Consider the following 127,515-nt stretch of genomic DNA (forward strand, 5'->3'; position numbering starts at 1 on the left):
ACATTCCTATCGGTCTGTGAGAGTTACCTCAGGCCCCCTCACTGTCAACGCCCACCACCCCTCCCCGCTAATTCTAAAATTTCACATGCACAGAATTGCATTGTGTACACTGTTGGGCCAGGTACAATGTTTATTTTCTTCACTTTTAAAAGATTCCATCCATTTACTTTTAGAGAGAGGGGAAGGGGGGGAGAGGAACATCAAGTTCGAGAGATACAATTACACATCCCTAACTGGGAACCGGGCCGGCAACCCAGGCATGTGCCCTGACCGGGATCAAACCCACAGCCTTTCCATTTACAGGAGGATACTCGGCCCACCGAGCCACGCCCACCCGGGCAGGCGCAGTGTTTCTGATGGATTCCTGCAGTGGAGGCACGGCTGGTAGGGAGGGTGGTGGGCTCACTGGAGCAGGGCTGGTGGAGGTGAGTGTGGCTTTGGGCTCAGGACATCTGCTTGGAAACCAGTTTCCGATCCCGGCTGAGTGCCCTTCCACAAGCCAGCAACGCCCCCGCTCCGGCCTCCTCGGCTGTGAAACCAGGAGAAACGCAGCTGCGTTTTTCTGCCGCTTCGTTTCAGGTGTCTCTTCTGTAAACAGCATATAATTGGAGTTTTCAAAAACCAGTCTGGGCAGAGATTGGTAGTGAGGCAGATGTTAGCAGTAGAATTAGGTAGTGGGTATATGCATGCAGACTGTACACTTCCTTCCATTTTTCTGTATGTTTGAAATTTTTATAGTAAAAGCTTGGGGGAGGATAGGGAAACAAAACAAAACAAAGTCCCCTGGGTCGTGCGTGCCTGTGCATATAGAACTGCAATGGACTGTTCAGAGGGGAGTAACGGAGAGGGCTCCGCGCCTGGGCGCTGGCGCTGCCTCCCAGCCAGGGCTCGCTCACGAAGCTCGTCCAGCCGTGTCCCCCCAGCATTGCTAGAATCTGCCCAGCACTGGACCCTGGGGACAGTAATTTTATTCTCTAGGTCCATTTTGCTGCCAGAGAACCGTGGGGAATGTGTTGTGCCACTGGTTACCAGCAGAGGGCACACGTATGGCAAGTAAGTATGCACAATTTTCCAGCATTCCTTTTGAAATTTTTAAAAATACTTTCTTCCAGCCGAGATGGAGGAGTAGGTAGACACACTGTACCTCCTCACACAACCAAAGGGACAACAACAAATTTAAAAACAAAGAACAACCAGAACTGACAGAAAATTTAACTGTACGGAAGTGGGACAACCAAGGAGTTAAAGAAGAAACACTCACCCAGACGGTAGGAGGGGCGGGGATGGGCAGCCGGGCGGAGAGGACTCGTGGGGAGGCGGCGGCTGTCGGAGCGGGCGGTCCCACACTTGTGTGCAGATAAACCGGGAGAAACAACTGGGGAGCCAGACCGCGCAACCCAGGGTCCCAGCGGGGAAATAAAGCCTCAAACCTCTGACTGGAAACACGTGTGGGGGTGGAGGCAGCGGCAGGAGAGACTCCCGGCCTCATAGGAGACTTCGTTGGAGAGACCCACAGGGGCCTAGAATGGCCACACACCCACCCACCCACCCACCCGGGAACCAGCATCAGAAGGGCCCACTTTGCTTGTGGGAAGTGGCGGAAGGAACTGGAAACTGGCAAAGAGTGGAGCAAGCGCTATTGTTCGCCCTCAGACCCCTCCCCCACGTACAGCGTCAGGACGCAGGTACATGACTGCCCCACCCCAGCGAACACCTAAGGCTCTGCCCCTTACTACTAACAGGCATGCTCAGACCAAAAGAAAAAAAAAGGTCCAAATGAAACAACAGATCAAAGCTCCAGAAAACATACAACTAAGTGACAAACAGATAGCCAACCTATCAGATGCACAGTTCAAAACACTGATAATCAGGATGCTCACAGAATTGGTTGAATATGGTTACAAATTAGAGGAAAACATGAAGACTAAAAAGTGAAATAAAGAAAAATGTACAGGGAACCAACAGTGAGGGGAAGGAAACTGGGACTCAAATCTAACAGTCTGGACCAGATGGAAGAAAAACATTCAACCAGAACAGAATGAAGAAACAAAAATTCAAAAAAAAATGAGGAAAGGCTTAGGAACCTCCAGGACATCTTTAAACATCCCAACACCCGAATCATAGGGGTGCCAGAAGGAGAAGAGAAAGAGCAAGAAATTGAAAACTTATTTGAAAAAATAATGAAGGAGAATTTCCCCAATCTGGCAAAGGAAACACACTTCCAGGAAGTCCAGGAAGCTCAGAGAGTCCCAAAGAAGTTGGACCCAAGGAGGAACACACCAAGGCACATCATAATTACATTGCCCAAGATTAAAGATAAGGACAGAATCTTAAAAGCAGCAAGAGAAAAGGAGACAGTTACCTACAAAGAAGTGCCCATAAGACTGTCAGCTAATTTCTTAAAAGAAACCTTACAGGCAAGAAGGGGCTGGAAAGAAGTATTCCAAGTCATGAAAGGCAAGGACTTACACCCAAGATGACTCTATCCAGCAAAGCTATCATTTAGAATGGAAGGGCAGATAAAGTGCTTCTCAGAAAAGGTCAAGTTCAAGGAGTTCATCATTACCAAGCCCTTATTATATGAAATGTTAAAGGGACTTATCTAAGAAAAAGAAGATAAAAATTTGAACAGTAAAATGACAACAAACTCACAGTTATTAACAATCAAACCTAAAACAAAAACAAAGCAAACAACTAGAACAGGAAAAGAGTCAAAAACAGAAATGGAGATCACATGGAAGGTTATCAGCAGGGAGTGGGAGGGGAAAGAGGGGGAAAAGGTACAGAGAGTAAGTAGCATAGACGGGGGGAGGTTAAGGATAGTATAGGAAATGGAGAAGCCAAAGAACTTGCATGTGCGACCCATGGACATGAACTAACGGGGGGGAATGCAGGTGGGAGGGGGTGTGCAGGACAGAGGGGAGTAGAGGGGGGAAATGAGACAACTGTATTAGTATCATTAATAAAATATATTTTAAAAAATATAAGCAATTTTTAATATTTTATATTATATTTTATGATACAAAACTCAAGTTAAAGCAAGCCTCTCCATGTTGGCCCCACAATTCCAAGCTTCTGCATCTGCTCATATACCTATGTCGCCTGCTAGACGGTGGGAGAGCCTTGCAAAGCACCCAGAGTAGTAAGAGCACCGTTCCCTGAAGGAACCAACATGGCCTCCCACCTCCCACCTCATCGCCCTGCGCCGGCCGACACCCGGGGACCGACAATCTGTACAGGCTGTCACCGTCCATCGCCTGCCCTCCTTTGTACAAAGCGGAAATGTGAACACAGACTCACACTCGGGGAGGACGCCTTGTATAATACACGGAGGCCACCATCAGGGTGATGCGTCTACAAGCCAGGGAAGGCCAGAGGTCGCTGTCCAGTGCCCAGAGGCTGGGGGGCAGGCCTGGACGGGTTCCTCCGAAGGAGCCAGCCCTGCCCATTGACATTCTGGCCCCCAGACTGTGAGCAGCTGCAGTTGCTGTCATTTAAGCCTCTATTTGTGGAGACTGCCATGGCAGCCCCAGGGAACCGATGTGCCCACAACCTGCCTCCTCAGAGGGAGTGTCCCTGCTGCCGGCCATCACTCTAGGAACAGGCGGCCCCTGTTGGAGCAGCGAGGATGCCTGGAAACCCTTAGCAACAGGGGCGATGCTGTGATTCATAGGAGACAGGTTTGTAATGGGCGGAGGTGGACGTCCCTGCCCTGCAGGAGGGGGAGTGTGTCAGAGTGGGCCTGTGGGGCAGTGTGCGGGGCTGCCTAGAGGTGGCAGAAACCCACTCAGCGGGCAACCAGGGAGCAGATTGCATGGTGGGAGCCCCCCCACCCCCACAACCGCCTGTCAGACAAGGTAGAGCCCTGCTCCTCGTCCACTCACTGCTCAGGCGTCTAGGGAGTGCCGCACCCTTTAGGTGCTGAGGCATCCACCTGCCTGCTCCTCCTCCCTGGCATACCATTGAGGTCCCCAACCCCGCCCCTCCCACCTCCTCACCCCGCCCCCCACACCCACTGGGTGTGAACCACATCCCAGCTGATCATCTGCCCAAATGCTTTGCCATTCTGGAGCCCCTGGGCACCTGGATTGGGAGGGCGGCAGTGAAGTCTGCCTCCAGAGCAGGCCTGTCTGGAGCCTTCATGTTTCTGCCACACACACATCGGTGTGTGACTCCCTGGCCTATGGCAGTGGCCGTGCCCTCTGGTTCAAGTCCTCAGCCTCTTCCATCTGGCCTTCCTTGAGTCTCAGGCCATGGCCACAGTCCCACCTTCCACCGTACCCTGAGTGGCCCCCAGGCCCTCTGCCTTCGGCCTGCAGCAGACGATGCCCCAACATTTCTTGCTAGCATTGTGGCGTCGTGTTCACTAGACCAGAGCCCAGCCCCAGCAGACCCACCTGGGAACCTGCCGACCCTCGGGCTTGGCTAATTCAGCCAGTGGCCGGGCTGGAGCATGGGAAGAGCAAGGATTGCATTTAGAGGGAGTCGGGGGGAGTGAGAGCTAAGCACCAGCACCAGTGTCTCCAGCTCCAGGGTGGCTAACGATAAGTTGCCACCAGGAACTGCCATTTGTCACCAGCCTCGTGCATGTGGCCCCTCCAGAAACCCACATGGAGAAGAAAAAAGTAACTGGACAGAATCCAGTTAGGCTGGGCTTAGAGCGAGAGACCCCATTACTAGAGACCCCCTGCCCCCCCCACACACACTGAGTGTAAAATGCCTCCCTTCACCTCCCCTCTGGAAAACTTCAAGTCTCTCTCCAAGACTAGCAAACTGCTGGTTGTCCCCCAAAATGTAGTCTTCCATTGTCTGCACCATCATATAATCATTGCCCAGTCACATGACTCCCAGGCTCCCCTGGAGCGAGCTGTGGTCACATGTCTACTTTCCCACCAATGGGAGGTGAGCAAGGGGTGAAATGCATGCTTTCCGCTGGGTCCTAAAGGCTGAGAGCCTGCCACCTCTACGCCTCCCTGCTGGCCCAAGTGCGACCTGGTGCTGACGGCCGGGGAGCCTTCCTGGGACTGCAGGTGGACACACACAGCACCAGGGTAGCACTGCCCACCTTGGCATTTCACAAGGACAAGAAGTAAGCTTCATGTGCTGAAGTCACCCTTGTTTAGGGTCTGTGTTCTCGGGACCAGGCAGGGATGGGGTGAGGTGATGGAGGGCCAGACTCCTCCACTCTGCCCATCAGCGTGAGCTTGGTGGGCAGGTCCCCTAACGCATCTGGATCTCGGGCACCTCACCTGGCGTGTGTGAGTGATAAAAAGACCCACTGGCCGCCATGAGGGTGGAACTAGTTCATTCCATATGGAGCGTGTAGAATGGAGCCTTGCCCGGAACTCAAGCCGTGTCAGCGATGGCAGCCCCCGAACCTGGAGTCTACACCACACACGGGCCCACCGCTGTCCCTAGAAGGAAGCGTGGCAGGGCCGCGTCTGCTCTGCCCTGTCCCCCCACCACCCAGACTGCTCTGGGACACCCTCTGGGCTGCCCCGAACAGAGACTGATGCTCCTCATAGAAATGCGAGGGAGAGTTTAACAAATGTTTTGTCCAGCGTGGAAAAATAAAGTTCAAGGGCACTTGTCGATCAAGAAGTGAAAATATTTTTTTAGTAAATGGGCCCTTCAAGGTTACCGCGTTTGATACAAAACAATTCAGAGGGGTAGGAATGTCCTTTTCATTATCGACTTCCTGTGTTAAATTGTGTGAAATAATCTTCAGTGGGCTGGTTTGTGTAGACTTCCTTCATAGATTTCTTCCTGAAAGTAAAACAAGGAGAGAAACAATCAGTAAAAGCCTGGCTTCCTAAGCAGTCTACCTTTCTTTTTTTTTCGGTCAGTGTATCCCCAGGATGGGCCCGGCTCTGTGGGTCCTGGAGGAGAGGGGCAGTTCCTCGGCGAGACGGGGGGTATTTCGGATTCTGTGTCCGCAGGTGTGGCTGTGAAGACACCTGCTCGTTCCATCTGACTTCTGTCAGACCAGGCCTCAGTGCTCCTCTCAGGCTTCCAACAGAAGCTGGGTCCAGGCGACAATGGATCCCCTGGCAAAAGGGGTCAGATGTCTGGCGAACATGCAGGGGGGTCCCTTCTAAGTTCAAGCCAGAGCTTGATGGATGGATACACGAGGAAACAAATAACGTGGATTTCAGTGACATGTTCACCCACCGACCTGCATGTGGCATTGCCTGTAGGGGGCGCTGAGCCGCTCTTGGGCCTGGGCTTGTCTGCGTCAGGGAAGAGACTCCAGGCTGCGAGAGGTGCCCTCCTCCTCCACACCTCTGGCCAACCGGGCCTCCCCTGGCACTGGCACCCTCAGTACCGAGTCACCAGCATCTGAGTCTTGGCCACTGGGGTGGGTCCCTGGGGCCCAGGTGAGGATCCCCCAGGGAGGGTGTTCAGGAATGTGGGCGTGATGGGATCTCCGTCACCTGGTCTGAGACTGGTGGTTTCCAAGCCCTTTATTTCTGGCCTCTTAGCTCTGGGCCCTTCTCCCCTTTCCGTCTGCATCTTCCCTAGGAGGTGGTGCCACAGCCCAAACCACTGCCACCATGGGTCTCTCTGGGGCACTCCACACCAAGGGTCCTGGGCCCTTTGGGCGGGAAAGACTGGGGGGCAGGGTGCCAGGAAAGCACAGAGCCTGCTCCATGGGCCCTGCTGGTCAGCACCCACCTCCCACCGTCCCCCTGACCCTAACCTGCTCCCAGCCCCCTCGGCCTGGTCTCCCCGGGCCTGCCCAGCCCTCACCCAACACTCACTGAGAAAGCTGCTCCTCGGCCAGGCTGAGGTTGCTGCGGTCCAGGGCTCTGCGCAGGTCGCGCTGCTGGCGCCGCTGCTGCCGCTCCAACAGCAGAGCCGTGCGGGCAGTCTGAACCCTCTGCCGGTCCAGGCCCCTGTCTCGCTGGTGCTCTTCTTCCTGGAGCCGCTGGAGAGAGGAGACGTGACTCATCACCACCTGTCCCTATAGAGGAGCCGAGCTGAGTGGCTCGTAGGGCCAGCTGGGGGACACTGAGGTCTGGTCAGTGGGCAGCACCACACAGGGAATCAGAGGACCCCCTGCGCGCCACGGGCTGAATGCTGGGGTGGCCTGGTTGGCACCAATATCACAGCCCCATGCAGAACGACGGGCCCATGATCTAGGGGGTGAATTTCTGCATCCCAGCTCATTCCTCTCTGACTGGCTTCCAGACCCTTCTATAAAAACCCTGAGTCCTAGAAGAAACCGGATTAATGCAGATGGGAGAGGCCAAGCCCTCAACTTGGGCAGCTCCACCAACCGTCTGGAGTTGCTCTGTCGGTTCCGCCATTTCTCACAGCAAAAGGGAGCAAGAGCAGAGGGGCTGGGCCTGTACCGGACGGACACCTAAAGCACCTTCCTCAGGCTTTAGGGCAGGGCTTCCCCACCAGAGGAGGCGGGGCATGGACCGGCTGCCAGGGGCCCAGGCCCTCAGCCAGATACCAAAAGGCAGGCTGGTGCCCGACTTTGCCACCTATAGGCCAAGTGACATGACCACTTTGAACCTCCGTTTCCTCACCTATAAAACGAGGCCACTCACAGGCCCTGCGCTGTGACACAGATGCTTCCGTCAATACAGACGATACGGGGACGTTCTGGCCCAGACCGAGAAAGGGCAACCTAACTATTCTTCACTTGGCCTCAACCCCCTGTTACCTCCATGAGTGGGAGAGGGGGGTGTGGGGAGCGCGGGGGAGGGGTGCTCTGAGCGGTGAGGTTTAATGCGGGGTTTCTACCCTTTGTGTTTTCTGTCTTAGTTGTTCACGAAGACTGGAAACCAGTCAAAATCGCTGCTTTCAGGACCCAAGGATCTCTCTTCTTCCGCCTCACCACGGAGGGGCCCTCTGCCACACACCCGCAGTGTCCCCCATCTCAGTCACAGAAAAAGACTCAGTCCTCCTGGGGCCCGCCAGGCCCCAGGACCACCCCTCTCTGGCCTCCTCGCCTGCCCCTCACCCACTCCAGCCACCAGGCCCCTGGCTCTTCCCAGAACAGGCCCAGCAGTCTTGCCTCGCGGCCCTGGCAGTTCACCCTTTCTGGTCGCCCTGTCCCCAGATGTCTGCAGGGCTCGATCCCTCCCAGTCCTGGTCTTTGTGACAATGTCACTTCTCAGTCCCCTGCTGACCCTCCTCTGGCCAGCATCCTCCATCTCCTCTCCCCCGGCCTTATTTCGCTCCCTAGCACTCGCTGCCCAAGCTACATCATACACGACAGGGATTACTTGGCCCGTGTCATCTCCCCCACTGGCCCGTGAACCCCTTGAAGGCAGCTACTCAGCCAGGGTTACAGCCGATGTGACTAACGTCCTAGAGGGAGGGAGGGAGGGAGGGAGGTGGCAGGAAGCGGGTCTGCTGGCCATGGGGGAGGCAGGCACCAGTTTCTCCTGCACTTGCTGCTTCTGAGTCAGGCGGATCTGCCACAGCTGCTCTCGGCTCATGCCCTTCCAGCGGTCCGGGACCACGCGGTGGGGTCCAAAGGAGCTGGCTGCCTGATGCGGGTTCTCTGAGAGCAGGTCCCCACGCAACAGGTTGGAGATCTCTGCCAGGCTGTCCTCTTGCTCTTGGTTTTTCTCTCGACTTTTCCTTTCTGCTGACTCTGTGGCCTAGGCGGGGAAGACATTAGGGAAGATGCTTCGAGTCACCCCAGGGAGACATGGGCAAAGGCCACAAATCTCACTGGGGGTGCTTGAAGGAAGAATGCGCTAAGGGCACCAGGAACCAGGGGTGGGGACGGGGGTGGACAGATGGGGTAGACTCAGCAGGTGTGGATGTGGGCTGCCCTGCGCCCTCTGCTGGGCTTGTGGCTGGGCTGTGGGAATCGCCACCTGCTGGTTGTATGTGGAGTTGCTTCAGGTCTCTGCAACGTTTTGCTGGAGCAGGGAGCTGCTGCCTTGCTTGGCATGGCTCACCCTGGGGCAGGGCTCTGTGCCCTCCCCTGTGGCCCTGGTCACCCTTACATGGATGCAGGCCACACAGAACACCCAAGAATGGTTCAAAACATGGGTGACTTAAAATGCAAAAGCACACTGCCACCTCAGTGCTCCAGGTGCACACCAGCTACCGGCCCCCGTTCAAGTAAATTCAAATCCCACTCCAGTGGCCTGGAGCTGTGTGGCCTGGAGCAAATCACCTCCCCCTGTGGGCTGCAGTCATTCCCCTGCCAAGTCAGGAGGTGGATTAAGAGACATTCATCAGCGTTACTGGTTCTCCTGAGTAAGGGGCAGATGGGGCACTTTGCAAGGACGGGGCACACTGCGGGGCTCATGAGGCAGCCAGCTTGATGGCATCACATAAGCACGTGCTTTACAGCTGCACAGGCCGGATTCAAACCCTGGACCTGGAGTGTTTGGAAGCCCAGTATTTGGGTCAGCCAAAGCAAATCAGATCAGTACTTGGCGGTCCCTGGGAAAGTCAGTCCCCCTCTCTGAGCCTGTTTCTTTATCAATTAAATGGGGTTGGTCCCTCAGGTAAGGCTCCTGAACACAGTGACTAACGAGAGCAGCTGATTGTTGCTAGGGTTAAAAATAACTACCATCGCCAATGAGTCCTGGTAACGTGCCCTGCGTTGTAGCATGTGACATGATTACCTGGTTTCACCCCACAGCCTCACCAGCAAATGTGACCACGTGGGCCACTACACACGGCCAGTGCTCTTTCTGGGCACACGGTACAGTGACACTGCCTGCCTGCTTAGACGGTGTGGCCATGTGGCCGAGGGGACCGGGGCATTTCTGGAAGGCCGTTGGGGGGGTATCTGGTACATGCCTTCTCTGTTGGGCTGCTAGAGTCCCCTTGCTGGTGGCTGCTCTGTGGCGGGGCCTGGGCTCCAGAGTGAGGATGGGAGAAGTAGAGCCCCTCCCAGCCGAGGGGAACAAGGAGCATGACGAACATCACCTTTGTATTTTAAGCCACCCAGACCTGAGAGAGGTTTATCGTTCTGACTGGCACAGGTAGATGTCTTCACTGTCCCCATTCTCCCGATGCCAAAACTGAGGCACGTGAGCGGCTTTTCCAATGCAGCTTTTCCTGGCCTTGTGCCTGTGCAGTGGGGCTCAGGCACCTGCATGCGGAACCGGACGCCACAGCCACACCACCTCCCTAACAGAACACGCGGAGGCTTGCAAGTGTGTGTCGCCACCTGCTGCATCTGAATGACCTGCCTGGGATTTCCTTCTGAGAACAGTCATCTAGACCCTAGAAGACATCACTGCCGGCTCCTCCAGCACAGGGCATTGCAGCATCCACCGGAGAGTTGCTGGACCTGAAAGTGCCGGCATTGTAGGGGCTCACTAAAAATTTTACTGGGTGAAATGAGGAAATAAATGGACCAATGCTGCAACGCATTTTAGCAGAAAGCATGCTGGTGCCCAGCAGGAAGACCCTGTGAGTACCTGTGACAGATAATGAGGGAATAAACGAACGGCTGGATGCCTGGCAACAGCAGACTAAGAAAGAAGAGCCCCACTCTGCACCGGACTTACGGGGGATCACTGCGTAAGTTACATACATGTGTAACCTGCACTGTACGCCTGAAACTAACATGAGTATCGACTATAACTGAAAACAAGTTCTTAAATTTACACAGAAAAAAGAGCCCCATTCTGCCACCAGGTCGCTGTGGGGCCTGTAAGGACCTCCCCTCTCTGGTGTGCTCTGAACAAGGAAGGGCAAGGGCCACGAGGTCGCCGACACCGCTGGTAGCTGACCAGCTGGTTGGTAACCTGGGCTGCAGGGGCCTCCGCAGTGTGCCCTTCGGTCACCCCTCCTCGTTCCTCTCCCAGCTGCTGAAAGAAAACCTGCGTTCCCTCTGGTCTGTGGTCCAGCCTCTCCAGGGTCTCTGGTCACACACCCCCATCAGCAAGACGCATGTGGGCTTGTGTCTCCAATACATTCAGTTTACAGTGCGGTACCATTGGCCATAAAGATAGCGTGTGCTTCCTAATCAGCACGCATGTGCACCCAGACACACGGGAAGGAAAATCATGAGGTTGGGAACGCAGACGAGCCCAGCTCCGGCGATGCCTTCCTGCTATGCTTCGGACCACGCCACAGGCTCGGCCTTGCAGACCCCTGTCCTGGTCCACCAGCTGGTCCGATAAGTGAATCCTCCCACCCCACCCAGGTCATACAATGGCATGTGAAAAGAAAACCTGGGGAAGGAGTCTAATTTCCAAAAGGAACAGAGAACCTGAAACTCGTCAGCATGGGACGGGCGGAGAGAGGAATGTTGGTGAGGAGCTGGGCGGAGCTTCGAGAGGAGGGAGCTGTCAGGAGACCCCCAGAGTTTGCGCAAATCATCATCACGGTTGCCCCCAGCACTAGGCGCTGTGGGCTGCTCTTGGCGAGGAGGAACTTTCACGGGTGGTGGTTGGGGGTGGGGGGATGGGTGTAAAAATGACCTAAAACAAGGCCAGGCGTCAGGGCAGTGCCGGCTGGTATAGGTCTGAGTAGACATCACTGTCCTCATATCTGATAACCTGAAGTTTGCAGAGGTGGACTGACACCCCCTCCCTAGCTCGCACAGCTAGTTTTCGGTTTCACGCTCAGATTCAGGGGGCTGGGGCTGGGGCTGGGGCTGATCTGCTTCTGTGCCTGGGGAGCCCTGGCTTCCCCTCGCCCCGCCCCCACGCAGGGCCCCTTCGGGGTGCGGTTCGTGATGTGGCCCAGTAAATGGGTTGAGCCTGGCGCCTAGGGGCACTGGGGCACCCAGAGTAGTGGCTGGGTGCTTGTCCTTGCACGCCACCCATGCCACCCGCGCCACCCCCGCCGCCCCAGCCTGGGCAGTACCTGGCTCTTGTTGAATTCTTTCACGGCTGCACAAGCCGCCCTCCTAGTGGCGCTCCCCAGGCCCTGAATGTGCTTGGCGGTCTCATCCCACTGCAGCCTGGTCTGCCTGTAGAGGTCCTCTGGAAGGAAGCAACATGCAAGCTAACCTTGGTGCCCACCTAGAGCACCCTCCCAGGCACACAGAGCACCCTGAGGGTCTCCATTCCAGTGTCCGCTCCTTACCCAGCTCTCATCTACAGCCTGGAGGTGCCCCAGAAGCACCTGGGAGAGACCTCGATGAGCTAATTCAGGTAGAGCTCTCAGATCGATGATGCCTGCTGTGGTCTTGGCAGGCCACAGTGGGCTCCCTGCCCTCCCTGACCTCTCAGGCCTCTGCATCCTCACAACCAGCCAGGAGGGGATGGTGGGAGCCCAGAAAGGGGGAGCTCTGCCATGGGAACCAGATGGGCTCCCCAGAGGAAGTGGTGTCAGGGAACAGACAACCTGGACAGCTGCACTTTGCCAAGAGGAGGAGGAGGAGGGGTTGAAAGTGCAGCGTCCAAACTGCAGAATGGAAAGATCTGGAGACAGAGTCTCCTGGTTCAGCCCAGGCACTTCCCAGCTGCTGACCCAACCTGTGCCTCACCTGGCCTTTCTGGCCCCCGCCCCCCCACCGCGAGGCAGGACAGCCCCCCCTGCGCAGGGGCGGTGCCATACTAAAACAAATCGGCGACCAGAAGGCCCTTCCTCAGGCGTTCGTGCCTGCAGGTCTGCTCTCCAAGTCGCAAAGCAGAGACAGATACCCAGAGGAGCCTTATAGAACTGTGCCCCTGAAGCTACATAACTGTATTAACAAAGGTCACCCCAATACATTCAACTAAAAAAGGCAGAAAAAAGTTACCTAACTCTTCGGCAGTGAGTTCTGGCCTCTGCTCGCTTCAGCTTCCCCTCTCACCTTCTGAGTCCATTCACGTAACAGAGCTATTGAGACCCTCCCGTGGGCCGGCCACACACTCCACTGGGAGCCCAGGGTGCGGCGGGCACTCACCGTCCAGGACGTGAGACATGTGACTAATGATCAAACACCGACGGATTACGACAAACTGCGACAGCATTACGGAGGGAATATGCAGGGGCTGCCTGACCAGGTGGCTGGAGGCTGGGCAGTGAGGGGTCCGCCAGGAGGAGGGGGCGTTTAAGCTCAGTCCTGAAGGACACGGGGAGCTGGGCGGAGAGCAGGTGCAAAGGTTCTCAAGTGGGGAGATTTTGTCAGGACCCAGAAGTGAAAACACGCCAGAGCAGCCAGGACACAGTGAGTGGGGTGGGGGATGTAAGGTGACATCAGAGAGGTGCGCAGTGGGCCCACGCTCAGGGCCTTGCAGGCCCCAGGCAGCCTTCGCACTGTACCCCATAGGTAATGGGAAGCCACTGGAGGGTGTTAAGCCGGGACGGAGGGAGTCGGGTGGCACTGTTCACCTTGACATTGTTTAGAAAGTGGCGCTCTGACTGCTCTGTCGAGAATGGAACGGAGAGGGACAAGAAAGAAAGTGGAAGACAACGGGAAGGTCCTTGGTGTGGTCCATGCAGGTGAAAAGGTGGCAGCTTGCAGCACCGTGGTGGCAGGAGGGATGAGAGTCAGAAATGTATGTGGAAGATAAGAAGGGATGGCAGCTGAGGATGGCCTGGGGACAAGAGGGGGTCTACCAGCGCCCGCAGCTTTCTCTGGCTTGACTCAGGGAAGGAGGTATTAGTGAGGGAGGGGGCTGGGGGTGGCGGGGCCAGGGAGAAATGCCAGGTTAGTCTCCAGGGTGTTGGGAGATGCCTAAGAAGACTTCTAGGGGCAGCTCGAAGACCAAGTCCAAAGCCGAGACAAAGCTCCATGCCAGAGTGGGGAAGTGGGGTACCTGGGGATGGATGAGGTTTTCAAAGCCCTATGAAGGATTATTTCAACAAATATTTATCGATGTGCCAGGAACTAAGGAGAGAGCAGTGAATAAAATAGACAAAATCTCCCACTTTTATGGGGCTAAGGAGATGGTGCTGGGGAAAGGGATAATAAATATATACCCATGCAGTATGTCACTGAGCAACACTACGGGGGAAAACTAAGCAAGGGAGGGGTAGGAAATGTGGGGACAGGGGAGATTACAACTTGTAATAGTGGTCAGTGGAGGCCTCACTGGTATGGCAACACTTCAGCAAAGACCTGAAGAAGTAGAGGGGGCACCCATGCAAAGATCTGGGGAGTATATTTCTGGGCAGAGGGAACCGTAGATGCAAATGTCCTGAGGCAGAAGTGAGTCTGACACAGTTACCCTCTAGGAATAGCAAGCATGCCAGGGTGGCGAGGGTGGGAAGGATGAAGGGCGGCAGGAGGTCTGCTGCAGGAGGTGAGGTCAGATTGAGGGCTTTGTTGGCCCTTGAAATAAATTTGGTTTTTACTGAGTAAAATAAGAAGCTACTGGAAGATTTTGAGGCAAAGGAGCTAGGTAGCTTCACCTTTACAAGGATCATTCTGGCTGCTGGGCTGAGAGATGGGGTCAGAAGGGGACAAGGGCAGCAGCAGGAAGACCAGCAGAGGCTGTGGCAGCAATCCTGCAGACAGACGATGACAACTGAGTCCAGAGTGGTAATGGCGGGAGTGGCGAAAGGTAGTCGAGATGTGGATGGCTTCCTGTTGGACTCGATGTAGCATTTGAGGGAAACAAAAGGGTCACGATGACTCTCGTTGGGGCCTGGGTGCCTGGAAGAAGGGAGCTCCCATTGCCGGAGGTGGGAGGCCAGGTGTGGGGGGAGTCTCACTGGACTCCTCCGGACACAGGCTGGACCCAGGTCGTTCCCTGCATCTCCAGGGCAGACTGTAAACACCCTGAGGGCAGGGCCTGCGTCTGAGTCACGGGGGCCTCCACCCCCCGCTGAGCCCAGAAGGAGGACAAGCTGGGAAAGTGTTCCTACAGGACGCGTGACCGGAGGTGTTCAGATGCTGAAACACAGGTGATGATGTCCCCCACTCCACAGCCAAAGCAGCACACGAATAGGACTTAAAAAACAAAACAAAACAAAACAAAACACCCCCCCCCCCCAAACAGGAGTCGATTTGTTCACGAAAGCACGGAAACCAAGCTGTTTTTCGCTCCTCACCTGCACATTTTTGGCCGGCCTGAGCATCCTTGCGTTCCCTCTGCTGTTGCAAGGACCATTCTCTGTTCTGTTCCTGTTGGAATCTCTTCCTCTCCTGGAAATTTAAATCCTCTCCCATGAATCTCTGCATTCCCGATATCGTGTTCCGAACGTCATTATCGGACTGCCGGGCTGGCAGGTCTTTCCTGAGGGCTAGCGGGTCGGACAGGTCAAATTCCCGACGAGTTTCTGGCTTCTGAAAGCTCTGCTGGAAGTCGTTGATGGCTTTGCAGACATTTTTCCTGTCTCTTCGTAGCCTGTCTTCTAAAAGGCATGTGATTTTGTCATTGTGCCTCATTTCAGCAGCTGGAAGGGACAGAGGTTATTCCTAACCTTAAGATTCAGAGAAAAAAATAAATTTGATTCCATTAAAAAATTATTTTTAGTGATTCTAAAAGTAGTACAACCCTCCAAAAAGGTAACATAACCATTAAAAGATTAGAATTCTGATCGTACAAAGCACACCTTTAAATCAATTAAGAAAACAAATAACCCAACCAAAAAACGGGCAAAGGATAGATAGAAACAGGCAAATAGAAAAATCTGAATACCTGATACACTTGTGAAAAAATGATCAACCTTCCAAGACGGTTAGAAACATCCCACAAATTGGCAAAACATTAAAGATGCTAATGATGGCAGGTGTTCAGATGTGGGGACAGGAGATTCCTCTCTCCCTGCCTGTGCAAGTATAACTTGGTACACTCACAACTTTGGAAAGCAATCTTCCAACACCCCGCGAAACCGAACACATGCATATCCTCGACCTCACAACGTGACTTCTGCACGTGCTGTGACTCCCTCACACGCACAGGGGCACAGTGCAGGCTAGTCATGCAGCACCACTTGCAATTATTGAAAAGAGTGGGAAATCCAAATGAGCCATCAGTGGAGCAATGGATAATAAACTGTACTTAGTTTATTTAATGAAATATCAGAAGACAGTTAAAATGAATATTCTGTGTGCATGTCATTGATTAAGTTTAAATATACAACACTGAACTTTTAAAAAACTTACAAAGAATTGATGCAATATTATATCACGTATGTAAAATTTTAAAACACAAAAAAACTGCATTAGGTGGTCATGGGTACATACATCCATGGCGTGGAGATGGTGCATATCTCAGAAGAGGGAGGAAGAGGAAAATGATGAGGTGAGAAATATACATGTATTTTCAAAAAGCATTCTTAAAATATATCTAAAGCCAATTTGGCAAATGTTAACATTTAATCTAGTGGTGGGTAGGTATGTATCGCTCGTATTATTTTTGTAAGTTTGATTTATTTTAAACTAAAAATTAAAAGGGTAAAAAACACAGAACAGTATAAAGAAGAAAATAAACTTCACTCGTAATTTCATCATGTCAACATCACCACTGCTAACGATTGGGCATATTTCCTTTCCTTTTCTAGGCGTATCTTTCATATGTTTTAAAATTTAATTGATAACCCACTGCATATACAATTTTGTACCCTTTTCTCTATTATTTCTAAACAGGAGAAAATAACCACATTTATTATGTATGTATATATGCGGGTCCCATAAGAATGTGGGACCCCTGCTTTTTTCTATTTTAAAAATCCTTATAGTGCTGTAACAGAATAAGCTGAAATTGTTGCATATGATGTGGGAAAATGAATTCTGTTTGAAAAATTTATCTAAGAGCTAGAACACTATTATTTGAACCATGCCTAGTTCTGAGCCAGCTCAGGGGTGTGAGCTGGGAGTTCGTGTGTGCCGTCCAGTGTGAAAGGCTGCCCCTGGCAGAAGGTCTTAAACTTTTGGGCAGAGAATGGGCATGTTCAAGGTTTTTCATAACCAGGGTTTTTTTTTCTGAAAACATGCATTTATCCTCAAAATATCTTTCATAGAATTCACACAGAATAGCTGTTTTTCTTTTAATGAAGGTCGAATGAGCACGTTAAGTTAACTGGGCAAAAGGAATGGTGAAATTTTAAAAGGAGGAAGAGAGTAAAAATGGCAAGTTTGTACATATGTGACAGGGCGGGCGTGTAAAGGCACACGGCCCCACACTGCTGGGACAGGCATTTAGGAAAACCTAACATAATGGATGCACTTAGCTCACCGAATGCTTCATGCCTGGCTTTTTCAGTTGCTTCTTTTATCTTTTGGTTGTGAACCTGAATATCCCAGGCTTCTGCATCTCCCTGGAATGGAAAACAAGGACAGAGGAGTCAGAGCCAGATAACCGCATTCCATTATTAACAGTCCCACTTATCTTTTTATCCTTGCCCCACTGTCAAGGTATTGCCTTAGGTTCACATCTGGTCTTTCATAACTGAAAGCCTTTGCTTACAGCTGGCTCCTCAACCTGTCCTCTTCTCTGTCCTCCTTCCCCTTTACCTTAGTTGCCCATCCTCACAACACTGCTTAGACATCACCACCTCTGGGACGCCCTCTCTGATTTCCTCTTCTAGCCTCAGTTTGTCCTCCCCTCCTTCCCTACATTTTAATGTGACCATTTTACAGCCTGCCTCTTCCACTGGGCCATAAACCTTAAAGGTCAAGAATTGCCTTATCCCCCATCTCTGGGCATCAGCTTGGGCGTGCTACAAAGTAGGAATTTGGTCAAATTAGTGGATTAGAAGGAACCGCCGGCAATGCAGAAAATCTGGCTGAGCGAGAACCCATTTTAGTCTCTGGCCACAGACTCCAAGCCACCTCCCTGCCCGCTGCAGGACTCCATTTGCCTGAGAGGGAGTGTAATTCTTCTGTTAGGGCCTCTCTCATCTTCAGTAAAGTCAATATATCGAGCTAGTCCTCCCCGCCCCGCCCCACACACCCCGTAAACGCCTGGTGCCGTCTGGCTGTACCTAGATCAACAGTTTCATTAGAGGGATCCATCTCTTCTCTCCCGCGCCCAGCTCTTGCCCCAACCTGCCCCTCCTCATTGCCCCGGGGCCCCTTCCCTGTTGGGCCGAGGGTCTTACCCCGATGATCCTGTTCCTGGCGTCGAAGACCCGTTTCTGCCTGCACAACTCCACATTCCTTCTTCTGGCCAAACCAAAGTACTGTTGCAGGTCCTTGGGCTGCACTACCTCCATGGCTGGGAATCCTCCAGGAATTCTAAGAAGTTTTAAACCACGCGAGATAAAGAGGAGACTAAACCATAAGACCAGAGGGAGCCCCGCGAGGCTCTCTTCCTAGGAGGTGGGCGGGTCAGGTAGGAGCCGGCTCCCCAGCCTCTCCGTGCCGCCTTCTCCCACCGCGCGGGGCGAGCGGAGATCAGGTTTCCTCGGAAACGTAAACAGCCCGGTTGCCAAGGAACGGCGAGGCGCTCGTCGAGTAGTGGCCCCCTCCTCTCGCGAGACGTCGCAAGGCCGTTCCCGCGCTTTTCGTCCGGCGTGTGAGGACACCCCTGAGGCGCGGCGGGCGCAGCCATGGGCCGTTTGGAGCTACTGCTCGTGGAGAACTTCAAGTCGTGGCGGGGCCGCCAGGTCATCGGCCCTTTCAAGAGGTTCACCTGCATCATCGGCCCCAACGGCTCCGGTAACTGGAGCCCGGAGCGCAGCAGGCGTCCTGGCCTCGTTTTGCCTGAGGGGACGCGAGGGCGGCCGCGGGCCCGGACCCGGGCACCTGCCGCCGGACCCGGGGGCTGACCCTCGACCTCCGCCCCTCGACCCCGACCCTCTGCCCCGACGACCGCGTGGGAGCGGGGCCTGGAGGGGCCGAGGCGGCTCGGGAGGGTGCGGCGCTAAGGACGCGCCGGCCGGGCCCCCCGCGCGTCTGCGCCCCCCCTCCCCCGCGGGCGCTGCGGCCATTTTGTCGCCAGCGGTCGGCGACCCTCCGGGGCCCCGGGGAGTGGCGGGCGGCACCCCGGGCCTTCCCGCCCGAGCTCGGGCACCGCGTGTGAGCCGGCCCAGGGCCGGGGTCACCTCTGTCACCGCGGCGAAGGGCCGGGCAGCAGGGGGCCGCGGTTGGCATATTTCTACGGGGACTGAGCCCGACCCTCGCTCCTCCGGGGCTTCCGGCCCGACAGGGACTGTCGCCTCCTGACAGGTGGCAGAAGGCGACGGGGTGGCCCGGGCGCACGCTCGACCTCCAGGCCGCCTCGCCCGCGCCCTGACCTTTCAGGGTCCGGCGAGCTCCGCACACTTCACACTAGTTCCAAAGTGACCGCGTTCTGTTCACTGGGAAGTACGAGGGGCGCCGTCGGAGCCTGTCGCCAGGCCGTTGTGACACTCCCCCGCCAGTCCCTGTCCGTCCCCGTCCGAGCGCCACGTGCCCCACGTGCCCCACTCGCCCGCCCGCCGAGCGCGACGCCCGCTGTCCCCGAGCGGCCGCCGGGCGCGCCCCGCCGGTCGGTGTTTCCGCGCCGCGTGCGGCCGCGCGCGCGAAGTCGGGCGCAGGCTGCCCCGTCCCAGTCCCCGGGCGCCCGCTCGGGCGGCCTGGGCGGCGTTGGCCGCTCCGGGCGGGCCGCGCCGAACCCGGAGGCGGCGGCGACGGGCCGTGGCGCCCTGCTTCGCGGGGGCTGGGGCTCCGAGTCCGCACCGCTTCGTGCTCGGGCGGGCGCAGCCGCCGGGAGACACGGGTCGCACGCCCTGGGGTGCGGACGCGGCCGGCTGCGCGGACGGACGGGCGTGTCGCCTGCACCAGCGTCCCGTGGTCCCTTGCGCCCTGGGCGAGGCTTGTTTTTATCATGGAGAGTGAATAACTCCTGCTCCCTCTCCTCGTCCCCAGGAAAGTCTAACGTGATGGATGCACTCAGTTTTGTGATGGCAGAGAGAATAGCCAATCTGAGAGTGAAACATATTCAAGAACTCATTCACGGCGCGCACGTCGGGAAGCCTGTGGCCCCTTCCGCGAGTGTGAAGATCGTGTACGTGGAGGACAGTGGAGAGGAGAAAACATTCGCGAGGATTATCCGAGGTAGACCTTTGTAGATGTTGGCTTAGGCGCCATGCGGTGCTTCCAGAGCCAGGTCGGATCGCCCGCCGCACTAGCCGCGGGCTGGCGAGTCTTCCTTTCCTGGGGAGAGCGGTTCCCAGCAGCCAGTGACGGGGGCCCCATCCCGCGCCCGCCCCGCCCCGCCCCCGCCGCGCCCCGCTCCGACGCTCCGTGGAGCAGACGCCTCTGGTGTCCGACCGCGTCTTTCTGCCTGGGCGCTAGTGAAGACGAAGGAGGGGGCCGCGGGAAGGACGGAGAAGTCGCACGTCCTTGCCGAGGTTCCTCGTGGTGTTTATTGGTTCTGTTAGTGATGAACGACTCGTGTGCATAGTTTTGGTTTGTATAGCAGGTTTCATCTGCCATCAAAAAGCAACTTCAGTGAAATATCAGAATTTGTATTCTGGGATTGATTCCTGAAATCCCTATTTTCTGAGTAAACGACTGAGGGTGTTTATGTATTTTTTTTCAATATGCTAAGAGTTTACAGAGCCTCATAAAATAGGTGCTTCTTGGTTGTTTTTTTTGGGGGGGGTTGCTATTTTCAGTCTGGCCCACTGGAGCATGGATGTAATATTCTAATGTATAGATGCTGTTTCATTAATTTTCCCCAAATTCAATCACAGCTAATTTTAGAAATATTTACATACTTGTACCTTCATGTCTAATTTAAGTATTTCCTTTTACTACCTAGATATCTTAATTGGTTTTCTCACTTTCTTTCAGCTTTTACTCTAAAATCTCTATCTCACTAAGGGTTCCTCAGCCTATTCTATTTATTTAATAAACCATCATAATTTTTCCTCTTTATTAATGTATAATTGACAAAGGTTGTATATACTTAAGGTATTCAACTTAATGTTTTAGTATACATTGTGAAATAAGTGACATAATGAACCTAATTAACAATTGTATCATCTCATCTGGTAACCATTGGTGCATGTGTGTGAAAATGCTAGTGTGTGGTGAGACTGCCCTCTTACCACATTGGAGGTGTACAGTATGGCAGTGTTAACCACAGTCACACCACTCTACATCAGATCTCCAGAACTTTACATCCTGTGTAACTGAAACTTTGTACCCCTTGACCATCTCCCCACTTTCCTCTCTCCTGACCCCTAGCAGTCACCATTGTACTAAATGTTCTGTGAGTTTCAACTATTTTAAATTCCACATACGTACAGTGAGGTCATGCAGATTTGTCTTTCTGTGCAGGGCTCATTTCACTTAGCATGAAATCCTCAGCTTCATCCGTGACATGGAGAATCACAGGATTTCTTTCTTTTTTAGGTTGAATAATATTCCCATGTTTTCTTATCTTATCCCCTGACAGACATTTAGATTATTCCTTAGCTATTGTTGATAATGCTTCAGTGAACGTGGGGAGTGCAGGTATCTCTTCAAGATAGTGATTGCATTTCTTTGAATATATACTCATAAGAGATTGCTAGATAGATCACAAGGTAGTTCTGTTTTTAATCTTGAAGAACTTTCATGTTCTCCATAATGCCCGTGCCAATTTGTATTCCAGCCAGCAATGTACAGAGCTTCCCTTTTCTTCACGTCCTCACCAGCACTTGCCTTTTGTCTTTCTGATTCTAACAGATGTGAGGTCATTCCTCATTGTGGTTTTGATTTGCGTTTCCCTGATATTTTTCTAACATTGAGCACCTTTTCAGATACTTGGCCATTTACATGTCATCTTTTGAGAAATATCTATTCAGGTTATTTTCCCATGTTATATATTTGGTTTTTTGCTATTGAGTTATATGAGTTCCTTATATATTTTGTATATTGACCCCTTGTCAGGTATGTGGTTCCATCATCATGACCTAATCACCTCCTAAAGGCCCTACCCAGTAATACCATCACCTTTGGGAGTCAAGACTTCAATATGAATTTGGGTGGGGAATACCCAGTTCAGATCACCGTTCTATTTAAAATTGCAAGGCCTAGTCCCGCTACACAAGAACTTTCATATCCCCTCCCCCATTCTATTTTGCTTACTCCTTAACACTTAACACCTCCTCACGTGACACTGATTTTGCCTACATACGTTGTTTTGACCTGTCTCCACTCCTTGAAATCAGACTTTTGTCTGTTTTGTCTACCGCTGAGAATACTCCTTGGCGTAGGGAATATTTGTTGATTGACTAAATGCATTTATTAACATGCATACTATTGGATAACTGGCCATTTCAATAAAAATAATTTTATGAAACTTCCAGTAGTTGGTGAAATATGTCTGGCATTTATACCTCCTACGACAGTCTTTATTTCTTTTTAGGGGGATGCTCAGAATTCCGTTTTAATGATAATCCTGTGAGCCGTTCTGCTTACGTAGCAGAGCTGGAAAAGATAGGTGTAGTAGTCAAGGCACGGAACTGTCTGGTTTTTCAGGTAAGTAGCTGTTCAGGCTATTTGGTTTATGATTTTGAAAAATACCACTATAACTTATATGTTGGTGTGCTTTACTCTTTTTAAAAGGGAACTGTAGAGTCAATTTCTATGAAAAAACCCAGAGAAAGAACCCAGTTTTTTGAGGAAATCAGCGCTTCAGGAGAGCTTATAGGAGAATATGAGGAAAAGAAAAGAAAGTTACAGAGAGCCGAAGAGGATGCACAGTTTAATTTTAATAAGAAAAGAAACATAGCTGCAGAGCGTAAACATGCAAAATTAGAGAAAGAAGAGGTAAGGCGTCATGAAGATGTAACCCCTTGAGTGTTGGATACGAGAACTGTCAAAATTGCTCAATATTGTCTTGGGGTTACTAATAAGGTTCTTTTAATGATATAACAAAGCCCCAAATTCATTAAAGATAAACTTTTTGATATGTTTTTCGACTTTTGGGTTGTTTTTTCCCCAAATAGGTAGGACAGTGTGAACTACAAAAATGATTCTTCTCCCAACTAAAAATAAACCTGAAGGGTATACACCTTACATGGCTGGGGTTCTCAGAATTCCAGTTCTCATCCCCTTATACTCTTAAAAATTACGAGGGACCACAGACAGTTTCTGCTCATGTGGGTTGTGTCCACCAATATTTATTGTATTTGAAATTAAAACTTGGAAGTTTTTAAAATATATTTTAATGATCAGTGTAAAAATAACAATAATAACCTCATTACATGTTAACATAAATAGCATTTTTATGAAAAACTGCATTTTTCTAAACTAATTAAAAGTGTAACATTGTTTTACATTTTTGTAATCTTAATGTCTAGCTTAATAAAAGACAGATGAATTCTCACCTTTGGTTCTGTATTAAATGTTAGTTGTGTCGAGGCCCAGCCACTTTACTCACCACTGGCTCTTGTACCATCACTGGAGATGTTCACACAATGAAAAAAGCAAAGTCTTAGTATTATTATGAAAATATTTCTGATCCCAGGGACTCCCTAATATGGGGTTGGGGACCCCCCCTAGGAGGCCATGGCCATGCTTTGCAAACGCTGTTCTGTGATAATTTCTTGGTACCTTTCACATTGGGTAGTAGAGCGCTTTGTGTAATGGTTGATAAATTGTTTGTGTTTAGAGTGATCTTTTTAAAATGCAGATCAGATTCTGCCTTTCTCTTGTATAAAACCTCTTCCGGTACAATGCTTCCCACTGCACTGAGAATCTGCCATCCTGTCCAGCCTTCTGATTTGGCCCCTCTTCACTCCTCAAGTCTTAACTTCCTCTAATACCACACTGACCTTTACTATTTACTGAATACCCCACACTCATTCTAGCCTGGAGCGTTTGATGTTTCCTCTGTCTAGATAGCTGTATGCCTGATTTATACAGGGCTAATGCTGTCATTCAGCTTCTCATTAAAAAGCCATTTTCTTGGGCAAGCATTTGCCATCTGTGCCCTTAGTCTAAACTAGCACCTTCTCCCTACCCCTTCCCTGGTACTACTGCATTATCCCATTTTGTTTCTTTTGTAGTATATATTGCTATAGGAGATCTTGTTTCTTTGTTTGCTTAATTTCCCTCTGAGTTCTCTTCATTCCTTCCCACCCCATTAGAATGACTAGATTATAAGTATACAAGAGCAGAGACTGTTTCTATCTTGTTCTTCACTGTATTCCCAAGAACAGGTCCTGGCACATAGTAGGCAGTCAAAAAATATTTGAAATAAATGAGAGGTAGATGTGTTCCTTATTAGTGATTTTTTTGTTTCTTCATGTTTTTACATGTGTGTATATGTCCTCCGTTTTGTCATTGAAAGTCAGACAGGGAATTGAACCAGTGACCCTTTTATAGTACTTACACTGAAGCAGCTTATAGAAATGAAGGATTGTAGAACTCGAAACATTGGAAGAGCAGTTAGAATAGTCCAACTTCCTAATTATTTTTTACAACATCCTGGCAGATGGCCGCTTACCTGCTGCACAGAATACGTCGTCGATGAGGAGCCTTCCTCTCAAGACAGCCCATTCCTTCATTAATAGTACAAAAGCTGTTTCATAGGTAGTTTAGAATTGTAATAGTCCTATTAGTTCTCTTAGTAGAAAAATTACAGCCTGGAGCAGGAATTTTTCCTGGAATCATTGATTTAAAGTTGCCAGGGGTCTTACAAGTCATATAACTGCCTTCAGTTTTCAAATGAAGCTGATGTCAGAAATGTTTATGGACTTGCCACACTCTGAAGTGAAGACTGAAATGGGATGACGATACAGGTTGGCGGATATCGCTCCACTGTTCTTACCCCCGTACCACTGAGTGAACAAATCTAAAAATTATGTACTCTTTTACTGCTTTACTGTAACAGTGTATCTAGAAACCTCCAAATAATGCTACTTTTAGTGAGAATACTGTTTCATAATATTCATTACAAATCATTTGTTAGCATTATAGCTGAGTTTATGAAAGTTTGTTTTAAATATACTTCCATTTAACTATTGTTGAATTGTTTTATAGGCAGAACGGTACCAGAGTCTTCTTGAAGAACTGAAAATAAACAAGATTCAACTGCAGCTTTTCAAACTATATCATAATGAGAAAAAAATTCATTTTCTGAACAATGAGTTAGAACAGGCAAATACAAATTTAAGTGTTACAAAAGAGTCTCTTTCTCGTCGTGAAACCGTAGTGAAAGCCAAGAAAAAGGAACATGGAATGCTAACTAGACAGCTACAACAAACAGAAAAAGAATTAAAGTGAGTTTTTAAAAATAGTTATTAACAGATTTTATGTAGATCAAGAGAGAAAATAAAAAGTGACATTTTGAAAGTTGATTTTTTAAAATAAACTTTCACTTTGGAATACTTTTAGATAACAGAAAAATTATAGAGAACAGAGTTCCTGTATTCTCCACACTCAGTTTCTCCTGCTTTTAACATCTTACCTTATCAGTATGTTACATTTGTCAGAACTAATGACCCAGTGTGAATACATTACCGTTAACTGAAGTCCAGAGTTCATTATTTTCTTAGTTTTTACCTATTGTCTTTTTTTGGATCCAGAATACCATATTTCTTTGAGTCACCACATCTCCATAGACTCCTCTTGCTGTGACAGTTTCTCGGACTTTCCTTTTGTTTGATAGCTTTAACGGTTTCAAGGAGTGCTGGTTCAGTGTTTTTGTTGAATGTTCCTCATTGGGGATTTGTCTGTAAGTTTTCTCAGAATTGGGGTTTGTGAATTTGGGGGAAGAAAATCACAGTAGTAGAAAAATGCCATTCTCATCCCACTATATCAGAGATGTTAATCTATCATAGATGTCATGCGACATATCTCCAATGTATCATAATATCAACCTGACATCACTGTCGATGTTGACCTATCCTTGCTTATCTACAACCTCCCACTCTAAGAGTAAGAAAACTGCCTTCCACAAAATGCCATTCATTTGCTTAATTGTTCAATTCCAGTGATCATGCATGGCAGTATCAGAATTCTTAATCCATACCCTCCTAGGGAGCAGTTTTATCAGCTAGCATATGATGCTTATGTACAGTTCCTTTTTTTAAAAGATTTTATTTATCTTTAGAGGAGAAGGGAAGGAGAGAAATATCAATGTATGGTTGCCTCTCGTGAGTCCCCTGCTGAGAACTGGCCTGCAACCCAGGCACGTGCCCTAACTGGGAATTGAACCACGATCGTCTGGTTCACAGGCCCGCGCTCAATCCTCTGAGCTATACCAGCCAGGGCTTACAGTTCCTTTTCCGTGTAGTTTTACAGCCTCTATTCATTTCCAAAGTTACCTCGGTTAGCACCTTTATCCCCTTCAGGAAGGTGGTTTCATATATATGTAATACAGTTTTGTCACTTCTGTGTTCCATCTAGAATGCCTTGGGCGCCCCTAAGTGGTTTTTTAAAAAATTACATGCATTAAAGTACACTCTTGGTGCTGTAAAGTTCTGTAGGTTTTGACAAATGGGTGATGTTATATTCTACCATTACAGTATCATACAGGTTATTTTACCACTCTTAAAAAATTCCTCTGTTGCTCTGGCTGGGGAACCAAAGGGTCACTGGTTCAATTCCCTGTCAGGGCACATGCCTGGGTTGTGGGCTAGGTCCCCAGTCGGGCATGTGCTAGGAGCAACCACACATTGATGTTTCTCTCCCTCTCTTTCTCCTTCCCTTGCCCTCTCTCTAAAAATAAATAAACAAAATCTTTTTAAAAATTCCCCTGTGCTTCAACTATTCAATCCTCCCCCTAACTTCTGACAGCCACTGATGTGCTTATGGTCTCTGAAAGTCAGTTTTTACAATTTATTTTTAAATGTATGATTTGGTCAAAAGACTTTATATATCATAAATTTTACTTTCCTTTAAAGCAAACTTTATATTTATTTTTAGATCTCTTGAAGCAGTTTTAAATCAGAAGAGGCCTCAATATATTAAAGCCAAAGAAAACACTTCTCACCACCTCAAGAAATTAGAAGTGGCTAAAAAATCAATGAAGGACAGTGAAAAACAATGTTCTAAACAGGAAGATGACATAAAAGCCCTAGAGACAGAGCTGGTTGATTTAGACGCTGCGTGGAAAAGCTTTGAGAAGCAGATTGAGGAAGAAGTCCTACGGAAAGTGCGAGACATTGAATTAGAAGCCAGTCAGGTGAAAAGTCAACATAAGGGAAATCTTTGTTTCTGTTGTCTCCAGCTTCTCCTTTTAATTAGGAAGAATTTGAAGAATGACCTCTCTTTATGATAGTTGAAGAGAGTGTTCTCAGAACCTACATTATGGGGATTTAAATTTTTCAACTTGTATATGAAATCTAAATTTAATCTTTAGGCTATTTTTTCTTTATAAGATTAAATGGCATTAACATTTTTGAATTTATTCAAGTTAGGAAATACTTCAAGAAGATTACATGGTATCCTTGTAATAAAAAGAAATTATATTCTTTTATTTTTAAAGGAATCATTTTTTCCTTTCCTGAATATTATGAAAACTTAAAAACCAGATACACATGGCTTTGAAAAGACATGAACACTTAATTGACAGAAGGGAAATTGATTGCTTAAGGTGATGTAGAATGTTAAGTGATGAATTAATGTCCAATTCAGTATGTAAGATTTAATTATAAATCAATAGTTGGTATTCCAAAATTGGTAATTCAGATTTTCTAGACATTCAACTAAATTTTTATCATCTCGTTCATTAACTTAATAATAATCCTATATTACAATACATATACTAAAATATTAGTGACTGTATAGATTTGAAAAATACATCGTTTTCTCTGAGCTCCTCTTCCTTTAGATTACTAGTTTTAATCTCCTTTTTCTCTTAAGAATTTTTTAGACCTTACAGAGTTCAAAAGCCTTATTGATGTACCTAAACAGTTTTAAGTACAACATTCATTTTAAGTTCCCATTATCTTATCTGGAGAAGATGGCCAATTCTGATCTAATTTGTGTAAAATACACTTTTGGTAAGGTCATCTATTAGTAAGATTATCCATTAGTAAAGAGTATCATATAAAGAATTTCCCCTGATCCTGGCCAGATTGCTCCGTCAGTCGGAGTGTTGTCCTGTACACTGAAAGGTTGGGCACGTACCTAGGTTTCGGGTTCGATCCCTGGTTGGGCACTTGCAGGTGGCAACTGGTAGGTGTTTGTCTGGCTCTCACTCTCTTGCTCTCTCTCCCCCTTCTCCAATATCAATAAACATGTCCTTGGGTGAGGATTTTTAAAAAGGATTTGAGTTAGCCATTTTTAATTGCTCTTTGCACAGCTGAATCGTTATAAAGAACTTAAGGAGCAAGTAAGAAAGAAGGTGGCCATAATGAACCAACAACTGGAAAAACTGCAGTGGGAACAGAAGGCTGATACAGAAAGACTGGCATTTGAAAAGAGGAGGCGTGGAGAAGTTCAGGTACCTTGATCTGTGCAGTCACGATTTAGAATTATTTTCAGTGAAATTTTACTACCTATTAGCTTTTCAATATATAAGCGGATTTGTATCAGACATAAGTGATTAATGAAAAAATTCTGGATTACCTCTTAATGCTCATTAGTATCATGTAGATACTCCTATGGTCTAAGATATAGATAGTGCCTTTGTTCATACAGTCAGTAAGCATTTTCTGTGCATGTATGTGGTGATAGACATTAGCAGATGATAGAGCCTCTGTTTTTACATTTAGTACAGGTCAGTGAGGTTAGGAGGAGGATAGATGAAGGAAAAAACAATTAGATATCATAATAGAGGTGAATGCAGGGTTATTTGGAAACAATAAGGACATAGCCCTAGAAGAGCATAATAGTCTACATGAGAATTAACCATCAAGATAGCATTATAGCCCTGGCTGGTATGGCTCAGTGGATTCACTGCCGGTGTGCAAAGCGAAAGGTCACTGGTTCAGTCCCCAGTCAGGGCACATGCCTGGGTTTCAGATCAGGTCCCCCACTGGAGGTGTGTAGAAACAGCTGATGGATGTGTCTCGCACACTGGTGTTCCTCTCCCTCTCTTCCTCCCTCTTCTTCTCCGCCCCTTTCTAGAAAGAAATAAGATCTTTTTTTAAATGACAGCATTATAATGATTTGCCTTAAAGTAAGACAGACCTGGCTTCCACTCTGCCTTGTTCTTTACTTGTTCTTGGTAAATAACTGAGTTATTTAACTTCTCTGAACTTTGATTTCTTCATTTGCACAGTGAGGATAGGTGTGTCTGCCTCATAGTGATGGGCAGGTTGAATACGATGAAAGTGAGTGTGATAGATACTGCCCCAAGCACCTGGTATCTCCCTCTGCTGCCTCGTGGTGTGTTGTAGGGGAATCGTATGAGTAGAAAAAAGGGTATTTTGTAGAGGAATAAAACAAATGTAGTAACATAGCAGACATTTACTTTTAAACACTTGTATAATTTGTATTGCATTATAAAACTGTACACTGATTTCTCCAAATTCTCGTTGCACAGTTTTGCCTTTGTGCATGCTAATTTTGGAAAAACTTATTTCTACATGATGAATTCTATGGTTACCCACACTGCAAAGCGTCACCTAGCTTGTCTTTCCTCCCCACTCCACCCTCGCCAAAAAACACCTGAAAATAATTTCTTCTGCATATAGTCACTCATTATTCTTAATCTATTTCTATGGGATTTTATCATATTGGAGGAAAGTACAGTTAATTAGTACAGCTCTGCTAGACTGGAAGCTTCTTAAAGGCAGGATTCATAATAATGTACATTGTAGACCTCGTACTTAGTAGAGATCAGTAAGTGTTGATTGGATTGCTGTTGTCTTTTGAATATGGAGACACTGATAGAAGAAAAAATATATCCAGTTAGAGAGAGATGGAGAAATCTGTACCTATATTCAGTTTCCCACAGGATTGCTAACTCCCTTTCTGGACAGGAGGAGCTATAACTTTCCACAGATACTAGGATGGCAGTGCTGGGCAATGGCTGGCTTTCCCAGACAGTTAGCATACTTGGCTGACGTCTCAATGCCACATGGCAGGTACCAAGGCCATCTGATTTTTCCACTATGTGTCCAGTGGAGTACCCAGCTCCTGACACACCTCCCCATAGGATGATGCCCCTGGCCTTTCACATTTCCTCTGGAAGAGTCCGTTCTTCAGCCTAAGCCATGTCTGAAGTTTGTTCCGGGCTCTTATCCCTTGTTACCGCCCAGAGACCTACCTGGCATGTGAAGTAAGGAGCACAGAGAAGCCCCTCTGGCATCACACAAGGGCGTGGCCAGAGTGAAGACAGGCAGGTTTTTCCACTTGGCTAAATTTTGTATTTATTAACGAACCATGTTTTTTCCCCCCTTTGCATGGAATTCTTAAGTGAGATATTAAAATTTCAATATGAGGGCTCTAATTTCAAAAATGTGTGAGTTCCTAGAGAAAATTAACTGTGTCTTGCTCATTTTAAGAACTCTGACACCTGTCACAGATGTTTGTTCAGCAAATTTGTGTGATACGTGAGTACAGTGAAATAAGTACCTTCATGGAATAATTATACTTGAAAACTTTGGTATTTCAGTGCCTGCCAGGATGGAGGCATAGGTAAAAACACTTCACTTCCTCGCACAACCAAAAGAAGGATAACCACCAATTAAAACAAGACACAACCAGAACTACCAGAAAATCAAATGGCATGTAACTCTGACAACCAAGGAGTTAAACATTCATCCGACTGGTAGAATGGGTGAAGAGGATGTGCAGCAAGGTGGCAGACCACACGGGCGAGGCGGGGCTGGCTGACCAGAAACTTAAGACTCAGAACCTCTAGCTGTAAGATACTGTGGGGGTTGTGAAGGCAGAACGAACTTCCAGACTCACAGGAGAATTGGTTGGAAAGTGGGACTAGGGCAGAGAAAGGGGCACTGTTTTCTTTCTGACCCCTCCCCCATAGACAGCGCCATAATGCAGCAAGGAGTATTTTCCTGCCTTGGTGAAGACCTAAGGCTCTGCCTCTTACAACATAACAGATGCACTGAGACAAAGAAATAGGGCCCAAATGAAAGAACAGATTAAAATTCCAGAAAAAAAGCTAAGCAATGAGGACACAGACAACCTATCTGATGCAGAGTTCAAAACACTGGTAATCAAAATGTGCAGAATTGATTGAGCTTGGTCTTCAAATGAAGGCTATACAAGATGAAATAAAGATAAATGTACAGGGAACCAACAGTGAAGGAAAGGAAACTGGGACTCAAATCAATGATTTGAAACAAAAGGAAGAAATAAACATCCAACCAGAACAGAATGAACAAACAAGAACAGAATGAACAAACAAGAATTCAAAAAAGGGGGGAGAGGCTTAGGAATCTCTGGGACAACTTGAAACATTCCAACATCCAAATCATCAGGGTGCCAAAAGGAGAAGAGGAAGAGCAAGAAATTGAAAACTCGTTTGAACAAATACTGAAGGGAAACTTCCCCAATCTGGCAAAAGAAGTAGACTTACAGGAAGTTCTGGAAGCCCAGAGAGTCCCAAAGAAATTGGACTCCAGGAAGAACACACAAAGATACATCATAATGAAGTCACCTAGGATTAAAAATAAGCAGCAAGAGGAAAGGAGACAGTTACCTACAAAGGAGTGCCCATAAAACTACTAACTGATTTCTCAAAAGAAACCTTACAGGCAAGAAGGGACTGGAAAGAAGTATTTGAAGTCATGAAAGGCAAGGACCTACATCCAAGATGACTCTATCCAGCAAAGCTATCATTTAGAATGGAAGGGCAGATAAAGTGTTTCCCAGATAAGGTCAAGTTAAAGGAGTTCATCATCCCCAAGACCTTATTATATGAAATGTTAAAGGGGCTTATTTAAAAAACAGAAGAAGGTCAAAAACTACAAACAATAAAACAACAGCAAACTCATAACTATCAACAACTGAACCTAGATAACAAAAACTAAGTAAACAACTAGAACAGGAACAGAGTCACAGAAATGGAAATTACACAGAGGGTTATCAGGGGAGAGGGGAGTATGGGGGGGAAGGTACAGGGAATAAGAAGCATAGTTGGTAGGCACAAAATAGACGGGGAAGTCAAGAATAGTACAGGAAATAGAGAAGCGAAAGAACTTACATGTATGATGACTCATGGACATGACCTAAGAGGCGGGGAGGCTGGAGGAAGGGAGGTGGATGGCAGAGGCAGGATAAAATGGAGAAGAATTGGAACGACTGCAATAGCAAAATCAATAAGATATAGTTTTTAAAAACTTTGGTGTTCTGTTTCCTGGTGTGGTATACTGGAAAAGAATTGTATTTTTCACTTTTTTGTATACTCCTGGTTTTAAATTACTTAGTAATGGAATGAGACAGATTAATCTTTCTGTGGTGCATAGGATGAATTAGGGGAGAGGTTAAAGGCATGAATACAAATTGTATTTGGATTTAGTGATAATGTTAATGGATCGAGACTTTTGTGAAGTCCTCCTGCCCCAAGCCTATAGTGACCTTATAGGTCCTGCATACACTAAGCCACTCTACCAGATTTACTTATTTAATTTTCTGTCTCCCACCAGACCTTAGTCCTTGAGAGCAGAGACTGTCTCCTGTTCTTTATTGTATGTCTAGTTCCCAGCACATGGTAGCCAGGGAATACACATTTATTGCATGAATTAGTTTGCAGTATAGGGAATATAGTCACTAATATTGGGATGAGTATGTGTGGGGCCAGGCTGGTACTTGAAGCAGCCAGAACTATTCTGTAGAGTACATGATTTTCTAACATCTTTGCTGTACACCTGAAACTAATACAGAATGATATTGAATGTAAATTGTAATTGAAAAATAAATGCTTAAAAAGATTCATCATATATAACAAAGCACAGATAGATTTATAGTAACACAAAGCAGAAGTTCCAGAGGAAATGATTGATATTCTTGTAAAATATTCAGTTTTACTATGTCATTAGCAAACCATATCTTTTCATTTATGAACTAATTTTATAATGCAAGATGCTATTTTTCTTAACTGCTATTAGTCAGAAAAGGGACTCCTTGTTTTTATTTTTCTGAGATTTATTTTCTTTTAATTGTTAATTAAAACACACATTCAAAGTTAGTTTCTATTGTTATTCCATTGTCTTTTATTTCTCTGTGGATGACTTGTTTACTCCATCTCAATTTGGTACAAATCTAAATTTTTTTAATTAAAAAGTTCCAGATATGTGAGAATAAAGAACTGTGTATAGATATTTGAAAATAATCCTGTTGGTGTTTGAGTTTACCAGAGTAAACTTGGTGGTCAGGTTTGAACCCTGATTCCTGTAACCTGAAAGCTCTGTACTATCTGGCCTTTTCAAAATTAAAATTTGCTCTTATGAGTATTTTTGTGTGATTATATTTTATATATTTCCAATTCAGAACAACTAAGGTTGTTACAGTAAGTTCTAAGCATATAATTGATTTTATTTATTGAAAAATAAATGATTTTATTTATTTGGAGTTGCTGTAATTGATTTTAGGTTTCATTTCTAATTTAGGAAAATCTAAAACAAATAAAAGAACAAATAGAAGATTATAAAAAACGAATAGAGAAGCTGGAGGAGTACACAAAAACATGCATGTGGGTATTGTTTACAAAGAAAGTTCCTTGCAGATATCTTACATTTCAAGGATCTGGTTTATTTGTGGTATATTCAATCAAATGAATACTTTCATTGTATCAGTGTTTTTGCTCCTCCATTACTTTTATTTCATTGTGTACAGTTAAAAATTACACTTAAGCACATGAATGAAATATATGCATTTTGAAAATACAAATGTTTATCAGTGATGAAACTTAAAACTCCTTTTTGGTATTGATATTTTATAATAAAAGTTATGTCATGAAAGGTAGTACAACCTAAGTATTCTACCATTAAGAATTTTTTAAATTGGTATTTACTTATTATTAAGCTCATGATGATTGCTGTGGTTAAAGTGATCTATCCTTGCTTTTTCAGTATCCAGAAATACGTTATCTTTTGAATCATTGAATAATGATCAAAATCTCTTTGCCCAAATTTGGTACTGGGTTTATTTTATTGCAGCATTTTCCATCTGCTAAGACTGTTAGAGCACCCCTATTCCATTGCCCTGCAAGGTCAGACCTAAGTGTATTGTACCTTGTCATTCCTAGATTTGGGGTTTTCTTTTTGCTATATAATTTATTGTTGTCCTTATTATGTAGGGATTGCTTAAAAGAGAAAAAACAGCAGGAGGAAACCCTAGTGGATGAAATTAAGAAAACAAAGTCAAGAATTTCTGAAGTTAATGAAGAGGTGAATCTTGTCAGAAGTGAACTGCAGAATGCTGGCATTGATTACCACGAGGGAAAACGGCAGCAAAGGCGAACGGAGGTTATGGAGCACCTTAAAAGGCTTTACCCAGACTCTGTGGTAACTAGAATGAGTAGTTAATTGAAATAAGAGGCTAAGCTTTCTTAGTTGGGATTTAAAATGTTACCGTTATTTGGAGGCAAAATTATTTCAGAAATCTTTTTAAGTTTTGTGTTTGATAGTTTATGTTTAAAATGTAATAGTAAATAATTGGGGTAAAGTGTAACTTTTAGTAGTATCTGTAGGTAAGTAGTAATTGGGGAGAAACATTGATGTGAACACATTACCTAGAAAGTCCAAGTTATGGCCAGTATCCCCAAAGGACTTGAATACTATGAACTAGCCTCCCCCCAAAAATCACACAGCCTCAAACCTCACATTTTTCATACTTTCCGTCTTTTTAAATTATATTTTCAGTAGATATCATTGGAATTCTTTTGTAACAATGAGCTTTTAGTCTCTAAATCTGACTGTGCACCCAGTTTTGCTAGTATATTTCATAGCCCCCAAACAGCAATATCTAACCTGTAGCTTAGGGTGTCAACTTCACAAAATTATTTCCTCTGGTATTGGGGTCTGGCATCCCACTCTTGTGTCCCAACACTAGTGTACATGTCGCAGTCTTATTTAATGATGGTCCGTTTTCGGTATATGACACTGCCAACCACTTGCACTGCTGTGAAATGCCTTGCCATTGGCTTCTGTGGTACCACAGTCTCGTGGTTTTCCTCCTGTCTCTCTGGCCACCATGTCTTCTCCTTTATAGCATCCTTTCTGACTTTCTGACTCTTAAGTGTTAGTCTTGACTTCTAGATAGTGATGGAGGAGGTGTAAGTTTTGGCCACAAAATCCCTCCTTCAGTACCAAACAAAATGGTACCAAACAAAACTAGTTTTTAAAAAAATAATTCACTCTGGCTGGTGTGGCTCAGTGGATTGAGTGCCGGCCTGTGAACCAAAAGGTCACCGTTTCGATTCCTAGTCAGGCCACATGCCTGGGTTATGGGCCAGGTCCCCAGTAGAGGATGTACAAGAGGCAGCCAATCAGTGTTTCTCTCCCTCTCTTCCTCTCTCTCTCTCATCCTTCCCCTCTCTCTAAAAGTAAATAAATAAAATCTTTTAAAAATTAGTTCAACAATCAAACAAGGGAAGGGGCTCATACATGTAATGCCATGAACTTCAGGAAATGGTAATAGTCCAGGATTTTTAAAAAAAGATAGAAGGTTAGTATTTTAAACCATTTATTTATTTTTTATTGAAATTATTGGGGTTACATCAGTAAAAAAATTTTTGTAGGTTTCAAGTGTACAGTCCTACAACACATCATTGGCACATTGCATTGTGCACTCACCATCCGAAGTCTGGTCTTCTTCCATCACCATTTACCCCCCTTTTACTTTCTTCCACCTGCCCCCACCCCTTTCCCTTTCATAATTACCATGCCGTTGTCTGTGTCTGTGTTTTCTTTTTTTTGCTTAATCCTTTCACCTCTTTCACGCAGCCCTAAGCCTCCCTCCCTCTGACAGCTGTCAGTCTGTTCTCTGTATCTTGGAGTCTGTCAGTCTGTTCTCTGTATCTTGGAGTCTGTTTCTATTTTGTTTGGTTATTTTGTTCATTAGATTCCACATATAAGTGAAAGCATGTGGTATTTGTCTTTCTTTGGCTTATTTCACTTAGTATAATACCCTCTAGGGCCATCCATGCTGTCACAAAAGCTAAAGTTTTCTTCTTTTTAATTGCTGAGTAGTAGTTCATTCTGTAAATGTACCAGGACGTTTTTATCCACTTGTCTACTGATGGACTTGGCCTGCTTCCACATCTTGGCTGTTGTAACTAGTGCTTCAGTGAACATAGGGGCGCATGTATTCTTTGGAATAAGTATTTTGGATGTCTTTAGATACATTTTCAGAAGTGGAATTGCTGGATCATGAGGGAATTCCATTTTCTATTTTTTGAGGAAACTCTATACACTTTTCCTCAGTGACTGTGCCAGTCTGTATTCCCACCAGCAGTGCTCAAAGGTTCGCTTTTCTCCACATCCTTGCCAACACTTGTTACTTGTGGATGTATCGATGATAGCCATTTAAAGCATTTATAAGCGTATTTTATCTCTGCGAAAAGCAAACTGATAATTGATTAATTCCTGAGAAATTTCACCTAGTATTCCTTAATCTAGCTAGAAGGAATTTCATATGTATTTGTTGCTTTGCTTAAAAAACTATTGAATCAGGTAATGTGAACCTCTGATGACCTTAAAAGTGATGGCTCTAGGCCTCCTCACTAAATTGAGAGGCTCATTCAGAGCCTTCCCTTCAAATGGGACTTGTCCTCTTCCCCCGAGGTAGAGGAACCTAAGTATGGAACATTGATTAAAACTCAGAAGAAAGAGCAAAACTCTGGAATTCAAGCAAAGCATTCGCACAGCCTAGGCTCAGCTCTCACTTGCTCCTGTCCTCCGAGCCCTTAGGTAACAAATAGATCAGAAAATACTTAGAAGATAAGCAGAAAATACTTAGTTCATCAACTGTTGTTCAGAAGAAAGAACCCTCTCAGTTCTAGGTGAGGCAATCAAAATGTATCCATCACAGCAAATAAAAGGTCTGAACAGAGATGCCCACATTAAATATAAGCATGGTGGAAAGCACAGGCATGGCAGCTATAGGTACATATAATAATAAAGAGAAAGAATGTTTTTTTGTAAGATTTATTTTTAGAGAGAGAGGGAGAGAAGGAAAAAGAGAGGGAGAGAAACATCAATGTGTGGTTGCCTCTCACATGCCCCCTACTGGGGACCCGGCCCCACAACCCAGCCGTGTGCCCTGAGTGGGAATCGAACAAGCAACCCTTCGTTCACAGGCTAGCAGTCAATCCACTGAGCTATGTCAGCCAGGGCAAGAAAGAATGATTTTTAAAAATAAACACATTCAAAGATATGTTTATTAATTTTAGAGAGAGAAACATTGATCAGTTGCATCCCATACTTGGGATGGAACCCACAGCCTTTTGGTGTACTGGACAACACTCCAACCAACTGATACACCCAGCCAGGGCATGAGAGAGAAAGATTTTAAAAGCATTTAAAAGTCAAAGAACTGCCCTGGCTGGTGTAGCTCAGTGGATTGAGCACAGGTTTGTGAACCAAAGGATCATGGTTTGATTCCCAGTCAGGGCCCATGCCTGGGTTGCAGGCCATGTCCCAGGAGGGGATGCATGAGAGGCAACCATACAATATTTCTGTCCCTCTCTCCTTCCCTTCCCCTCGAAAGATAAATAAATAAAATCTTTTTTTAAAAAATCAAAGAGCCTAGTCTGGAAGGTTACAGAACAAAATCCCCCATAAAAGCAAGATGTAGAGCTAAGAATACAAATCAGAGTAAACATTACTGAATTAATAAATTGCAAATAGCAAGAAATGGGTCACACGGCCAAACTGACCTAGAAGTAAGATTGGAGTTACAGCAATCACCCCTTATCCATGGGGTCCATACCCAGATGCCAGCGGGCGGCTGAAACTGCAGACAGTGCTGAACCCTATGTGTATTTAGGGGGTACGTATGTGTATGTATATATATGAGACATATTTTTTCAGTTCATGTATTTCATTCTCAAGTTGGATGCCTTTTCCTTCTTTATTAAGTACTTACGCACTGTGGCTGGAACTTTGGTAGTATAAGGTGCCACAGTAACACTAGCATGATTTTATTTTCTCCTTTACAATTTCACCTGAAGATTTGTTCCTACTGTAGATCTTAACAGTCTCAGCATGCAATTTTTTCCTTTCCTTATTACCTCTAGACTTTTTACCTTTTCATTTAAAGGAAGCACTTTCCAGCTTCTCGAGCATACCTGAATTGCCAGCATCACTGCTCTTGTGCTGGGGGGCTGTTATTAAGTAAAATAAGGGTGACCTGAAGACAGGCATGGCACCCCGCCACTGTCCCTCTGAAAACCGAAGTGGCTGTTGAGTGGCTAATGGGGCGTGTATACAGTGCAAGTCCGCCAGACAAAGGGGTGGTTCGTGTCCCAGAGGAGACGTTGCAAAAGTTCATCACAGCACTTAGTGCACAATGTAAAACTTAGGACTTGTCTGTTGAGTCATTTATTTCTGGCATTTTCCATTCAATATTTTTAGCCCATGGTTGACCACAGTAACCAAAACCATGGAAAGCCACACCACAGATAATGGGGCCACTATAATAATTGCAGGTGAATGGAGAATAAAAAGACAAAGAGCAGGATAATAAATATTAACAAAAACAGTCTATCACTTTAAAAAATGGTATTCCTGAAGTAGAACAGAGCACATGAAAAAAAGTCTAAAATGTAAAACTGAATCTTCAGATAGCCTAAGGGGCGTTGATACAGGATTTGCTGCTATTCTGACATTTTTAAGTAAACCTGTTGAATTTCGGTCTAATGAATCCTCGGCCATCCGTCAGATCTCAAATGACACATCTTTGTGGGAAGCCTTCTCTGACGTCTCATCATAGCCTAGTCCCTGTTACACTCAGAGCTCGCTGTCTCCATCACAGTGTCTACGACAGTTCTGTTCCACACGTGTGTGTGGTCACATAGTTACTCAGCTTTCCTCCCCACTAGACTGGCAGCTCCGTGGGATAAGTGCCTGGAACGCTTACCCGGTGTCTGGCTCAGTATCTGCGTGTGGTGGTGAAATGGGGGGTCCTCGTAGATTCTCATTTAGTGATTAAGGGAATGGATGAATTTAATAATTGTAGCTTTGTAAAGATATTTTAATAGCTTGGTAAGGCTAATCCCCCCTCATTACTCTTTTCTTAAATGAAGTGTGACCACCCAAATGGACATTTCCTAGTAAAACTTACGTCCAAATGAATGAGACTGTTACATTCTGATGTTTATAATCTTATAAAAGTAGTTTATAGTTTGTGCTGGTTTGTTACATTAAAAGACAACGAATTGTATGTTCTTCACAAATGTATTTGCTGTTCTCTCCTTTTTTGAAACCTGCCAAGTTTGGAAGACTACTTGACCTGTGTCATCCTATTCATAAGAAGTACCAGCTAGCTGTTACGAAGCTTTTTGGCCAGTACATGGTTGCCATTGTTGTAACCTCTGAAAAGGTAGCAAGAGATTGTATTCGATTTCTGAAGGAGGAAAGAGCTGAACCTGAGACATTCCTTGCTCTAGACTACCTTGATGTAAGACATTTATGTTTAGTACTTAGTGATAAAATCTTGTCCTTTAAAGTACGTCTCTATTGCCTAAAACTATGGTTAAATGATTGAAAAATGTCACAGCTTGGATGCCAGCCTGTCTGTCAGTCATTCAGATGGCTGCTGTTGACGTGTTGGCAGGCCAAGAATAGTATCAAGTGGGTGCTGTCTTTTTGTCTTCATATCGTTTCTCCCGTATCTACTTTGCCCACGAGTCTACCTTAATGATTTTGAGGACATTGGTCTAGCCTACTAAGCCATCCATATTCCTATTCAGTAGCGAAGTGTGGAGATGGTGGAATGCCAGCAAAGCGTCTCAGTTGTAAATATGTGATCCAGTAACTACACGTCAGTCTTGGTGAAGCAGGCTGATACTGAGCCTCGGAGTGTGTATTGAGAGGCCTTGGAGTATCTCGCTTCTAAATTCCCAGGCAGGAACTCGGTCAGTATCAATATTGGCATCCTTCAGTCATTTTTCTCTTGGCTGCTACAGAAAATGTTCTGCTGGTCCTGCCTTCCAGACCCTGAACTGAAGGCAGCGTGCGTAGTGGTCAAGAGCACATGCTCTAGACTTGGCCCGACCTGAGTGTGAATCTCAGCCCTGCTTTTAATTCATTCTCACTAATTTGTTCTTAATTTTTCTTGAGCTTCAGTTTCTGCATCTGTGGAGGAAGTGGTCCTTACCTTGTGAGATTATTGCAGGGAATCACTACATGGAGAGCACCCAGTGCAGTGCCTGGCACTGGGGCGAGCTCGGCAGGTGCTAGCTGGGTACCAACGGTCCAGACTTGACTTTTGCACTTCCCACATTTTTGCTGCTTATCCTTTCTGCCCACTAAAACTACTTGACCTAATTCTTCTGCCTGTTAAAATCCTGTTTTACTTATTTCATGCTTAAGATTTTTTTCAAGGCACCCTCATTTTCTAAAAATCTGATACAGAAAGTTACAAAATATAAAGGAACTATTCCTATCCCTTCTCAACGCCCAATTCCTTAGTTGTAACTACTTTAGATTGCTTCTATACATACAAATTTATGAATATATATTCCCAGGTATGTTGTATATATACACATTTTGGTTGTATAGGAGGGGGAAACCCCCGCAAAAAAGGAATTATCTTTTGGTCAGTAGGCCCCTTGTAGTACGGGCTTTCCCCACTGGGTGAGTGTTCCAAGAACCCGTGTGTATCCGCGCACCAACTGGCGTTATAAGAGGCTGCAGTGAATTTTTTTGAAGACTTTTTCAGTGCGTTTGCCCATTTCATGAGGGGTGATCACCATGTTGAGTGTTCAGCAGTTTTTGACCAGAAATGGCATGACCCCTGTGCCCTACCCTCCTATTCACCCAATCTTGCCATGAGCGACTTTGGTTTTGGTTTCCCTGGATGAACAAAGTCCTCAAAGGGAAACGTTTTGCTGATGTGGAAGAGGCGAAACAAAAAGTGGCAGAAGCACTAAACAGTATCCAAATCAATGAGCTAAAAAACTGTTCTGAGCAGAGGAAGATGTCTCCATAGGTGTACTGCATCGCATGGAGAGGACTGAGGGTGACTGAAGTTTAAACATGTAAGAATAAATACGCAATTTTTATTAAGTAAATTCCAGTTTTGGAATTTACTTAAACCCCCTCTGATAGGGTTTTTGCTTTGTTTCGTTTTACAAAAAGGAGATCATGATGTTTTTCAGTAATACATTGCTGGTACTTTTTGATCTATATGTAGATACAACTTAAAAGTCCTGTCGAAGGAGATGGGAAGGCTTTCCTGCTCATTTAAGCCCACAGTGAGTTTTCGGGTCCATAGTGCTGTGCCGCTCTTGATGCTTGTAAATGGGCCTCATCTCTAACTGGACTGTGTGGCTTTGAGAGCACGGAGCACTCCTTCTGCATTGCCTTGTCCCAGATACTTAGTGACAGAGTTGGGTTTGGAAATTTTGTCTTCTGGCTTTTGATGAAATGCATTTTTAAAAAATAGGTCACAGGTCAATGGTGGGATGTAGTGCATCAGGTTCTCGTCCAACCTTTATTGTATGTAAGTGTATACTATTAATCTCTTGCTGTCATGTTTATGTATATTTTTTAGAAATTATGCACTATTTGGTTTTTTATTTTAGTGTATCTAATACATTAAGTATTTTTTAAACCTTTAGATCAAGCCAATTAATGAGAGGTTACGGGAGATTAAAGGCTGTAAAATGGTGATTGATGTCATAAAGACTCAGTTTCCGCAGCTGAAGAAAGTAATCCAGTTTGTGTGTGGCAATGGCCTTGTCTGTGAGACCGTGGAAGAAGCACGGCACATTGCATTTGACGGACCAGAAAGACGGAAGGTGAGACACCGAGATCGTGCTTTTGGATGATCTGAAGCAATATTTGTGAGACTAACATATTATACGTGCAAATACTTATACAAGATGTTATATGACTCTTTTTAGTAAGGAAAACTAACCTGCAACCTAAGATGGCTATGGTTTCAGTACTTTTCATAATATTCAGTTGGGTTTTTAAAAAATTAACTTCTGTAGTATTTTCCAATATCATTATATTTTGAAAATTAGATTTATTGTAATAATACCCTCAAAGCAGTTAACTTATTTTTATTTACATGCATTAAATGTTCTTCTAAATCTCAACATGCCCTGCATTTAAATACGTAGTATATATATATTTTTGAATATGAGGAAAGATTTTAGGTGCTTATTTTACCTTGTAGGTTAATTCTTTCATGGCTTCATAGAGATACTACTGCTCCTTTTACACACTCAAGGTTTTAACACGTTTGAAGTTACAGAAATGGCATAGTTGAAAATGAGGTTACTAAATAGTAATCTCTCAAGAATTATTTTGGTCTTAAAAATAAATATGCTTTAGTCGCAGTTGAATAGAGTTTGTATTTAGTTAAGCAGTATTTAATTTCTCATATTACCTCACTTAACTTTTTATTAAGATTTTATTTATGTATTTTTATTTTAAAGATTTTATTTATTTAATTTTAGACAAACAGGAAGGGAGGGAGAAAGAGAGGAAGAGAAACATCAATGTGTGGTTACCTCTCATGCACCCCCAACTAGGGACCTGGCCCGCAACCCAGGCAAATGCCCTGACTGAGAATTGAACCAGTGACCCTTTGGTTCACAGGCTGGCGTTCAATCTACTGAACCACACCAGCCAGACATTAATTTTTTTTAAACTACACCTGTGATGAAGTTAATAGTGCCTAGGGCGTAAGCTATGACGTAAGATCAGTGATGCTACTTAGTAAGTTTCTTAACCTCTAATTTCACTTTTTCCTCCAAAATTTGGAGAAATACTAGTGCCAGTTTCATAGAGTTGTAAAGGCTAAATTAAGTAATAACATTCAGAATACTATTATAGTGTCTCACAAAAAAACTCAAAAAGTGGTAGTCAGTTTTTTACTTATTAGTGAATTAAAATTTTTGTCTGGAGTGTACAGAATTGCAAGTTAACACAAAACACGCTATTAGTATGAAAGATAGTAGTTTTTAGTTTTAAATGTATTGACTGTCTAACACGATTAACTTCTCTCATAGTTTAGTACTTCTGCCGGAAATTATCTTAATGACAATGTGATCACAGTCTTAGTCATCACTGTCATTGATTTCTACAGATTTACTTTAAGCAGGTATAATAAGTGAGCTACTAACTTACCTTATTTTGCTACCTAATTAACTATTTTAAAATTTATGTATGTATATTTGTAAAATTGATTTTTGAAGACTTGTGAGATCATTTTAAAGAAGCCACATAAAGATAAAATGGTGTTTAATCCTTGCTTCATTCAACGAATATTAATGGTTTATATCTGTTTATGGTAAGAAGTCTTACCCCTGTAGGCCATATCTTGTTCTTATCATTATTTCAGAATTTTAATCAGCTTTGTCATTTGTGTCTGAAGTATATTAAAGGAACTTTGTCTCCTTCCTGTTATTGTTATGCCATTTAAGGGGCTTTCTCTGTGCTTCAGGGTGCGTTCACGGTTGAATAGGTGTCATATTTTCACAGATACCTGTCTTCAGTTTGTGCTTTTGGTTTTTCATGGACTTCATATCTTTTCCTAGACCTGATATCACATTTTAGAATTTTCTTTGTTCAAATACTGCAAATTGCATCACAAATTGATATTTTGGTCAGTTTAGACCTGAGGACTGAACTCATTGCCAAGCTAACATCTGGGAGGGCAGGGTGCCCTCAAGGCCTTGCATAAAATGAAAAGCCTGTTTCCCTTGAGGAGATATCCAAATGCTAAGGATCTTAGAACTGCGTTGTAAGAGTCCGGGTTAGTTCTGGAGCCACCATACAGACCCTGGGATGCTTACTTCTGAAATCATACGAGAGGAATAGACCGAGTTTTCTGTTAAATGTAACTGATTTGATTCCAGTAAGACACAACACAAGCCTTCACCTCCTCAAGAAGTCATCTGTGGCTCTCCGGGCTGTATTAGACCCTCCCAGTCTTACGCTTTCCTGAATATACTTCTGTCTGCTCGTCACTTAATATCATAATGATATGTTCATATGTGTCTTTTTCCTACTAGCATAACTGCCTGAGGGCCAGTGTCATATTTCACTCTGTCACTCCAACCCCCAGTGTAGAACGTCTCAATCGTGGTGATCACACAGGGAATGTTGGTCTGAATGAAGGAACCAAGTTTTCAATGAGACTCCATTTGTTGGCTTTTTAAAAAATGAGCTCATATTACATGGTTTTAGTTCTCCATAGGTGGTTTCCTTCTGCTTTAACTAGAAACATTTGCAACACATTGAGGATTGCTTTTATTTATTCCATAAAGTATGTGTTTACTTAGGACTATAACTTCAAGCTTTTTTTAAAATAGATCTCATTTTTATTACTTAAGATAACATACTTATTACACATTCCTTTCATTTTATACCTTTGACTCCATTTACAGTTTTATTCTTGGTCCCAGTTTGTATCCACCTTGGAGAATGTGATATTTTGGGTATCCTAAAGTTGCTCCGGCTGGTTTCATAATATGTCATAGACATGGAATGTCAAAGTCTTCAAAATACAGGATTATATAATACAAATTAGTTCGTGTTAAATACAACTATTCTCTTTTTTTCCTTCTCAATGGTGAATATGTATGGAACTAACACACAATTTATTTTGAGGCTTTTTAATTTCTAATTTGTTGCCTAGAATTGCTTTGGGCCTTAGCAAAACAGAGTTTTGTATTTGTGGTTTACTGGTTGGTGTCTTTTCATATGCTAGACATTTTATTAAATATTGTGTGGTATTTCTCATTTACAAATTCTCAGCTATAAAAATTGCCTTATCATGTTCTAGTTTATCTTCTTTATGTACACTTCTCCAAGGTAAAATATTTTTAATTTTACAGACAGTAGCTCTTGATGGAACATTGTTTTTAAAATCTGGGGTGATTTCTGGAGGTTCAAGTGACTTAAAATACAAGGCTCGATGCTGGGATGAGAAAGAGTTAAAGAATTTAAGAGAGAGAAGAACCCAACTAATGCAAGAATTAAAGGTAAATCCATGTTGTAAAAGTTATTGTTAGAATAATTGTGCTTTTTTAAAGTAATTTTTTGGTAATGTACCATGCCTGTAGTTTTTTAAAAACTTAAATAATGCAAAGTGGGATAACGTACAAAATAAAAATACTTCACCCATGCTACATCTCAGCAATATTAACTAAATGATCTGATGCGTAACCTTTGGAAGTTTTCTCTATACATGCAACTATATATATGTTACTTTTCCTGTTATTTTATAAACACTTTTGACATAGTGTCTGCAACAAGCTTTTTCATTGCTATCATAATATGGACATGTTTTTATGTTACCATATAGAAAACCACTTTATTTGTAGAATCCTGCCTGGTATTTCATTGTAAAGTTTTTTTTAATTTAATTAATCTTCAATAATTTTATCATTTCAGTTTTTGCTGTTACAAATGATGCAACATTAAACATTATTTAGAGAGGGAAAATAACATTGTAGTAAAGAATACAGATTTGGTAGCAGCACTGCCTGAGTTTGAATGCTGGTTCTGTCACATACTAACAGTATAACCTTGGGCAAGAGGTTGAAGATAGAGAATTAAAAGCAGCAAGAGAAAAGCAGATAGTTACCTACAAGGGAATTCCCATAAGACTGTCAGCTGATTTCTCAAAAGAAACTTTTCAGGTTAGAAGGGATTCGCCAGAAATATTCAAAGTCATGAAAAGCAAGAACCTACAGCCAAGAGTGCTCTACCCAGCAAAGCTGTCATTTAGAATCAAAGGGCAGGTGAAGAGCTTCCCAGACAAGGAAAAACTAAAGGGATTGGATCATCACCAAACCATTATTATATGAAATGTTAAAGGGATTTATCTAACAAAAAGATAAAAACTATGAACAATAAATTGACAATAAATACATATCAACAGTGTAATCTAAAAAACAAAATAAGCAAACAAGAAGAACAGAATGATGGGTAGGGGGAGCATTTTGATGGTTGCCAGATGGAAGGGGCATATGGGGAAATGGGTGAAGAGATGAGGGAATTGAGAAGTACAAATAGGTCATTAAAGAATAGCCATGGGGATGTAGAGCACAGTACAGGAAGTAGAGTAACCAAAGAACTTACACATGGCCTATGGACATGAACAATGATAAGGGGATTGCCTGAGGGAGTCAGGAGTGCTGGGTAGGGGAGTAATGGGGGGTGGAAATTGGGACAACTGTAATAGCATTACCAATAAAATATAATTTTTAGCCCTGGCTGGTGTGGCTTGGTGGATTGAGTGCCAGCCTGAGAAACAAGGGTCATTGGTTCAATTCCCAGTCAGGGTGCATGCCTGTGTTGCAGGCCAGGCCCCCGATGGGGAGCATGTGAAAGGCAACCACACATTGATGTTTCTCTCCCTCTCTTTGTCCTTCTCTTCTCCTCTGTCTAAAGTAAATTTAAAAAATCTTTTAAAATACAATTTTTAAACAAAAAAAAGACATTATGAAGACACATCTGAGAAAAGGATAGAATTAGGCATTTCAGAAAAAGAAGAAATCCATAAGGCCTAGTAAACATGAAAAAATGCTCAAAATAGAATGTAGTACTCAGGGAAATACTAATTAAATTAAAATTACTTCATACCTAACCAAAGACTTGGAAAAAAATGTATATGCTCGTGAAGATGTAAAAAACATGAGCTCATACATTATTTATAGAAATGTGAATTCTTATAGCACTGGGGAAAGCAATCATCCCCAGCTACTAAAAATTTGAATAGCTTTGTCCCATCCATCCTACCCTGGGGAATCTATTGCATAGAAATAAAAACACCAGTACTTAACGGTATACACACAAGTATGTTGCTGCAGCATTGTTTGTGGTTCTAAAAACCTGGAGATAACGTAAATACTTACCATTTAGGGAATACTTGAATAATTTTGGTACAGTCTCACTCAGATAATATGAAGCTATTCAAGAGTGAATTTAGAGCTTTATCAGTTGACTTTTGTAATTGAAGGAGAGAAAAAAGGCAGAAAAGTATGTTCGATATGACTTTAAATTTGCAAAACAAGACTGAAGAAATATATATAGGGGGGTATGTTTACATATGTATTTGCATGAAGACTTGGGATAAAAATACAGAAGAACATACACTAGGGAGTTAATTTGGTTGAGTGGGTGAAGGGAGAAGTGAGTGGACGAGGCAAGCAGAAAGGCAAGGGTGCACTAAAAACCAGGCACTTTGCATCGTATGGTCCCATTTATGTGCCTTGGTTGGAACATGCACTCCCCATTCCTCCATTTTCATGCCTATTTCCTGTTAGGAAGTGTGTTGGTTTTTTGAGGATGCTCTATGGCACGTTGGTTACTCCAGATGGCTTATGGACTTAATTGCCCAGAAGCAGCGAAGATGGAGTGTGGTTGTGGCCCTATGTAAAAAGTCAGTGAATTATGGCTTATGAAAGTGCTTTTCTATTATAAAATGTTATCATATTTCTCTTTTTCTTTAGGATTTATTGAGGATGCTTCGCAAGGAAGCAGATTTAAAACAAATACAGACTCTCGTACAAGGAACTCATACACGGCTCAAATACTCACAAAGTGAACTTGAGGTGATTAAAAAGAAGCACCTTGCTGCTGCTTCCCAGGTAATGTCTTACGTAAAATGTTATGGAAATTAGAACCAGGACATAGAACTTCAGAAGTTACATTTATGTAGTACCATGTAATTTTTGCACTTTACTCAATGACTGAGATTGTATTATAGTCCTTTAGTCACTTTATTTTTATGGTTGTTAACCTTATTGTACAATTGTACCTGAATTCACCTTAACGCATGGATTCCTTTTTTGTGCTAAAAGATACCAGTCGTGTTTTGGCTTCACCATGCAAAGCTGAAACAGCCGTGTTAAAAAAGAATTTTTTCCCTTTTGTGATTAGGAACAGTCTCAGCTGCAGAGTGAACTGCTGAACATCGACTCCCAGTGCTCGGCGCTGGACGCAGCTGTCCAAGAACGGCAGCAAAGGGCCGCAGAGCTCCAACAAAGGGTAGACAAGGTCCTGGAGGGTTCATTTATCATTCATTGGCATGCAGAATATAGTTCTAGACCAGCCACCAGATTTAGGGCTTCTTTAATATATGCTCTGGGTTTGAATGCTGGGCCAAATTAATTTTCTTGGGTCTTTTGAGAACCCCTGTTGCCCATCTCGGGAGACAGTGAACCATGAATGGCTGCTCCCCTCTGCTCCCCACTCCTGGCTCCTCGTAAAATTACAGCCTCTTTCTTCCTCACCTGCCCCTGACACCAGGAAAAAAAGAACTTTGTCATTTGGGTCATTTTTTAAGATTAATTATTCACTCAGTAATTATTTCTAGAACATTTATTGTATTTGCCAGGCACAGTTCTTGGCCCTGGGGAAACAAAGAGTTGGTCTTCTAGGCTCATTGTATATAAAGTGACAAGAACTTTCTGGTTTAATTCATTCTACTGTTGCTTATCTTTAATCATTAGAAAGTTGTTTGTCCCACCATCACTCAGTAATTATTTTTAGTTCTACCTTCTGTCACATGATTTGAAACCACATTTATGTAGCTCCCTAATGATCTCTTTTCCAGGTTAAATATCCCAATTCCTTGATCATTTATATTTGTCATGAATTTCAGACCACTCCTGGCGCCATCCTCTGGGCGTCCTGTTGGTCAGCGCCCGGAGCAAAGTGCGCCAGCAGAGTGCCGTCTGACCCCGACAGAGCGCCTGGCGGCGCGGCGCACGGGGCTAAGACTTCTGTGATTTGGATTGTCTGGTTATATAAATGATAGTTTATTATTGAATCAGTCATATATTTCATTTAAAATTCAAGTAAAACCTAAAAGTTTTTAATATGCCCTGCTATTAAAATAGGTCTGTTTACTCTATAATTGAACATAAATGCAGCACTTTAAAAATATTGAGGTTTAATGTTATGTTGTTGAATTTGGATCATTCTTGTTTTTCTAAATCTTTTTGAGTCTTAATTCTCTGCTATAGTCCCTTTGGCTTTATGTGGCCTAAGAAACTATAGTATTACTCATATAAAGAATATTTTATTAAAATTTTTTAAGTTTTTAAAATTTAATCATTATTGTATTTCTTTTTTTATTACCATTGAGCCCTCATACATCCCTCTCCCCCTACCAATCACCAGTGTGGTCTGGTCCAGGTCCATGAGTCCTTTTTCCTTTTTGCTCAGTTCTCCACCCCCTAATCTCTCCACCCCAGCTATCATTCTGCTCTCCATCTATTATTAGTCTGTCCTAAAGAATATTTTATTTATGTAAAATAATGTATTTGGTGTGTCTGATGTAATTTAAATGTTTTCTGTTTTAAACAGTTCATGAAGCCAAAACTCTTAGTAAAATTAGTTTTGCACTTTCTTATTTAATTTTTAGAATAAGAAATCTCAAAATAGATGGGCATAGTTTATGGAGCTAAAGAATGAGAATTTACTAGCTCCTCAGAGAACTGTAATGCTTATTGGCATTAGTTTTTGGCCTAATCCAGGAAAACCTTGGAGGGGAAAACTTAGATTTAATCATCGTCTGTATACTTTCTCAAAATTAATTATTAAATCAATTGTTTTGAAATGATTTAAAAGGTTGAAGATGATATTTTCCAACACTTCTGTGAAGAAATTGGTGTGGAAAATATTCGTGAATTTGAGAAAAAACATGTTAAACAGCAACAAGAAATTGATCAAAAAAGGTATTTTTATTTTAAAATATTGGCAAACAATCTATATATAAATGTAACTGTTATTTCATAATTTAAGGGAATTATGTCTGAGGTAGACTTTATTTCAGTTTATCAAGAAATAGATAGTAAACATTCATAGTTTTATTAAGATTTCTCTTATTTTTTAAAGAAAGAAAAGAAAATACACAAAATAAGAGAATGGGAACATAATTACATAATGGCTATTAAAAGAATAATAAAACACTAATTTATTTACTTCTCTGTAAATATATATATATAGATAGATAAAATTGGTAATTTTCAAGAAGTAATTATTAGGAAGGTAGAAAAATCTAAGGAGGCCAGCTATCGTAGGAAAAGAGAGTAAAAAAGCTCCTACCCACTCCCATCCCCAAATTTACCAGGACATATGGTTTCACAGTGGAGTCAGTCATCCCAGGAAACTTTAGCAGGCTAAGTTCCCCTCTATTTCTTGTTTGCTTAAATTTTTTATCATGAATGAATGTTGAATTTTGTCAAATACTTTTTCTGTCCCTGTTGAGAGGATTGTATGGTTGGGTTTGGGGGGGGTGGTAATTAATATGATAAGTTACAGTGGTTAAATTCAGAATGTTAAACCAACTTTGCATAACTACGATGAACCCACATGATCTTATTCTTAACAAATGTTTTTGGATTTGATTTGTTTAAATTTTTGCTAAGGATTTTTTTATCTACTCTTATGAGCATATTGGCCTATAGTTATTTTTCTTTAATGTCTTTGTCAAATTTTTGTGTCAAGGCAATGCCAGACTCATAAAATTAGTCAAAAATTGTTTTCTTATTATTTTTTCCTGACAGAGTTTCTGTAGAATAGTATTATTTCTTACCTAAATGTTTAGTAAAATTTGCGAGGGAGACCACCGGACCACCCACCTTTCTTTGTGGGAAGGTTTTTAATTACGGATTCAGTTTCCTTAATATATGTAGGGTTGTTCTTTGGTAGTTTGTGTCATTTAAGGAATTTGTGTATTTCATACAAGTTGCCTAATTTATAAACATAAAGTTATTAATACTTCCTGTCATCCTTTTTAATGTCTATAGGATCTGTACTGATGTCTCCTCTTTAATTTCTGATATTGATTATTTGTCTCCTTTCTTCTTAATGTTTAGCTAGTGATGTTTTATTTAATTTTATTAATCTTTTCTAAGATCAGTTCTTGGCATCATTGATTTTCTCTATAGTTTGTCTTTTTATAGTGTTGATTTCTGCTCTTTATTATTTTCTTCTATTTATTTTGGGTTTAATTTACTCTCCTTTTCCTAAAATACAAGCTTACATTATATAATTTAGACTTCTTTTATAATATAAGCATTTTAAGCTGTATATGAGGTCTGTCCAGAAAAAGTCCAGCCATTGTCAATGTAACAAGAATGGGTTGCATGACATTGATGTGACCTGGCAGCCAAGGAGAGTGGACTGGAATGTGCGTGTGTGAACAATGAGGACTTCACTGTGCTAAACAGTGGGGGTGGTAAATGGCATTGAATGAGCATGTGTATTGTGTGGCCATCACATTCAAAATGAGCAAGTAAAGCAACAAATCTGCAAACAAATTTCGCGTTAAGCTTGAACATTTCTTCACAAAACTATCCAGATATTCAGGAGGCTGCAGCTGTGGGCGACTGGTAATTGGCAGCTTCATCATGGCAACGCGCCTTTTCATGCATCGTGTCTCATGCAGAATTTTTTGGCGAAACACCACATCACCCACGCAGGTGACTCAGCCCCCCCAAAGCCCGGATTTGGTGCACTGTGACTTCTTCCTTTTCCCAAAACTAATAACACATTTGAAAAGAGGAGATTTCAGACCATCGATGACATTCAAGAAGATATAGGGGGGCAGCTGACAGTGATTGGGAAAAGTGTGTGAGGTCCCATGGTGCTTACTTGAAGGGGACTGAGGTGTCATTGTTCTATGTACAGTGTTCCTTACATCTTCTTCAATAAATGTCTCTGTTTTTCATATGATATGACTGGATACTTTCTGGACAGACTTTGTATTTTTAAGTATTGCTTAAGCTGCATCTCACTACTTCTGGTATGTTGTATTTTCATTTTTATTCTATTCAGGATGTTTTCTAACATTCTGATATTTCTAACATTCTAACATTTCCAGCATTCCTTGTGATTTCTTTCGATGACTGACGCAGTATTTAGAAGCATGTTGTTTAATTGGGGCAGTTCAGATATTTTTCTGCTATTGATTTTTAATTTTGTTGTGCTAAGGAGTATATTCTGCCTTGTTTCAGTCCTTTTACATTCACTGAGGCTTATCTGATGTGTTCTTTCTTAGTAAATGTTCTGTGTACACTTGAAAAAGTGCATTCTCCTGTTGGATGGGGTGTTCTCTGAGTGGCAGTTGAGTTGCTTGGTATTTCTCATGGCTTCTGTGTGCTTGCCGACTCTGTCTGGTTCCTCCACTGGTCACTCAGGGAGGCGTGCTGAGACTTCCAGGTGTGCTTTTGGGTCTGTCAGTTCCTCCACCCAGTTTCTGTCTGTTTCTACCTCCTGTATTTTAAAGCCTTGTGATTAGGTACATACATGTTTGGGGTTGTTGTATTATTGCTGGATGAATTCTCTTATCATTGTAAAATATCCCTTTTCATCCCTATCATACTCCTTATTCTGAAGTCTATTTGAACTTCAACAGATTTTTTTTGTAAAGAATTCTGCCTATCACTTTTTATTGAGCTTCTCATATACCGAAACCGGAATTCTGATTGAGATTGCATTGGGTTTTTAGATTTATTTGGGGAGAACATCTTCAAAATAGTAAGTCCTCTCAATAAGAACAATGAATATCTTTTATTCTAATCATCATATACTTTATTATAATTTTAAAGTTTTTTTCATAGAAATGTGTATGTTTTTATTAACTTAATTCCTGGATATTTTAGTTTTTTTCTTATGAATAGTAGCTATATTCATGATACCATATTTTGCCATGTATAATGTGCACCCATGGTTTTTGTGTGCATTATATACAGGATTATTATCCCCATGGCATGTATTCATTATATCCATGTATAATGTGATTCCTTACTTTTCCCTCAAAAATGTGGTCAAAAAATGTGTTATACACTGCAAAACACTGTATTTTTCTAGTTATACTGATGTAGAAAATGGTATCAAATTTTAGATTGGTCTAACATCTGATAACTTAATAAAACTTTATTACATTTATTTATTTATTTATTTATTTATTTATTTATTTATTTATAGAGGGGAAGGGAAGGAGAGAAGGAGAGGGAAATGTCAATGTATGGTTGCTTCTCGTGGGTCCCCTGCTGGGAACTGGCCTGCAACCCAGGCATGTGCCCTGACTGGGAATCGATATTACTTTTCTTTTTAATCTACACCAGAGGACATGTTTCCACCAACTTGTAGACAAAGAGAAAGGGTGGCGGGGGGAGAGGGAGAGAGAGAGAAAGGAATGTCGAAGTGAGAGAGAAACATCGCTTGGTTGCCTCCCATATGTGCCTAACCATGTGCCGTGACCAGGAATCAAACTGGCAACTTTTGGCACATGGAGTGACACTCCAACCAACTGAGCCACACGGCTAGGGCAGACCTCGTGACTTTTAGCAGCTGATCCATTGCGTATCCTAGGACGATGCCTCTACTGTCCAGTTGGAGATCTAGAGTGAGCAGTTACATACACAAGTTAGGAGTTCATGGGCAAGGTCCAGCCTGGAAGTATAAATTTGGGATTGTTGGCATACAGATGGTAGTTGAAGTCATGTGATGGATAAGATCAACAAGGAAATGAATGTAGACAGAAAACGGGTCGCAGGTGATGTTAACAGATGGAGCAGATGAGAAGGAGTCATTAAAGGAGCAGTGAGTGAGGGGAGAGGAAAGCCAGAGTAGTGTGGTGTCCCAAAGCCAGGTAAGGAAGTGTCCCCTTACACGCAGTCTATAGGCCTGCCTCTTGTAGCAAAGATGAATCCCTTGAGTTTGTTGTTCACCACTCCTACAGGCAGAATGGTTAGTAGTCAGGAGCAGGGCTTCTGTTGCCTGTAGTGTGTCACACTGGCTCCATCGCTTCCTAAGTGGGTAGCCTTGGGCAAGATACTTACTGCTCTGTGCCTTGGTCTCTTTGTTAAATAGGGACTGTAAGTCCTGATTGGTGTGGCTCAGTCGGTTGGGCGTCATCCTGCAAAGCAAAAGGTCAGCAGTTCAATTCCGGGTCAGGGCACATGCCGGGATGGTATATGTGAGAGGCAAACAATAGATGTTTCTCTCTCACATCCATGTTTCTGTTTCTCTCTTTCTCCTCTCCCTTCTTTCAAAAAATAAGTACATAAATCTTTTTTAAAAATAGGGACAGTAGTATTACCTGCATCAGAGAGTCAAACAACATGAGTTAATCTGTGTAAAAGCATTTATGACAGTGTCAGGCACATTAGTAAACTGTCACTAAGTAGTAGTATTTGGTTTTATGATTACTGTTGTTTTTGTTGTCTTTGTATCAATAATATCTAGCACAGTACCTGATACAATTAGTGTTTAAAGTATTTCTCAAACAAATGACTCTGTTAGCCAGATTTGAGGGTGGCAGCTGTTATTAGAATCCTTTGAAGGACTTCATGAAGCTTGCAACACAGGGAAGTGGGTAAGGAAGGAGCATGGTCTTACATTTTCATGCTTGGAGTTTGTGAGTGAATAGCTATTTCAAATGACTAAATAAATAAATAAAATAGATACAAAATTTTGACTTAAAGAGGAGAGGAAACCTATGGATTATGAAAGATTTTAAGAAACGTATTCATATGCAATGTATGGCTATTGTTGTCAGACAAAGCAGTTTTTTAAAAAATAATGGGACTCAGGAAATTTGTCAATGATAGCAATTTTGTATTTAAGATATTATCATTTTTATCTATAATAGTGTGGTTGTATATTAAAAGTCACTTCACTTTGAGATACATACTAAATATTTAAAGATGAAATTATATGATGTCTGGAATTTTCTTCAAATAATCCAGTGGTGGGAAGGAGTAATAAGTGGGGTAAGAGGTGAAACAAGATTGACCATGAGTTGGAAATTATTAAAGCTGGGTGGTAGTGACCTGGGAATTCATTATAGTATTCCTTCTACTTTTGTATGTTTGAAATTTTCCAAACAGTAAAGAAGGAATTGAAGGACTATGTTTACCACTTGTAATGCTTGACTTTATTATACTAGATTAGAATTTGAAAAACAAAAGACTCGGCTCAATATTCAACTTGAATATAGTCGCAATCAGCTGAAGAAGAAACTAAATAAGATCAACACACTAAAAGAAACTATTCAGAAAGGTACAGAAGATACTGATAACCTGAAGAAGGTAATTGGTACTGGAGTGTCTCATCACTGAAATACTGACTTCCTTCATTGAATACATGTTTGTTGTGCTCCTGCGTGTTACAGAGGAGGTGGGGGCACAGGTTTGAGCAATAACTTGAAGTAGAATGGGCATAGTTTCATGAATGATTAGATTTGGAAGTGGGAGAGGAGGAGGAGGGGGCATGCCACAGAGGACTGCCCGTAACTTGGGCAGCTGGTAGGTAGGAGGAGCAGGTTAAGGAGAGGAGATTCTGGACCTGTGGGGCTCGAGTTGCCTTTGTGATGTCTAGTTAGCCATTTCCGTCAGGTAGTTAAAGAGCGTGTAGATAACAGGAGAGCTCTAGACTGGGTTATGGGGTTAAATGGAAACCATTTGTGAGTGGTTGAGACTCCCAGGCAGAGAGGAAGGCGGTGCCGAGCAGCAGAGCGGGGAGAGGGTTCTGGGGGAGCATTCACACAGGTTATGAAGGGAACCAGTGGGGTGATAGCCTAGAAGCCCCAGAGTTTCCAGGAGGAAGTGATGAAACTCATCAAACAAGGAAAGTTGGAAAATATCTAGTTCGCTGCTGAAGAGGTTGTAGTAGCAAGACCATTTTCACTGGACAATGGGAACAGAAGTCAGGTGGCAGGCTGAGGACTGAATCCAGAGTGCAGGACCAAGGCCGAGGGTGGTCACCAGTTCCCAGGGAGTGTGCAGTGAGAGCGTCCTGCTCCAGGAGAGCCTCGGGTGGCACGGGGGCAAGGGTGCACCTCAGAGTGGCTGCTTGGTTTCACTGGTAAGAAGCAGAACTGTAGGCCTTACTGATGTGAAAGATGGTAAAGCTGCAATGCCAATCATCTCCACTCAGGCTGAAGACAGTTGTCTGCAGGCTGTGGATGAACTCATGGCCAAGCGGCAGCAACTTCAGGACAAATTTGCTGCTCAGAATTCCAACGTTGAGAAAGTCCAAGCTCAAACTGAAGAGGAACGAAAGAAGTTTTTGGCTGTTGACAGGTAGTTAAGAAGTTCATCAGTTTGAAAGGCTATGACCAGAGTTTTAAAGTATTTACCATGAATTTGATATTTATTATAGGAAGTTTTGTTATTTCAATATGTGTCCTTTGTTGCTTTTAGACTCACATCACAGCCTTTAAACATTTTAATTTAGGGGAAAACCAAGAGACTGCTTAGTTGTTTAGAGTGAGTAAACAGATTGAGTTTGTTTGTTTTTATCCTCACCCGAGGACACTTGCTCATTGCTTTTAGAGAGAGAGGAAAGGAGAGAGAGAAACATTGATGCGAGAGAGGGAGAGGGAGGGAGAGGAAGAGAGAGGGAGAGGCATTGATTGGTTGCCTCCCGATCGCGCCTGAGTAGGGGATCATACACATCCAGATCGGAGGGGAGACTCACAGCCCAGGTATGCTCCCTGGCCAGGAATCGAACCTGAAACCCTTCGATTACGGAATGGTGCTGCTCCACCCAACTGATGCACACTGTCCAGGGCAAGAGTGAGTGGTTCTTCTTCACGGATGAAGACATGGACCTGTATAAAGAGTCCCTCACCCGCCCTGACTGGTGTGGCTTGGTCAGACATCGTCGGCAAAGTGAAAAGGGTTGCTGGTTGACTCCCAGTCAGGGCACGTGCCTGGGCTGCAGGTTCGGACCCCAGGGCCACTGATTGATGTTTCTCTCATCGATGTTTCTCTCTTCCTCTTTCTCCCCTTCCTTCCTCCTCCCTAAAAATAAATAAATAAAATATCTTTTAAAAAGAGCCCCTTACCCTAAATTCTTCTTGACACTGGTATTTTCCTTCTGCAGAGTCTTCCTCTAGTCTGTTTCTGTGACAAAGCATGACAGGTAGGGACCACGACCACATGGCTGCACATCCCATCTCTGCTCCCTAGGTACCATGCCCTCCTTCCCTTGTCAGTAGATGGGCATGGCCGTGCCCACTCAGGGAATAGTTGTGAGGTTGAACATACGGCCATTTATGTGGCTCTCAGAACAGGGCCTGGCGCCTGATGGGCATGTGCATTTGCCACGATGATGACAGTAACTTTCTGGATCAGGTAGCTCTGTCACGCCACCATGACAGTGGCTTTCCTGTACAACCAACACCACTGTCAGTGATCAGGTGAAATGTGCTCTGTTCCTGCTCGACCTCTTGGCATTTCATGGTTTTCCTCGCTGTTAAGGATGTTCAATGTTTCAAGTGTTGACAAAGTCTTATAAGAGTTTACTTGAGCCCTACTTGTGACAATTACCAGGAAGCAAAATTGCAATGGATTGAGAAAATGCTCTGCAGAATGGCAGTTCTACAGCTTATTTTATACTTTCAAATCCAAGGAGGAGACAGAAGGGGTCACATGAAATCCACTGGATGTAGATTAGGGTGTGGGAGAAGGTAAAGTGGGGCGATCGCTGGGATTGGGTAGAAACTGAAACACACACTGGTGGGTCAGGAGAGTGAGTAGCATTATGTAAGCACGTTGCTCTCTCGTTGCCCACATGCCATGGTCTGTGGCACGGTGTGCCGGGCTCTGTGGCCGCCTGGTCTGGCTCTGACGGGGGGGTTACTTTGACTTGCCACGCATGTGCTAGATGCAGGAAGACAGTAGACAGGCTCACTCAGGGCAAAGACTGGCCTTTGCAGGGAAGCTGCAGGTCTAGGACGTGACTCTTCGTGTCATGTGTTTAACGAGGAATGTTACATTCAGACCGTCTGTGAGGCCCCGCTCTGTCTCTGAGTTTGTAGGGCCCACCATGCAGAGCTCCCCGGAGCTTGTGAGGGTTAGTGTGTGGCCCTTTTTCCATCTGCCCAAGACACAGCCAAAAGTTTTTTGTCTAAGATTCTTGAGTGCAATGAAAGTTATTTTACTCTTCTTCCTTTCTTTTAAGTTTAAACAGAACCACATCTTTTGTTTGTTGTCATATTCTTGAAAACCATGTAGTTTTATTTTTTGGTTTTGTTTCTAGGTTCCTTTTAAAATGATATATTGTGTTAGCTGCTAGAATTCCCAAGCCCTCACTTAAGACAAAAGGCATTTCATTAGAGTTGATAGTAGTAACACAGTTCCGTGGGGTGTGAGGCAGTAAAAGAGACTGTGGAGCGTGGGACACCTTAATTGGCGAGACGTCTCTCTTACCAAGAGACTGTCTGGTTGGAGGGCTTAAAATGCAGAGCTTATATTGAGGGGAAATGCAGCTTGGCTGGGGCAGTGTGCACAGCGCAGTTTACAGATGGTATGTTACAGAATCGTAATGAACTAATTATATCCCAGGTGTTAAAGTTTCAGTTACTGGCATCAGTGAGATCACTTGAGAACTTATAGCACTCATAGGAAAAGATAATTTTGTGTAAGATTAACATTTTTCTTCTTTGATGCAACTCTACGTAATGAGTCCAATATAACCAGTCTTTCATATCTGTGTGTTTACAGGGAAGTGGGAAAATGGCAAAAAGAAGTTGTAACCATTCAGTCTTCCCTGGAACAGAAACGGCTAGAGAAGCATAATATGCTGCTTGATTGCAAAGTTCAAGACATTGAAATAATCCTGTTGTCGGGGTCACTGGATGACATCATTGAAGTCGAGGTATTCCAGTGGTGTTTTTAAAATGGGCACAGTTGTGTAGAACTTAATGCAGTGCCCTTTGCTGCCTGGTGACATCCCAGCTCTGCAGGTCCTTCCTCGTGTTCTAGCACCCCTGCAGGGGCAGAGAAGACTGCTCCTCCTCCTGGGACAGAGGGGACCAATCAGTCATCTCCAGAGGACCAAGCATTTTGTGCAGTTCTCTCCTCCCACCTGCTCATCCAGGTCCTTCTAGCCCATGGATGGACCAGTTTCTTACCTGTGTGGAGACACCCAAGAGAAGTCAGAGAGTTAAAGCTTTGGGGGTTGAGAGGGGAAGTGACTCAGACATCTCGGGGACAGCTGTCCAGGCAGAGGGCCGTGTGCTGGCCCTGGGTGGATACGTGCCAGCCTTGTGCAGTTGGAGCAGAGTGAGAGCAGAGCAGACTGGCACAGAATGCAGTTAAAGGGGTGACAGAGCACCAGCTGGCTAGGACCAGACTGTCATGGTCTTACAGGCCAGACTTGAGTGAGGTGACAGTCACTTGGAGAGGTGGAGCAGACAGATCAGTGGAGATCACCATGTTGAGTAACGAGGAAAGGGCTTCCTGTATTTTTCAGCTGGGAACTGAAGTAGAAAGTACCCAGGCCACACTGGATATATATGAAAAGGAAGCAGCCATTGAGATAGACTACAGCTCTCTGCGAGAGGATTTGAAGGTAATTGAAAGATTTCTGTTGTTTATGACTGACTTGCAATATAGTGAATGTTTAAATGATGTAGGATAAGTTTTAGAGCATAAATTCAAGGGAAATGTAGATTTCCTAACGAAGAAATAGCTGATAAAAATTAAACATTTATACCAGCATTTCTCACTGCGCATTTTGCAGAACACTAGTACCATGAAGTGTCTTGTGGAAGAAGAAAGCTTTTTGTATTTTGATTCCCAATGAATTAAAGTTTTTTTAAAGTCCTGCAATAGACAGAAGTAGCCAACATGCTCCAGCATGCTGATTTGGCCTTGACAGTGTCCTAGGGACACCTCAGTAGGCGACAGAGCCTTCCTGGCTGCAGAGCACAGGCTTGGCATCCAGGTCAGGGTGTCGAACTAGTGTCTCTGGCTCCGTTCTCAGTCGTCCCTATGGGCCGCTTTTCTTCATGTTTGACTTGGTCCTGCGCTGCTTCTCTCAGGAGGGCAAAGGGACTGCAGCCATTCTTGGCTTTCCAGCCACAGCCATGACCTTCAGAGAAGGGAGAGGCCTTTTGCAGTGGGGCTGTTCTTGACATTGAAGGAGATCTCTTCCTACAAAGCTCCAGCAATTGTCCCCTCATCACAGTGGCCTGAATTTGGGTCACATGTTCATTTCAAACCAATCACTGTTGGGGTGGACTGGACTTAGTCTTAGACCCAGCAGGCCCTGCCCCACCTGACCCCCAGGCACAGAGGGTCTGTGAGGGAGAAGTGGTCAAACGTGGGCTGTGTGAGAAAGGAGGGAATGGTGAGTGGATGGATGCCGAGTAGCAATATCCACCACATATTTTCATGTGTTCTTAACGTATTTTGTTACATTTGTTGGACTTTGGATTGTATTTGTGGTATTTTTAGGTAATCAGAGAGAAGCTTATATCTTTTCTACAGTGTATTTTACTGCTTTCATATCTGGAAAGTCCTTTACACCTCATTACTGAATAAATATACATATTTTTCCTGTTTATGTTTTTTTTTGTTTTCATTCACTCACATAATTCATCTGCAGTTTATTCTAGCATATGGTATAAGGTAAGAATCTGTTTTGAAAAAGGTACCTAAGTTAACCAGTTTACTCAATGTTTTTCAAATAATTATTTTCCTGATAAATTAAAAAGTCCCCTTTATTGTATAGTAATTAACCCCCTCTGGGAGGTCATGCCTGCACCACTTGTTTCCTCCTCGTTCGAGCTATTCAGGCTTCAGGCTTCAGCTTCCGTGATACTCTCCAGGTGGGTTGCACGGCCCTCCCTGGCCACGGTGCCTGTGCTTGCCTGTCAGAGGGTTTCTGCACTGCTGTAGATGCCAGTGTGTGTCTGACTTCCTATGCGCTCTTCAAAGGCAAGAATAGGACAGGAGGGGTTTTTAAAAAGATTTTATTTATTCATTTTTAGAGGGAAAAAGGGAGGGAGAGAAACATCAGTGTGCGAGAGAGACATCAATCGTTGCCTCTCACATGTCCCCAGCTGAGGATCTGGCTTGAAACCCAGGCATGCGCCCTGACCGGGAATTGAGCTGGCAACCTTTGGTTTGCAGGTTGGCACTCAATCCACTGAGCCACACCAGCTGGAACAGGACAGGTTTTTTTTTTTTAATCATTGAATTCTCCATATCTAATAGTAGAAGGTCAATATTTTTAATGAACAAGTAAATGAAGGAAGTACACGAATTGTTGATTCTTAACCAGATTAAGAAATATGGAGGTGAAGCACGTTTCAAAACAGCAGCATCCGTAACAATAACTAAAGCTGTGAAATCGCAGCCCACCTGGGAAGCCACAAACAGGGTCCCTGACACTCAGATGCTCAGGCAGGGAGAGGGCTGGTGAGAAAGGCGGGCTGGACCCTGCAAGGCCCTGTGCCTGATCCCTTAGCAGTTTGGATCTAAAAGGCATGCTAATCATTGCTGTTCTTTGCCAATAATAGTCTCTACGATCTGATANCATCCGTAACAATAACTAAAGCTGTGAAATCGCAGCCCACCTGGGAAGCCACAAACAGGGTCCCTGACACTCAGATGCTCAGGCAGGGAGAGGGCTGGTGAGAAAGGCGGGCTGGACCCTGCAGGGCCCTGTGCCTGATCCCTTAGCAGTTTGGATCTAAAAGGCATGCTAATCATTGCTGTTCTTTGCCAATAATAGTCTCTACGATCTGATAAGGAAGTCGAGGCCCACCTTAGGCTCCTGCTACAACAAGTAGCATCGCAAGAAGATGTCCTGTTGAAGACAGCAGCCCCAAACCTGAGAGCCCTGGAGAACCTAAGGACCGTCAGAGACAAGTTTCAGGAGTCCACAGACGGTGAACCGGAGCTTTAGTCCCTCGCAGGATCATGCCCTCGGGGGTTGGGTTTGGTTTCTGTAGCAGTTATCAACAACTCCCCCGGGGATTGTATATTTGTTTTTATTATATATTTTTCTTTGTTGTCTTATATTAATGTGTGCTTTTAATACTGAATCACTTTTAATTGCTTCCCTTTTGAAAAGTGTTCTGCTTTAATTTAAAAACAAGTTTATTGTTTTTGAACAGATAATATAGTCATTACCATTTAAAAATTCACCCCAACCAAAAAAGGGCTCATCAATTGCAAGAGCCATGTTTGTGGAGTTAATAATAATTTGTTTTCAATGTAGATTTTATTCAAGACAACCACCTCAAAATCCAGTTTAAGTAATTTATGCTGTAAAATCAAAGAGAAGCTCCTCAGTGGTCTCTAAAATAAAGAACATTGATTCTCTCTTAGCTTTTGAGGCGAGCAGAAAGGAAGCCAGAATGTGTAGGCAAGAGTTTGAGCAGGTGAAAAAAAGGAGATATGATCTTTTCAGCCAGTGTTTTGAGCACATCTCAGTCTCAATTGATCAAATCTACAAGAAGCTCTGCAGAAACAACAGTGCCCAAGTATGTATTTTTCACCCCCAAATATTACTGGGAAATTTGTGTTATTGGTGGTTCTTTTTTCCGGTGGGGAATAAATACCCACTACATTATTTGAGTGACCCACTGACAGGGCACATTCAGCTGATGAGGACTGGTTATCACTATAGCCTATTCTGGATCCCACGTACTTGACCTCCGGCCAGCCTGGACAAGGCCAGGTCTCTAGTCCTGTTTCTTCATCTGCAGAATGAGTGGGTTCACTCACCTGGGTTCCAAGTTCTCTTTAGTTCTGAACTTATGTTGACTGGTATTAATTCGGTTTTATTGAACTGCCAGTGGTCTCTGTAGTGGAGGTGGGGGAATGGAGAGGGTCTTGGGAAACAGTTGAGCTGGGGTCTGTGAGCTAGCCTGAGTAACAAAGCAGAGGAAAGAACTGAAGGCCTGATCCAAACCCAGATAGGTGGGCTGTGAAGGCAGTCTCTGCTGTAAGCCCTCCCCCTCCCATCGACAGTGCCCACAGCAAGTCCTGTGGACCTACCTGAAGGTGTAATAAAGACAGAGGTCGGGTCTTGTGTATCTGCTTTCACTCTTTCGCATGGTGTCCTTTATGACTGAGCGCTGACCCTGGGGCAGGTGTTTTGAATTTCAACCAGACGGAAATTTACTTAGTTTCAGTAAAGTAGGCCTGAGGCCTGAGAAAGACCCACTAACTCTTTGAGGGCAGCATTCATCTCTGTGCCTACTGTACACGGCCCCAAAACAGGTGCTCAGTAAACAGTTGACAAATGGACCAGTGAATGAATGAATGAAAACCTTTTTAAGACTGGCATGTGCTGCTGTAGTTTGAATGGCAGCTCATGGAAGGCCCGATCCTTTGTGTGTGTGAGAAAGTTGTCCCTCCTCCCAAACAGAAAGCCCTGTTGTCTGGGATAACATGTGAAGCTAAATCGTTATTCACAGGCATTGGTCTTTTCCATCAAAGGGGGGGGCGGCACGGGAACCAATAAAATATTTTGCAATTAGCCCTATTGCAAATCCAAGTTAAAATTTACTAATTGCTTTCCTGATTTTGCTAAATAAATATGTGTGTTTCAGGCATTTCTTAGCCCAGAGAACCCTGAAGAGCCTTACTTGGAGGGAATTAGCTATAACTGCGTGGCCCCAGGCAAGCGGTTCATGCCGATGGACAATTTATCAGGGGGAGAGAAATGTGTGGCTGCTTTGGCTCTCCTGTTCGCTGTGCACAGGTAAGGTCGCAGTGAGCGGGGATTCTACATCAGGGCGGAGACCAGGGGACCTCCTGCGGGTGCTGGTAACTGTTTGTCTTGGCTTGTGTGTGGCGGCATGTGGTACAAAGCTCTTTTCCTCAGCCAGACAATTCAGGTGATGTTTTATGTCTATAACAATTTAAACAAAATCTAAGAGAGAATTCGATCTTTGACAGATTTTTATTAAATTTGTTACTTATATTTCAGCTTTGTACAAAAGTAAGTAGAAAAATAAATACTTGGAATAGCCAAATGTGACATCAGAATTGCAAAAAAAAAAAGTAACAACAAACCCAGGTAAAACAAAAACACCCAGCTTGTACAGTATTTTCCTAGTGCAGATTCAGAGATCTGCTGTTTAGTAAAGGATGTTAAGCAAAGTATTTCTTCTAGAAAAGAAAAAGTTTCACGCCCTCATTTCCACTGATGATGGTGGCACTGTTTATAAGGTCAGTCAAGAAAAAGTTAGCTAATGAAGGCAATTAACTCTTAGCATCCAGAGCATGACGCGAACATCTCGGGTGCAGATGCTGCTGCCTGTGTTCTCATGGTCTGGAACAGCAGCGTGGAAGTCCTGTGACTGGTTGTTACTGGTCTCACGAAGGAAGAGACCCCTACAGGAAGAGAAGAAAAGACAGTAGTGCAGGAGGCACTGAGGAAAGCAGGGCAGGGACCTTAACAGGAGCCCGTGCTGAGGAAATCTCACCAGAATGAGATGATTTCCGGCCATCACCCCATCCATTTATTCAACAGCTATGCATTCAGTGTTTACTGTGTGGCAAGTGGTGTTTATGCATTGGAGAGACAGCAGTGAACAAAACAAATCCCTGCCTCAGAGATACTTCATGTTAGGTGGGGAAGACAGATGGTAAATAAGGTGTATTACTAAATGAAATCTCTAATGTGGAGACTCTGAGAAAATGACAGATGCTGCAGAGAAACAAAGCAGGAGATGGAGATTCTAAGTCGCACAAGAGAGATGTAATACTAAAAAGAGTTATCTGGGAAGGCCTCTTTGAGAAGGTAACAACTGAACAAAGATATGAAGGAATTAAGGAAGCGAGCGATGTGGATAGCTAAGGAAAGAATGTTGTAGACATACAACAAGGTCAGGTCAGCAAGTGCAAAGGCCCTGGGGCCAAAGAGACACTCTGCAGCTGTGACAGGCACCGCGGGTTAGGAAACTACTGTCGGGCGAGGGTGAGAGCAGAAGGGTCAGAGACAGGCATGGATGTGATTTACATGGCTTTTGGTAAATCAGTTAGGCTGGTAAGGGCTGCCATCAATTGAGGAGGGGAAGGCCACAGGAGGGAATAGGTTTGGAGGGACAGGTGAAGAGTTTGATTTTGGATGGGTTTGAGTTATTTATTAGACACCCATCAGGAATTGTTGAGTAAGCTGTTGGATATTTGAGGAGAGTTCAGGAGAGAAATCAGAGCTATCAGCTGAAGTGTGGGAGCCGTCCACATGTGGGTGTTATTTACAACCCTGAGAGCAGGTGAAAGCAGCACAGGAGCCAGTCAGAGGAGTGCTCTAAGCCCTGGGCCCAAGGGCACTGCAGTGTTGGGTGGAGATAGAGGAGTGGGCAGACTGGACTGGGAAGGGGCAGTGAGTGCGGGGTGGTGTGGAGTAGATCCTGTCATCCCTGACATTGGAGGAACAGTCGAGGACCACCCCGGGTCCCACCACCTGCAGAGGGATGGGACCTCTGGATGTGGACCTCGTGGGATGTGGACTGAAAATCGAGCATTAGATTTGGTAACATACAGAATCATCCAAAGCATATATCTTATTTATCTGAATATGGCTAATCCTTTCCTCCCAGTCTTTTGTAAGATAAATGGAAAGTTGTAACTTGTCCTTTTTTTCTAGTTTTCGGCCTGCTCCATTCTTTGTTTTGGATGAAGTGGATGCAGCCCTGGACAATACTAACATTGGCAAAGTGAGTGTCCTCTGCTTTTCATTTCCAACAGAATGCCTGTAATTCAAAGGTCCTATTCTGGTCAGGAGACAGTGTACCCTGAGCAAAAATAGTTTGATAATTATTGATGAGAAATCAATATAAGTTAAATATCTATAAACAGAATGGTTTGGATAGTTTCACTCAAAGCTTAGGGGACAGACTTGAGGGTTCCACACGGAGCCAAGTGAAGATGGCGGTGTCGGGTCCCCAGCAGTGCTCCTGAATAGCTGCCTTCTGATTTAGATGTTGGGATGTTAGAGTCACTAACAGGCCCCATGGCAAACAGGACCAAATTAGTCGTTTAGTAAAGTCCAAAAATAACATCTCCAAATAAAATTCCAAAGTGATTAAGTTCAAAGTGGTGCCCCTCCGTTTTATTTATTAAAATGTATCCAGTTACTGCACTTGTGTGTGGCCCTGTTTCCAGTATTGGAGACAATGAGGGAACCAAGGAAGCAGTTAACTCCCGAGATTCAATTTCAAGTTCGCCATAAAGATCAGTGCGTAGATACCCAGGCCACCTGGAAGAGGCTCTCAGGCTGCACATCCTGACTTTTGACATGAGAAGGGGGCCCGCCATGGAAGCATGACCAAAGGACAGAGGCCCACATCAGCAGGACCCATCACTGCCCAGGGAGGGGGACCTGTGGCCTACAGACTCCTGGTACCATGATCCTCCTGCCCGAGAACATCCACTGTTAGAGCTGGATGAATTAGATTCCTGGTTCTGATTTGAGGCACATCCACCTTCCACAAATGACTGGCTGGGCTTTGTGTTTATAGCTGCTTACCTGGAGACTGCTCCAGTCATGCTGACAGATACGTTTCTCATTATTAACTTGTAAATGGGCATTCTGGTTTACACCTTAGTATCATGAGCTTAGAGTCCCCCTCTCTGAGACATGCATTTGCTCTCGGGGTGCCATTCAGGTCCCGAGTCTGAAGTCGACCTCCCTGATTTCTTACTGAGTCTCGTGCAAAAGGCCTGGGAGAGTCAGGACTTTCAGGAGCTGCAGTCCCCGGTGCCTTCTAATGGCAAGTTGCCTCTCAGCATTTCCCAAGATGCATTCATCTAACCCAGATCTCTCCGGGAGCCTGCTTTCTGGACATGTTTCAGTGCAAATAAGAAAGCACAACTCCAGACCCACAACACTTAGTCCCCCGAACCTTGTAGAGGACAGGCACGAGCCACATTATGTGACCTTCCAGACTTTAGGGTAACTGAGAGAGAATACAGGAACAGAAGAACATCTTGTCTCTTGAATGCCAGTGAGTCTGCATCAGGGAACTGGACTCCAAGGCCTGGCTCATTTGGGAGAAATCATCCCTTTGATTAATTTGGGCACTTTGTATCCTATATTCTGTGTGTTACAGAGGAGTGGGCACCTGTCTTGGTAGACTGCATCTTTTCTCAGTGGCATTTAAGATACCTGTATCTTCTAACAAAATGTAGATGTTTGTACTGATGGCATCTCCAGGAACTAGGTCTTACTTAAGACTCTCTTCTATTACTCTCCATCCTGTGTGTTAAAAACTTCACTTCCAGTTTCTCTTTGAGATGTGCGTTCCCGGCACTCCGTTGCCGTACTGAGTCTTAGCAGTTAACGCAGTACAAGCAACCATGACATAGGTCCCCTCCCACTTGTGACCAGGGTGCCCAGCATTCTTCATACGTAACCCTCCAAGCAAAATGCATGCCTTCCATTATTACCTCCTGTCTCCTCTTCCTCTCTGATCAATATCCCAAGACTTTTTTAGTCCTGCAGCCTAGTGACTACTGTTGCCTATAATGCCAGGGTTCTTCGGTCAACTTGACCTCAGCCAAAAGCAGTTTCCCTCTTCTCGTCATTCAGCTCCACTAGTGACTCAGTCCTCACCTGAAGCTTGCCACTCCTGCTTCCAGTGCTGTGTCCTTAGTGTCTCGGGTGCAGTCAGGACTAAAGCACGTGGAGAAGACCCATTCTGGGCACACAGAGATCCGGGGAATTGGCAAGGGTCTTGTTAAACTGTAGCTTAAGTCTAAGTTCTTCCTCATTCTCCATGTCTGAGCAGTTTGTTACTATCCACAGTGTTCTGTTCTTAATCGAATTCCTTAGAATTGACCTTCCTGAGGAAACGACTGAGTTCACCTCTAACCAAATGACTGGATTATAAGTACATATGTCATTGCCATATTTTCCCTGTTTTCAGACTTTGAGCTGGCAAACTAGGAAGTTGGAAGTTTAAACACCAGCTGTCCTTCACCCTCACAAAACGTCTGAGTGGTAGCTTTTGTTTTATCTTGTTATAAAGGCTGCTTGCATATTTATAGCATCTTGTGGGTAAAAAAAGTTTTATTCTTAAAAATATTCTTGACCTAGACAGGATGAGGTTTGTAATTTTACTAACCTCTTACGTTAAACTCTGAGCCAGTTCTGTTCGGTGGTTGTCCTGGGTTACCAAATCACCAGGAAAGCAGGCAAGTGTCTGTCACCTAAAATGGGCCGACTGAGACCTGCAGGAACACTCTCCCTGAACCCAGAAACGAGGGCTTTTCTTCTTGGTGGCCAGTGTGCCTTTTCTTTCCTCCCAGGTGTCAAGTTACATCAAAGAGCAGACTCAGGAACAGGTTCAGATGATAATCATTTCCCTGAAAGAGGAGTTCTATGCCAAGGCTGATGCTCTGATTGGCGTCTACCCAGAGGTAAAGCTGAGGCAGGGGGGGTGGGGGTAAGACCTAAGACCACCTTTCAGGATCCTGACGCACACCCACAGGCTCCTCATGGAGACTGTGGATAGTTTGATTTCTGCTGTTGATAACTACAGGCTGAAATTATTTTTAATCAAAGATTTTAAAATGCTCAGATATTTTCCTTCGGCAGTACAGAGATTTAAATATAAAAAGTAGAAAACTGCAGAGCATTTCTTTGAACATAATAATACATATTATTAACTACGCAGAGTAAACTTAATATTGTAGTTCCTACTTCTGTAATGTTTGGGCGTTTTAGGCAAAGACAAATGCATTGTGGTAGAACTAACAAGGAACCATTTACCATCCAAAAGTACCAGAGGGGGAAAAAAACAAAGAAATTGAACAGAAGTTCCAGGTTGCATGGTAACTTGCAGAATTTGAACACACCTTTCTTAAGCTGCTCAAAATACTCAAGCTAATGGAGTAGAGCACATAGCTCTAATCATTCCACATTTGAACAGTGAGGCTTTCCTTTCTGACTTTTCCTTTAAGCTAAAATAAAAAGCAGTTTCCCTTCCTGTGCCTATAGAATGTTAGGGGGCACTGGGAGCTCTCACCCCTGTGGGAGAGGAAAACGGTCTCCTTAGGGCCTCGGCCAAGCCTGTGCGTCGGGCAGGTGAGACAGGTTCCCGAGAGAGACACCAGCAGGGGCTGATGAACACGAGCATCGCACCTGAGTAGCCAAAGGGGTGGCTAGAGCTTGGGCCTCTCCACCACCTTAGGGTGTAACGGGGCAAAGGGGCTTCCAGCTTCTGGGGAGGGTGGTGACGGGAAGGTGACCAGGAAGAGTGTGGGAAACAGGTTGGGTTTGCTCTGCAGATTCAAACGGGCGCCACCTCCGATGATAAGCTGGTAAGAGTAGGGAAGGCATCATCATGTACAAAATGTAAATCTCCTTCACAAGAGGAAAGCTTGTACCCAGGTCTTACAGCTTTGCCTGCATCTGCTGGTTCTCAGTAGCTCAAAACAGTCCACATGCCCAAGAACCGTATTTTGGTGTGGAATAGTCTAGTACTCTTTACCAGATAATACAAAAAATGAATCAGTAAAGTTGATGTAAATGCAATTGATACCTTCTTAGGTGGCCATAAGGAATGTCCTTTTTAAATGTAGGTCCAGATTCACTATTGGCTCTTACTTCACATGTAATGACACCTTTTCCCATGCAGAAGGACTAATTTCCAACTTTCTGCTCTCTTTCAGCACGATGACCACATGTTCAGCCGAGTACTGACCCTAGATCTTTCTCAGTATCCAGAAACTGAAGGCCAAGAAAGCAGCAGGAGACAGCAGGAGTCTCGTTAGGGTCCAAAGTGCCCTTGAGCCACTGCCAGCTCTCAGAGCAGATCAGATGGTGGTCAGAGTCCTCACTGTTCAGTTCTCACTCTAACGTTCAGTCCCGGGCTGGGTTGTTCAGTTGGCTGCAGCATCGTTCCCTGCACCAAGACCGCCAGTTTAATCCCCGGTCAAGGCACATACCTAGGTTTCAGGTTCAGTGCCCAGTTGGGGAGCATACGGGAGGCAACTCATTGATGTCTCTCTCTCAAAAAAAATATAAGTCCTTGGGGTCAGGATTTTTAAAAAAGTAAAAGCTTAACCATTTCTAGCCAAAGAGGTTGTTGCTCACTTCCATTGAGGAGTGTTTAGGCCTCGTTCCCGTAGGTGGTTTCCTGTGAGAGTCAGCTTTGAATGACTTGCAAAAATAGGGTACATGTTTGTACCATAGTTTTCACTTCCATTTTGAAAGCCAGAAAAATTTTGAATTCCACATCATCTTCATTCTGGTCTTGCCTTGTTCATTTAAGTAATCTTTAAAGGATACTCTTGGTTTCTAAATATACTAGTTATAGGATGTTGACCCTGGGTTTTATGAGAAATAATTTCAGAGGAATTGATGTCAATATGAAAATATCAATTAAAATATTCTAATTTCAAACGTCTCCTAGTTTTATAAGCAAAAAATTAAGGAAAAATTGAATTATGACTGCTCCAACGTAATCTAAATTTTTCTCAATGTAATTTGTTAGGAAGGACATGAACACAGGTGTGCCCAGCTGCCTTCTCCACTTAATTCATTGTTAACAGGTGGGAAAGAAAGCTGCGTAATTGTCAACAGTACTTGACTTCCATTCAGAACGGACTAAAACATTTCCGGGTGCTGGCAGTCTTCTGTTTAAGATTGCTCTGGGCCCAGGAGCTACCAAGCGAGGAGTAGCCTCCTGAAGTAATGGAACTACTTCTGAACAGCACTCATTGTTTCAGGTAACAACCCACTCTGTGCCCAAGAACTTAAGTCCCAGGCCTTGCTTCCTGCCCTCAGCAGCTCATCTCTGTGAACCGAAGTGAGCAGAAACCACTCTGCCGGTCCTTTGTCCTTGTTCCAATACTGGCAATACCATCTAAATCCCCGACGTCCTCTGCCTGAAAAACATCAGTGTAACATTGTAATGTCCCTTTAGTGCCACTTGAGCTCAGTGTCAACCCTCACCTTTTCCTGGGCTGCTCTCATAACCTGGAGTCAGACTGCCAATTCTAAAGCAGCATCCCCACCCCATCCTGAAGCCACCTTGCTGTTGAAGACAGTTAGAACCCCTGCACAATGGGAAACATGGGCTTGGAACACCACGTTCCCCCCCAAAGGAGGAACCTAACAAAATAGTTGGTTTACACACATTAAATGGTTAAGAACTACATAAATATTGTAGTAAACATGGCACTTTATCTTGAAAGCACCCTGAAGTTGGCCTGTGAGTGGGCATCACTAGGCTCAGTGGTGGAAGGGGAGAGTCCGGGGACCTGGCAGTGTCAGGGCTGGCGCAGGTGCACTTGCCGCAGTCGGCGCATCTCCACACAGCTCTGCTCGGCTGGGTACAGTTGTCTAAGGGCCCAAGAGTAAGCAGATCAGGCTTTGGTGAGACAGCAAAGAGCGTATTGTGTAATCGCTGTGTAAGTTTAAAATGTGACCTCGTGTTTCTCATGGACAGCACTGTACATAAGCAAAGCTAGTATGCTAGATTGTTTCTCCTTTATCAGTCATGTTGGAATGTCTACACGTTAAAACAAGTGTCACAGCAGAACTATGGACAGATCCGCTCATAACAGCAAGGCCTGCGTCCTCAGCATGGCTCAGAGCAGGTCTTGAACTGACTCTGTGTGACTTTTCCAGGTTCCTATGTTTCATGTCGTCTCTGAGCTTGTAACCTTGCCATACCCTGTGTCGGCCAACTTGCAGATTCACAGAGCCATCCCTGGTTGCACTTTGTGAGTCTTTAAAAAACAGTTTGTAATTGCTTTTTAAAAACCTGAAACACATTCAAGTAATCACCTGATTTCACAACTGAGTGACAACTGATGATAAAAAGTCTCATTAAACAAATTAAAGCAAGCTTTGTCATAACTGAGGAAAAGTTGAGCACATAGAGTTAAAGTTAAAATTTTATTTATGACCAGAGTAGCATAAAGTTTGTTTTTCATGCTTCGAAAAGAAGACAAAGGTCTGACACGGGTCTCTGGCTTATCTCACTCCCTACACCCCAACCTTCTGTTTCTTGGTCTTTATACCTGTGGGGAGCTCCAGCGCCAGCAGTGGGAAGGGGCATAGTGCTTGACAAGAAATGCCTTGTGAAAATAGCCTCTGAAACAGAAACCAAGAAGGGCCTTTGCTGTTCACAGAGCAACTCCCTGCACGGGCACTGCAGACGGCAGAGACAGCTGCCGGGGCCCCGGAACATATCTAGTGTTGGCGTCTCTGGTGCTGCAGTCCCTCCCTTCACAAGGTCTGCCTACCACCCTCTGTGAATCCATTCATGGGGCCGTGGAAGGGGGTGTCAGGAGATATGTATAGAGAGGCTGGACTTTGCCCAGCCTGGGACAGACTTGAAAAGCTTGGAATTTATACTCTAGCTAAAAGTTGAAAGCCTGGACTGTGCTCCACTTGTAACTTCACAGTTACCAGCTGCAAAGTGGACATACACAGCTCAGAACCGCACTTTTGAAAAGGTCCTCCTCTGTTTCTCCATGACTTTGTTTCTCGCGACAGTTATACCTGTCATTCTTTGGAACTGAAGTTATAAAAGTATGGAATTCCAAAGAAGCCCTATTGATCTAGTCACTCTTTTAAAAGTCATACCACTCTCACTGGGAGAGTCAATACCTTGAATATTCTTTACTATAAAACAATATAACAAACACCTGAAAAGTTTTTTCTATAGTAATAGATGTTTCTGCATAAAAATTGTAAAATTTAAGAGTCTAGTTTTTTATTTTCTCTTTGGCAACTACTGTTGCTTGGACAGTCTTCACTCTCTCCCTTTTATTAGAAAAACCCACTTTGACAAAGGGGGGGTGTCAGGTGGGAGCCCAGAATACCAGGCACCTTCCTTCTGCCGAATGGGCCCCTGAGGTAGTTGTCCACCGACCCTCACATAGGACACCTGAAGTGTGTGCATTTCACCCCTCAGGCAGCACCCGGGGGACTGTCACCCAGCCTCCTCAGGCCACACCCCCACAGGTCTCTCTCAAGGAGCATGACGATTTAGAAGTGAGGATCCATGTGGGGTTCTCTGAACATCCCTCATCATTCAGGTGCAGCACTGTGGTCACAGAAGGCTGGTTTTCAAGTTGCAGGTTTTATTGGTTTAAAAATTTTCAAGATGCTCCAGCATCATCTGTTTAAACAAAGAAAGGAACACCAAAATGTTAAGGTTCAGTTTCAAAAAGTATTTGCCATAGGATTTCTATTTTGGAAAATTTAAGTTTTTCTTTTGTGCTAAAGACTCAGAACACACCTCCACAGTGGAAACAGTAGCCATGGTCCAGAAATGGCCACGGAGGGGTTAGTACCATCAGGGGACATTGTATTTACAAAGACATGCAGAAATCTCTACCCATAAACATGGGTGCTCTCTCCCTTCTTGGGGCACCAGGGGTAGGGGGCAGTTTCAGCACATGTAATGGAGTATGTTCAAGTTCAAAGACAAATGAAGCTCAGCCCACACAGATGGGAGCCCAACATGGTCCCCTCAGCTCTCCAGCCTGCAGGAGTGGCCAGCAGCACCAAGAAGATGGACCTTGGTCTCTCTCACCCACATGCAGAACAGGACAAGCCTTCTGCGGGCAGGACCAAGCACTCTGTCTAAATAGGTAGCTGCTGGATGGGCACTGGCAACAGGTGGGCCCGAGGATGGCGCTGCACGGCCTGCTCACTGCTGCACAGCAAGTTCCCAGGCAGATGCCTGGTCCACACACTCCCGCTCCGAATCCCCACCGTAGGGGGAAAGCTGCGTGTCTGCAGCAGCGGTGGAAACCACCACCTGGGCCTGCCTTTCCAAACACCTGCTGGCGCTGAATACCCCTTTGGAAAAGGACCTCACCTGGGAGAAATGACTCAAAAGCACAAGTCTTGTGTGTTTTTACTCAGTCTCCACCAGCTGAATTCACAATCCACATATTTGCTACAAGACTTGGAAGAATTTTATACAAAATGCTATCATAATGGAATTCTAATGACTATATGCTGAAGTTGTACAAAACACAGAATTTGTGCAAAATCGAGGTGAAAGCCTATAGAATCTGCTGCAGTCGTAGCTCAGCCATTTTCCCACAAGGTCCCCAGTACATGCTCCCCTCCACCCACCAAAGACAGCAAGAGGCCACAGCCTTATCCGTCTCCTGCCAACAGTCCTAACTCAGGTTACCACTCACTCTACAAGCAGCTGTTTTAACAACTGCTTTGTTTGTTGACTTTCTTTGATTACATGTTACTTGTATTCATTATGAGTCTTTTTATTTACAACAGACTATTTCAACAGTACATGATCCTTGTGTTGTAGAAGAAAATGCGTATCGCAGTATGGCTCACATGTATCCACTGAGAAATTAGTTTACATGCTAAATAAGCCACTAGCAGGGTAGGTAAATGCTTCATGGCTCCAAAAATTCTTGGATTACTATATAGGTGTTTAAGAGTGTTTTGCTGAGGTTTTCTTATAAAGTAGTAAAAAATAAACTCTGGCCCAAGCTGGTGTGGCTTAGTGGATTGAGCGCCAGCCTGTGAGCCAGAGGGTCACGGGTTTGATTCCCCAGTCTAGGGCACATGACTGGATTGCAACCGGGTCCCCGGTAATGGGGGGCAGAGGGTACGTGCAAGACAACCACATATTGGTGTTTCTCTCCCTCTCTGCCTCTCTTCTCTCTGGAAATAAATAAAATTTTTAAAAAATAAACTTATCTGAAAACCCTACATACCAGTGTTTTCAGGAATGAAGTAGAGTCAGGTACCCAGAGAAGAGTCTGGTTTGTCTAGAGATTTAAAAAGATATTAGTCATAAAATGACAATGAGAAAGAATAACTCAGAAAACAAGAGCCCCTAGAAATTAACAATAACACTGTCAAAATAAAAGTTTAACCCAAAGGCTAGAATACACTTTTGAGAATCTCAGATTTTGAAAAAATGAAAGTTAAAACATCAGAGAAACCGTAGACTGTGGAACTCAATCTAGGAGACCTCAACTAATGTGAAGAAAGAGGGGAGAGAAAACCATGGATTATTCCAGAACTGGAGAAATGAGGGAAAAGTGGAGTGAGGAATATAAAAGAATCCACCTAAATACATCAATGAAATTTCTAACCAAGAAAAAAGATCCTAAAAGCTTCCAGAAAGGAAAGCAAATAAAAGGTCACCTACAAATCACTAAGAGATGAGCTGGCATCAGACTCTCTTCAACAGAAAACCTGGACACAAAACTGGACCCCAAGGGGACATTACGAACCAAGAACCTACACTCCAACCAGCCACGGGGCATGAGGACCAGGCAAAGAGGCTGCAGACACAGCAGCCCCGGGGCACCTGGGCTGCGGGGGGGCTCCGTGAAGACCTCCCAGCAGAATGGATGGGAGGCAGGAGAAGGAAGACCTGCCAGTGATCCAGGACAGGAGGGTGACCAGGGAAACCAGCAAACAAAACAGACCAGAAGGTCAGAAGACATCTTGGGAGATGAGGGGCCCTGTGTCAGACAATACATACGTTAAAAAATATTGTGAAATGTAATTTTTGGACAAGAAAGGGAAAAGAAATCTAGAAACTCCTCAAAAAATACAAAGCACAGGGAATATGCAACAATCAAAAGAGGAACATAATTAGTGGAATCTGAGGAAACACTTGACCTTGATATGAGAATATGTCTTGCCACTGGCACAGAAACTGGGACACTGGGTCCATTAACACAGCACACAGCTGGCTAACTGGGGAAATATTCCCACTGGGTTTTTTTAAAGATTATTTATTTTTGAGGGGAAACAAAGGAGAGAAAACATCAACTGGCTGCCTCTTGCATGTCCCCAGTTGGACCTGGCCTACAACTCAGGCATGTGTCCTTGCCAGGAATCTAACTGGCAACCTGGTGACCCTTTGGTGCGCAGGCTAGTGCTCAACCCACTGAGCCACACCAGCCAGGGCATTCCCATTGTTTTAATAAAGTGAGTTTATTCTCCAGCTTGGAGATGCAGCCTACAGCCAGACTGAGGGCCAATTTTCTTCAGCCCCGTAGCGATGGAGATCAACATAGGTGACTTAGAGAAGTGAGAGGGGGAAGGGGAGGGGAGGAGGATGGACCATTACAGGCCAGCTTCACACTGGGAAGCAGGAATAAGCACATCACTTAAAGGACGAGGACTGAGCCACTGTAGGAGGTGAGGGAGGGGACAGGACATGAGGGAAACTGCCTTCCTGGAGCCAACAGAGGTTATCTACTGAAACAAAGAGTTTAAGTCACTCTCCGCTCATAGAGGCAACATAAAACAAATGATTTAAAATGGTCTTCTGTGGGGACTGAGGTGTCCTAAGTCAGGAGAGTGGGCACCCCTAGGTGGTGGGGAAGCGACTGAAAAGCTGTGGAGCTTCCCGACAATGTTCTGTGTCTGGAAAGGGATGTGATTACATCGATGTATTCGCACTGTGAAAATTCACTGGCTGACCTCAGAATCGGGGTACTTGCCCTGTATTTTCTTCAATGATGTGTTAACCCAAATGAACAGAAGTGTTGAGGAGCAGGTCCCTCGGGTGGTTTGAATAGCCTGTGTCATGCCTCACTCCTTCCAGGGACAAGGACAGTAAACAAGGTGCTATGGCCACAACGCCCACAAGTTAATTAGGCAAACCTGCAGAAGCTCCCAACACAGAGCTCAAAACATCTGGTACCTGATTGTCGGAGTTGTTTTGAAACTTCAGTTCCGTTTTCTTCTAACTTCCTCTTTGCACAGCCCTGACATGCTTTCCCTGAAAGATGAAGACACTCATTAAAAAGCTTCTCGTCCAGGACCTGGCTGGGTAGCTCGGTTGGTTAGAGCATCATCCCAATATGCCAAGGTTGCAGGTTCAATCCCCAGTCAGGGCCCATACAAGAAGCAACCAATGAATGCATAAATATACATAGAACAAATCGATGTTTCTCTCTCTAAAATCAATCAATCAATCATCAATAAATCAAAAGTTTCCCTTGCAGAACCCACCCTCCACAGAGCAGTACACTAGCCTGGTTTACTCCAGATGACATCTACCAAGATAATGCTTTTTCAGAAGAGGAGGGTGCTGAGGGTCATGCTGATGTGAGCGCACAACCGTAATGAGTGTGTCCTTTCACAGGAAAGCAGGCAGACGCGGAAAGCTGAGTACAAATATCGTCATTGCTGAACTGATGGCCCCCACACTCACAAGTTTCATATTTGGGTCACTGAGCCCTGCGGGCCCCCCCTCCATAGCCAAGGCCCTCCTGACCAACAGACCGACCAGCATGGGGAAGGCCACTGTCAAGCTCACCCAAGGAGGATGCAGGTAGCCAGCGAACTCGGCCATACCTCATTAATTCAGAAACAGGCAGAGTTAAGCCTAGCAGAGAAAGCACAATTATACTTCAAATACGTATTAAATAGAAAACTATATATGAAAGCTTGAGAGCCTTTGCGATGAGAATTTCAGAAAGGGGAGGGTCAATCACCATGTCTCAGGCCGAGTGCGCTCACAAAACAGAAGTTTGTCCTGATTCCCCTGGACTCTTGGTTGGGGGACAGGAATTATTCTCAGGTCCGTGTTTGACAAACTGCCTCCCTTGTAGAACGGAGGCCCTTCACCCTCTTCCCTGTGGCAGGGACCGTCCCACAGCACTGCTGTGTCTCATCTGTGGTGCAGATGTGTTAGCGCAGGCTAAGTATTTACTTTTTTAATATATTTTTATTGATTTTGAGAAAGAGAGGAAGGGAGAGAGAGCACTGACTAAGAGAGAAATGCCAATCATTTGCGCCCCAAATAAGGATTGAACCTGCAACCTAGGCATGTTCCCTGACCAAGAGCCGAACCTCCAACTTTTCAGTGGATGGATGGCACTCCAACCAACTCAGCCACCCAGCCAGGGCACAGGCTAAGTATTTAACTTGCAGACATTTTTATGATTTTACAAATAGTGGCAGGAACACAATAGAATGTGTAGAGGCAAAAACCAGTCTGATAAAATTCAAGATCTGCCTTACCCAACGATGTGGTGCTGTCCACTCGGTCAGCGTCTGGGGAGAAAGGAAAACAATCAGCAGACCGGGCCTTCATGCACCCCAGCCGGCCGGCGTGTGACAGAGCGCAGCTCCCTTCTCCTCTCTTAGCAAGAAGCCGACTACTGCCCTCGTCACACTCTCACTAATGGAAACGCCGCTTACATGGGCCCGCTTTACTCGTTACTTATGGAAAGGGCTCGGGGGAAATTTAGGGGCTGGGTCATTGTGCATCCGTCACCCACGACCTCAGTGTCTCCAGTCATCACAGTCACAGCTGGTCAGATCCAGCTGTCTGTCTCTGTGCCGAATCCAGTGCCCTGCGTGCGTGAGCCTCCTGTTACCATCCAACGACAGTCGGCACGGGCTTCTCCACGTTCGCTGTCGTCCATGATTTACAGCAGCAACTCAAAGCTGCCAGTCGCCCGCATGTGGAGCCGGCCAATTTAAGAGTGACTCAGTGATCCTGGTCGCTCCTGACAGGTGAACCGCCCCTGACAAAGGGCCAAGGAGTGTTGGCTGCCCACGGCTGAACTCGGAAAAGGCATGATGTAAAAGTGCCTTTTGAGTGTCCCTGCAGCTCGGGACAGGGTAAAGGTGTGACGCCCTTGCAGGACTCGGGCTTCTGGTCTCGGTCGGCTCGCCCACAGCGTGCAGGGTGCCTGGCACAGCCCCGTGTGCAGCTCCACGTGGGCACTGCCTTCGGCTCACGGACCCCGCCGTCACGGCGGCCTTCTGTTTTAAAGTACACAGAGTCACTTTTGGAAAATAACTAAAGGCCCGGTGGGTTTCATGGTTAAGTACACTAAGATCTCACTTTTATTTTGTGGTATGTAAATTATGTCTCAAAAAAGGAGGGGGGCACTGGAAGGACCCTCCGGGTGTCGTACACAGCAAAGTGAACAGGCTCCCCCCGTACCTGGACTCCACTGCTTGCAGATCTGCGAGGCCAGGTCCTGCACGTACCCCGGGAAGTGGTCAAAACTGGTGCCGTAGGACACGACCTTGATCCCGTGCAGCAGCATGTCGGCCTGGTGCTTGAAGAACTGGTCCTCGCCCTCCTTCAGCACGACCATGTAGTGCTCCAGGTCCACCTTGTTCGGCACCGAGTACAGGAAGAGCGCTTGGAATATCTGGTCCCGAAGGGTCTCCCCGCAGCCCATGAACAGGAAGGACTTGGTGCGGTACAGGTTCTGGAGCACCTCCTGAGAAGCCAACCGAGAAACCAGCTGCTCAGCTGATGGACAGCAGGCCCAGCAGACCCGCAAGCCACAGGACTGTGCTTCCGAGTCACCACCGCCAACAGCCTTTCCCAGAGCCACACTGACCAACAGTCAGAGAGGCAGCGCCTCTTCCTCTCTGGCCAGGATACCTGGCCGGGCCCCAAGTCAGCATCCAGGGCACATGCACCCAAGGTGGGGAAAGCCAATGGGCCACCCTGCCCACCGGGCCTGAGCTGAGTGCACTCACTCCGACCTGTCACACACGACTCTAAAACACACAATAAAGGACACTGAATGTCTCGGTCCACGACTGCCCGGGCCACGCCCTGAATCAACTGTCTCAGTAGGTCACGGGTAGGAACCTTCGGGGGGTGGGGACTGGTGTCAGGAGGATACAGTTTGGGGAGTGAGGACAGCAGAGCTGAGGCAGGTCCAGCAAGGGACCCAAGGGAGTGAGCACAGGTGGGGTCCCTTGGGCCTGCAGTGGAGACCCACCAGTTTGGACACCCCATGTCTCAGAGGACATCAGCTCATGTGTCTCTTGACCCAGGACACATCACTGCAGCACCGAGGAGCCTCAGCTACCCACCCACACACCACACCTGGCCATGTCCCACAGGTGGCCCAGGGCCAGTACCGAGGGGCCAGCCCCAGCCCTGGACTTGCAGGGACTCGGCGAAGACCCTGTGGTTTCTCAGCACCAAAGGAGTTCACAAAAAGTGGGGAAGCAGGTGTCTGCTTTGTCTCTGGCATCAAGGAAACCTCTCAGAGAGCGGGATTTAAAACTAGGATCTGAGAGCTAGAGGGAACGCTAAGAAGAGAGAGGAGGCACTGCTGACAGCCGGACACGCCAATGAGCAGAAATGACAAGGAGGGAGGGGTGGCCTGTGGGCCTGCTCGTCACCCTGAAGAAACACAGCTGTCCCTGGGCAGCTGAGTCATGACTGGTGACAAGGTGTCAGATGGGACTGAGGCCACGAATGACATGAGCACCGGCCAGCAGCCGTGTGAGCTCCAAGGGCAGCAATGCCTGGAGGCTGGGGAAACACCCTGCCGCAGCGTCCCCAGGGTACAGGCAGCGCCGGACCAGGTGGCCGTACCATCACTTCTGGGTCTTGAGTGACATCCTTATATCCCGAGGGGTCCAACACCATCCCACAGGGGTCTGTGTACAGGCCGTGGATGTGGAGAACTCCATATTTCACATGGCCTCTTGCCCACTGAAGGACCTGTCAAAAATCAAGCCCAGAAAAAGGCAACCTGTTATTATTGAAAACAGATATAAGAGGGAATGTCTGAATTGGATGCATGGTTTTTCAGAGCTACTTTGACAAGAGTAAGAGAGACGCTTGCACCAATAATTACACCTTTGAAACCTAAGAGTAACTCTGCTGTTGGCACTCCTCCCTCCCGTCACGTCGCATCGGAAAGAACCGTGAGAGCCTGGAATGCGGAAAACACCCTGAACACCTGGGACCCAGCTGGCTGGTGACACTGACCACTTTGGGGGGTCATGAGGACTTCCGTGTCGGAAGTCAACTGCTGTATTTCAGTAACCGCTGTGTATACGGCGTTTAACACCCGGAAAAAATTTACGAAAGAAATAACGTATTGACTGCCCTACGCTGATGTCCACTCAAGATCCAGAACAAAGGTCCTTAAAAAGACACGCAGGGTGGATGTCCCTTTTCCCACTGGGGCTTTTGCCTCAGCAGGCAGTGCTGACATATCAGACAGACACCAACAGCTCGAACACAGAACCAGCAGCTGAGCAGCTAGAATTCTGCCACACACATTTGTATTTATTTCCAGAGACACCATCTGCGACAGCGAGGAAGTCTCCCAGGTGGGCCGGTCGCTCTAGCATGTGAGCAGGTGTCCTGTTCAGAGGTGCAGCTGTACCAGGGGGCCAGGTTGGCAGCCCCAGTGCCACCCTGCCAGGACAGCCTGTGCCCAGGGTGTGTGCCTGCAGCCACCTAGCACACGTTCCTGGCCAAGCTTTGAGAAAGGGGGCCGAAGGGGAGCTCTCAGGGTGCTGCCGAGCCCCTGCCCGACTGGGGTCCAGGTGACCTGTGCTCATGACAGCTGCCAGCACGCAGAGCCAGGCTGAGGCCTCCCCTGGCGGGGGGCGGGGGGAGATGGACAGCTGAGCAGCAGCGTCTGTGAGTAGTGATAATGCACAATCTTTTTTTTAAAGATTTTATTTATTTATTTACCTTTAGAGAGGAAAGAGAGAGGGAGAGAAACATCAATGTATGGTTGCCTTTTGTGCGTCCCCTGCTGGGAGTTGGCCTGCAGGGAATTGGCCTGCAACCCAGGCATGTGCCCTGACTGGGAATCAAACCGAGATCCTCTGGTTCGCAGGCCTGTGCTCAATTCCCTGAGCTACACCAGCCAGGGCAATAAACATAATCTTGAAGCACACACGAAAAACGGAAGAGACGGAATGAAGGAATATAGTCACGTCCAACCTCACTGATAAAAAAAAATAAAAATGCAAAACATCTCCCTATCCTCTGGGTGAAATGCATTTTGTTTCGTCTTTTAGTGACACCACGTGTGGACAAGATGCAGGAAGCGCACCAGGCAGCCCCTGACACGCTGTGGGTCTGGTCCCAGAGCATCGTACCAAAGCAAGTCTCACTCTCTGCTGACAGAGGTCCTGCCTTCAACTGGTACAAACGCACACCTGTGAAGCGCAAGGAAAGCGAGGTCTGCCTGCGCTCCACACCCAGCCAGTGGGACTACAAACCTTTCTGGAAAACAATTGGTGGTTTATATCATCTGTCTTTGAAAGTCATACCCTTTGACCCTAAACCTCTTCTAGGAATTTATGCTGAAGGAATACACAGACACAGAAGTGTAAGGATTTTCAATGCTGAGTTACCTGTTTATAAGAATAAAGGCTGGTCAACAACAGGAGAGGACTCCCAGTGACGACCACGATTAGCGAATGCAGAGGAGACAGCCCTGCAGATCCTCAGGGCAGAGCACGAAAGACCAGAGCAGGCAGTACGAAGTGTCCAGGCAAGTGAGGGCATTACCCCTCCCCTGGAGCAGCCCAAGGAGGGGCCAGCATAAGCTCAAGACCAAGTTTGGGCCGTGTTTCACTGGAGAGGAGCGTGGAGGGCTGATGGCACCTTTCACTATGAAAGGTGACCCCCCCCTCCGCCACCCCACTGCAGAGACGAACACCCGTTCCACACCCACAGTGCTGCCCACGCTGGCGCCTTTCCCTTCCACCCGCCCCCAGCCCGAGGCCTGAGGCCCGAGGCCCGAGGCCTGTACCTTGGTCTTGTCCTTCAAATCCAAGGACTCCATGGGCTTGTTCTGCTGCTGCCCGAAGATCTCCAGCAGGTTGTCGTAGTTGGTGGTCAGCACCATCGTGCCCCTCTCCATCAGGCTGAGGACAGACTGCAGCACCAGCGGGTTCTGGATGTGCTGCTCCAGGTCGTCGAAAACCTCCATCAGGCAGTCCTGGAAGAAGTTGGGCTTGGGGTCGCCCGTCCGCTGTGGGAAGGTGGACTGGGAGTTAGCAAAAGATGTCCTCTCTCAGCCACGTGAGCAGCCACCCAGGTGACACTCCGGGTGCTGCGGATGGCGGGGTTGGGGGGCGGCCGACCTCGTAGTATACTAAGCTGTAGAGGAGGGAGGCATTAGTGATACATCAAGGGTGCTAAATGCTTTGGGGAAAGCGAAGGCGAGAAGGAGGGACAGGTACGGCCAGGGCACAGGGGGCTGGGACACAGGCACAGGGAGGGGCCTCTGCAGAGAGAATGCCCTGCAGCAGGAAAGACAGGCGCCAGGGCACCGCCAGGGCACCGCCAGGGCACCGCCAGGGCACCGCCAGGGCAGCACAGGTGGGAGTGCGGGCGAGCGGCTGTGTCAGCAGGTGAGGTCAGAGAGGCGATCCAGACCCACATGCTGTGGGGCCTTGAAGACCAAGGGAGAGACTTCCCTCTGAGAGCGGCTAACTACTTGTCTTCCCCTCAGTGGGGACTAGGAAATGGTGTGTCTTTACGGCATCTCGAATTAGTGGCAGACAGTGTGGCACACACCTCTGAGATAGTCCACAGGATGAGGACCAGGTGTGGCCTCGGGCTGGTGTGCCAAGGGTCACCAGTGGCCTTGGCGACCTGCTTCAGTGGCTGGAGCCAGGCTGGGGGGGACTTGTGAGGAGGAGGAAACTCGGTGAGCCCTTCTGAAGCGCTCTGCCGTGAGAGGCGGGGTGAGCAGGCGGGGCAACTGGGAGGATGCACCCCCATGAGGCCACCCCTCGCCCAGCCACCTGCACCAGGACGGGCGAGGCAGTGCGTTCATGTGTCCATGTGCCCATGTGTCCATGTGGCGCACCTGTGCCCGCCCTGCCTCACCATCACCATCTGCCTGAGCAGCCGAATCCATCCCTGTCCCTGCTGATGTCAGCCGTCATGAGACTCCCAGATTATCTCTGGTGCCATGGCTCTGGGCACTCCCTTCTCTGACACCCTCCCCAATCTTGAAAACGCTTCCAGTGTTCCCACTGGATGTCATGGGTAAATCTCCACATCTCCATCCTCACCTCTGTCCCCAACAGAAATCTGCCCCCCAGGTCCCCGGACCAGCGCGGGGGTGGGATGGCCCTGATCATTGTTAAGGATGTCTGGCTGTCCTTCTGTTGTAGTCTGTGCTGGCCTCAGGTCCACTTAGGGGACCCTTCCTGCACCATGGCCTCCATCCGTCTCCTCCAATAAGCTGGTCCCAGCCTGGCCATCACGCCACAGCCGCACCTGGGACCTCACCATCAGGAGCCTCTCCGGAACCCCCAGTCCAGTCTGTCCCCCATCTGACCAACTTGAGCACCTGCAGGCTCCCAGGACACTGGCCACCCCATTGCAACCTGCAGGCCACGGACCCCGCTACAGCTGACTTTGTCACTCATGCCGTTGCTGGCCAGCTGTCTCCCGTGAGCAGCTTAGAAGATGCTACCACGGGGCTGACCCCTTTAGGCTGGTAAGCTTCCAGCCTCCCCCACCTCCTCCACTTTGCTGAAATTCATCCCCAGCAGCACCCCAATCCCGAAATCCCAGCTCCCCACAGACTGACTCCTTTCCTGCTCCTGACCTGCTGAACACAGGTAGGGAAAACACAACCCTTCTGAATGGCTGCATTTCACCTCTTTTTTTTTATGGAAGTTTTAAAAAATATGCAAAAGTAAGGAGAAGAGCAGAATAAAGCTCCAAATATGCATCTCCTGGATTAAGCGAGCAGCAACCCACCTGGCCTTTCTCCAAAGGAAGGCCCTGATCGGGACGGCCGGGGTCTGCCCGGCAGCCCTGGGACACTGCTCTGTCTCCTGACGCCGCCCCGCTCTCCCAGGACAGGGCCTCGAGCTCCGTGGAGGATCAGAGAGGAACCGTTCTCAGCTTTGCGGGCCGGCCTCCATTGCCACTGCCCCACTCTGCGCCACAGCGTGCAAACCATGGGCGCGGCCATGCCCCACAGAGCTTCGTGCACAGAACAGGCTGCAGGCAGGTCAGGCCCGCCTGTCCGTCAGCGATGCTAGCTGCTCCTCATCGACCAAACACCCAGTTCGGCCGTCACCCAGCCGGAAACACTTCCCAGACTTTGGCACAGCTGGTTCTGACCACGTGCGGCCACCACAATGAAAACAGAAGTGGCTGTGTGACTTCCATGGCAGGCCCTTCCCACCCACTGGAGTCAGTCCCTGCAGGCGTGAGGTTCTGGCCCAGAGCACAGGCTTCGAGGTGCGGTCGGCACAGTGGGCAGACAGCAGTGGGTTCCCAGACAGTCAGGCTGCCACTCTCCCAGGGCCATGGGTCTCTCTGTGTAGTGGCCGAGCCAAGCCTTGCCTCACCCCTCCTGACTCCTTGTCCATGCCCGCTCCTGTGCCAGCCCTCCAATGCCTGCTCCCCACCCCACTCCTCAGGTTGGATGCGCTGCTTCAGCGAAGACAGGTGTGGCGAGAAAAAAGCAGCCCTGTGCCCACCACAGGGTCTGGGGTCCCACACTTGCCCTGGCACTGCGGCTCCCCTATGCAATGACAGCCTGGCTGCGCACCCCGGTAGGACCGACCCCACTCCGCACCAGCCCCGACTCAAGGGCCTCACTGGGTGCTGGTCTCTCTCAACACCAAGTGCTTCTCCCCCACTAGGTGTCCCCCAGCAGACAACAGAGCTACGACTTCTCCATTTCCCAGGGCTTCTGGGAAGCACCTGTCACCCGAAGACATGTGGCTGCCAGCCTAGACCCGAAGCGCACTTTCCAGACACCCCAGCACTACGCAGTAGGCAATCCTAAGCTCATTCCCAAAGCAGCCTGCTGCCGTCCTGGACACAGCCTCACACAGCCCGGCTCCAGGGAACCGGGGCGGTTATCTGGGGAGCTCACACTCAGCCCCGAGGCCTAAGGAGACAGCATTCTGATGGACTTAAAGGGTCCCGGCTTATCAGCTGACTCTGCTGAGAAAAGATGTGTGTAGGCTTGTTGAAAAGTAAATGCTGGAGTGACAGACTCACCAGCCTGGCGCAGAGCCAGTCCCCCCATGACCCAGAAGTGCTTGTCTGCGAAAGACTCACAGGTGACATCTTCCGGATCAGATCGTGGGCCACAACCAGCAGGTCCCGGTCCTTCATCACTTTCCTGCGGAAGCGAGCGACGTCCCAGGGGTGCAGCACCTCTAGCTGCTCCGCAGCCTCCAGGACGGCCTCCAGGCAACTCCTCCAGGAGCGGAGGGCGGGGATGCCCGGAGCCACCGCCGCACTGACACCGGTCCCCATCACCAGGAGCAGTTCCTGCGGCTGTTTCTGGATGAGGCTTTTTAAAAACTTTCTGCTTGAAAACAAGGGACGAAGAGAGTGGAAGTCAACAGGGAAATATCGAGACCCAATATCGAGATGGCAATGCCATCAGGAAGGTCTGTGCTGCATCTGGTAGGGTGCAGCCTGCCCCAGACACTCAAACGCTTCCTTCAAGAGGAAGATCGTTCCCTTTGCTGTTTCACCTGGTCTGGCCTCATTTACCTGGAGTCCCGCCCCTGGGGGTTAAGCGCACCTGTAAAGGATGTTTATCACTGAACAAAGCCCAGCCATTCTAATGCTTTGAAGGTGCAAAGAGCTTGTAAACAACTGCGATGGCAGAATGGTCCCTGCCTCCCAGGACAGGTGAAAGTCCCGGCAGGAGGCTGATTTTCTGCCACCCGCCAGTCACAGCCCTTTCCGGGGTAAAGGGCCTCCTGCTCTCCACCACTTGACAGCAGAGGACCCGGCAAAGCCCAGCACCCTGGCCTGCATGGGACCCCCAATCCCTGTTGCTTGATGAGACCAGGCTATGGTCCCTTCCTTGGGCAAGACAGCTGGCTTCTGGGATGTTTCTGATGCTGGAGCACAGGTGAGCACACAGCCTGAGACCCTGTCCTGCCCTGTAGGTGCTGAGCGGCAGGAGATGGGTAACAGATGTTACAAACTGCACGGAGGCGGAATTCACTTATTTACCTTGATTTTTGTTCACTTCTATTTGTTGTCTTCTCCAGCGAATCCATCTGTGAATCTAATGAGAAAAGTCAGTCAGAAGTGGCTTCTATTTCCCAGGTAAAAGTTCTCCTATCAGTCCCCTGGAAGAGAGTTAAGGCTGGAATTAAAAGCAAAGGTCGCCTTAACCTGGGACACCTGGAAAGCACCAGCACAAAAACCAGACACCCATGTCTCCTCACACTGGGGACCTGCCAGGCCAAGAGAGGCTCAGATCCAGACTCTGCCCTCGGCACAGGACAAGAAATGAGGGGAACCCGCCGCGTCCAGGCGCCGCAGCGCCCCGGTGCCGCATTCTCCCGCCACCGCTTTCCGACCCTGTCCCAGAAGAGCGTCCAGCTGGCGCGAACACAAACCCTCCCCTCAGAGGAAGAAGCAGCGGTGCACACCACAGCGGAGGCAGAGCCGTTCCTCAGGGAGGTGTGTGTGCTCCCTGGGGTGCTGACCACTGCCCCCCCGAGGCGGCTAGTGACACTTCTCAGCAAGTCTTCCCAGGTGCCCTCCACTCCCGCCCCCCATGGCTCGGGTGAAACCCAGCCCAAAGTAACCACCAAAGCCCAAGGTCAGCTCTTCACACGCACAGAACAAGCACTGAACCCGGCTGGGTCTCACAGTCAAACCGCCTCCACGCCCTTCCCTGCACCCGGAACAGCACCTCTCTCCCTAGTGCCAGAAGCATTGACTGGAAACAGGAAACTGCACAGGAAAAATGCAACCTGAAACGTCATAGCCCTACCACCAATGCACAACAGCTGCTACTAACATCCACGTATTTCCCTCCACATTTTACTGGAACTTTTCAATCACTGGAGAGCGGAGTTCACATCCCACTTTCCCCACCTGTTAGAATGAAAGCGTCTCCCGCGTATTAGGAAAACCATGCGGAAATGCCAGTGTGATGGCTCCTTCCCCAGACCCGTCTCACCAGAATGCACCCATGCCCCCAGCGCAGGGCACAGCCATAGCCATTTGACTACCGGATCACAGTTTTTGTATCTTTTGAAATCCTCTCCTCGGGAGAGGCTTCCGAGCAGCAAAACTGCTGGGTCAGAGACGGCGAGGGTTGTGGCGCGTGTCCGCCCACGGCCAGCGGACCTGGTGAGCGCCGCTTTGCCGCACCCAACGTGCACGGCTAGAAAACCGCCTTTTCTCAGACGTGGGATCTTTTTTCCCTCAATTAGAATCAGGTCACCTAAAATAATTTTCCAGGGCAAGAAAACACAGCTTAATTGGTGTATAAGCATCATTACATTTCACAGGAAATGGGACCCTAAGACTATCCTCGAAAACATTTACACTTTGTACACTAGATGCCACCCCAGGGCAAAGGGCTCGGCGCTTCCATCACACCCCAAAGGTGTCTGTGACCTCCTCCCCAGGTGTGAAGAAACCGCAGTTCCCAGGCGATACAAACGCAGCTCACAGAAGCCACCTGCCCAGGGGACAGCTGTGTCAGGGCTGGTGCTGCGCCCTCAACCTCCCTGCTTCCCTCTGGGGCATGACCGTCACAGCCGCCAAAGGTCAGACCATTCCGCTAGGGCTGTTGTTGGACCCCCCTAGCTGTTTTCTAAGGAAAGTAACACTCTGGTTTTCCACTGGATAAGCAACCCCAGCCCAGCCCTGGGCTCCACCAACTCACCTAACTCTTCACCAACCCTGTTTAACAAGGAGTAAAATAAGGCCTCTCGCTAAAGGACCCAGGGTGGACGGCTGGGGACCGTGAGCGGTGCTCTGGGAGCTCGAACTGCCAAGGCCGAGAGTCAGGCTGTGGCCTGCGGCTGAGTCCGCCCTCCACACACTTCCTGTCTTAACCTCTCGTGCAGAGCAGGACTCAAAGGATCACTCCTACTCACCCTCTTTTTTATAAAGATTATTTATTTATTTATTTTGAGAGAGGGGAAGGGAGGGGGAGAAACATCAATGTGTGGTTGCTTCTCAAGTAGACCCTACTGGGGACCTGGCCTGCAACCCAGACATGTGCCCTGACTGGGAATCGAACCGGCGACCCTTTGGTTCGCAGCGTGCCCTCAATCCACTGAGCTGCACCAGCCAGGGCCCTCTTCTTTAAATTGAATGGTTGGGGTGACCCTGGTTAATGACATTACACGCACATATTTCCGGTGCAGAGCTCCATACGCGACACCCATACACTCCACCGTGTGCTTGATTTGAGAGTTAATGTGAGGTGCCTACCCATGCACTAACCCACTGCCCTCATCTCTGCCCCCCAAATAATTCACATCACTTTGAAGTGGTCACCCCTCCCACGGGAAATGGCCTTTTCTCTCAGCCTTCTCTACGCAACTCCATTTTAGAATCTTTCTAATCAGCCATTGGTCACCCGAAGACTGAATAACTGCCCAAAATTGCGTCCGTGGTGCAGACTTGAAAAACCTAGCTCTAGTTCTTCCATTACAGTGTAACTACTTTCAGTTCTCCACATATGTGTGGTTATACTGACCGGTTGAAAACTAACGTTGCATTTACACATCTGCAAAAAAGTACAAACAATTCAAACTTCATGGGCTGGACTTACCTCCATCCTAAGTAACTTCAAGGGTTCTCAAAAGAACAAGTCATCACCCCGACCTAACCTAACTGAGCACCCCCGTGGCAGGTGAGCACCCACTTCCCTGCTTCCCTGCTTCAGTCACACCAGCTCCGCCCTCAACAGGCAGACAGCCTCAACTTTAACTCTGCCATCTGCCCTGAAAGGTCCAAGTCGCCAACGTGGGAAGCACCCAATTAGCTGCGAATTCAACATAGTGACCCAGGAGCTGCACTGCTGCTGGTACGGAGACATCCCAGTCCCCCTTGGCGTGCGGTCAAAGACAGCACCTCATTTCCTGTTCCCTCAGCAGTACAGGCACCTAGAAAGCACCCCAAATCTCTCCTTGTTTTTAAACCAAGGGCCACTTGGGAAATACCCAAAGCAGTGCGTACCAGATCCCAGAAGTTTCAAATGGGCAGCAAGCAGGGTTCTGCTCCCTCCCCCAACACCACTCTCCCAGGGCAATCCCACCCCAGAAGATGGCAACAAACGCCTCCAAGAGCTTTAGGAAGCTGCATCTTCTGGTTTCCCTGGTGACGAAGTCGTCAGCCCCTGAAAATTGCAGCCCCTGAGCCAAGCCTTCATAGCAACCCATTTTTTTCGGGGGCCTATCAGCATTTTCTGAAAGCAAAATCAGGCCCAACACAGATTTGTACAAGCACTTCCTGTTCTTGTTATCGAAAGCCATGAAAAGAACTCCTAACAGGGTATTTTCTGCTTAAAATCTGAGACCCGGAGTGTTTTATGCACTAGCTCCAGAGCAGCCAGAGACTGCCTTACTCTCTGAACCCCCAGCTTCTAGCACTAAATAAACACTCATCAAACTGAGGGCTGATGCAACAGAGAATGAACTACAAGCACCAAGCTTGTCACCTGCAGCTGTCCAAACAACCCCCCTCCCTCCCAAACCCCACTGTGCCAGGCAGCACACAACCACCCCTGGGCCTCTAGTAACCATGCCCTGGCCCAGTCCCTCACCCACCGGCTCTAGGCTTGCTCATGTGACTTTTTGGCCAATGAATATCAACAAGCAAGCAAGAGTTCAAGAAGCACTTTGACACCGGAGCCTGCCCTCTCTTGGAACTGTGTCTTGAAAAGCCCCATCCAGCCTCCTGGGAGGGTGAACAGGCCAAGGCACCCGAGCTGACAAGCCAGTGCCACCCACCCAACCTGTGACAGGCTACCTGGGGCTACCCAGTGCCAGTCAAGGAGCCAGACGACCACATGGCACGAGCAACGGCAGCAAGGCCAGCCAGAGACCTGCTGAATCTGGCCAAGGTCCTGACCCCAGAACTAGCGGGTGTTGGGAATGCTCATGACCACCACCCTCTACACAGGCACGGGGGTGAGAGGACAGAAAAGGGAAAAGACAAATGTGCCAAGAAACAAAAAGGAAAATGAACCAGTGAGTGAAAGAGTTCACGAAGGTTTGAGGAGGAAGGGGAGAAAAATGTCAAGAACAGAATTACTGTCCTGGCCGAGTGGCTCAGCTAGTTGGAGTGTCACTCCCTAAACCAAAAGGCCGTGGGTTCGATTCCCGGTCAGGACACATGCCTAGGCTGTGGGTTTGGTCCCCAGTTCAGGTGTGTATCAAGGGCAACGGATCAATATTTCTCTTTCATATCGATGTTTCACTCCCTGTTTCTCCCTCCCTTCTCCTCTAAAAGTAAATAGATAAAATCTTTTTTTAAAAAAGGACAGTAATGATTAAATCAGCATAACAAAAACCTAAAACTACTTTCTTTACAAACCACACTTTCACTTTACGCACACAAACCAAGAAGTTTCAAGTCTGTGGGATCCTCAAAAATATCCCAGAAAAGCCCCCCCCACCCCCTTTCTGCAAATGAATGGCCATGTGCGTTCCCGTGCCAGAGCGGGGAGATCCCACCTGAGCACAGTGAAGAGGCGACGAAGACACAGGTGAGTCCGGGCCTCCTGCACAGCGGGGGAGGACATAACAAAGAGTCACCGATGTTTAAAACGGTGGCTCTTAACTCCCCTGCAATCAGTCACAGAGTGATGGAATAAGAGGCCCCAGACCGTGAGGGAACAGTCACACACTGGTTGCCAAAGTCAGGGCCACGCAGCAGGCCACCACCATCAGCATTCCTAGGACCGCTCTGCTCCTGGCCCAGAAGGAACCCATGGAAGAAACAATGTGTCAATGGGCTGCTCACAGGAGACCCAAGATTTGCAAATGCCAGTTTCAGGTGTAATCCACGCAACTAACTAGAGTGGCTCAAACCATCCACTGCACTCTGGGGGCAGGCCCCGCCCAGCACCTGGACACCGACACACCCAGGACACACCCAGGTCCTGCACAGCGGCACCCCCATCACTCTGGTTGGAGCCCCACAGATGGCCCTTTCCATGGAGATCTGGCTCCCGTGGAGATGGGGAGGGGCCGCAAAGCAGAAAATCACTGGGCAGCAAGAGTAACTTCTCCTGTCATCTAACGAGCACACACCCAACCACCAGCAAACCCCCTGTGGCCTGGCTAACATGCTTCCTCAGAGTTTGGTTAGGATGACTAGGTTCATTGGACCTGGAAACACAGCACAAACAAAGGTGAGCTTCCAGAACCAAAGAGACAATGACCCTTCCCCCCACCCACGGCAGCACGGGCCCTAGGGCGGGGGAAACACAGCATCTGGGGTGAAAGAGACACCGCTTCGCCCTTGGGAGAACTCCTGGACCTCAGTTTGCAAGTCTGCCCCCAGGGAAGGCCGCCCTGCCCCACCACCGCAGGGCTGCGCAGACCGCAGCGTGCAAACGCACAACAAAACGTTTGCCTGTTACTATGAACCACGTCAGCTGCCAGCACATCTCCCTCAGCCACAGCCGGCTGCCAAGGCAACCCTTCGAGGCCGCCAGCGGAACCACGTACTATAATTTAACCACGGGGCTGGCAAACCCTAACCCGGGGGCCGTTACTGCTGGGGGGTCTTTGGAATGAATTGCTTTCTTCAACTACAGAAAACACAAAACCAGGAACACACACTACTTCAGTCCAAATGGGAAAATAGTTATTTTGTAGTAATCAAAATGTGCTCATTTGCTGCTTGAAACCAGTGCCTCAAATAGAGTTGCCCGGGCATAAACCAAGAAGATAACAAAAACCCACCACAAATAAAATATGTAAAGGTCACAGTTTAGTTCAAATACATTAATTACTGACAGCTTTTGTGCCCTGATTAGATTCAAGGGAAAGCCCTCAGCGATTCACGAGCCTCGTCTCGTTTAACCCTCTCGACGGCCTGTGAAGCGGCCGCTGTGACGCCCACTGCTGACCCAGCCAAGGCCAACCGACGTGCACCCCGCCTAAGAGGCCAAGGTGCTAGATTCAGCTTTGCCCTCCCATTAGGGATGCTCGGAATGGCAAACACGCACACGACAGTTCACAAGGAACCCTGCCAATCACTGAATCATCCGCTGCTTTACAATTTGTCCATCAACTGTGACACGCTGCGCAATTCAAACACACATGTCCCTTAACACTAAGCCAGTGACGGTGGGACACACTGGAACAGAGGTCACAGGCCAAAGGGAGGCCACTTCCTGGGCCGAGGGGCACAAGAGATGCTCCAGAAAGTAAAGCTCCACCTGAAACGAGGCGTCCCTGAGCTGGAGGGGTCTGAAAGGCAGCAGGGTCACAGAGGCGAGCACGAGGCTGAGAGGTGTGACTAGGTCAGGGTCCCCAGAATTAGGGGCAAGCTGGGAGCCCAATGCTGACTCCCATTCTGTCACCTTGCCACCATCCCGGGCGTCACCTGGTGCACTGTGACTCCAGAACTTCACCTAAGGCCCTAATTTCTACCTCCTTCGCCACCAAACCTTTCACCACAGCCCCAGTAACACTTAACCTGCCTGACTAACCAGCGGCAGTCAGCTAATCAGTCGACCCCTGCCGGCTCCCCAATCCCGTAGGCGGATCCTCTGGTGACTGCGGGAAGGCGCCTCGGGCAAAACAACATGCTCCGGACAGTTTTCTACTTGGCCGCTGCTGGTGTTATCACACTGTCTCAGCGAGGGCTAGGCAGGGAACAATGCCACCATTCAAAAGGATGTCATGCTCCTGGCAAGGGGACACCTTGAGCTTCTGTGGGAAGACGTGGGATCTTGCTGAAAGAGCCCAGCCTTAGAGGGTGAGCATCCGGGTACTCCTCATACAACTTAACCCGGAGTCAGCTACAATCTCGGAGCCTGTTTCCTTTATCTGCACAGAGGGAGTCTCTTGCCCCTCGTGGGGCTGCTGGGAACACTGAAAGGGACATCTAAAGGAGTAAGCCCACCACTGTCCTTGCCTCCGAATCAGAGCCCTGGGCTTCTGCCCAAGTCGGTGCTTCGTGGACAACTTTTTTTAATCCCAAATAAATGTGTGTTGCCTCTCAAAAAAAAAAAAAAATAGTCTGCCTCCCACTAGACTCTCTGTATGTGATGAAATACACTTAAAACACTCCGTGAGCACGGCCCTGTCTCAGTGCACCTGAGTCCAGACCTGACCTGCATCCCTCCGAGTCTGGTCCTGAGTCTCTCGGCCACACCCTCTGTCTCTGCCTCAAGTCATCTCCCAGCCGAGGGCCTCCCCGCTTCCCTCTCAGCGCCGGTAGTCCCACACTGTCTCCAGAGGGACACTTCTGACACAACACACCTGAACTTGTCTGTCTTTCTAAGGGCATCCCATGTCCTTCGGGAACCCGCCCGGCTCCCACACTCTCCAGGTGCTGTTCCCCTTCTGTCCTGCCCCACCGGCTACGCATGCAGGTCCCATGTGGGGGCCACAGTCGCCCTGAGGAAGCCCAAGGGGACCACCCACCCTAGGGGAAAAGGACAAAACCTCATGAAAGGGAGTAAAAAGTTCCCAATGTCACTCCCCAGACAGGACACTGTAATCTCACAGAGGAAAAACCGCAACCCAGTCTTCCAAGTCCATGCCGAGGAAGCCGAGGTCCCCACTGCCACCACCCGGTCCAGGTGGCCACCATCTCTCACGTGCTCTTGCTTCCTCCAACAATTCTCCTGCAGCCCAGACAGCGACAGTCCAGAAGCACAAAGCTGTCATCGGTCCCCTCCTGAACCCCTTTAGCAGCCTGCACTGCCCTGCCAGACCCCCTCCAGGCCTCCAGACGGGTTCCTGCTTCAGTCCTGACTCGGTCCTGACGCCCCTCACCTACCCCCTTTCCTGCCACGCCCCAGCTACAACCCCACTCTGCCACCCTCCTGTTTCCCCCACTCCCGTCTCCCCTCCTCCAAGCACCTCCCTCCCTTGCCTCCACTGGCCAGCTCCCCTCTTCCTCCAGCTCTGTGCTTGGTCCTCACAGACTCAGGCCAACGACAGAGGCTGTGATTCCAGCAAGGGCCAAGGGCACAGTGGGCCTCAGGAAAAAAGCTGGATTCGCCTCATTTAAGAGTCCCTGTAACTCCACCGGAGAGCCTTTTTCCTTTCCGGAAGCAATTCCTCTCCAACCACCCCAGAATGAATCTACACTCCAGCCACACTTCTAGGTTTCCAAAATCCGGTGTGCTTCACAGCGCACCTCCCTAGCAAACTTCTTTTCAACCTCAAGGTTTGGGGATCGGTTCACCCGTCTCCTGTCACTTCCTCCCCTCCGGAAGCCCTCCTTACAGCCCTTTCAGGAATCCACACCCTGCCCCCCAGCCAAATTCAAGGTCACTACACGGTTACTACCTCCATGTCAAACCATCCTTCTTTCTTCCTCACCCTGCACAGGCCCTGAGAGCGGGAGCTGAGCTCTCTCTAGTTCCTCTGCCAACTCCGCAAAACTATCAGGCACTCGAAAAAATGTTAGTTCCAGGAGTGGAAAAAATTAAGACAAAGAGACAACCTCAAGGCATCCTTACTTGCCCTAAGTCCCTCACCTACTTAGTTCTCCCTCCCTGCACCCCATCAGCTCTGACTCCAGACTCCCACGGGCCACTAGAGTCTCACCAAAGAGCATTAAAAGTTAACCACTGTCCCGGCTCTGGCCTCAATGCAGCAGAAAACGCAAATGCAAATGCGGGCGCTCAGCTCACTGCCCTGCTCGGTTACAGAGGGTCATCAGGTGACCTGGTACTCGCCTCTCCTTTTACTCGTGCTGTCATCCACGATCCACACGGCCCCGGAATACGTTCACAAACGCCTCACGGGTCCAGGGAAATCAGGTATTAGAAACCCGCCCGGAGACCCGCGTGGAAAGGGAGCCAAACGGGGACCGAACTTGGGAAGAGGATATAGAGGGGCAGGGGAGAAACTGAGGGTCGGGAGCGGGTCCAGGGACCCAAGGGGCTAGGGAGAGATGGCACCAAGGGCCTGCGCGGTCCAGGGGGGATTCTGAGGCCTGGGGGCGAGGATATCTTGAACGGTCTCAGGGATCCTGAGCGAATCTTTTGGGGGTTTCTGGAACCGAGGATTCTGAGGGGTCTCGGGGCCCTGTAGCGGTGGGAGGTCGTCTGGGGAAAATCCTGAAGGGTCTGGGGTTTCGAAGAGTCCTCGGAGTGGCAGGGGCCAAAGGTAGCCGGGGTCCCCGACAGGCCCAGGGGGCCGGGGCGGACCCGGAGGGGTTCTCGGAGAATGGGGTTCTCGAGGGAAAGGGGAGCTGTTGGGAACCGAAGTCTGCTGCCGAGGTCGTTGGGATCGCCCGAAATCCCGAGAGTGTCAGGGGCCCGGAGGCCCCGAAGGGGCCGGAGCGGACCCAGAAGTTCTCGAGGTCCTAACTGGCCTCTCCAACCCGCCTCTCACCTGCGGCGCCGCGCAGACGCTGGTCGGAGCTGCGGCTCCCACCGCCTCCTCCAGCTCAGCAGTCCCGGTCTCCCTGGGCTCCGGCGGCCGCACGCCGCCGGCGCTGGGCGGGGTCAGGCGGGAGCGGTCTGCCCCGAGGGGCTGCGCGCGCACCCGTGCGGGAGGCGGCGCGGACGCTGGGCGCCTTCAGCCGCGACTCCCACGCCAGCCCGCCGCGGCGCCGCCGCAATGCCTTCCCTCGCGCGCCCTCCCTCGCCGCGCCAAGGTTCCGTCCCGAAAGCAACCGCCCTGCCGGGGGAGGAGCCAGGACTCGCGTTCCGCCCAGAGCCACCGGCCCCGCCCCCACTGAGGCCCCGCCCCCGCGGAATCTGGGGTGCAGGTGGATAGTGCACGCAAAGAGACCACCCGCTTCCAAACCTTTGAGTCCCAGTCTGTGCCCTGCTCGCCGCGCGTTTCGGGTTTCTCATCTGCAAAGCGGGGTCGGCGCACTTTGCTGGCATGTGGCGAGTATTCAGTGCGATCGGGAGCGCCCCTCTGCAGCACCCCTGCGCAGTGCTCGAGCCCCCGAGCCCCCTCCAGTCCCAAAACGCGCCCCGCTTCCCAAACATCCCCGCCCACTAAGACCGCCAGTCCCCTCCCCCAGCCCCGCGTTCTTTCAGAGTTCTTACCACTCTCCGAATGACGTTCACTTATTTCCTCTCTCCCTTGAGACAGCCGGACGTGTGTGTCAAGTACACCCCTAGTCCCCAGAAGCAAGAACGGGACAGGACACGCAGCTGGTGCCCAGACGTCTGTTTATGAATGCGTGCGCGTCCTCCTGCTGTGCTTCCCCCGTCAAGAAATAATCCTCCTAGGAGGCTGATAATGGGGGTCAGCTTGGGTTCGTCCCTCAGGCCCTATGACCTGTGGGCTATCGGTGCCCAGGTTCCGGGTCTGTACACTGGGGGCGGGTGCTAGGTCTGCCTCCTGGGGTGGCTGAGAGGACTGAATGAGATGGGCTTGGCTCCAGGGCACGCAGGTGGGTTAGTGTGCCCTGGTGGCCGTGTTATTCTGGTGGCCTCCCCCTTCCCTACTCTGCCACTGGAAGTCTTTCCCGCCCTGAACAAGCCTTCCTGTTCGGGATCTAAAAAAGCCATTTCCTCTGCCCGCCCTCCAACCCACACGGAAGCCTCCCGTTTGTGCGGGACGCCGTCTATGCTGGTGGGTTCCAGCAGCCTGTGGACTTTGGGGGCCTGGAGCACAGAACGCTGTGAGGGCCAGTGACTCAGGTGTGAACAGGGCCAACGTGGGCTTCATATATGGTGCCAGGCTCTTGCTTGAGCACTTGGCACAGGTACGGGCATTTAGTCCTCAGGAATGTGCTATCATTATTCCAATTTGACAGGAGGCCGCTTTATCTTGCAGGAGACCCTGCAAGGTTGCCCAGGGCACTTCATGCCCCAGGCCACACATCTACCCACCGGGTGGAGACAGCTCCCCACCCCTGGCTGCAGGACTAAAATGCAGTGGGATTCAGTTCCTGCTCACCTGCTCCTGTGCTCAGGGAGCGGCACGCAAACCTGCAGGAGGGACGGTTCCAGCACTGGCCTTGATAACCACAGCCCTGGGGGTAGGTGCCATCAGAGGCAGGCCCAAGGTGCCATGGGGCCCTGGGCGGGGCTCCCAGGGTGCTGGGCACTGGAGGAGCCATCAGTGCAGCCCCAGCACAGACGGGGAGTCTCAGGCCCTCCACCCAAAAACTCAGCCCAGCACCCTTAGGAGGACAAGGCCAGCAGAAGGGACACCTTAGGAGCAACAGCCCCCTCTCCTCCGTCTCTGGGTGAGATGCAGTGTCTCGCAGGTTTTGGAAAATTACTGAGAGGCACTGCCACCTGGCTGTCCTGAGCGTTCTCAGAGTAGATAAGGGGCTGGTGTGGCAGGTGGGCAAGGGGCCAGTGCGGTGCTGGTGTGCAGGTGTGTCTCATGTTGCTGAAGGTCGCAGGTGCAGGGGACCCTGTCCGCCTCCACCCAGTTGGTGTGAGCACATCTTTGTCAGTGTGTGCTGAACAAAGGAGTAACTATGTATATGCCCGAAATGGCTGGGCTGCCCAGTGAGACTCTGGTGTATGTGGAAGAACATGCTCGTGTGTGTGTGTGTGTGTGTGTGTGTGTACACACACCCCTCTTTATTGAGCACCTACTATGCGCCAGGTGCTATGCTAAACTCTTTGTACACACATCTTCCTTCCTCCTCACAGTTACTTTCTGCACAAGGTATTAATAGTCCCCTTTAACAGACTGAAAACAGAGAGGATTTACAGTAACTAGGCCGAGCTGGAAGGTGGGCCATCTGCTTGGAACTGCTGGCAGGGACTGTGTGGCTACAGAAGGGGATTCACATTGTGAGAAACAAGAGAAGGGACAGAGTCACAGGCAGGGCCCTAGGAGAGAGGCTCTGAAGAGTGAACGTAGAGACACCAGGGACTGGAGGACAACCCTTCTGTCCTGGAGAGACCCACATCATGATACGTGGATGCCCTGCCCTGGCGTGAGGGCCAGTCGTCTGCATGCAGGAGAGCCCTGCACCACGTCCTCCACACATAACACACCCTCCCGCTGTGCACACGTCCCCTCCTTGCACATAAGTGCTGTGGACGCTCTCGTGCAAAAGGAGTCAATTAAGCCTTTTGGACACACATGTGTGTACGTGTGCATGCACACACACACTCCACATCCATTTCCCACAGAAACTCCAGTGTTGCCCAGCACTGGCCAGGCTGGCCAAAAAACGATGCAGGCACCAGGCAGTGCATGGGGTGTGCGGACCTGCCAGACGGCTTTGCTGGCAGAAGGGAGGAGGGCAGGCTGGCCAATATAGCTTGGAAAAGTCTCTCTGGCCCTCCTTCTCTGACACTGGGTGGGCCCGCACCCCAGCCCCACCCATCCCACCCATGCTCCAGCTCAGGCCTCCTCCCTACTGTCCTGGCAACAGGGTGCTCTGAGGTCCCTACTCACCGGTCCGTGTCCGTTCCCCCCACAGCACCCCCAGCCATGCTCTAGCCAGACACCAGGCAACGGTGTGCCCTGTGCTGGCAGCGGAGGCCGCAGTGGGAACACGAACCCCTGCCCCCATGGAGGCCACTGTGTAGATGGGAAATCCACAGTAACACAGTCGGGGCATGGTGAGGCCGCAGAGAGAACAGAGCTGGGAGAGGGACAGACACCTGTGAGAGTCAATGGGCAAGACACCTCCCGGGCGAGATTTGCAAAACCTGTATCTGACTTGAAACCAAATCTAGAATACAGTAAGAAGTCATAACTCAGTAATAATACAAGCAACCCGATTTTAAAAAACTGGCCAAAAGATTTGAACACATATTTATCAAAGGAGATACACGGATGGCAAATAAGGACGTGCGAAGGGGCTCGACATTACTGTTCTTTGGAGAAGTGCAAATCAAAACCGCAGTGAGCAGTGAGACACCGTGACAGACCACCAGGGTGGCCACAGTTAGAGAGACTGGCCATCCCAGCACTGTCGTGGATGGGGACGAGCTGACCACTTGCACGCTGCTGGTGGGGATGTGGAATGGACGAACCCCACCCACCACAAGGAAAGGCCAAACTAGAGAACGGGTAACACCCAGGGCTGGCGAGGACGCGGAAAAAGTGGATCGCCCATGGGAATGACTTCCGGCAGGACAAATGGCCTGGCAATTTCTTTTCAAAGTAAACAAGCTAACTGTGCAAGTCAGCAATAGCATTCTTGGATAATTACCCCAGAAAAATGAAAACTACGTTCATGTAAAAACCTTACACCACTATAAGTAAAATCTCAAAAAAAAAAAAAAAAAAACGCCCTGGCTGGTGTAGCTCAGTGGATTGAGGGTTGGCCTGCGGACCACACGATCGTGGTTCGATTCCCAGTCAGGGCACATGCCTGGGTTGCAGGCCAGTTCCCAGCAGGGGACACACGGGAGGCAACCATACATTGATATTTCTCTCCTCTCCTTCCCTTGCTCTCTAAAGATAAATAAATAAAATCTTTTTTTAAAAAAAGAAAAGCCACCTGTGGTTATATTAAAAAAAAAACTTACATCACTGTCTGCAGAAACTGTATTCATAACAGCCCCAAGCAGGAAACCACCTCATTGTCCCTCCGCAGGCAAGCAGGTGAACAGACGACCGCAGGGCGCGCCCAGCGTGGGCTCCTACGCAGCCAGGAAAGGGAAACGACTGCTGGCGTCTGCAACAACTCAGGCGAACCTCAGGGAAATTATGCAAAGGTTACAAGCTGGGTGTTTTCATTCCTGTAATATTTTGAGATAACAGAATTGTAGAGACGGGGAGGAGGTCAGTGATTGTAGGGGGTGGGGTGGGTTAGGGGTTGGGGGGCAGTGTGTGGCTATAAAGGGACGGTGGGGACGAGCCTTGTGATGATGGATCAGTTCTGTATCTTGATGGTGGTGGGGACACAAATCTAGACGTGCAGAAGCACACAGACGCAGAGCCCGAACCCCGGGGAAACAGGAGCAAGCTCCACGGAGGGTGCCGGCCTGGGCGTCCTGGTTCTGACATAATTCAGCCGCAGTCCTAGGAGATGTTAGCATTCGGGGCGGGTGGTGAAGACTTCCTGACTCTCCCTGTACATCTTCTGCAACTTCCTGCAAATCTATCATTATTTCAAAATAAAGGTTTTTTTTTTTTAATGGTACAAGCACTTTGGGAAACAATTCGGCAGTTTAAGAATGAGTCATGCACCTACTATACAATGCAGCCGGCCCATGCCCAGGGATTCACCCACGAGACAGGAAAGCCGTGCCCGTACAGGGACGTGAGTGTTCATAGAGCTGTTTGTGATAGCTGCACCCTGGAAACGCCTCCTGCTGCACACAAGAAGTCAGGGGAGCCCAGAGTCACACAGCACGTCCGAGGGATCAGCTGATGACCCTGATGGGGATGGGAGGGAAGGAAGGCAGCATCCTGGAGGGTGGAAAGCTCAGTCCGGAAGGCCCCGCCCTTTCAGCCAGTGGGAGGAGGGGTCCCTCAGATCTGAGCAGGGAGCTGGAGAAATGGCTTCTGTGGGTGTGTATAACTAGAAGTTTCTGTGAAGCTTGAGTCCAGCCCATAGCTCACGAGCCAGCCCAGCATCTCCCGCCCACCAGCCTGGCTCATTCTGTGGGAATTGGATCAAGCCGGCTGGAAGGTAACAAAGACTTCCGCCCCCACAGCCCAGAATTTAGTTACCCACTGACAGATGACAGTGTACCTGTCCCTGGTGCTGCACTGAGTGGGAGCTGCTTCTGACAGGCAGTGAGAAAGAGGGAAGGGCTGACTAAGTGCAGGGCTGGGTTTATGGAACACTGAGTAGCACTGTCACCATTTCAGTGACAGCGAGGTTCTGGGACTGAGGACGAGAGCAGGTGCCTCCCGGGTTGTCCCTCCTTCGGGGCCCCAAAGCTGAAAGGGCTCTGTCCTTTACCTGCTCTGTATCGCTGGGGCTTCCAATACCATCTTGGCCCAGCGGACCAGAGAGCCTCGTGGGGGTGCGTTGCCCCGGCCCCGCCCAGGCCAGGCAGACACAGTCAGCCGGTCACATATACACACACAGGGACCCAGAGTCCTGGGCAGACTGAGACAGCAAAACAAAGAGCCAAGGTGCCAGCCTTCCTCCTCCCATGGCCCACACTGGCACCAGCGATGGCTGCCACAGAGGAGGGGCCGCCCTGCTGCTGAGCTGTAGGAAGTGACAGCCTTGGAACCGCAACTCCCAGACCTCCTGTGCTCCGTGTCCCAGACCTCCTGTGCTCCGTGTCCCAGACCTCCTGTGCTCCAAGCCAAGACCAGAGCAGCTGCGGGGAAGCCGTGCCCAAGCGGCCAATGTGGCACGTGTGAGGTCGCTGGGACACCTACACGGAGCTGCTCCCCTCCAATGACAACCAACCCTAAAGCCTCGGCGTCGGCAGCAGGTTTATGTCCTGTCTGCCGTCTGCGTCGGCCAGGGCTCTGCTCCTCGCGGCATCTCCATGCAGGGCCCCAGGAGATCAGAGCAGCCCCCAGTGGGGTGTGTTCTTGGGTTAGGGGGATAAGGGCCACAGGCAGCCACCAAAGGCTCCTGAGCAGGGCACGTGGGGGGCAGAGCATCACTGGGGCAGCGGTGCACCTACCCCACTCTGATACCTCCAGGTCACGCACCTGCAGGCTGGCCTGGGGACCGGGAGACAACCGCCCCCCAGCCACTCCCACAACAGGTAGCTGCTGCTAGCAGAGGGGGGCTCTGGTTACCTGAAGGTCCTGCTTTTCAAATGGGGGGTGGACCCGGACTAAGGGACCCCCAAGCCCTTAGCTAAGGATGGGGCCTTCCCAGTGACCTGACTACTGGACCCCAGCACATTCTGCTATTGAAATAAAAACAGTGGTGGCTGGTGTGGCTCAGTGGACTGAGTGCCAGCCTGAGAACCAAAGGGTCCCTGGTTCGATTCCTAGTCAGGACACAAGCCTGGGTTGCGGGCCAGGTCCCCAGCACGGGGCGTGCAAGAGGCAACCACACATTGATGTTTCCATCTCTTCACCCTCCCTTCCCTTTTCTCTAAAAATAAATAAATAAAATAAAATAAACGCAGGCCACATGGCTGGTGGGAACGCACAATGGTGCTGCCACTTGGGAAAACTGTTTGGTGGTTCCTCAGAAAGCCCACCGGAGAATGACAGAACGGCCTGTGACACGGTAATTCCTCTCCTCACTGTGTGCCCACGAGAACCGAGACCATGTGCAAACAGAGGCACGAACCTGCCCTGCCCTCGCGGCACGGTTCCCAGTGGCCACCGCGGCCCAGCGGCCCAGCGTGAAAACAGCGCGAACGTCCATCAGCCCTGAGTGACAGGCCCAGAGCATTACGCAGCCACAACAGGAGTGAAGTACAGACACCGCGTGCTCCCGTGTGGGTGGGCCGCAAACACAGGATGCTCAGTGAGAGAAGCCCACGAGAAGGTCACATGCTGCGTGCCTCCCTGGGCAGGAAATGTCCCGGGCCGCGGATTCCATGGGCTCCGGTGGGGGAGGGCAAGTGAGCAAGCCGGTTTGGAGTTGGAGATAGTGGTTGCCGGGCCCAGGGACCATTCCGAGTGCCAACGAGTTGTCACTCTACACGGTTAGTTTCACGTTATGTGAGTCTCAGCTCCACTTAAAAAGTAAAATAACATCTTTGCTGAACTCAAATTCTTGGGAAGACTTTATTAAAAGTTTTCCTGAGGTTGGACCTCTGGTCCTGTGTCACGGTGGGTGGGCTCCGAGGGTGAACACCCATTTCCTCAGAGCCCGGGACAGGGTCCCGGGGAGAAGGCTGCGGCTGGTGCCCCGCTCAGTCCTGGAGCTTGCTGCCATACGCCTCGGCCCTGTCCAGGGGCAGCCTCAGGTTCACAGCCCCAGGTTCACAGCCCCATACGAGGGCTCCGAGGTGCCCAGGGACTTGGGGACAGCCTCCTGTGTGATCTGGGAGTCATGTGTGGTTTCGCCATCAGAACCGCCCATGTCCCTGACAGAGAAAATGAAGAGAGCCGGGATTAGGGGCTCAGAGCAAGCCCAAACCGCACTAGCTGGTCAGAGACCTTCCGGCGGGCCCCGGCTTTCACAGAGGTCGCCCCAGGCCCTCCTCCAGCTGACCAGACTTCCCAGAGTGCCTGCTACTTGCCAGGTCCTGGGACAAGGAAGGTGTCACCCTTTTGGAACTATGTGTGCAACGGACAGGTTTGATCACTCGCTGACCACTTGGAGGCTAAGACTGTATGGGGAGCCAGACCACAGCAATGACCAGACAGAAGGGACAAATCCAGGTGAGAGCCACAGGAGGGCTTCCTGGAGGAGGGGGCAGTTAGTCTGGCCCTGAAGGAGAAGAGTGTGGGCACACACAGGCATTCCGGGCATTCGACAGGAATGTCTGGGGGGTGTCTGGGGCAGCCAGAGCCAGAAATGACAGGAGGGACAAGTGGAAGATCCAGGCCCACGTCAGGCAACAGGACACTCGCAGCCAGGTAGGGCGCTGCCACCCACCGCACCCCACCCGGGCAAGGAGGGACATATAACCACTGCTGACTGTTCTCGGGCTAATCTCACCTAGTGTTTCTGTTGTTATTAATTTAAACGTCAGAAGGCAACTTGATTTCCCAGTTCACCAGCTCCCGACCACCCACGTCTTTTCCTGCCTGGCTGATTTCTACCTGTCCTCTTCATTCCGCCTCTGCCCAGGTCTTCACCTGCTCCCCGCTCCCCCTGGGACAGGCTCCCTCTTGATCTTCCAAGCCCCCTGGGGCTCCCTCTTTCACTGAGAAGCACACTGCGTGTGACCTTTCCATCCATCCCTGTCTCCCAGTCTTGATGAGGCTTTGCTCCTTCTGTTCCTTCCTCCAGGAAGCCCACGAGGATGCTCCAGCCAGAATCCGCCCTGTCCTCCTCCAGATTCCCACGGCATCAGTGGGTGCCTGATTCGCCCCAGCTCGGTCCTCCCAGGAGTAACGGGCCATTTGCACGCCTCTCCTCCCACCAGGCAGCTCCGTTAGCGGCTCCAGTGACTCCATGGGGACTGGACTCCAACTCGCACAGACGCATATTGGAGCTGTTTGTGAAGTCAGGGCACTGGGGCTCTGGCCCCGCCTCTGTTTTAATTGGTCGCCCCGCTCCCCCTGGCCTCAGTTTCCCCATCTGTGCCGCAGCAGGGTGAGTCACAGTGACCACAGAAACAGTACTTGTTTGGTGCCTGGGCTGCGCCCTAAGGGCTCCACAGGGACTGTTTCACTTAACCTGCACAGCTGCAAGGAGGTAACATTTATCAGACTCTTCACTTTCCCCAAGAGGGACCTGAGGTTGTTTAACTGTGTCAGACCTGGCTTCTGCCTCCCAACTGACCTACCCAGCTGACCGTGACCTTGGCTGCCCCAGGATTCAGCTCCCCTCTCCCCAACCCCACCCCACCTGGGGTGGAAGGTGGCTTTCTTGCCTGCTGGGCCGCCCCTGCCTCCGGAGACCCTCCCCAGGGAATGTGCCCAGTGCGTCCCGAGTCTGGCCCTCCGGCTGGTGGGTACTCACACGAGGCTCAGGACAACGGCGCTGGCAAAGCCCAGGAGCAGGAAGAAGGGCAGGGAGCCCAGGATGGACGTGATCACGATCATGCCACCACTCCGCCGTCCAGGCCACGTGTCGATCGCTGCATACGGGGTGGCTGGCAGGTCGCAGGCCTGTCACTCCCCAGACACTGCACCCCCAGCCCTCTCCCTGGGACGCACAGGGCCGTCCCAGCCCCAGTGGCCACAAGTCCCAGGGATGAGGCGGGGACCCAGTTCCGTGACTGCTGCCCCTCCCCCCGCCTGGAGGGGCTCGCCCCACACCCCAGTTCCCAGCTTCCTCTGGTGCGTGTCTGCTCTCTCCCCTCCTAACTGTCCTTCTGCACAACTTAACATGATGCACTGACCCGAGCCTTCTGCAGCGAGGACTGGGATGCAGGTTACACACTGTCAGAACACAGGGCGCAGAGGGCCTGGGCTGGTGGAGCCAGGCACACTGGGGCTCCCCCTGCTCCGGCCAGTGCCACCCTTGGGGCTAAGTGAACAACACCAGGTCCTACTTGGAGCTGGCCTCTTTCCAGCCACGGTGGCATGTCGGTCCCACAAAACCCCCGTTCTGCAGTTGGCTCACTGTAGCTTCAGGGGATGGGTTCCACTCCAGGTCCCCCCAACCTGGGCTCCAGACTCAAACCTGTAGGTCTGTCTCCGCCCCAAGGTCACGCCTGAGGCCTAGCGCTCTCAGCCCGGATCACCCAAAGGGCCCTGCTGGGGAGACTGGGTGAGCATCCTCCTCCCCAGTTCTCCGACAGGCAGCCTGAGGCCCTCCAGGGTCGCACAGCAGCCAGGCCCAGAGGCTGGGCTTGCACTCAGGACCCTGGGAGGTGCTGTCTCAGCGGGCCCATGATGCATGGGCACAGAGGGGGACCAGCCAGCAGGAGTTCATGCCCAGGCCCGGCTCTGCCCCTCACTAGCTGTGTGACCTCTGGCCACCTTCCAGAGCTGCTACCTGGCTGGCCAGGTATCTATGGGGTGGCAGGAGGCTCCATGCTGGGGCCCTCTAAGAGACCAAGCGTCTCATCCTGGGGACCAAGGCAGGGCTGCAGGCAGGGACCCGGGCCACGGGGGCCCTGGAACCCTAGGGCCCGGGACCACGTTTGCCACTGTGAGGGGTCAATACAGGGCGGCCTGAGCTATAAATGCAGGATGACCACACGCCCATGGAAGCACATGTACCATGAGGGCTGGGAAAGCGCGACTGACCCCCGCTGTCGCAGGTCCAGCCGTCCAGCCGGCCCAACACTACCAGTTCTGCTCCTCAAGGAAGCGGCAGGGATGATGGTATTTGGGGGTTAAATTATTTTAAAATGCATTTTCCTCATAACGCAGTGGCCTGCCTGTGTCTCGGGAGTTTTCAGAGTGACAGCCTGAATCTGCTTTCCCAGGTTCCCTTGAGGACCACATCCCCCTCCCCCCACCCACTTCCCATCCCAGATCAGCCCCACTCACACTGGCGGGTTCGGATGGGGTTCGACCACAGGGTCTCGTCCTGCACCAAGCCCGTGGACATATTGACAAGGACATACTTGAACCTGGAAAGAGACAGGTCGAGGATGACTTCCACCCATCCTGTGAGCCCCAGGCCCAGGGCAGTGGGAGGGATTAAGACCGCCGAGCTTGGGGACTCAGTGAGGACTTCTAGTCGGAAACCTAGGCGGCCACAGGTGGGCTCCGAGCACCAGCTGGACAAAGTCCAAGGTGGAGCTGGACTTTCCATCGGCCCATGTGCCACACATCACTGCCAGGACCCTTTCCCCAGCTCAGAGGCCACCTCCTCCAGGAAGCCTTCAGCATCTGAGGACCTCCTCCAGGCCCTTGCCCCAGGAGCCCCTCTGTCTCTCTATCGGATGGGGGACACGGGTGGCGCGTCCACTGAGTGTTGACCCGTTGGTCCTCCCCAGGTTCTCGCCTTCCATCTTCCCAGCCGGGTCCTGGGTCCTGCACGAGGGTCCGAACAACAACGACAACATCCCCCCACCCCCACTGCTCTGGGGTCAGGGCCACAGCTCACTGCTGAAAACCCCCATCGAGCACAGCGAACCACACAGGAAGACCAGAGATGCAGTGCAAAATACTGGCAGCTGGCTGGGGTCAGTTTAAAATCATGGATTTTCTGAGAACTAAGAAATTAACAGCCTATCACTTAACACGTAAAAAAATTATAATAGTAAGACCCTCAAAAGTCTCTAATCCCCTGCTTCTCTAGGTTTAAAAATGAGAGCTCCAAAGCCCGGGACACAGGCATGCCCCCAGAAGGGGAGGGCTTCCAGATCAATGAAGATGGAGAGGTTAAGATCAAGGTCAAAGGGGGGGATTGCAGGTGGAGCAGAAGAGGCTGAGGACCCCTGCCTGCCTGGTGGCTGGGGCCAAAGGAGGGGCAGCTGAGACAGGGCAGGCAAGTGATGGCCTGGCCACCCCCAAGGGCAGCCTAGAAGGCACAGAGACCCCAACCTAGGTATCTCCATGGCAATGAGCGTGGCTTTGGTGCCAGGCCAGACCCCCTGGGTCAGGGCTGAGCCCCCAGCTCTACACAGAGAAGATGCTCAGCAAACACCTGTGGAAATGAATGAGGGGCCCCCTGTGGTGGGGTGGGCCACACAAAGGCGGCTGGAGGGGGCCCAGTATGCAGAGGGTCAGCCAGGCGCTGGGGAAGCGTCAGAGCCGCCTCCGGGTCACGCTGAGCCCCAGCTTTCCACCGGGTGGCGTCCTTCCCTCCCTGGACCACAGCGTCCCTCCCTGTCAGATGGAAGGGTGTTGAGTGGGCCACTGCCACCTGGGTGACAGGTCAGGACCAGGGTATAACTTGAGGAATACAGTGCAAAATGAAAATTCAGGCCCCTTGCTAAAAAGTTAAGACTTTCAAGGTGGCAGAACATTAAGCCAAGTGGGGACGCTGCTGCGTGTGTGGCCCTGTGCACTGCCGCTCGCCCCAGAAGCCCTTCGGGGAACCCGAGATGCTCTTGGCACATAGCAGGCCCTTGAGACATGTGGCCCCTCCCACTCACTAGCTCTGGGTGGGGGCTGGGGCACAGCTGCCCGGCTCTTGGAGGTCCTGCACCCACCTGTACTCTGTGGCCGCTGACAGGGGCGGGTTGCAGATGCCCTGGAAGTTAGGGTCGGACAGGCAGGTCCCATTGGCACCCACCCGCACCAGGTATGCGTCCAGGATCTCTGAGGCCTGGGACACATCCCCCACAGCCTCCAGGCTGGGCAGGTCGCTGCAGGGGGTCAGGTCAAAGGCCACAGCCTTGTAGGGACCTGTTCTCCCCCCGCCGGTCTGCTGGAAGGTGGCGCTCAGCGGGGTATTGGTACCGTCCTGCACAGAGGCGTTCCTGGGGCTGCCTGTAGGGCAATGAGGGGAGGGCATGAGGCCCCTGGCCACCCCAGCACAGTCACTCACTCAGTCATTCACCAAATGCCCCTGAACAACCTCTGAGCCAGCGCTGCGCTGGGCTCTGGGTCGAAGGCAGGTGCCAGGCAGCTCAGGCCCTATCCCGGAGGACTCCCTGTGCGGTGGAGGTGGTGGCAGGGGGCACCTCCCCACTGGTGCCTCTCACCCTCCTCTTCTGGCCACAGGCCTGTAGTCCCCCCCCCCCCCCNATCTCTGAGGCCTGGGACACATCCCCCACAGCCTCCAGGCTGGGCAGGTCGCTGCAGGGGGTCAGGTCAAAGGCCACAGCCTTGTAGGGACCTGTTCTCCCCCCGCCGGTCTGCTGGAAGGTGGCACTCAGCGGGGTATTGGTGCCGTCCTGCACAGAGGCGTTCCTGGGGCTGCCTGTGGGGCAATGAGGGGAGGGCATGAGGCCCCTGGCCACCCCAGCACAGTCACTCACTCAGTCATTCACCAAACGCCCCTGAACAACCTCTGAGCCAGCGCTGCGCTGGGCTCTGGGTCGAAGGCAGGTGCCAGGCAGCTCAGGCCCTGTCCCCGAGGACTCCCTGTGCGGTGGAGGTGGTGGTAGGGGGCACCTCCCCACTGGTGCCTCTCACCCTCCTCTTCTGGCCACAGGCCTGTAGTCCCCCCACCCCAGTGGACTATCTCCTCCCTTAGAGCCTGGGTTCTGTCCTCTGGAAAGGGGGAGGAGGGTCACCCAGCATGGGGGACAGTGTGGAAGCAGGCAGCCCCAGGGCAGCCCTGGGTCTCTTCCTTACTAGCAGGGTGACTTTGAACAACTTGCATCCCCTGTATAGACTCAGGCCTGTGAAATGGGAGAACGCTGCCGTGCCGCGCCCACAGACAGGGCCCAGGCAGGCGGACAATAGTGTTTGCTAAAAGAATCCAGTGAGGGCACTACGTGGGCTGTTGCACGTGGCTGGTTGCACGTGGCTGGTTGCTAGAAACGTAAGAGGTTGTCACTGAGTTCCTTCTCTCAGGAGCCCAGGATGGCCGCCAGTGACCAGGAGGGCTGGCCTGGAGCCAGCAGGTTCCCTAGAAAACACTGATCTTTTTTTTTAACTTTTAAAAATGTTTTGACTTTGGAGAGAGAGATATGGATTTGTTTTTCCACTTATTTATGCATTCACTGTGGGATTCTGGTATGTGTCCTGACTGGGGATCAAACTCACAACCTTGGCGTGTCCTGTCGGGACGACTCTCTAACCAGTGGAACTACCTGGCCGGGGCGAAAATGCCAACCTTGAGCCACCTTGGGAGTAACTTGGGCGTGAGGACCAGAGTCCGGACCTGCTGCCCAGCTGCAGGACCTAGTCCACCTCTCCGAACCTTAATTCTTTGCTCTGCCATGGGCACCCTAACACAGTCGAGCCTTGGAGAAGCTGGGAGTTAAGGGCACAGGTGAAAATCCCCAAGCATATAACTTTTGACTCCCCCCCAAAATAACTACTGATAGCCTACCATGCACTGGAATGCCTTATCAATAACATGAACAGTCAATTAACACATATTTTGTATGTGATATGTAGCATACTCTATATATATTCTTACAACAAAATAAGCTGGAGAAAGAAAACATAAGAAAAAGTGCATTTACAGAATCAATTGGAAAAAAACAGCATATAAGTGGGCTTGTACAGTTCAAACTGTGTTGTTCCAAGGTCAGCTGTAGCTGCCTTGCCGGCTGGCTGCCAAGGTCAGCTCAAAGGTGTGCAGAGCACCTGGCATGAGGGGGGTACGTGGCGATGGGTGCTGTTGGGATTTCCCCCCAGACCCGTGTCCCTCCAGGGCAAGCCGCTGACTGTGGCTGCAGCCCCTGGCCCAGGGCTGGCCCAGGGCCGGCCCAGGACTGGCCCAGACACAAGGGCGGGCTGGGGAGCTGCAGCGGGTGCCTGCTCACAGGGATGGAGCACCCCTCTCCCTGCCTCCTTCCCTCCTCCCTGCAGACAGGGCAGACCCCTTCAGAGTGCCTCACCGGAGTCGACCAGGACGTAGAGGTAAATCTCACAGGGGCCGTAGAGGGCCACGGTGCTGTCGAACATGCAGAGGGGTTTCTCCAGGGCCACGGTGCTGAGGGTAGGGTTGTTGGTGGCAAAGGTCACGCTGGCCAGCTGGGGCTGGAGGCTCACCCCTGGAGGAAGCAGCGGGGACAGGAGCTGGGCCCCATGGGACCGTTCCTTCCATGGGCACGCCCTACCCTCTCCCAGCGTGTGCGCCCACACATCTGCACGCAGCAGTTATGAGCACTTCCTGTGTGCCGGGCACTGGGTCTCTCCCTCCCCACAGGCCACCTCAGGAACCTGCCTGCCTCATCGGGGCAGTACCACGGCCCCCGCCCAGCCACCGAGGCCAGGAACTAGGCAGAGCAGCCGAACTGCTGCTGCCCTCTCTCTCCACCACCCCAACCTGAGACAGCAGACGGATGGTCACCAAGAACCCCATTGCCCTGAACCCTAGTAGCAAGCCCTCCCCCATCCTCTGTTCTCTGACATGCAAATCCAGCCCAGGCATTAAAGCAGCCCAGTCCCTCTGGAGGGGCACAGAGGGGCGCGGAGGGTCCGACCGTTCTGGGCCTTGCTGCACAGAGTCTCCATCCTCACCTCCGTGCACACCTCCCTCACCCCAAGCTCCAGCCCCTCAGATGGACGCTGGAGAGGAGGTTCCCAGGACAGAGCATGCCACCTCCTTCCGCCCTGAGCCTGCCCTTGCTGCCCTCTCACCTGGAATGTCCCTCCACCTCCCCAGTCCATGCGGCACCAGGAGTCTAGTCCAGTGCCTTCCGGGCTCTCCCACAGTCCCTCCGCCCCCCTTCACAGGGCTCTGCCACCCAGGAGCCCCGGAATCCCCAACAGGAGAAGCTTATTAAGAAGTGCTGGCCATCACTGCTATCCGGGCCCCGGAGCCAGCACGGGGTCCGCTACAGAGCAGGCGTCCGTGCCTTTTCCTGGAGTGAATTAGTTAAGTGCCCACTTCCAACGCTCCTCTCAGGACTCCTCCTGAGGGTCGGGGTGCAAGGCACGCCCCAGGGCCCAGCTGCCCGCCCTCCCTGGGCTTGGCGCCCTCCTCTCATCAGCCGCTCACCCCAGCACAGCCCCAGGCAGCCGAGGGCCAGCAAGGCCCAGAGCCGAGGCATCGCCCGGGACCAGCGCACCGCGCTTCTCCGCTGCAGCACCCCTACGGGCCCTGGGCCCTCGGTGTGCCCCGCCCGCGTCTGCTCGGCCAATCCGCGACCTCCTAGAGAACTATTTGCATACGCCCCGCCCCCGGCTCCCGGCGGGCAGGTATCCCAGCACGCAGGATCCTTTCTTTACCCAAGCGCCCACAGAGCGCGGAGACCTGCACCACGTCTCTCGCCTGAGGATACCTGGCGACAAGCCACTTAAATTTGAGCCTCAGTTTCCATACTGTAAACGGGGACGCTAATCACTACAACTGTTTATAAAGAGACTCCCCTGGGTACCAGAACTTCCCTGGCTCCTGTGGAGATGAACTGGGTTAAACCGCCATAGTGCTGTCATGGAAACCTTGAAGCCCTGGGCTTGTGACCCGTCCGAGACCTGTGTTGTGACCCTATCTGCTCACGGGTGCAAGGGCAAGGCCACAGGTGGACTCCCTGGGAAGTCCCGGGCTGGGGCACCTGGGGTCCCAGCGCAGGGGCCCTTCAAAAGGGATGGGCCAGGATTTAAGGCCCGCTTTCTGGGGAGCATTTGAAACTAGTGACGAAGGCTTCCCCTGGATCAGATGGTTCCTTTGAGCATCAGAAATCATGCAAATCTCTGAGTGCACTTTAAATATTAGATTTTACATTTAAAAAAGAAAAGTCAGCAAGGATGCAGGGAGGACTAAAACTGGAGCTGTGAACAGTAACACAGGTGAGCCCCTTTAAAACGGAGCCAGGGCTGCCTTCCCAGAGGCACTGCCTTGCCCGACAGGTACACCACACCTCAGGCGTGCTGAAACGGGGCGGGATGGCCTTTGGACTGGGCCCAAGCAGCCTGTTTAAGACCATAGCGAGAAAGCAGTTACGACCAAGCACTGGACTGGGAGCTACTGGACCACAGGTTAAAAGCAGCGTCTAGAATGAAGGTTCCTGCGTTAGCTGATCTGCACGGACAGAAATGCCTTCCTCCTAGTGATGTCGCCGGTCCCCTTTCCGGTCCCCTAAGCACCCGGCGCCTCCGTCTCCTCCTCAAAGCATTAACTGGGCTTCTGTCTGAAGCTGCGATTCCTGAATAGCTCTTCTGATCACTCTCAAGGAATGCTGGTTGCCTCTCGCTTTGAAAGGCCCTCTCATTTATAGGCAGGCTGAACCCAGCAGAAACTAACCAATGCGCGGCATTGACGACAATCAGGTGCTGGGGGGGGGGCGAGGAAAGAAGGAGTCTGTGTGGGGGAGACACCGGCTGAGCTCGTGTGCCCGCACTTCCGTGGCGGGTAGAGCTACTCACAGGACAGAGAACGGTCACGGAGCCCTGGGGAGGGCAGAGCAGCTCCGAGGAAACTTCGGGTCCCCAGGACTGGCAGCGGGGCCTGGGTTCTCACTCCCCGCAGGACCAGGGAGATTAGAATGGAGGAAGAGGAAGAACTCTCTGGTGTCCGTGAGTCGTAGCACGGTTGTGAAAAGTAACAACAGTACATTCCTTGCTCCGTCCAGTGACAGGGCCAAGAGGCAATGCTCCCTGCTGCCGGGAGCTCACCCAGCCCTCTGGGATCCAAGACGCCACGCCCCAGCCAAAGGCAGCAGGGCCCAGATAGGCCTCCCAGTGGTCAGGTTGGAGTAGATTTGAGCCTAAAATACATAATGGTCTTGGATAAAACACAGACCCACAAGTCAAGCCAGATGCTTTAGAAAATGTTTCAAAAGAGAAGAGCCCTGGCTGGTGCAGCTCAGTGGACTGAGTGCGGGCCTGTGAACCACACGATCGCGGTTCGATTCCCAGTCGGGGCACGTCCCTGGGTTGCAGGCCAGTTCCATACATTGATGTTTCTCTCCTTCTCTCCTTCCCTTCCTCTCTAAAGATAAATAAATAAAATATTTTAAAAAAAGAGAAGAGAAACTTCTTCTTTAAAGAGGAACATGAACTAATGTAGAAAGAACGACAAATTGAAACTCAGAATTTTACCATCATCCTGGCAATAACTGATTCACAAAATAGTAATAAAAACATCATCTCAACAAATGTTAAAATAATAGAGTGAGAGAATAGTGGGGAACAAGGTACGCAGGAGTCTGGAGACACCAACTTAATGAAGTAACCCTAACGTCACCAATGAAGGGCTGACTTTCTGGGGTCGCAGCTCTAAGAAGTTGAATTAGAAGTTGTCCAGAAAGTTTTAATTCACCTGGCTGGTGTAGCTCAGTGCATTGAGCGCAGGCTGGGAACCAAAGGGTCGCCGGTTCGATTCCCAGTCAGGGCACAGGCCTGGGTTGTGGGCCTGGTTCCCTGGTGCAGGGAGCAAGAGAGGCAACCACATGTTGATGTTTCTCTCCGTCTCTTTCTCCCACCCTTCCTGTCTCTCTGAAAATAAAATATATAAAATCTTTAAAGAAAAAGAAAGTTGAATTCGAATCTAATGGACACGAAACCATCGGGCACATCCAAACTGAGGCACTGCCTGCCAACCCACCGGCCTGGATGCCTTGCAAATGTTGATGTTGGGAAAGACAAAGGCAGTGACAAAAGAAAAGAAGAGCTGAGAACACTTGTCGACTGAAGGAGACTAGGAAACAAAGCCAACCGCACCTGTGACCCTCAGTTGGTTCTCGGTTGGCCACAAACAAACTGCCACACCCGTTGTCACCGTCAGCGCGGCAGTGAGGGCAACTCGAAGTACGGAATGTGTGTTGGGGAACGACAGTGATCAGATGCGAAACTGCGTGAGTGAGACCACCGTGCAGTGGTTATGAAAGAGACACACGCCGGAGTCTCGTGGGTGTCGCGGTGTCTGGAACACGCATGCACACGCACACTCACACTCACACACAGGCACATGGAGTGAGGGGGAGAGAGGAAGCCGCTAAGCAAACACAGCACCATATTAACAATTGGTGAATGTGGGTATCCACTACACTGTTCTACAAATGCTCCTATTGATTTGAAATTTTTCAGGTTTTTATTTATTTATTTGTTTGTTTGTTTATTTATTTATTTTTACAGGGACAGGAGGGGAGAAAAAGAGGGAGAGAAACATTGATCAGTTGCCTCTCTCACATGTCCTGCTGGGGACCTGGCCCACAACACTTTTGGTGTTCGGAGCGACACCCAACCCACTGAGTGACACCAGTCAGGTTTTTAAAATTTTGTAAAGTGAATGTGTTGGGAGAAAGAGATTCTTGTGCTCAGCCAGAAACACACTTTTCCCCTCTGTGGGCCTCAGTTTCCCCTCTGTGAAATGGGGGGGGGGGGCTCGGCTCCCACAACCAAGAGTAGATCATCAGATCTTCACCTTCCGGGAACAGAAAACACCGGGAGATAAGAAACTCCTGAGCAGGGGCGAGGCTCTCCTCCGAGAACGTTTGTGGACTGGCATTTCTCGTTGGACCACAGCTTGCGAACCCGGAGTTTGTCAGAGGCCGACGGAGCTGATCTTGCAGGCTCGGCCGGAACCACCAGGAGGGCGATGGCCCAGGAAACTGCCGTCTTCTGCAAAGCCCAGCAGTCTGTAGGGAAAACAAAAAGACTCCCCTGTGCTCTGCTTCTGCCCAAATATGGAGACAACATTTTGAGGGAAAAGTTAAATTGATACTATCTGCTAAGGCCCAAACATGTTCTGCAAAAAAACCCAAAAGTCTTGGATTTATAAGCAAGTCCCCACTTCATAGACGCCCTTTGTGTGGCATGTTCTGAGGAGGGGACACGCAGGAGACATGAACCCCACACGTGGGCCGATCTGTTCGGGACACACCCACGCTGGTGTGCAGGGAGGGAGGCCAGCAAAGCGGGGCCCTGACGCCCGCCTGCGTGTCCCCACTGGGGCCACCCCCCTATGTGGACATGCTGAAAGGTTTCTGGAAAAAAAAAAGGTTCCCCCTTGTTGATCAAGTTGATGCCAGGGCACTGAGCTTCATCACTGAGTGTGACTCAGACCTGTCCCTACGTCTCGGTCCGTCCGACCGTCTTTCTGAACCTTGGCCCAGAAGGGCCTGTCAGAGGCCCCGAACCAGGAAGCCCTGCCGTGTGAAAGGCCCTGCAAACCCCAGCCCTGCGCGGGCCTCCTGCGAATTCGAAACCCAGGGGATTTATGGGCTGGAAATTCTTGACCCAGAAAAGTCTCTCCAGAGGTCAGAGAGGCCTGAGACAGTTTCCATGACAATTTTCTTTAGAAGTCAGGGAAGCTGCGGGCAAGCCCCTGCCCCTCCATCCCCACCCAACAAGAATTTGCTGTCAGCATTCACCACAACCCAGGGGCCTGGAAGCCCAGCTTTCCTGCCCGCAGAGACTGAGTCACTTTAACCCAAACAAACAAAACAAAACTCAGCAGAGAGACCCAAGCTCACCCCGAGCTCCCTCGCTGACCCCCTGCTCCGAGCGGCTCTCGCAGCCCCCACCTCTCTCCCGAGCTCCAGTACAAGGCAACTTGGGGTTCCAGAAGGGCCCTGGCTCTGGTTCTCTCTGGGGGGCCCCTGCCCCTTTGCACAGCCTTAGCTTCTTTTGGTAACATAGGGGTACTCAGGGTGCCCCTTGCACAGCGGAGGCATGACGTGTGGCCCTGGGTGAACATGCTTACTGTCTCGCCCACAGCCCCCAAGCCATCACCCTCTGTCTGGCTCTGACCACCCTCAGGCTGGTCCCTCCTTCTCCTGTGACCAAGTCCTCCCTCCCATTCCCCTCCAGGCACAGCGAAACCGTAGTCTCCTCTTCCTCTCCCGGCCTGTCTGCATGGCTGCCTGGGGTGCATCTTCCTGTCCGCCTCTTTCTAGCCAGGGGGGTCAGCTCCAGCTGCTGTGACAGACGCCCCAGCCTGGGCCTTACACGCCAGAAACTTATATCCTCACAGTCCTGGGGACCGGAAGCCAAAGATCAGGGTGTCCTCGGGGCTGGTTTCTCCTCTCACTGAGGCCTCTCACGTATGTCCTCACGTGGTGGTCCCTCGTGTGTCTGTCTCAATCGTCTCTTCTGCTGAGGACATCAAGTCAGAGTGGATTAAGGTGACACAAGTGACTTCATTTCACATTAATCGCCTCTTTAAAGGCCCACCTCCAAACACGAGCCCATGTGGAGGGCCAGAGGGGAAGTTTCAACCTACGGATTTGGGGGACGCGATTCCGCTGTCACACATGGGCTTGGCGCCCTCCACGTCTTCCTGTCTGGACAGGTAACAAAGTCCAAGGGCGCTGTGTGGCCAGTGAGCTCCTGCCAACCTCCCCACCACCCCTCCCTCCCCTCACGCCTGGCACTGGCCCCACTAAACACCGGCAGATGCCAAGCTCTCCGTGCTCTCTCTTGGCCTCTGGGGCTCCACGCCCCTCCATGCAAGCTCCGATCCTCCAAGGCCCAAACCAGATCCCTCCTCCTCTGGGAAGTCTTTCTTCCACGTCTTTCCAGCACAGGATCTGTGGGGCTGTGGTGACACCGTGCTGGTGGTGGGTCTTGCTCCCCCCGACCTCAGCATTAGAGCGCCCCCTGGGCTGTGACTGGATCTTCTTTGTCACTGAGACTCCCACCGCCCGTGCACAGGGCACATGCCCATCAGTGTTTGATGAATGAAAGACTGAAATAGCTGCTCAATTACTATAAGCACGAGAGAGGAGGCTCTTTCAAGCTGTGGAGTTCATCTTGGTTCACACCAGACAGGACTCTGGGAGGAGCCGGAGACAGCATGGGGCAGGCTGGCATCAGGGGAGGCGGGAGGAATGTTCGTACCAGGGGTGAATTTTGAAGGGGGAGCTGCCAAGACCTTGCTGATGGTCTGGGTGTGGGGTGTGGGTACGGGGGAGTCAGGGCGGCCCCCGCCGCCCTGAACTGAGATGGGGAAGGCTGTGGAAGAGCAGGCCCAGAGGGGGAGAAATCGAGGACGTGGGTTTTACACCTTCTACTTCCCCTTTCGCTCAGCTCTGGCTGCGCAGCCCAGAGAGGGAGAGTGGCGGGGCCAGGACACCCAGCACTCAGAGCTCAGAGGCAGACTCTGGTGTGCTCCCCTCCATCCCCCCGCTGGTGTCCACGAGGGGCCTGTCCGCCCCGGGGCTTCTGTGAGTTCCTGGAGCTGGTGGCAGCTTCTCTCACCCGGGGACAAATGAGTGGTGGCAGGAGGTTGGAGACTGATTTACAGCCTGAATTTAACGCACGGCCCCTGCGCTGCCCCCTGTGTGGGACACAGGCCTGCAGGGTCCCAGAGAAGCTCTGGGGGACCCCATATCAAGGCCAGAGGGCAGAGGAGCGTCAGGGGGTCTGGCCCCACCCCCTTGCCTGGAGAGAAGCTGAGGCCTCCTGGTTGAGGGGTGACAAAACTGGTTTGTCCATCTCTGGAACGAAGCTGGGTTAGTCATTAACGTCCCCTTATCTGTGTGACTGGAGGCTGTTGGGCAAGGGGGCGGGGGGCTCAGAATTGCTCTCCCTCCACCACAGGGGTCGCCCAGTTGTTGCCCACTGGCCACCTGGGTGGGTCCCAGGCAGATGTGGGAGCAAGTCCTGGTTCAGCCCCTCAGTCCCTTTCTCCATCACTGCCCCTCACCGGGCAGCAGCTTGGGGAGCTGCTCGGCCTCACCCAGATTCACAGAGAAGACAGGGGTTACGAGCTATGTGACTTCCCTGTCCCCTGCAATTTTGTGTGCATGTCTCAGGATCTGGGTGGGGCGGGGGCAGGTGGCGCTGGAGGTGGAGGGCTGGGTGGGGCACCGCCAGGCCGGGGGTGGCTGGACCCTGGGAGACAGGGCTCTAGGCTTTGTCCCAGGAACTCCTCTTCTCCACAAGATGAAGTTGGGGGACCACCACCTCTGGGAAGTCTTTCTGGGTGTCAGGCTGGGCCAGTCTCCCCTCGGTTCCTAGAGCCTCCTGGGGGCCCTCTCCACACCATTGGTCACTGTGTCCTTCTCTGAGGACAGTGGCCCCTGAGTCCCCCGGCTGGGCTGGGCCTAGGTCAACCTCCCCACCACCATGACCCCAGAGTGAAACTGGGAGCTGGGAGCCCCATACATCTTTCCAGGGTCCCTGGAGGTAGGAGTCCTGCCCCCACCCCTGCTGAGGGCCCGAGTGGCTGCAACGCTCAGTACCCAGGCTCCTTGGCTCCTACCCTGATCCCACCAACTCTGCCCATAACTTCTGAGGACTGGTCATTCCTACTGCAGAGATGACCCCCCCCCCCCACTGCCTGCAGGTGAGACTCCTACCCCCGCCCCAGGCAGCACGGCACTGAGATGTTGGCACTTATTTTCTTACAGTCAATACACGAGAGAGGGTTCCATTAGCCCTGTAATGGTCGGTTTCACCGCTGCGTTTCGACCTTGCAGGAGGTCTGGCCCTGCAGGGGTAGTGTCTGGCAGGCAGGAAAAGCTGGCTTTGAACACCAGCCTCCTGCTCCCCAGGCTCACGCCTGCCCCACGGATGCAGTTCATGTCATAGACCGGAGTGATTCTGCCAGGGTTCAAATCCCTGCTCCTGTTTGGGCTCACTTTGTGACCTGAGGTAAGCTACCGGGCTTCTCTGTGTCTCAGTGTCTTCATTTGTAAACTGGAATGGTGACGTCAGAGCCACCCCCTTGCCCCCAGCCTCAGGAAGAATCAACGGGACAGTGCCTGCCCTACACAGAGGCAGTGCTGTGGGCCCGGGGCTGGGAGAGGGGCCCAAGCTCTTTTCCACCCCGCCCAGATTTGAACTCAGGGTCCTACTCTTGCTGGCCCCTCAGCTTCCAGAGGGATGAGTCCCCACATGTAAAAACAGGACAGTGGGGCCCATTTCCCCGAGGGTCAGCCACCCACATCACCACTCTCCATACACTGGTGTGTCAGGCACGGCCCCCGAAACTCCAGGACTGCCTGCCCTCAGGGAGGGCCCTCTGCCGGGGACACAGACACTATGCAAATGAGCCTCGGCTAACCCCCCCCCCCCCCGCACTGGTCAACCCTGGGAAGCTTTAGCCGAACCTGGCACTGCGGAGGTCCTGCCCAGACGCCACCCAGGCCTTTCCCTGGGGCACCTGTGGCTCTGAGATTCGGCATCTGGGGGCTTCCTGAGCTGCCCACGTCCCCAGGGCTCGGCCAGTGGGGCCTGGCCGGAGGATGCAGGGTGGGTGGGGAGCGAGCTCAGACAGGTGCCTCCCCACTTCTTCGCTGGGTGTGTCTGGCTTCTCTGCAGGAGTTGGGTCTCCTGCTTCTCGAGGATTCTCTCCTCACCACACACACGCCCAAGGCCTGCGGTAAAAGTCACTGGCAGCTGCGTCCTCGGGGGGGGGGGGGGGGGGGGGGGCCCGCCCCCACNCGGGGGGGGGGGGGGAGGCACTCCCCCTCTTGCTGGTCTCCCAACCGCACAGCAGTCCTCAGTGGGGCCTTTCCTGCGGACAGCGCTGGCTTTGACCCTCTGCCGGACCACTGCGTCCCTCAGGCCCCAGCAGAATCCCCCCTTCTCAGGGCCACCCTTCCTGCCGCTCTGCAAGGAGTCCAAGCCCCAGCTCCGTGCTCCCGGAGCCTCTTCTCATCCTGTCATGGTTCCATCTGATGAGGTTTTGTGCGGCCGTTGGGCAGATGTCCCTCCTTTTCCTAGTGGGAGGCATCCTAAGGGCACGGTGTATTTCCTCCCATCGTTTTTTAAATTTATTTACTTATTTATCTTTAGAGGGGAGGGAAGGAGAGAGGGAGAGAAATATCAATGTATGGTTGCCTCTCGTGTGTCCCTTGCTGGGAACTGGCCTGCAACCCAGGCATGCGCCCTGACTGGGAATTGAACCGAGACCCTCTGGTTCGCAGGCCCGCGCTCAGTCTACTGAGCTACACCAGCCAGGGCCTCCCATCGCTTTTTTAATAATTGTATTCCCAACACACAGTAGTAGGCACTTAATACACATTACTTCTTTTTTAAAATTATTTTTAGAGAGAGGGGAAGGGAGGGAGAAAGAGAGGGAGAGAAACATGGATGTGAGAGACACACACGGATCTGTTGCCTCTTGTACGTGGCCCCACCGGGGGACCAGGCCTGCACTCAGGCTTGTGCCCTGCCTGGGAATAGAACGGGTGGGCGACCCTTCTGTCTGCAGAAGGCCACCAACCCCACTGAGCCAATGCAGCCAGGGCGGGCCTGCAGGTGCTCTACCAGTCCCCCACACACACCTCCCGCGCCCCTACCCGCTGCCTAGCGGGGCTGCGCGCTGGTGTCTAGCGCCCCCTGGCGGCAACCCCTCGCAGGTGGTTCAGACAGGGAGGGGACGCGGTGGGAATACTGCTGACCATGGGGGAACCCTCCCACCCATAGCAGACCTAGCCAAGTTCTATTAGGATACGAAGGAAGAGAACGGACTTTTACATAGAAAAAAATCTTAGTATATAATTGTGATATATTTGTCTTTATATGAAGGCAGTCGTACAATAGTTTTAATTTAATTCATTATTATTATTATTATTATTATTATTATTAATCGAGGAAAGTTCTCACAAAGGCATCAGTGCCCAGGGCCCAGGAAAGTTATACTACCGTGTTGTTTGGGCCCACCCTCTCTGACCTGGGCCCTCTGAGGTCAAAGGGTGTGAGCACTGGCAGATTAGGGGACGAGAAGATGACCCAGGCCACTCCGTGCCCAGGTGTTCCACATTCTCCCTGAGTCCTCACGCCCCCTCCTGACCCCAGTCAGACACCAGGCTCCTTCTCTCTTCGAATTATGCAACGAGAATCAGGAGCCCCTCCTGTGTGCCGAGGTAACAAGAAGACAAGAAGACAGGAAGGCTGGAGCAGGTGAGGGGCACCCCCAGGGCAGGGGCACTTTTGCACAGGTGGTCGGGGAAGGCCGTGTGAGCTGACCGTTGAAGGAGGAATGGAGGGAAGTGTGGGGAGCCTGAAAAGAGGGGCCCAGGCAGAGCAAAGTGAGGGAGGGGGAAGGGATAGGTGATGAGGTCAGCAAGAGGCAGGGGAGCAGGTGGACTTGGGCTCCCCCTACAGGAGAAGGGAGAAGGAGCTGTGGGAGGGCAGGGCTGCTGTCAGAAAGCCGCAGGCCTGGCTGGAAAGTGGAAGCCCCCACAGTGGTGGGGAGAAGGGCCCCTCTACCCCCCACTTCTCTCTCCTGGGCTACCCCCACCCAAAGGCTCTTGCTTCTGGCCCTCCCTCCACATGGACAGCAGGAAGGACCAGGTATGGTCCCCACATCCTCCCTCATTCCTGAGGGCTTGTAGGCAAGGAAGCCTCTATGCAGAAATACCCCTGCTGGGCCGGAAGCAGCACAGGCCTTGGAGCTGCCTGGAGACCAGAGCTCCCCCCCATTTTTGAGGTCACAAGGGCCCCCAGAGTACAGAGCTCAGGCGGACTCTGGATCACAGAAAGGAACTGGTTACGGAGCCTCGGAGGATTCACGTTTCCTAGCGAGCCTGGCAGTTCACAGCTCCAAGGGGAAGAGGTAGAGAGGGGGTACACCCTCAGGGAATCCTGAGCTATTATGGTCCAGAAAGCAGCAAGCCTACCTCCCCCTTAGAGATGGAGAAACTGAGGATTTCCCCCACCCGAGCTCACAGACCTCCTGAACTCTATCTCCAGACCCCAAGATGCAGGCCTGGCGAGGCGTGAGTTGGTGCATTCGGTGAGTGGAACAGCATCATCAACAAGAAATAAAACATCAGCGAGCCATGGTGGCAGAATCCACAGGGCTGTTACCGAGCTGGACCCATCGGGCTTTGGCAGGAAGACAAGTTCATCTAAGGCAGCCAGAGGGAGCTTCGTGGAGGGCCTGGGCTGAGGTAAGGGTCACAGGGTCACACTGCATGTGTGACCTAAGACAGGTTTGCATCTCTGGGACTCTGTCCCCGACCTGGGCAAGGAGCAGGCTGGACCAGAGGCCTCCTGGGCCCTGCCAGGTGCTCACAATCTGCTGCCTGGGACTCCCTTCCCACTCTGGCAAGGAGGGCCCTGACAGCCAACCGCATCAAAAGGCACCGGTAAAGTGGGGGCTCATGGTGTACGTCTGTTCCCATCACCACCTGCTGAGGACAGAACCCCCTCTCGGCGGGAAGGGGAGTGTGCTGGTTCCTACACTTGGCAGTTGGCAACTGCAAAGACTTGGTTTCACTTTCCTCTTTGGTCCTGCTCTCCTCCTCGTGGGCTCCGTGCTAGGCCACCCACCCCTCCCACTAAGTGGCTGCCTGCAGCTGTCCTCCCAGCAGCCTCCTTGCCAAGACAGCCCGAGTCCGGGATTGGCTGGGATCGGACCAGCCCTGGACCAATCACTGTGGTCAGGGAGATACTTTGCCTTGACAGAGGGGCCAGGCCTGGCTCAGGGGCTCACTCCCCAGGGGCTGCAAGGGGTGGGCCCCTGAGGGAGATTCCTGGGCTCTGGGAAGAAGAGGATGGAGTGATGATTCACCTGTGAAAGTAGTGGTGGGTGCAGTGGTGCCCCTCAGCGTCGGCAAACATGTGTCGACCAGGAGCTGGCGATCGGGAGCGATCTTATGGGGGAAAAAGTCTCTGCAGTTATAGAAGTGGTGGCTTTCGGGACGGGAGCATCCTGGGTTCAGGGTGGGCTCTCAATCCAGTGTCAAGTGTCCTTATAAGTCGGAGGCGGAAGGAGATCCGAGACACAGGGACACAGAAGGGAATGGCCACGTGACCACAGAGGCAGAGGCCGCAGGGAGGAGCCCAGAGTCCAGGACGCCTGGATCCACCAGAAGCTGGACAGGCAGGCAGGCCCCTCCCCTGGAGCCTCTGGCAGGAGCTCAGCCCTGCAGACACCCTGGTTCTGGACTTCCACCCTCTCGGACCACGAGAGGGCTGCCCAGGCTTCGGGCATTCAGCACAGCGGGCGCAGGAAACGAATGTGCCCACTGGTCACATGTCCGAAGCAGCGTCTGGTTGGGACTCCCCAGGGGTGAGGGGTGGGCCTCAGACTGATTTCAGTCCCTCGCCTGTCGCTCCCAGAATGCACCACTGCTCCCAACACCTTCATCAGGAGAGGACGGCGGTGGGAACTGCTGCTGGCCTTTCGGGGTTCATCCGCGAGAGAAATACGTCAGCGGGCCCGAAGTCAGACCAAGACACACAAACGCAATCGCTGCCTCTTCTCAAGGTCCATGGGCACAGCTCCCCGCTGCGCTACCCCTGGCTGCGTGCCCCTGAGTAAGCCATCAGTTCTCTGAGCCTCAGTTTTCCCACCTGCAGAATGGGGATGCCCAGGGTCCCACCCTGCAGACGGGCTGAGGGTATGTGAGGTCAGCACGGTGGGCGGGGAGGGCGGTGTTTAAGCAGTTGGTTCCCGCCCCCCTCAGGTGAGCAAGGGGTGGTTAATTTTCTTGATTGTTGCCCCAAGTCACTTGCTTTAGGAGGTGATGCCCACATCACCTCAAACATGAGTACTCTCATCAAATGTCATTGTTTTCCAAAAAAAAAACCCAACTTGGAAAGGATTATTATAATTTTGCTCTTGAATTGCTTGGCTACCTGGGTCTGCTTTGGCCTCTCTGAGCCTCTGGCCCATCTTTAATAGGGCTGGTGATGTCCCCACATCACAGAGTTTGATGTCAGCCTTTGCCAAGCCATAGGACAGTGTGCCCAGGTCCTGGGAAGTCCTGTGTGCATTTCAGCTGAAGGAGATAAAACACCAGAAACCTGTAGTTTTGGTTGCTTGTCAGCTTTCCAGCAGTGCCCTGGCTCACCCCCGAGTCCACCCAGGAGGCCAGCGTTGAGAAGGCCCAAGGGGCTATCTGGTTCGGCCTCCTCATGAAGAGATGCCCAGGGCTCTGGAGTGGAAGGGACCTGCCCAAGTTCAAGGTGTGCTGGTCCCTGGTCTCTTGGCCCTGACCCACTGCCTTACAGGTCCCTGCACTGGGCCTTCTCCTTATCACCCCATATTCACTCCCCACTGGTTCTTCCCTCCTGAGATGAGAAAAGAGATGGTTTAACACAGATGGTGGGTGCAAGGGTGCCCCATGCCTTGTGGCCACTGGAGTTCCGGGGCTGGGCCTCACTCGCCAAGTGATTTGGAGCGCCACACTGCCTCTCTGGGTTGTGTTGCCACCCAACACGTGCCGACAACATCATTTGCCTACTGGGGCCGGGATCACAGTTCTCCGCATCCTGGTTTCCAGCACAAAGTGGTTCCCCAGGAAATGTAAGTATCTCCCCAGCCCACAGCCCCACCAGGCTCTTCTCTCACAGAATCTGCTCTGAACCCTTCCTTCTCTCTAAGGTGTTGGTGCCTAAGACTAATTGAAGGTTATCCCTCCTGGGGCATCTGAGCAGGGAACAAGTTTAACTGGCGGAGTGCCTGAGTGGAATGGCTGACAGCCGCCGAGGATGAGAAGGGGTTTGGGGGTGTGGGTTGGAAAGGGGGCTGGGGCCTGGGAGAAGGGGGGCCGGCAGGCCCTTCCTGGTGGCGAGAACAAAACCAGTGTTGGAGGAGCTGTTGCTGTCTAGATTGGGGGGCGGGGGGCGCTGGGTGTCATTTCCCAGATGGAAAAAAAGGCCGAGGAGCAGGAATTCCGCACAAGGGAGGCCCACGAGTCATAAGAGGCAGGGAGGCGAGAGGAAACCTGCCAACAGTACACATGACCCTGGAAATATTGTAACAGATTCGGGGGGACAATGGAAGCGCCTTTGAACCGATTCCTTGGAAGGGCGCCCGTGGGCCCACAGTGGGGCTGTTCCGGTCTGGCCCACCCGGGAGTTACCTGTCCTTCCTTCTTGGGTCCAAGGAGAAAAGCGGACAGTTGGGGTCTGAGGGTAGACCTGCGGAACAGGAGGCCGGGAGGGGCCTCAGCCATCACCCAGTCCCACCTGCCACCCACAGACAGTCGGCAGAGGCCCAGAGAGGAGGAGGCTGGCCGCCAGAAGCCTTGGCTGAACCCGCACCTTCTCTAACAAGTCCCGGGGGCCCTCGGCCACTGAGAAAATTGGAGAAGAGTTCTCTGGCAGCGCTGGCTCTTCACACCGACCGGTTCTGTGAATGAGATCAGCCCCAAACTGTGGCAGATGACAACGTGAGCCATCGAGACCATGGTCACCATCTGATACACGGGACCGGAGTTCAGCGCATACCTGGCTGAAATGCCAAAGATGAAGCAACTCGCCTGAGCAAGCAGTCGGCTTGAGGGTGATTTTGCCTTTTGTGAAACTTTGATTTATCGTTGCTCTGGTGCTGTTTGCAAAACAAATCCCAGGGGCAGAAGTGCCGGAGTCCCTGAGAGCTGCCGTGACTCCCTTCATCTCGAGTTGCTCGCTGTGCTGGTGTCTATCACCGTCCTCACAAGGAGACCAGGGAAGGGATGACACAGATGGGTCACCGCGCAGTTCTCCAAGGCACAGGCACTGCTGGGCTCCCATGGGGCAGAAAACTGGGGTCAGGCAGGGCTGGCTCCTTCTGGAGGCTCTTGGGACAATCTGATTCTTTGCCTTCTCCAGCTTCCAGAAGGGGCCCGCTTTCCTTGAGGTGTGGTCCCTTCCTCCGTCTTGGAGGCCAGCAACACTGCAGCTCATGCCTTTTTCCATGGCCACGACTCTCTCTGACTACAGGCGCGAAAATCACCTCCAATGTTAAGAATTTCTGTGGTTAGATTGGGCCCGCATGGAGAGCCCAGGATAACTTCTTCATCTCCAAGTCCGCACCAGGACTTACTTCTGCAAAACCCATTTTGCCGTGCAAGGTGTCACACCTTCACAAGTTCCAGGGAGGAGGGTGTGGGGACAGGGGGCCATTGGTCTGCAGACACACTGTTTTTTTTTGTTCTCACTGACCTTTCAAAGTGCATTTCACTTCTTTGCAGATAAGACTGTTTTCATTGTCATGAGAAATATGGTTAAACCAGAATTTTTCCCAAGGATTTTCAATCATTTAAAAATATTTTTATGTATTTATTTTTAGAGAGAGGGAAGAGAGGAAGGAAGGGAGGCAGAAAGAAAGGGAGAGAAACATTAATGTGTGGTTGCCTCTCATATGCCCCCTACTGGGGACCTGGCCCTCAACCCAGGCATGTGCCCTGACTGGGAACTGAACTGGCAACCCTTTGGTTGATAGGTCGGTACTCAATCCACTGAGCCACACCAGCTGGGGCTCAATCACTTTATTTTTGTTTATATTCTGAATATTTATATATAGAAAAGTGCACAAATCAGTTACAGCTGGAGTTTTATAAACTAACCACGCCCGTGTAATCAGCGCCCAAATCAAGACACAGAACATGCCCGACGGCCTCAGAAGCCTGCTGATCTCTCTTCAAGTCCGAAATACAACTCCACCCTGTGTAACATGAAAACGTCCCCTCTGTGGACAATTGCCTGCAGTGTTACTGAGATAAAAAGCAGAGAACCCAAGTGATGTTCATTGATTCACACAGCCCATATTTTCTGGACACACTTGGCCTGGGCTGGATGCCAGGAAGCATGGGCAGAGTTCATTCAACACTGGTCTTTGGCACCAAATCCAGGGAGGCAACCACGGGAGTGAGTGGCGCGCAGGAAGGGAGTTTTGGTAGCAGATAAGAACACAGACCCATTGGCTAAGCCTGCCCAGGCTTCCCGGGGAAAGCGGGCCTGGGAGATGACTACAGAAGTGGAAACAGAGGATGTCAGGCAAGGGGGAGGCGGTGAGCAAAGGCACAGACTTGGAAATAGGCTTTGTGAATTTGGGACATTCACAAGCAGGTGGGCTCTGACCATTGGGCACGCCAGCCTCTGAGACCCTGCTCAGCCCTTTCCCATTGTCCCCAGCTCCAGCCTCAGCTGTCCGGACTCCGTGAACCGGAGGCCTGAACCCTCAGGCCAGCATGCTCCTTTTACAGGTGGGGACACAGGCCCAGAGGAGAGAGATACACCCACAGCCAATCATTACAATTCCTCCCTCACTCCACACCTCTTCGCAGAGCCCCAGCACCCCACCCCCCGCCCCAAGCCTAGTGCTCGGAAGCCTAAAGCAGGACCCAGACCGCCTGTTTCCTTCACCAGCGCTGATCCCATAGCCTGCAGTCCCCAGCCTCCTCACAGCCTCCCGAGAAGATTTCCTTGCTTCCCTATCAGGCCTCTCATTGGATCTTCATTCATCATCTCACATGCGTGCATTATGTCAGCGTCCGCCAAGTGCCAGGCAACCTTCTAGGCACTGGGAACACAGCTCTGCAGGAGACAGATCCCTTCCTTCCTGGGGTGGGGGTGTGTGGTCAGATAGCAAATGACACAGCCTTGACACCTCCCCCAAAACCCCTGAGGAAGTGAAATTTACAAGGAAGAGAAGAAGGAACAGGGTGGGGCCTGGAGGGGGACCTTCCCTGATGAGTCTGAGGACTGGGAGCTGGCAGG

The 127,515-nt window shown here is 49.5% G+C and overlaps 4 protein-coding genes across 7 annotated transcripts; 1 reads left to right on the forward strand and 3 right to left on the reverse strand.

Annotated features, from left to right (window-relative positions):
- Window positions 1–5,602: 5,602 nt before the first annotated feature.
- RIBC2 (RIB43A domain with coiled-coils 2) lies at window positions 5,603–18,205 on the reverse strand. Its single transcript, XM_037050241.1, has 7 exons — window positions 17,920–18,205; window positions 17,055–17,136; window positions 14,926–15,270; window positions 11,806–11,924; window positions 8,394–8,621; window positions 6,762–6,928; window positions 5,603–5,766 (listed from the first exon to the last, which is right to left on the reverse strand). The coding sequence occupies exons 1-7, from the start codon at window positions 18,031–18,033 to the stop codon at window positions 5,688–5,690; spliced, it is 1,134 nt and encodes a 377-aa protein (XP_036906136.1). The 5' UTR covers window positions 18,034–18,205; the 3' UTR covers window positions 5,603–5,687.
- Window positions 18,206–19,647: 1,442 nt separating this feature from the next.
- On the forward strand, window positions 19,648–69,520 carry SMC1B (structural maintenance of chromosomes 1B). Its single transcript, XM_037049625.1, has 24 exons — window positions 19,648–19,858; window positions 22,161–22,273; window positions 22,361–22,564; window positions 24,782–25,020; window positions 26,669–26,927; window positions 28,050–28,190; window positions 33,268–33,350; window positions 33,957–34,164; window positions 39,095–39,280; window positions 41,445–41,624; window positions 44,676–44,822; window positions 47,298–47,435; window positions 47,728–47,844; window positions 49,423–49,529; window positions 54,752–54,893; window positions 55,741–55,886; window positions 58,314–58,467; window positions 59,065–59,163; window positions 61,333–61,489; window positions 61,932–62,086; window positions 63,161–63,312; window positions 65,206–65,275; window positions 67,869–67,979; window positions 69,234–69,520. Exons 1-24 carry the CDS (start codon window positions 19,684–19,686, stop codon window positions 69,333–69,335), a joined length of 3,585 nt encoding a protein of 1,194 aa, XP_036905520.1. The 5' UTR covers window positions 19,648–19,683; the 3' UTR covers window positions 69,336–69,520.
- Window positions 69,521–71,433: 1,913 nt separating this feature from the next.
- Window positions 71,434–96,423, reverse strand: SIRAL2 (SIR2 antiphage like 2). Of its 4 annotated transcripts, none has more exons than XM_037049593.1 (9): window positions 96,285–96,423; window positions 86,285–86,339; window positions 85,370–85,625; window positions 82,080–82,301; window positions 79,892–80,020; window positions 78,488–78,773; window positions 77,554–77,586; window positions 76,229–76,306; window positions 71,434–72,697 (listed from the first exon to the last, which is right to left on the reverse strand). In XM_037049593.1, exons 2-9 carry the CDS (start codon window positions 86,329–86,331, stop codon window positions 72,678–72,680), a joined length of 1,071 nt encoding a protein of 356 aa, XP_036905488.1. In that variant the 5' UTR covers window positions 86,332–86,339; window positions 96,285–96,423; the 3' UTR covers window positions 71,434–72,677. The 4 variants fall into 4 exon arrangements, with proteins under 4 accessions (XP_036905488.1, XP_036905508.1, XP_036905497.1 ...); XM_037049613.1 differs by having other exon boundaries at window positions 85,370–85,622; window positions 96,285–96,422; XM_037049602.1 differs by lacking the exon at window positions 96,285–96,423 and adding an exon at window positions 95,617–95,828 and having other exon boundaries at window positions 85,370–85,622.
- A 6,583-nt stretch (window positions 96,424–103,006) lies between these two features.
- On the reverse strand, window positions 103,007–111,272 carry UPK3A (uroplakin 3A). The gene is given in 6 exon segments (XM_037050008.1): window positions 103,007–103,130; window positions 104,678–104,810; window positions 106,159–106,241; window positions 107,772–108,051; window positions 110,079–110,234; window positions 111,185–111,272. Coding segments are annotated over 6 exon segments (828 nt in total). The 5' UTR covers window positions 111,237–111,272.
- Between the last annotated feature and the right edge of the window lie 16,243 nt (window positions 111,273–127,515).

The sequence above is a fragment of the Sturnira hondurensis genome, unplaced genomic scaffold (genome assembly GCF_014824575.4).
Source record: "Sturnira hondurensis isolate 20B ecotype Veracruz unplaced genomic scaffold, ASM1482457v3 Scaffold0000780, whole genome shotgun sequence".
NCBI lineage: Eukaryota > Metazoa > Chordata > Mammalia > Chiroptera > Phyllostomidae > Sturnira > Sturnira hondurensis.

Excerpts from the sequence above, each read along its gene's own strand:
- SIRAL2 (XM_037049593.1), bottom strand. The coding sequence starts at position 86,331 with ATGGATTCGCTGGAGAAGACAACAAATAGAAGTGAACAAAAATCAAG. Across the intron at positions 80,021-82,079 it reads ATTTGAAGGACAAGACCAAG|GTCCTTCAGTGGGCAAGAGG; the intron begins GTACAGGCCTCG and ends GATTTTTGACAG. Across the intron at positions 76,307-77,553 it reads GGACAGCACCACATCGTTGG|GGAAAGCATGTCAGGGCTGT; the intron begins GTAAGGCAGATC and ends TTCATCTTTCAG.
- SMC1B (XM_037049625.1), top strand. The coding sequence starts at position 19,684 with ATGGATGCACTCAGTTTTGTGATGGCAGAGAGAATAGCCAATCTGAGA. Across the intron at positions 33,351-33,956 it reads GAGTACACAAAAACATGCAT|GGATTGCTTAAAAGAGAAAA; the intron begins GTGGGTATTGTT and ends CTTATTATGTAG. Across the intron at positions 58,468-59,064 it reads ATGACATCATTGAAGTCGAG|CTGGGAACTGAAGTAGAAAG; the intron begins GTATTCCAGTGG and ends TGTATTTTTCAG.
- RIBC2 (XM_037050241.1), bottom strand. The coding sequence starts at position 18,033 with ATGGAGGTAGTGCAGCCCAAGGACCTGCAACAGTACTTTGGTTTGGCC. Across the intron at positions 17,137-17,919 it reads CCAGGAACAGGATCATCGGG|GGAGATGCAGAAGCCTGGGA; the intron begins GTAAGACCCTCG and ends TTTCCATTCCAG. Across the intron at positions 8,622-11,805 it reads AAGAATTCAACAAGAGCCAG|GCCACAGAGTCAGCAGAAAG; the intron begins GTACTGCCCAGG and ends TTCCCCGCCTAG.